The sequence below is a fragment of the Lygodium microphyllum genome, chromosome 27 (assembly GCF_053477565.2).
Source record: "Lygodium microphyllum isolate KBCC chromosome 27, Lygodium_microphyllum_v1.1.10, whole genome shotgun sequence".
Taxonomy (NCBI): domain Eukaryota; kingdom Viridiplantae; phylum Streptophyta; class Polypodiopsida; order Schizaeales; family Lygodiaceae; genus Lygodium; species Lygodium microphyllum.
In genome coordinates, this window is record NC_141161.1 from 20,062,584 (window position 1) to 20,206,762 (window position 144,179).

Here is a 144,179-nt window from a genome sequence, read left to right on the forward strand (position 1 = left end):
TCCTGTTTTCATCATGTTTGAGAGCTGAAGCTACAAAAATGCATAACCTGTAATGATTTAGAACCGTTATTAATTTTTTAAAAACCCGCAAAATGTCATTTTTAAATGGAAATTAGTGGTTTTTTCGATTTTGAGTTGAGAAAAAGGAAAGGAAATGAGATAAAATTAGAGAAAATGTTAAGAAAAAATAATAAGCCAACACAAATAAATCAGAAAATACCTATTTTCTATGAATAATAAATAGAAAAAATAGTGAAAAATAAAGAAATATGGGGTTTTCGCACTCAAAAAATATGAAAAAATAAGATTTATGTGTGTGAATGTTTGGCGAGGTTAAAGCATGAGGTTAAGCCTCAGTTTGGCCTTGTCCTTTGTGTTATAGTATGTGTTTATTATTTTTTACATACAAAAATAACACAAAACAACCATTTATACCTATACAACGCAGCAACACCTAAACGATGAGGGGGGGAGGAAGTTTGTGCTACTATCTAATTGCTAGAAATATACAAATTCTGATTTTTCTCTTTGTGCATAGCATTTAGGGATCGTTCCATAATTAAATATAGACGACTAGTAGCACGGAAGTTCCGGTGCTAGTCCCTAAAGCAACATAGCACGTAATGCTTAGTTAAAATTCATGAAAGGGCTGTTTTCGCACCTCACATGGTTGGTTATTTTATTATCATAAATGGCTGTGCACAATCGTCATACATCTTGCATCAAGCATGTCACATGGTATCTCTTGGAATGCATTGCAATTGATTGATAAACCTTGACCAATGCTGAGAGGACAGGAAACCTAAGTCGTTAGTTAGATGGACGCTTCCGTTGGGGAAAGTTTTATGAGGCAAATCAAAATCTCCTGGAACGCTGAATTATGAAAGAGTGGAGTTTGTGCGAATGTTATATGTGTTAGCAATGCATCGAGGGGCCAATCCCCAAGGTGTAGGAGAGTCACAGTGGAGCCGCAACAATCAACCGAGAGGTGCTTTCCTATGTGTGTATTACGAGGCATTATGTCTATATGTTATGGGATCTCCCTCTGAGGAGAAGGGAAGGTCAACGTTGGACTACATATTGGATACAAATGCAAAATCGTCATAAGCATTTAGTGCAAAGTGAGTTTTAGACACTCCTGGCCAGCGAGACCGTGTAGTGGGGTTGTTGGTCGTATGCAGCAGGTCTGACTAGTGCCATAGCCAACGCCGACGCATTTTAGGTGCCATCAATGGTGCGTCTGTCGAGAGCTGCCAACAAGTGGTGGTTCTCGAATCTAGGGTTTTTAGGGACCAAATAGTTGGTTTATGTCCTTTGACAAGGACTGTCAAGCCAAAATACAAAAAGCAGAATGTGCTGAGAGGGCTGGATGGCGGTTGGAGATTGTAAGACGCTATTCTCCTCAAAGAAGCAATCCGTTACGCATAAGTGGCAATGGTTCTAGTAACTTAGGTATTACAAGTAGCTCTTCGAGTGCAAGTGGAAGTCTTGTTACTTCCCTATTTCCAGTTAATCAACCCACAACAAGTGGGGGTGTAGTGTTGCCTACACAAACTCCTGTTGTCAATCCAGTGGTAGCCATAGCACAACCTATCGCGATTCCAGTAGGTACACCAAATTTATCGGCATTAGGAGCACTGTTGCCCATTTTCCATGGGTTAGCAGAAGAAGATAGAGAACTCCACATTAAGGAGTTTCAAACGGTCATGTTCAACTATCGAATCCAAGATGAAGGACACCTAATGATTTTCTTCAACATGACGTTAAAAGGAAGAGCGGCAGTGTGGTATCATGGTCTAGAAGCTGGAATCATAACTAGAAGTATCCAATTCTTTACGGCTTTCCGTAGAGAGTTTTCCCCTGAGAAGGGTGGACAATATTGGTTGTGTGTTTTGAATGTAACACGCCAAGAGCCAAAAGAGAATGTCCAGGCATATGCCAAGAAACTAAAGCAAGTTCTTGGCAAACTTAATGCTTATATTCCCATTCTAGCTACTGTATAGTTGCAATATTTCATACATGGATTGGATTTTAATATCCAAGTGTAGCTGAGTAGTGTTGCTTTGACCGATATCGACACTGCCATTACCCAAGTAGGAGTAGAGTCGCACTTGCAAGCGGCTTATGCAGTAAGGATAAATTGGAATGGTAATAATTTGGCCTTGACCAATGGGAGTCGAGGTGCTAATACGAGTGGCAGAGGGAGTATTATGTTGAATCTACCTATGTTACCAGCTCCTCCTAGCATGACTATGCTTATGGCTAGTCAGGTGGCCTCACTAAATAGTGGTGGAAATCAAACAATGAATCCTAATGTTGTCCTAGTTGGTCAGTGGCTAATTCCTAATCAAGCGGTTAGGCCCATGGGATGACAGGCTGATGATCGCGGCTATGAGTTGAGTGCTTCTAATGTCCTTGGTGAGGTTAAGGACATGATGAAGCACTACATCGATATGATCTCTAAACAGTATCAAAAAATAGTTGTGGATGTCAATTTTCTTAAGAAGCAGCAGAATTTGATAGGGAGTTGAAGCCCTGAAGAGGGTGCCCCCCCAAGATTCAGTTGTAAGTGGTGTGGTGGCCAACATTTCCCTAGGAATTGCCCGAATGTCAAATGTGATATTTGCGAAAAGTCTGGCCACTTAGCTACTACCTGTTGGAGTAAGATCATTTCTCTCCAACGAGTAAACAACCAGATCCAGTTAACCATCGCGCACAAGGGAATAGTCTCTAGCAAGATGATGGACCAAGGCAAATACTGCAAAGAGGAAAGACTGTTGTAGAGGAGTTACCTCATGGCAGTGGAGTCAGCCTTATTGAGGATGTACGTGTCAATGATGCTGAAACTTCTAATCTACGAGTCGTAACAAGAGGTCAAAATATTAAAGAGGGTGACAAAGGAATTGTAAAACCTGTTGAGGGAATCCCTAAGCAAGATGCTAGGGAAAAGCGAGTCCTGAATCTTGATAAGGAAGGTGGACCATTAAGACCTATTGGTAGTAAAGTCGATCCCGAGGAGGATAAAGGATTGCCAAGAAAGAAGGTAAAGGCTAAAAAAGAGGCACCAAAGTTGATGGAAAGACCAAAGGAGAGAATGGTTTGGCGCGAGAAGAGAACTTTGGCTAATTACCACAACTTTGATTTTCCTTTGCGAAGTCAAACCAGACGTGAATCTCCTGCAATTGATTAAACTTTCTCTAGGAGTACGCAAGGAATTCAAGAAAATCCTACATACAGGGTATATAGTAGAACCTTTGGGCATAGCTAGAGTGGGGGAAGATGGGTTCGATCATGGTGAAAAGCATTGCCCTAGGGTTCTAGCATATGTGGATGGAATATTAGTGGAGCAGGCTATTGTGGACACTGGATCCTTCATCAATATCATAAGTTCAGACTTGATGGAGAGGTTAGGTCTAGAGATCCAAAAAAATGGCTCCACACTTCTTAGGATGGCTGATGATAGTCTAAGACAACCAGAAGGTTGCGTTACTAAGGTCCACGTTACAGTTGCGAGCATGGAATGCTATTTGGACATTAGGGTGATAAGGTTTGCAGGACATCCTAGCTATCAAGTTTTGCTAGGCAAGCCATGGATTCTACGAACAGACTGTCAAGTTGATATACCAGCTGGTCCAATGATTCTAGGTCAAGGTGCGCATCGTGTAATAGTGGATGCTTACCCTGAGTCTCCTCAAAGTGAGAGACCTCCAATATCCTCCACTGAATTAGAAACAGTAGATGATCCATCTCGTAGTGAGATGTCATCGAGCGATGGATCTAAGGAAGGGTCCACTACAGAGGATATTTATCAGATAACCTTGAATGAGCCAATAGAGCCTCATGATTGAATAAGAGACGCGGACGTTATTGAGCTAGATCTTGGTACACTAAATGATTTGCATCCAATTAAATTAGGGTCCATGCTCATTTCGGACGAAAGAGAGGATTATGTGTCCTTAATTTGAGAGTCCCGCGATATCTTTGCTTGGAGCTATGATGAGCTTCGGAAAGGGGTTTGATCTTCCATGTTCAACATACTGAATGGTGCTCACCAGTTGTGATCACGAAGAAGAAGAAGAATCAAATCCATCTTTGTGTAGATTTTAGAGAGTTGAATAAGCAGATTGTTAAAGATTACTACCCCTTGTCGTTTATTGACCAAATTTTGGATCAACTAGTGGGAAGGGAAATATATTCGTTCGTGGACTGCTTTGCAGGGTATAACCAAATGGCGATTGTTGAGCAAGACAAGTTAAAAATGATGTTTATTACAGTCTTTGGTACCTTTGCGTACCATGTGATGGCATTTGGATTGTGTAATGCATCTGGTTCGTGGTAAAGAACAGTCGACAAGACCTTTGGAGACATCTCCCCGGAGGAGTTGAAAGTATTCATTGATGATTTGGGGGCAGCCACCGTGAGGAATAGACAATTGATCATTTTGCGCAAGTGTTTTGAGCGTTGCAAACAATTTTGCATAGCTCTTAACCCACAGGAGTGCATCTTCGGAGTCCCTTATGGGCTCTTGTTAGGCCATGTTGTTAGTTCCGTAGGGATTGTGACTGATCCTGAAAAGATCAAGGTCATAGTTGCCATGAGTCCGCCACGTACTCCAAAGGAAGTGCATAGCTTTCTGTCATTAGTAGGGTATTATCAGAGGTTTATCAATGCCTTGGTAGAAAGAACGTTGCCGCTGACGAACCTATTGTCCTTTAACTGTTAGTTTACATGGAAAGAATGTTGCTGCTGATGAACCTATTGTCCTTTAACTATCAGTTTACATGGAGTGATGCCTGCAAAGTATCTTTTGAGGATGTGAAGCAAGAGCTTGCCAAAGCACCTATTTTAAAAGCACCAAAAAGGGGTGAAATGTTCTATATATTTTCAGCAGCAACCATGTATAGTATTAGCTGCTGTTTGGCTCAAATCTGGGAGGAAAATTAGTATCATCCAATAGCTTTTTCTAGTCGGAAGTTAGGCATATAAGAAATTAACTACACCTATATGGAGAAGTTGTGCCTTGCGATGGTATTTGCGACCAAAAATTTCAGGCACTACATTCTTTATGAGAGGGTGGTTTTTTATACGAAGGTGGAAGGGCTTAGATTGTTTTTGAATAAGTTACAGCTACCTAACCGTTTAGCAAAGTGGTTAATCACTTTGTAGGAAGTTGAATATGAGATTAAGAGCAAGCCATCGAAGCTTCAGGGCATTGTAGAGTGTCTTGTGGATTTCGGAGAGCCAAAATAGGTCGTGGTTAAAGGAAGTGACATAGAAACTTTGTTCAAGATTGCTATGGCATCTATTCCCTCCTCGTATGCTGCTATAACTTGTTTCATTAGGCCAAGAGGGCCAGTAGCTTTAAGTAGTTAATGCCTGATTTCTTTAGGCCAAGAGGGCCAGTTGTTTTCAAATTTTAATAATCTATCTCTTTAGGCCAAGAGGGCCAGTTAATTTATAGTGAAATGTGCTATTTCTTTAGGCCAAGAGGGTCCTATCTTTGTTTGGTGCATGTACCTTTAATGCTTTGTTGTTTTAGTGATTGCACCATAGAGGTTGATGAAGTCGCTGGAGGGAGGCTTTACTGCAAAGGAGCTTCTTGTGGCCATTCCAGGTGGTTTTGTCCCCTTTTTTAGTTTCTCCCTTAAGCAATTAATTATATATGTGCGGGTGAGGGTTTTCTTTCTTGTTGGAAACCTGCAATCAAGGCATGAAGTCCTAGGTTTAGGTTAGGTATGTTTGAGGGAGGTCTGAGTAGTTGTTGGCTTCTGTAAAGACATTGCCAGGCATTGGAAGACCTATTTTAGAAGGCAGTTCTAGTGACCCTATTCTGCCAGCCCGCTAGCCAGCTATTCTAGGAGTTCTTGCTTAGTTGTCAGTAGTTAGAGCAGCCTGCCAAAGAAAAATGATGATGAAAAAAGAAGAAAACCCCTGAATATCTCAAAGAAAGTATATGAATATACAAAGGTGTGTAAAAAGGGGTTCCAACCCCTATAACAATAGAAAATAAAGAAAAATCCTTGAGCAATCGTTCATTGCCTTGCGAAGGCCTAGTAGGTTCCTAGGGATGAGCAAGACCCGGGGCTGATGCCTTGTCTTCCTAGGGGTGGAAACTAGTTGAAAAGCAAAGAAAATAAAAGAAGGTTGGATCCAAAATAAAAGTGAGTGTTAGAAAATGATTAAGCATCGCCTTGTGAGGGCTTGGTAGGTTCATGGGTACCGAGACAGGACCCAAGGAGGTCGATGCCCTGTTCTCCTTTGGTCACTACACTCAACTCCCTCCTTTTTACACGCCTGAGTATGGAAAAATAAAAGCCTAAAAGAAGAAGTGTGCTAAAAGAAAATATTTCTTGATTAAGCTATAGGAGTCCTCGCCTAGTAGGAGCTCCTAGTTGAGTTATCCTTAGTCAGGAAGGTAGGTCAGACCACCACTTAGGGTGACCTCTTTGATAGTTCTTTTTAGTCTGGTCGTGTTGGAGCAATCGGTTAATGACTAGCTTCGGGCCTTCTATCAGATTATGCTGGGCCTACTCCTCGTGGATTTCATGCCTTTGTTTTGTCAAGGGGTAGGGTATGAGCTGCGATGTGTTTTGTTGTGTATCTATTCTGTATCAGCTTGATGCTCTTTGTGGTTTCCTTTATGTGCAGATCCGTTCATGGGATTTGATGGGCTAAGTCACCCTATCCCGTAATGGGGGATTTATTCATTGGTCAAATAAGTTTTTTTGTTCAATACTCACAAGTGAGGTACATAATCATAGCCATATATTATCCCACCAAGTGTGTTGAAGCTCAAGCAACTCAAAGAAACGATGCTAGGACCATTGTCAAAATTTTTTAGGAGCAAATGATCTCACAATTTGGATGTCCCATAGAATTAGCCAGTGATGATCCAGGCATGCACTTCATCAATGAAGTGATTGCCTACTTGTTACCCACCTTCTTGATAATCCATCAAAAATCTTCATTGTATTACCCTCAAGCCAATGGTCAAGCTGAAGCCACAAATATATTCCTTGTGATTGTCCTAACCAAGGTAGTATGTGCCTCACGTAGTGACTGGGATAATAAGCTAATGGTAGTGTTATGGGCCTACAAGAAGACAGCCTACAAAATGGTGTTGAAGGGGTTTTTGTCGAAAGGTCGAATCCACCGGGGATCAGAAGTAGAAGGAAGTAGAGATAGGAGATGAAAGAGAAGATAGAGAATACCCAAGTGGTAAACATTACAAAAACAAATCACAATGAATTGAATTAATATGTATTGAAAGAACCTGGAATCTTTGCACTACTCAGAAGCAATCTCCAAGCATTAGATTTCGTGGAGCTTCTTCATAGAACAAAATGTGCATAAAATTTACAGCTCCTTCTCTACTGCTTAGAACCCAAATCTGATGGCTCCGTTGGCAAAAGGAGGGTAAAACCCCAAGACACCTGATCATAGATCTCCCAGATCACTCCTTCTTCTTTCAGTTCAATTTGCAGTTTTCAGCCTATTTACAGCGATTGTGACGCGCGCGATTTCGTCAATCTGTCCTTCTTGTGAAAATCCCCTAATTGGCTAAAAAAGCAACTAGCTTTTTGCATGCCATCCTAATCTAGAAGCTTTTTCTAACTTTTTTGGATTTTTACGATAAATAATATCAAAAATAGACTAAAATTATCCAAAAATCTAGTATTTTCGAATAAACCATGCAACTCACACTAGTACTAATAGCTCAGATCACATTGAGTTTCTTGATTAATAAGAAGTCGGATAATGGTGCATTCCATACTTTTTCACACTATGTCCTCATAACATCACGACATCCACCCCCTCTGAACCTGCACATCCTTCGGTATGTGCCAAAATCCTAGTTGTCACCGGATTGTGAGTCCTCCTCATCCTCTGCAACCATATCCTTTACTTCTTCATCTTCCATATCTTCATGGCTAGCCTCTATATCATGACCACTATTTTTTTCCAATTCTAGCAACTCATAGATAGTAGATTCCCGCCTTTTGAATAATTTGATTCTTTTCCCTGCTACTACTGGAAGTTTGATGGATGTCCCATCCAGCTCATTTAATGCATAAGTAGCATTATCAAACACCTATCTTACCACATAGGGTCCAAACCATCTTTTGGAAACTTTATGCATGGCACTATGCTGGTTATCTAAACTGCTATGATAAACCAATACCCAATCCCCATCTTGTATTGTTCTTGGTATCATTCTATGTCTTTTGTCAAACCGTTTCTTGTTTTGTATCCTTGCTTCCCTTAACTTTGTTGTTGCTCCCTCTATGTCTTCTGAATTTCTTTCCAACTGTCTAATGCGTAAGGCCAACAACTCTCGATTCAACTCCTCCTCCCAAGGTAACACACTCCATGTGACTATCATCTCTTCTATTGGCATGATAGGTTTTTGACCATACATCAATTTTGCAGGCATATATCCTGTAACAGAACTATGAGTTTTTCTGTCAACCCACAAAGCATAAGGGAGCAATCATGGCCATTGTTTTACCTTCTCTCCACATGCTTCTGCCAATGCCTTCACAATAGGTGGATGACCTCTTTCAAATTTTCCATTTCCTTCAAGGTTATAGGCTGAAGTTAAAGCAAGCTTTATCCCCAACCGTGCAAAGAAATCATGAGCTTCATCTGTATCCAACTCACCCCTATCTGTTGTAATTTTTCCCACACAACCATATCGACAAAAGATCTCTTCTAATAGAAAAGTACATACGGCATTTGTTGTCTTAGTACGTAGAGCTCTCCCTTCCACTTGATTAGTCAAGTCTTCACGAGCAAGCACAAGATACCTCATTTGCCAAAGACCTATAGGCATTGTGACCAAATCCACCACCCACTTAAAATGAAGAGACAATGGATATGTGGGTTGCAATCCATCCCGATGTCTCACAGTTCAATACATTTGACATGTCGTACATGTTTCCACAAAGTGAGCAACATCCTTATACATACCCTACCACCAATATCTTTCTTTGATCTTTGAAAAAGTACCCCAAACACCTCTATGACCAGCCCACAAGCTTTCATGAAATTCTTGCATTACTTTTACTTGTGAAGCTCTGTCATCCAAAACTCGCAATGGCATACCCTATTTCTTTTTAACATGTTTCCATAAGTATCCATCTTTTAAAAAAAATCCATAGGCTTTCCTCTTGATCTTCTTAAACTCCTCATTTGACCATTCATCTCTCTTTGTTAATGTACTAAGATATTGACCAATTCTCAGCCACTCTCCTACATATTTGTCTTCCAAAAACACTTCTACACAAGATATAAAACATCTAAAGTGTCTTCTCTTTGTTGTCCAAGCTTCTGTTAATGTTGTAGCAACACTTTGCATTGCTAAATTCACTCTTACAACATCATTTTCAGCCATAAGAAAGTCATCTTCTTCCTCCTCATCCATCATTCCATCTTCATTCTCATAGCATGCTCAAGATAACATGTCTGCCACTAGGTTATCTCTTCCTGCAATATGCTAAAATTCAGGGTTCAAAGATTTGATGTATGCAATCCACCGGAGCATAGCAATGTCTGAAGTAGCACAACTAGTAATCATACCCAATACCAGCAAACAATCAGTCTCAATGACTACATGAGCACCCATAAAATACTCCTTATCACATTTAAGGACTATCACAATTCCCCATAATTCTCTTTTAACCTGTGGATATCTTCTTTGCGTTCAGTCAATACTTTAGCACCAAAGCAAATTGCATATCTTTGTCCTTCCTCATCATCTTGCCCAATTGCCCATCCAATCCTGATTGGGATTGTATCAACAATAATAATGATAGGCTTTCCATGTGAATAGTCAGTCTTTCTCAATGTAGGAGCTAATTTTAAGAGCTGCTTCAATTTCTTCATTGTGTTTTGAAGCTTCCTTTCCCAATGAAATTTCCAACCTTTCCTCAGAAGCTGATAAAGAGCATCGGCTACATTGCAAAGTGAGGAATCCATATCAAATAGAACACACATGCACCCAAGAATCTACGCACCACTGATACATTCATGCATACATCTTGCATTCTATCAATCCCCTCTATTTTTGCTGGTGATGGCCTTCGTCCATGAGGCCCACACATATGCCCAACAATCAAAACCTCTTCAACTTTAAAGACAGAATTTTGTCCAGAAAGAGTTAAATGCACCTCTTCTAGGCGTGTCAAAATTCTCTCACAATCCACAATATGGTCTGCAACAAACTGTCTGCATCCATGAGCATCCATCTCTTCATTCTTTTCATCCATTGCACACCCTTTGTTTGGAACATCATCCAAGAAGGGCATAGTCAATTGTGGTATAAAATCCCTGAGTACCCTATTCATAGCATTTGTCATGTGTGCTACTGAATTTGTTGCACCCTGCGGGAGAGTACACATCCGTATTAACCCCAAGGAAGTCTTCATGGTTGTGATATCCCTGCTTTCAATTGCAAGTTGAAATTGATCATACCCCGAGTAAAGATCACCCAAAGAATAAATCACTCTGCCTGCAAAAGCCTCTGCAAATTCATCAACCACATGATCTACACCCACATTTCTTATGGTCAATTTATTGACCGATCGCATGTCTTGAATAAATCTCAAAGCCCCATTCTTTTTGTCACAGTAAACCAACGATTTGAGTACGGGGTTGAAGAAGACTCCAAGATCTTCATGCAAATATTTTCATTTAGCAAATCCATCAGCTTTGGCAAGTAAGCTTTAGACACTAGAATAGGCCTCAAGCTCCATGGTACATGTGGTACAGTAAATATGACCATAGGAGAGAAAACATTTGGATCCACACAACCTATTTCACTTGGTTGAAATGCAAATGCCTTCCCATGTCTAGCCAACATCTGCATAAAATAGTCTCTCTCACAATAGGCAAAAGAAGCCCTTCTGCACCAACTTTCAATTCCTATAATGTTTCATATGTAAACTGATGACCTATATCTTTAGGATCTCGTAAGCTTGGCTGTCTTGACAATTTTTCATAAAAACCCTCACTCTCTGGTGGAAGTAGCAAAGCAATTGGTTTCACTTTTTTTTCAATTGTCTTATACTTTGTCTCACAAGTGCTTCAAGCCATCGTAATCCTTCCTATTGAGAGAAAACAATGCTATAACATCATACATATCCAAAGAACATACTGACAACACTCTGTTTTCAGCCTCATTTTTTGCATATATAGTTGCTGAAATTTCATCCATAGTGTCAGTAATATTCAGCCCATAAAAGATGCTTGAAATGCCATCATTTTCAGCTAACAACCCCAATGCTATCAGTTTCTTAGTAGCCCGTTTCATAGATATGTGTTTAGCCCTACACATAGCTTCCATAGGCTTAAACCAACATGCACTGTTTTGCTGTAAACTGAGAATTACCAATAGTAAATACATGCTTCATTTCATCAAGAGGCAAGTACACCCTCTGAACAGCACTATTGTTGCCCCGCATTACAACAGTGCTTGATGAAAATCCAGGTCTTTGAATTCCCTTTCATTTGGAACCAAAGGAGAGTCTCAAAGCATACCACGATTTCTAGGATGATTAACACAAACAGTAAGAAATTGGACTACTTTTCTCCTATCCTTGCTTCTAACTCTTGCAAAAGCAGAACCATCATCAAGCACCTTTGTTTCCATATGCACACATGTAATATAGGGCTATCCCAAAATCACTGCATATGAGGAATTCTCTTGCACAAAGAAGTGTTGCTCTTCCTGTACATCACCAATCGTCACTTTTACATTAGGACATGCAGCATAAAGCTCTCCCAAAGAATTATTTGCAACCCTCATATGCCAACCATGATCAGTCTATACAAGCCATGCACCATTTTCATACAATCCCCGCTCAATGACATTTATCTCAGACCCATGGTCAAGTAAAGCAACACAAGGAGTTTCACGCTCCCCTATTTTCACTACCATTTCAGTGGTAGCTCTAGCCCAATGATTTCTTATGTAGTGACTTCGAGGAATAAATCCTAGAGTTTCTTCTCCATATTGTTGCATTTGCCTTACTCCGCCATGCATATTGCTACAAGACAATGCATTTTTAGCCACTTTCTTCTCTTTTCCACATGCTGTCCATTGATTAGTAGCATCCTACATAGACAATTCTGCACTTATTTCATGCTCATATTCAACTCGAATACCCAACAAACTAGTTTTCTCTTCAAATTGCAGCAATGCACTAGTGGTACCACCAAGAAACTAACGCTTCCTTTTAATTATGTCAATGATCTCATCATGAAATTCTTGCTTGGCAATGCCAAGCACCTCTCCCAAGGTAAATTCCACCTGACTATTTAAGATATGTTCTTCAAGAACCTTCTTAAGATCTGTGGCTATCTCAATGTTAGATTGTAACTTATATCCTAGTTGATTGTTGTTCTTTTTGCCCTCTTGTTTGTTATCTTGTTTTTGCTCTTGGCTAACCTCTTCCATAACATGCTCGAGAGGTGGTTGATTTGCAGCTTTAGGCTGATCCATACTACTTCTTGTCATTCTTTTAGATGTCCTTGCAATATCTTCATCTCTTTTTCATTTTTCTTCCACAAGTACATCCGTGTTTTGTACCTTTGCTAAATATGCATACACTGAATATGCATCTACCGGTGATTCCCAACCAGTTATGCCACAAATGACTTGCCTTGCATGAGACATTTCACTATCAGTGACCTTTCTCTTTTCAGCTGTATGTAAAGCATGTGTCCATATTTCAGCCTTTGGACCAACTACCACTTGGCCATGCATTCTATCCAGCTGTAAACCAAAAGTAGAAGCATATACTGCGGTGTCGTATTGCTGCGCATTCGAGATGGAGAAGAATAAGGTTTTTGATAGATTGGAAACTCGAGATGCAATCTCATGGGCTACACTTATTTCAAGATATGCCGAATATGGACTTTGTGAGGAAGTACTAAACTAATTCCAAGAGATGCAAGTCAAAGTACATTGGTGGATATGTTTGCCAAATGTGAGAGCTTGCTTGATGTTTAGCACACCTCAGAATGGTGCAATATAACTAGTAGGAGTATCAAGACAGGCTTGATTATGAGTGTCATTGTATCACAGTGGACTTGCGCAGCTACTATTTTGCAAAGCTCTAATGTTACATAGGAGCACGGTGGCCATGGTCATGAGCACACACAGGTGCATGCATATGTGACTACACACGCATCGGAGGAGAAGGAAGAAGCTAAAACTCCTACAAGTTCTAGAATAGATGGTTTAAAATTGAACCAAGAATAATAATATGGGAGTTACAAAGGCTAAAGAGGGGATTTTGAATGGTTAAAGAAGATGTGGATCAGGCTGGAAAAAGAAAAGCTTTTGATCTATTTTTGAAAGAGGAGCTTTTTGAATCGGGAGAGAGAGGGAAAATAGAAAAAGGAGGAAAGAAAGATGGGAGGAAGAGGCAGAAACAGAGGAGGGAGAGAGCGGAAATAGATGAGGGAAGAAGAGGAGCCTATTTTGGAGAAAGGAGATGACATCGGAGCTCGCCAGTTTTAGAGGGACACGGGAGAGAAGGGGAATGTTTTTGGAGTCGACGAGAGGGGGGGGAATCTTTTTGGAAATGAACAGTAAATTGTAACCTTCGGGAGCCAATCCAGCTTAAGCAATGACTACCGTAAGTTCGTCGCTTGTGAGGGGAGAAGAACGATGACGATCCATGCCGTAAAGAGAAGGGAGCACAGGCTGAAGGAGCATCTATATCGCTTCCGTGCTGCACGTCTCCGACCCCGATTCTTGCCATGACCCGCTGAAGCTTTTAATGAGATCCAAGAAGGGCCATCTGCTGCGCCTCATGCGGTCAGATCAAGAGCAAATTTGGAAATTATCATCTTTCTGAAGTTTACAGAGTCCGACTAGCAATCGTGCGAAAAATCAAAACGAAGCAAAACGATGGAAAAGGGCCAGCCTTCCACTACTCAAGATAGAGTTTTTTACTGCTTATGAGGGAGCCTTCTAATGCTCATGATGGAGGGGGAGGAAATAAATGTCCATGTCCATTCCAGCTGCTGTCTTGTAAGTGCTCTACTGCCATGGACTCAGGATACCAAAAGAATACCTGATAATAAGCGTCATAGATATTATGGATACTGTGACGAGCAACTGTAAGGTATCTGAGATACCAAACATATCCGATAATAATTACCATAGAAAAGAAAGATACGCAGATTGCTTTTGTAAGGCAAAAACGTTGAAAGGGAGACGGACAATCCAGAGGACATTCCAGGGTTTTTGCTTCAATTGCAGCACTCCGCTTGTTCCTTCAGGGCCTTGATTGCAGTGCTCTCTGACAGCACTTAAGCTTCAGTGGACTAGGCTGACATGCTTTCTCAGGTTGTCCTCTTGTGACTAAAGCAACAGGTGGCAAATTGAAGCTTGAAATCATAAAAGGCCAGAAACATGGAACTTTTGCCTCCCCAGCCAGCTCAGGGATTCAAATCCCTTAAATTACTCCAGATCCACCCTCAAGACCTGCTTCCTGAAGATCCTGTGGGTGTTGACTACGGAGTCCTGAAGAATGGTATCCACTACTACGTTCGTTGCAACCTGAATTGACGCTGATGATTTGAGGTCCGAAGAAGTGGTGATGAAGACTTGGTTTTCAATACAAACAACCTTTTGGCTGTGTTTACCATCCTGGGCTTCAGCCTTCAAACAACCTTCAATAGGTGATTTCTTTGATTTTTGTGTGGCGCTGATCTAAGAGTACTCAAGTCATGGTGGAGCTTGCACTTTTGCCAGCATTGTACAGCTATTGGAGCCAGACCAATGCTGCTGTGTCAGTCTAAAGACTCTAAATTCTCAATAGATCTAAAGAAAAAGCTGTAAACTTGTGATAATTGCCACTTTTATAATCTTCTTTGCTGATTCAGCCACACTGACTCTCTTGAAAGTAACAGCCAATAACAGTTGCTTGAATGGAGTTCTACTACAGGAGACTGCAGCGAAGGATAAGGAGATGTCATGTTTATTACATTTGAAGGACTGAATATAAATGTTCTTCTGGACATGAAGATTGGGTTTGAAATTCTCAAAACTACGTAAATCTTTTGAGGAGTTGTTGGAATGCAAATATGATCCTTTGTGGAAGGCTGATTATTTCCTGCATTCACATGTATGTTGGAATATGCGATGTCTAGCATTAATCAGCTTTACGAAGCTTACAAGTGCCATGTGTAGATGCCATAATTCATTCATATTGTAATGCTGTCATAAAATCTGAAGGAATACACTCACAACCATAAAACAAAACCGTCTGGAACTTGTTGCTGTGTGAAAAATTGATCATTAAGATTATTCACATGTTGAATCTTCTATCCTGGAATTATTCAAAGTCCTCAGTGGTCGCGACTTGGCTTTCGAAAACCCTTCGACATCTTTGGTGAACCCGACGTGAAAGCGTCGCAGAAATTTCAGGATGGGAGACACTTCAGCCTCTATTTCAGCTTCCTCTACAACTCCAACTGCCTCTACTTCAGCACCCTCAATGACTGCTGCGTCAAGTACTTCAACGGAGGATCTAAAACAGATTTTGCAGAATATGTCCATGTATATGCAGCTCCAAAATCAGCAAACACAAATGTATATGCAGCAGCAACAACAATTGCATCAACAGCAGTTGTCTCAGCAAAGGCAACTCTATTCGGAGCAGGAGAATGCAAACAGCGCGACTAAGGCTATTGAAGCAGTTGAGAGTGAGAAGAAGCTATTTGACGGGCGTAATGTTTCAGCATATTTGAAGACATATGAGATCAAGATGGGGTTTTTTGGAGTTCCTGCTGGACTTATGAGTAAGTACTTCCTTCGTCTTGTCACACCTGCTTTGAGAACAAAAGTGACTGATTTATTTATGCAAAATACACATTGGCAAGATTTTAAGAAAGCCTTGAAAGAAGAATACTTCCTTGAGGATTTTGGTATGGCTACTCGACGGTCATTCCGAGAGTGGGTCTACATGCCAAACAAAGGTCTTGCTGCTTCAGAGTTGATTCGAGAATTTGAAGAGAGGTATAGTCAGCTTGATGCTATTGAACAAAGAGCATTGGATGTTGAAAAAGTTGAACTTTTCTTGCAAGCTGCAGATCCTGCTCTTCAAGAAGAATTGGGTGAGCTTCTTGAAGATCGCACGAAGCCTATGGGTCTTAAAACTGATTGGCAAGATGCTCAGGATGCAGTCTCGACATTGACCAAGAGGAGGATATGGAAGACTCGCCTACAGAATGGTTCCATGACACCTACACCATCATCTGCTCCTATGCCTACTTCTATCCCTGTTATTTCTTCTCCTCCTCAGCCAGTTTCTTGGCCTATGCCAGTGCCTACTGTTTCTACTCCACCTATTCCTCCTGTTCCACGACCGATGCCTACACCTTCTGCTCCAAAACCATCCGCTCCATCGGTGCCTACTTCTCTTGATGACATAATCAAAGGAATCACAGATTTGACACTTGAGTCAGTCAAAGCGGAGTTGGTGGGTAAGTTGAAGGAGCAGCTTGCTTCGACTGCGCCTGCTACTTCTTCTAGTGCTCCTATTGCACCTAGGAGTGCTCCTAGTGCTCCTAGGAGAGATCGGAGATGTATTTGGTGTGATAGTACAGAGCATCAGCATTGCAGGGATTGTGACTCTTTCCAGGATGCAAGGAGGCAAAATTTGGTATATTGGGGGCAAGATGGTAAGATTTGGTTGACTGAGACAGGAGCTCCACTTGCTACCAACTTTGGTAAAGGTGGAATGAAGAAGTTAGTGGAGGACATGGCTGCGCGTACTTCTTATGTGATGGCTAGAGGTGATGCTTCTGCATATGGAGTACAGATTGAGAAGGGATTGGAGACTCAGTCCGCACTATGGACTTATGCTATGGAGACTGCAAACAAGGGGAAAATTCAGCAAACTGTTTTGACTAGCGCAGGCTCTAGCATCAGATCAGAGACAGGTTGGGACTCGCCTGTTGACAGGTATTCTATTTATGCTTATTTGGCTAAATCTCATGGTGCAGATGTATTTGTTGAGGAGAAGCGTAAGAGGGATGAAGAAAATCCAAGTGCAGCTAAGAAGACTAGAGGGGGTGAGTTTGTTACTCCACCTATTGCAGGACCGTCTTCAAGACCAGGGCCAGATCGACATATGGAGGATGCTCAAAAGAGAGAAAAGAGGCAAGAGCCTAGAGAGAGAAAGCAGCCAGGATTCAGATTGATGTCCGATATTGAGACATCTACAGACATGAAGAAAATCTTTAATGATAAGATACTTGGCAGTGAGGTGACTTTCACTATTTCTGAGATTTTGGGCATCTCGAAAAGAGAGTTTCAGGATCAGTTTCAGGAGGTCCTGAAGAGGAAAAGACATGCATTGGTTACCACTGATGCACAGGGAGTTTTGATTGGAGAGTTGGATGATGATGATGATGAGGTTATGGTTGATAATGCTTCTGTTTTGCCGCAGGTAGAGAAGAGGGTTCAGCCTATGCATTATGCTGAAATTGATGAGCCTATTTTGATACCGCGTAGTCACTTTTCGCGGAGCCATTGGGCTAGGGCAACTACAGAGACGATGGTAAAGGTTGGAGAGAAACAGGTGCCTTATGTTGCATTGGTTGATCATGGTTCAGAGATTAATCTCATTGTACGTGGAGTTTATGAGAGTAACAGATGGCCTATGGATGTAGAGCATGGGTGGCATATGAGAGCCGCCAATAACACTGCAGGTGATTTATATGCTGCTTGCCCTAGTGTCAGGGTTTCTATTGGTGATGTAGAGGAGGATTTTCATTTCTTTGTGCAGGATTCATGCTCGTATCCCATAATTCTTGGACAGCCATTCATTACAGAGATGCGCATGGAGACAAAGGTCATGGATGATGGATCTGCTTATGCACGGATTCGCAGTAAAGATGGTATGAGAGCAGTTCAGTTTATGACTGTATGTGTGAACCATGTTAGAAACAGGGATACTCTCAGAGATGCACCCTTACCCACTGTGAGGGATTCGGGTTTTCATTAGGTACCGCCGTTTCGCGAGACGACGGTGGTACAGAGGAGAGGAGATTGGAGTTCTCGCCTCCTGGCAGCAGCAGTGTTTTCTCCTCCGGTTATGTTGGGATTTCAGCAAACAGTTTGATGAGCTATCAGAAGTCCTCTAGATTGTCTAGAGCTGCCAGGCAGTATATATGCAGGAAGGAGAAAAATTTGAAAAATGCAGGAATTTTGGAGGATGATGAGCACATAGATGGTATGTATGACAGTGTGATTTGTGCAGATACGATGACAGAGATGAGAGATATGCTGAAAACTGATATGCTGAATTGTCATGGTAATGTATTAGTGCAGTCCCTGGACATGTTTCATGAAATTGCAGATTTTATGTCACAGATTGAGTCAGAGGCTGAGGAAACTCAGCAAAGAGTGTTGAGTGTTGAAGAAATTCAGCAAACAGAGTTTCCAGCTGGTTATGATCAGCTTTCAGAGAGATAGAGGGCTGAAAAATTTCAGCCAACAGAGTTTACTGCTGAAATATTTCAGCATTCAGAGTTTGGGGTTGTTTTTATGCAGTCCATAGAGCAGAGGGCTGAGAATATTCAGCCATTGGAGTGCAGAATTGCTGATTTACAGCAAGGTTTATGTAATGCAGAAGAGCATAATGAAGCCAGGGTTGACACGAAATACAAAACTGTGGATAAGAAGGTGAAGCCGGTTGCTGTACCGCTTCCACCTGACAGTGATCAGCAAATAGAGAGGGCTGCTAAACAGCAAATTTTGAGGAATCCGGAGCATATTGGTCATAAATTTTCAGCAGAGACACTTGCTGAATTGAAAATTGGAAATGGTGATTTCTTGTTACCCATAGAGAAGCAATGCTTTCAGGAGATGCTTGAGCGTCATGGAAGGGGATTTGCTTTTGTCCCACAAGAGATTGGATGTGTGAATCCTGATATTGTTGCTCCTATGGTTATTTTTACTATTCCTCATATCCCATGGAATCTCCGACCTATTCCAGTGCCTAAAGCACACTTGCCAAAGTTGATTGATTTATTGAATGAGAAAATCAGGATGGGAATCCTTGAGCCTTCATCTGCACCATACTCAAACAGGTGGTTTACAGTTCCAAAGAAGAATGGTACTCTTCGATTTATTCAGGACATGCAACCAGTGAACAGAGTTACTATCAGGAATGTTGGTATTGGTCCAGTTGTGGATGAGTTTGCAGAGGCATTTGCTGGACGTGCCATCTATTCTTTGGGTGATTTGTATTCAGGTTATGATCAGTTTCAGCTGGCTTTGGAAAGCAGGGACATAACCACCATGAGAACTCCTATTGGGCTTGTGAGGATGTGTACCTTGCCTCAAGGTGCCACTAATTCTGTTGTGCATATGATGAATGCCATGCATAAGGTCCTTCGTGATTACATACCTCAGCTTACTATGCCTTTCTTGGATGATGTGCCCATTAAGGGGTGTGCAGAAGAAGAGAAGAATGAGAGCCTAAATGAGCAGGGATGCAGGTACTTTGTGGCTGATCATATTTCAGCATGTGAGAAGATTTTGGCCAGGTTAGAAGAAGTGAACTTGACACTTTCAGGGCAAAAATCTGTTTTTGGAGTGAATGAGGTTGTCATTGTTGGGCATATGTGTGGATATTATGGCAGGAAACCCTCACCTGATAAGGTGAATGCTATAGGCAAGATTGCAGAGTATTGTTCTACCACTTCTGAGGTACGGAGATTCATTGGTGCTTGTGTGTTTTATATGATTTGGATACCTCATTTTGCACACATTGCAGATTGTTTGTATCAGCTGCTTCGAAAGGGGCAGAAATTTTATTGGGATGAGAGTCACACTAAAGCCATGCGGAAATTAAAGAAGTTATTGCAGAATGCTCCTACTCTCAGGAAAGCGGATTATAATTGTGATAGGCCTATTGTATTGACAGTTGACACTAGTCCAATTGGCATAGGTTGGGCTGTGGGTCAAGATGATGCAGATGGAAATAGGTATGCTATTCGGTTTGGGGCGAAAGTCCTAAACGAGAGACAGAGGAGATATCCGCAAATCAAAAGGGAGTTATTGGGGATTGTGACGGCTCTCAAATGTGACAAGGAGTACTTTATTGGAGCTTCAGTTGTGGTAGAGACAGATTGCTTGCCATTGATTGGTATGATCACGAGTTGTTCTACTCCGGATATAGCTATGTTGAGATGGATTGCATACATCAAGTCATTAAATCCGAAATTTAAACACATAGCAGGGAAGGATAATCCAGTGGCAGATATGTTGTCTAGAGCCAGGTATGATGATGAGGAGACTCTACTTGCAGAAGAGGATGATGCAGAAATTTCAGCCACTATGGTTGATCATGTTTGTCATGTTTATGATATTGTGGCTTTCACAGAAGAGCTCTATGTTGGAGATTGGTTGCAGATTGGCAGGTACCTTAGTACACTAAGCAAAAGAGATGAATGGACAGATGAAGAGTTCAAGAAGATCAGAAGGAAAGCCTATGGTTATTTTCTCAAGGACGGATTTCTTTGGAAGCATCCGAAGAAAAGAGGCGGATTACCTTTGCGGGTTGTCTGCGATAGAGAGACACAGTTACAGGTGATGAGGGAGTTTCATGAGAGTCCTTGGGCTGGTCATAGAGGAGTATGGGCTACTTATGAGAAGATCAGGGAGAAATATTGGTGGAAAGGCATGTATAGAGATGTTTCTCACTTTGTTGAGACTTGCAGAGACTGCCAGATGTATTCAGTAGTGCGTCATAGAGATGAGCTTCATCCGACCTATCCACTATGCATTCATTATAAGTGGGTAGTTGATTTGGTTACCATGCCTATGGGTCTATGGCAGATGAGGTACATTGTTTTGGCTAGAGAGGATCTTACCAATCATGTTGAGGGCAGATCTTTGAGAACGAAGACCACTAGTGCAGTGTGTAAGTTCTTATTGGAGGAAATTTTCTGCAGGTATGGTTGTGTGGGTAAGATCACTGCGGATCGTGGTGAATTGGATGCAGATGAAGCTAGGGAGTTTTTCTCTCAGCTAGGAATCAAATTGGCTCTAGCCACAGCATACAATCCAGAGGGAAATGGGAAGAGTGAAAGAGGGCATCCGCCAATAGTGAAAGCATTAGCCAAAGCATGCAAAGGACGGATTGGAGAATGGCCGAGACTTCTACCATTTGCTTTATGGGCTGATCGTACGACTCATAGTGTTACTACAGGATATATGCCTGCAGAGTTGATGTATGGTCAGAAACCTGTTATGCCGATTGAGACTTGTGCTTTGACTTGGTCAGTTTTACCTTGGCAGGAGGATTTGACGAGAGAGGAGCTCTTAGCTCTTCGGATTCGACAGTTGGAGAGGAGACCTGAGGATATTCAGCTAGCTATTGACAGGTTGAAAGTTGCTAGACTAAGGAACAAGGACAGGTTTGATAGCAGGCATCGCTTGCGGCCTAGAGCAATAGAAGAAGGAGATTGGGTATTGGTCTTTGATAGCAGCCTTGAAAATTAGTATACTGCACTTCGGAAGATGGTGAAAAGATGGTTTGGGCCATACATAGTCAGACATGTCTTTGATAATGCAACATATGAGCTGACAGAATTGGATGGAACAATGCTTAGAGTGCCAATTGCTGGAAAAAGAATCAAGATTTTCAAGAAAAGAGATGATGAGGATTATGCATTGGAAGAATTTTCGAGAGAAGAGCAACGACAAGAAACTCCAATGGAAGAGACAGATGATATGGCTGGAAATCTTGTTGATCTACCGGCAAAGCATAACGAAGAGATTGATTTGTTTGTGGATCTTGATGATAATGATCATGGGTAGTTGGCCCATCCGGAGGATGCGCAGGATTAGAGGGGGTGGATGTCGTATTGTTGCGCATTCGAGATGGAGAAGAATAAGGTTTTTGATAGATTGGAAACTCGAGATGCAATCTCATGGGCTACACTTATTTCAAGATATGCCGAATATGGACTTTGTGAGGAAGTACTAAACTAATTCCAAGAGATGCAAGTCAAAGTACATTGGTGGATATGTTTGCCAAATGTGAGAGCTTGCTTGATGTTTAGCACACCTCAGAATGGTGCAATATAACTAGTAGGAGCATCAAGACAGGCTTGATTATGAGTGTCATTGTATCACAGTGGACTTGGGCAGCTACTATTTTGCAAAGCTCTAATGTTACATAGGAGCACGGTGGCCATGGTCATGAGCACACACAGGTGCATGCATATGTGACTACACACGCATCGGAGGAGAAGGAAGAAGCTAAAACTCCTACAAGTTCTAGAATAGATGGTTTAAAATTGAACCAAGAATAATAATATGGGAGTTACAAAGGCTAAAGAGGGGATTTTGAATGGTTAAAGAAGATGTGGATCAGGCTGGAAAAAGAAAAGCTTTTGATCTATTTTTGAAAGAGGAGCTTTTTGAATCGGGAGAGAGAGGGAAAATAGAAAAAGGAGGAAAGAAAGATGGGAGGAAGAGGCAGAAACAGAGGAGGGAGAGAGCGGAAATAGATGAGGGAAGAAGAGGAGCCTATTTTGGAGAAAGGAGATGACATCGGAGCTCGCCAGTTTTAGAGGGACACGGGAGAGAAGGGGAATGTTTTTGGAGTCGACGAGAGGGGGGGGAATCTTTTTGGAAATGAACAGTAAATTGTAACCTTCGGGAACCAATCCAGCTTAAGAAATGACTACCGTAAGTTCGTCGCTTGTGAGGGGAGAAGAACGATGACGATCCATGCCGTAAAGAGAAGGGAGCACAGGCTGAAGGAGCATCTATATCGCTTCCGTGCTGCACGTCTCCGACCCCGATTCTTGCCATGACCCGCTGAAGCTTTTAATGAGATCCAAGAAGGGCCATCTGCTGCGCCTCATGCGGTCAGATCAAGAGCAAATTTGGAAATTATCATCTTTCTGAAGTTTACAGAGTCCGACTAGCAATCGTGCGAAAAATCAAAACGAAGCAAAACGATGGAAAAGGGCCAGCCTTCCACTACTCAAGATAGAGTTTTTTACTGCTTATGAGGGAGCCTTCTAATGCTCATGATGGAGGGGGAGGAAATAAATGTCCATGTCCATTCCAGCTGCTGTCTTGTAAGTGCTCTACTGCCATGGACTCAGGATACCAAAAGAATACCTGATAATAAGCGTCATAGATATTATGGATACTGTGACGAGCAACTGTAAGGTATCTGAGATACCAAACATATCCGATAATAATTACCATAGAAAAGAAAGATACGCGGATTGCTTTTGTAAGGCAAAAACGTTGAAAGGGAGACGGACAATCCAGAGGACATTCCAGGGTTTTTGCTTCAATTGCAGCACTCCGCTTGTTCCTTCAGGGCCTTGATTGCAGTGCTCTCTGACAGCACTTAAGCTTCAGTGGACTAGGCTGACATGCTTTCTCAGGTTGTCCTCTTGTGACTAAAGCAACAGGTGGCAAATTGAAGCTTGAAATCATAAAAGGCCAGAAACATGGAACTTTTGCCTCCCCAGCCAGCTCAGGGATTCAAATCCCTTAAATTACTCCAGATCCACCCTCAAGACCCGCTTCCTGAAGATCCTGTGGGTGTTGACTACGGAGTCCTGAAGAATGGTATCCACTACTACGTTCGTTGCAACCTGAATTGACGCTGATGATTTGAGGTCCGAAGAAGTGGTGATGAAGACTTGGTTTTCAATACAAACAACCTTTTGGCTGTGTTTACCATCCTGGGCTTCAGCCTTCAAACAACCTTCAATAGGTGATTTCTTTGATTTTTGTGTGGCGTTGATCTAAGAGTACTCAAGTCATGGTGGAGCTTGCACTTTTGCCAGCATTGTACAGCTATTGGAGCCAGACCAATGCTGCTGTGTCAGTCTAAAGACTCTAAATTCTCAATAGATCTAAAGAAAAAGCTGTAAACTTGTGATAATTGCCACTTTTATAATCTTCTTTGCTGATTCAGCCACACTGACTCTCTTGAAAGTAACAGCCAATAACAGTTGCTTGAATGGAGTTCTACTACAGGAGACTGCAGAGAAGGATAAGGAGATGTCATGTTTATTACATTTGAAGGACTGAATATAAATGTTCTTCTGGACATGAAGATTGGGTTTGAAATTCTCAAAACTACGTAAATCTTTTGAGGAGTTGTTGGAATGCAAATATAATCCTTTGTGGAAGGCTGATTATTTCCTGCATTCACATGTATGTTGGAATATGCGATGTCTAGCATTAATCAGCTTTACGAAGCTTACAAGTGCCATGTGTAGATGCCATAATTCATTCATATTGTAATGCTGTCATAAAATCTGAAGGAATACACTCACAACCATAAAACAAAACCGTCTGGAACTTGTTGCTGTGTGAAAAATTGATCACTAAGATTATTCACATGTTGAATCTTCTATCCTGGAATTATTCAAAGTCCTCAGTGGTCGCGACTTGGCTTTCGAAAACCCTTCGACAGCGGCATAAGCATTTCAGACAGCCAAGTCTTCCAACAACTTTCGCATACCTCCCTTTCCTAAATTCAAAGCAAGAGGCAATCTCGTTTCTTGTGCATGGATCTTGCCATCTTTCCAAAAGATAAGCTATCATGCCAAGGCCTCTCCTGATAGGCAGCACAACCCTTTCTCTCATACTGTAAACTGTCACACCACATACATCTTTTTCCAGGCCTAGGGGTTGCTGCCTGTCCCCTTTCCTCTTGTCCTTTTTCGTCCAATTTTGCAACCTTCAATTGAAGATCCCGCATGCCTTTGACCAATTCATCTAAGACATCTTCCCTAATAGAGGGAACAATAGGGTTAGCCACAGAAGTAGGTGGCTTACTAGATACATCAACTATCTTGCCCGTAACAGTGGGCAAGCTAGAGACATGCAATCTTTCTCTTCTTCTATGCTTCTTCACAAGTGCAGTAACAGCTTTCTTGACATGTCTCCACTCTATTTTCAAACCTATCTCTGTAGTCTGATCCTCCAGCAAATCATCAAGCTTATCTTGAAGATCAAGATTAGCTGCCTGTAGAAATAATTCAATTTTCTAACTTGCAAGAGCTTGCTGTTCTGCAAGATCCAACTACTCAAATCGACTTTCAAATTCTCTTAACAATTCTGTAGCCACAAGACCCTTATTGGGATGTATAACCCACTCCTGAAAAGTCGTGTGCGTAATCAAACTGGTGTCCTCTATGTAAAATTCTTCCCTTAGTGTCTTCTTGAAGGCTACACAGTCTGCATCTTGCAAGTATAATTCAGTATTCCGTGCTTTCAGTTCATGAACAGTAACACGTAAAAAATAATGGCTCCATGTAGATTGAGCCACTCCAAAAAATTCCATCTTCTAAGCATAGGTATGTACATATGCAGATACATTCGTGCCATTGAATAACTTCACCTCACGCTCAACTGCTTGCAAAGCATTCATCACAACACTTTCTGTTTGAGCTGAAGCTTGCATCACCTGTTGTTGTTGTTGCTCTTGCATGAGCATATTCATATTCTGCACCAACTATTACAAAACATAACTGGAGATTGTATTCGAAGGTTCTCCCATCTTATCTTTCCTTCTTCTATGACGACCTTTCATGTTGGGTTCACCAATGTTGAAGGGGTTTATGTCGAAAGGTCAAATCCATTAGGGATCAAAAGTAGAAGGAAGTAGAGATAGGAGATGAAAGAGAAGATAGAGAATACCTAAGTGGTAAGCACTACAAAAAAAAATCACAATGAATTGAATCAATATGTATTGAAAGAACCTGATATCTTTGCACTACTCAGAAGCAATCTCCAAGCATTAGATCTCATGGAGCTTCTTCATAGAACAAAACGTGCATAAAAAATTCAGCTCTTTCTCTGCTGCTCAGAACCCAAATCTGATGGCTCCGTTGGCTTTGAAAGGGGGGGTAAAACCCCATGACACTTGGTCACGGATCTCCCAGATCACTCCTTCTTTCAGTTCAATCTGCAGTTTTCAACTTGTCTACAGTGATCGCGACGCGCGCGATTTCATCAATCTGTCCTTTTTGTGAAAATCCCCTAATTGGCTGAAAAAGAAACTAGCTTTTTGCATGCCATCCTAATCTAGAATCTTTTTCTAACTTTTTCGGATTTTTACAATAAATAATATAAAAAATAGACTAAAATTATACAAAAATCTAGTATTTTTGGATAATCCATGCAAATCACACTAGTACTAATAGCTCAGATCACATTGAGTCTCTTGATTAATAAGAAGTCGGATGATGATGCATTCCATACTTTTTCACATTGTATTCTCATAACATCACGACAACGGTCGTAGTAGGAAAAACACCATTCAAGCTAACCTATGGAACTAAAGCTATCTTACCAATTGAATTCTTCATTCCAAACTTGAGAATAGCAATCCAAGAGAGATGGGATGGCAAGGAAGCATGGACAAATCACCTAGTAGAACTAGAATGCCTATCTAAAACCTAGATCATTGCAACCCATGCCCTAGTTTGTGAGAAGGCATGACACAAGAGTTGGTTTGATAAGAACGTCAAACAATGTGACTTTGAATAAGGAGACTTAGTGTTATTGTACTTTGTGAAGGGTCACAAATAAAAGATGAAGTTCAAGAGGTTGGGACCTTTCAAAGTTTGCAACATTAGTAGAACAAGCAATGTGGAGCTTCAAAACGGAGAAGGAGAGGGTATAGGCTTTTTCAATGGTAGTCACATCAAGAAGTACTACCCTCCATCACACCCACTACATTAGCCTCCAATGATAACACTACCTATGAAAATTAGAGTGGCAACTATCATAGGCATAGAGGACAAGGACGAAGAAACAATAGCACTAGTCTACTTGCACATAGCAGTAACAGTCCAAAAGGCACACACCTTTGATGAATTAATCAATGAGAAATCTAACAACAACATCATCACATATGATAATTGGATTGTCATTGGTTAGTCTCAAGTGCAATGGGCTAATTCCAAACTCAGTCCATTTGGGGGGGGCAATCCTGTCCACTACTAGGAAAGTGCAAGGTAATGATCTCTATCAAAGTTGAGAACCTCCTATTCATTTTTTATGTGCTGCCAAATTAAAAAGATGCTGGCAAGGAATCACTTTCGGGTCGCACTTTCAAGAAACAAACTCACTATAGCATTGACTACGATTCTCGGTGCATCCACCTTACCATAAGCAATGTTAGGATAGTCATGATTTTCAATAAGCATATTGTGGCTTTGCCAAAGCCCATAGTACCACCGATATTTAAACCCAATGTCAATCAATGTGAAATACTAACAACACTTCGAAGCTCCAAGCAAAGTTGCAATCCAAATAACCAAGTGGACTCCCAAATGTAAATTGCAGCCTACAAAGGGCACATTTGCAAGATCTCATAGTCTCATGTCCCATACACCAGACCTAAAAGAAAAAGCTAGCATTACACGAATAGGCAAAGGACCTAGGTACTAAAATGCCCAACGCTTCTATGATAGCAAACCTTGATATGGTTACCTAAATCCAGAAATGGCACACTTGCCACCCAACCAACATACACATACTCATAAGACAACAAAAGGTAAAAAACAAATAGAGAAAAAAGATGCTCAACCCATGAATACTCAATGGGTCTATCGTCCAAAAGTCAAACAACCCACTACTAATAGGCCTAGTCCTAATGCCTTCAGTGCACCACCCACTAAACAAGCAAAGAACCACACATTTCCTAAACCACAAGCTCAATCATAGGCAATAGATAACAAACACTCCAATGACCACCTCATAGCAGAGGCAACCATAGTGAAGTAGCTATGAATTCTTGGACCTAGGCATGCTTGACGAAAAAATATCAAATTATGTACATTGTTTGCTTTGTTCTTGGGAGAAATTTGAATTCATATTTACAAAAACTCCCATGATTGAAAAAGAGTTGATTGCCATTAAAATCTCCCAAGAATAAGCCTTACACCAATGATTAATCACATCCTTCAAGAAAAGTAGAGTTCCAATGTCACCCAATGAGCTTAATGAGGTGAAAAAGCTTGCTAAATCCGAATCAGATTTCCTACGTAAATGGTGCACTCCTCGCATCCAATGGAAACAAGAGGGTTGTCAAATCATGACCAATGCCGAGCAAAGATGCACCATCAAGACTTTCAAATATGACCCCACTTGCATGGCCCCAACTTCATTTAGAGTACTGACCATGACATGAAAAAAACCATAAGAAGACAATGGCATGTTGGATCCATACTTAGATAGGATCCTAACAAAAGAATACCTTCATTTTGTAGTAGAATGAACTCACTTGATCTCTTGACCAATGTATTTCCTTACATCACACGTGTGGGCATTCGCTCATAAGACATGGACCATCATGCTATATTGGAGAATAACCCAAAGTTCTACGATTGGATCTTGAAACACTAGAGTACACCAAGAGCATACCAAATGCCCTTACCCCTTCATTCTCCAATCCTAAGAAGGATTCTCATCATTCCAAGGGGGAGGGAGTAAGGTGAAATGTGAAGTAAGGTGCAAGTATAATATTTCCGCAACGAAATATTGAAGACCCTAGACCCCGCACATCCCACACAAGAGCAATTTCAAGTGATCTCCTGCAAACAAAACACTTTGGGCTAAGTGCTCCCTCCGCGTGCACTAACAAACTCCAGTCCGCGTTGCGTATAGGAAGCCGTGGCTAAAAACCATAGCCCACACGGGAACACCCCTTCAAGGGGGAAAAGAGATAATGGATAATTTGTGAAATTTTTTTAATTAAACCCCCTCCCCTTCAGCCATTGCATGGCGAGGAGAGGGAGTATGAGTATGTGTGGTGTAGGAGAGCATGGGGAGGGGCAGCATGCCACCCGCCACTTGTGTGGCTACCCCCCCCCCCTTTCACACTATATATGAACCCCCCCCCCCCAATCTTGAGGGGGGGAATCGATCGTGCTGTTGCTGCCCATCGCCATGTGGATCGTGCTGCCCGCTGTCTGACTGGTGTTGCCGCCACCAAGCTGCGCTGTCGTCATCATCATCATCATCACCATCATCATCATTATCATCATCATCGTTATCTTCACCTCCATCATCATCATCAACCCCAATCATCACTCTCTCTCCACGTCATCTCCTTGTTATTATAGAAGCTTGGAAGCTTCTATTGCAAGATTCTAACTAAAGCTTCCATAGGCCTTGTTTACCAGTGCCTTCCTCGGTTTTTAAAAACCATGTCTTGCAAGGCCCAATTTCTATGCAGGGAAGAATTCTCGGCCTAGTAGGCAGTTTTGGAAATCGGATAAAAGGGCAGATAAAAGGGCAAGGAGATTTCGCGGAGTCGAAGTCTACTATGCCAATGTGAGAGCGGAATTTAGGTTACGAGAAGTGCTTAAAAATAGCTAAAAATTATGAATATCAAGGGAAAAATATTCAACGTCAAAGGCGGCGGCTCGATCTAGGACGATTTTAAGCGTCAAAGTGCTTTAAAGGCGCCCGAGCGACACTACTTGATTTTTCATAATTTTTCAGATAGTCGTGCGGGTTGGCAAGAGCTACTGGCCAATGCAGGATGCTAAGCTGGACGCCCAGGATTTTTCAGAGCTCGATTCCGAGTCCGGGAGTCCGGACAGGGAAATGGCCAAGAAACCGGTCAAGATACGAAGGGGTGGACCAAAGTTTGGCCAAATGAGCAAGTGACCTTTGGGAGCCCAATTCGAAAATGCCACATGAAAAGTTAGGAGCAAATCGTGGAGAGAGAGAAGAGGAGAAGATGGCGCGTGCATCACGCCGAAAAAAGCGCCATGTAGATGATGATGCTTCATGCAGCCTGCAAACAACCCATGCCAATGAGCATTGCCCTTCATTCCCCTCTGAATCCTGACTCTATCACCGCCCTTCGCCCGTCAAATGATGCTCTCTTTGAAGATCTCTGATTTCAGTCTTTCTCTCTCCTCCCTCTCTCTCTTCTAAAGGCAAGTTCATGTGGGAAGAGGAAGGAAGAAGAAAGAATGGTGGAGGTTTGTCCGGCATGGATCGGATTGCTCCACGGGCTGGAAATGGTGATTTGTGATTGTGCTGGACATGAAGTGCTGCTGATTTTCAGATTTGCAGCCATGGACATGAAACCCAAAACATGCAAATAAGCGGTAATTCAAAATTTTCAAAGAAATTTTGAGGTTTTATGGCTTTTGATTGACAAAATGTCGTTCATGTGGGCTAAAAATTGTTTATGTTGCTGTTTTCCATGAGTTCTTGCTGGTCATAATCAGAAAATCAGAAAAAATATGCATCTTGTGGTTCAAAATAATATGCTAAAACATGTAAAATATGGAAAATCAAGGGAAAATGATGTTTTTGGGCATAAAAATGAAAAAATGAATAGGAACACCAACTAAACTTTCAATTTTGCTGCAAGAAGGAACTAAGGGCCATAGCCCATAACCTATTTTGAATTTTCAGTAATAAAATAATGAAAAAATAAGGGAAAATACAAGGAAAATAGAGAAAAATCACTGAAAATAGGGAAAAAATGCATTTTGGGTGCGGAAAATTAATGAAAATTAAGAGCAATGTTTGTGAATGTCTATGGGGACTGAAGCATGAGGATTTGCCTCAGTTCAACCCCACCTTCTTGTTCTAGTGTGTTTTTCCCGCTTTCTACATATAAAATGATGGCAAAATACCCTATAAATCTATACAACAATGCAACATTTGATCGATGGGAGGATAGAGTAGTCGAAATATGTGTAAATGCCGTGGGAGATGATGAAAAGTTGCTGATTTCTATGCATAGCGTTTAGGACGGATAATAATTATAAAATAAGAGCCTAGTAGTACGAGGGTTCCCTTGGTGCTAGGTTTGTGCAACGCCGCATAAGAACGGTAGTTGAAAATCATTGAAAGGATGTTTTCCACATGTGCACAATATTGATTTCATAACTGTTTGAGCACTTGGCATCCACACTATGCATAAATCATGGAAATATTTAAAGGTATCAGAAATCCTGGATGCACAGCAATTGTTTTCATTAGGACATTGACCCACGTTGAGTGAGAGACAGGACACCCTAAGCCATAGGCTAGTCGTGGGGTCTAGGGAAAAGAGAAGTAAGGACAATGGTACATTCTTGTATACGATTAAATGGTACCTTGAGTGGATTTTTTGCGAAATGTTTATATGTTGAGCGATGCATCAAGGGGCCAATCCCCAAGGTGTAGGAGAGTCGCAGAGGGTTGATGGCATTCAGCCGTAGGAGGAACCCCATGTGTATGTGATTCGAGCCTTTTGGCTATGTGCAAGGGACTCCCTCTGAGGAGTAATATTGGGTTAGGATTAGTTGGACTACAACGTATTACAAACGCAATGTTTAGGAAGGCAGAGATTTTGATAGACGCTCCTGGCCGCGAGGCCGAGGGGTTGTCTCGTGCGTAGTGACGAGGCCCGGCTAGTGCATGAGCCAGTGCCGGCCCGTTTTTAGGTCCATCAGTGGTGTGTCTGTCGGGAGCCGCTTAAAGTGGCGGTTCTCGAATCCTGGTTGTTTAGGGACCAACTAGCAGTTTATGCCAAAGGATAATGAGATTGATCCGTTATTTATTGATAAGCATCGTCTAGCAGAAATCCAAAAGCAAGAAAGAGACGAAAGAGCTAGGCGACGTGCTGAAATTTTTAGGAGATATTCTCCTAAGCGTAGCGGCGCTGAACCCTTACGAGGGAGTGGATCTAGTGGTCTTGGGGCCACAAGCAGTAAGTTAGGAGAAGGTAGAAGCTCTAGTGCTCCCCTTCCTTCTATAAGCCAGTCCACGTCAAGTACGGGAGGTGTAACTCCACCGTCCCCTATTCCTAGTGCAAATCCAATCCACGTCATGGCGCAGCTTATTGCAATTCCAGCAGGAACGACGGATTTACCGGCTCTAGGTTACCTGCTACCCATTTTTAATGGGCTAGTTGAGGAAGATGCGGAACTCCACATTAGGGAGTTTCAAAAGCTGATGTTTAACTGTCGCATTCAAGAAGAAGGACATTTAATGATGTTCTTCAATATGACTCTCAAGGGAAGAGCCGCTATATGGTATCATGGTTTAGAAGCCGGGACCATATTGAACATTGACGCATTTTATGGAGCTTTTCGAAGGGAGTTTACCCCTGAAAGGGGTGGGCAATATTGGTTGCGTGTACTCAACGTGACCCGCCAAGAACCACACGAGGATATTCGTGCTTATGCGAAGAAGATAAAAGAGGTTTTCCGTAAGTTGGACACCTCTATCCCTATCCCCACAGCTGCCCAATTGCAATATTTCCTTCATGGTTTGGACTTTAATATCCAATTGCAGTTGAGTAGTGTCCCCTTGGGGGATATAGATACTGCCATTACACGAGCACAAGAGGTGGAATCCCGACTACAAGCAGCCTATGCTTCTCGAGGCAATTCAAATATGGGTTTAGTATTGGGAAACAATATGGCAATGGCCAATGGTAGTAGTGGTCAAGGGATAGCGATGGCTAACCCTAATGGGAGAGGGAACATGATACAGAATGTGCCTTTATTACCAGCTCCCCCTAGCATGTCGATGCCTACGGGCAGTCAAATGGCTTCAAGTGGTGGAGGCCAGGCGGTCAATTCTAACACCATGCCTGTGGTTCAACAACCTGTGCCTAATCGAATTGTTAGGCCGATGGAACGACATGGTAATGACCAAGGCTATGAGTCAAGTTCTTCCAATGTTCTTGGCGAGGTTAAGGACATGATGAAGCATTATACCGACATGATTACGGAGCAGTATCGACAAATAGCCATTGATGTCAACTTCCTTAAAAAACAACAAAATTTGATAGGAAGTAGATACCCAGAGGAGGGTGCACCTTCGAGGTTTAGTTGCAAATGGTGTGGTGGGCAGCACTATCCAAGAAATTGCCCAAATGTTAAGTGCGACATTTGTGGAAAATCCGGCCATTTAGCAGCTACTTGCTGGAGTAAGATTAGTTCCCTCCAGCGAGGAAGTCGACAACCAGGGCCGGTTAATCATCGTGCGCAAGGAAATGATTCCCAGCGAGAAGATGGGCCTAAACAAATACTTCAACGACCAAAGACTACAATGGAGGAGCTACCAAGTGGTAGTGGGGTTAGTTTGATTGAGGCTGTACGCGTTAACGATTGTGAAACCTCTAATCTGCGAGCTGTTCTTACAAGAGGTCAAAAGGGTAGAGAAGCCGATAAGGATAAACCTGCCGACGGAAACCCTAAACAAGGCGACAAAGGAACGCAAGTTTTGGATCCTTCCATGGAAGGGGGACATTTGAAGCCCATGGAGAGTAAAGCCGATGTTAAGAAGGATAAGGAACCACCAAAGAAGAAGGTGAAAGTTAAAAATGAGGCATTAAAGCCAGTTCAGTGGCCTAAAGAGCGGATGGTTTGGTGTGAAATTGAGCTCTATCAAACTATCATGAATTCGATTTAGCGAGCTCTCTTTGTGAAGTCAAACCGGATGTAAATCTCTTACAGCTTATTAAGCTTTCCCCAGGAGTACGCAAGGTATTTAGAAAGATCCTACGTACTGGGTATATCGTAGAACCTTTGGGTATTGCGCGAGTTGGTGATGACTAGTTCGAGCATGCTGAGAAGCATTGCCCAAGGGTTGCAGCCTATGTCGATGGGATATTAGTAGATTATGCCATTGTCGACACGGGATCATCTGTTAACATTATGAGTTCTGAACTGATGGAAAGGTTGGGTCTTGCAATCCAGAAAGATACCTCCACAATTCTCAGAATGGCAGATGATAGTTTGAGACAGCCGGAAGGCTACATTACTAAGGTCCATGTTACTGTTGCCAATGTAGAATGCTTGTTGGACTTTAGGGTGATTCGTTTTGCAGGCCGTCCAAGTTACCAAGTATTACTCGAATGACCTTGGATCTTGCAAGCGGACTGCCAAGTAGATATACCCGCCGGTCGACTAATATTCGGCAAAGGTGCCCAGCGTGTGGTAGTTGATGCTTATCCTGGGTCCCCGCAGAGTGATAGAGCTCCTCTATCTTCTACAGAATTGGAGACATTAGAAGATTTATCTGCCAGTGAGACATCATCGAGTGATGAGTCCAAAGAGGGATCCACCACGGAGGACATCTATCAGATCACTTTGAATGAGCCGATAGAGGGCCAAGATCGTATAAGAGATGCAGATGTTATCGAGCTAGACCTTGGTACACCTGATGATTCGCGGTCGATCAAATTAGGTTCTACGCTCAGCTCAGCAGAAAGGGAGGACTATGTGGCCTTGATCCAGGAATTCCGTGATATCTTTGCCTGGAGTTATGATGAGTTGAGAGGCATCCCTCCTAGTCTTGCTGTTCATACAATTCCGTTGAAAGAGGGCAGTCGTCCTGTACAGCAGAAAGTAAGGCGTATGCCTTTTGAACTGAGGGACGGCCTGTTTGAAGAGTTACAGAAGCTTCGAAAAGCGGGTTTGATTTTTCCTGTGCAACACACGGAATGGTGTTCGCCGGTTGTGATAAGAAAGAAGAAGAATAATCAAATCCGATTATGTGTAGACTTTAGGGAGTTGAATAAGCAGACAGTTAAGGACTACTACCCGTTGCCATTTATTGACCAGATTTTGGATCAATTAGCGGGTAGGGAGATATATTCGTTTATGGATTGCTTTGCAGGATACAACCAAATGGCAATTGCAGAAGAGGATAAGTTGAAAACAACTTTTATCACTGTATTTGGTACTTTTACGTACCATGTGATGGCCTTTGGTTTTTGCAATGCGCCTAGTTCGTGGCAACGAACAGCAGATAAGACATTCGGTGACATATCCCCTAAAGAGTTGGTGTTTATTGATGACTTAGGGGCTACCACCGTGAGAGAGAGGCAGTTGATCATTCTAAGAAAATGCTTTGAGCGCTGTAGACAATTCTGCATCGCCTTAAACCCACGGAAGTGTGTTTTTGGAGTACCTTATGGGCTATTGTTGGGTCATGTGGTCAGTTCAGTAGGAATTGCGACAGACCCCGAAAAGGTCAAAGTTATAGTTGCCATGGGTCCACCACGCACTCCGAAAGAAGTTCATAGCTTTCTGTCTTCGGTTGGTTATTACCGTAGATTCATAAACGCCTTGGCAGAAAGAACATTGCCGCTTACAAATTTATTGTCCTTTAGCTGTTCGTTTGTATGGGGTGACCCTTGTAAGGTAGCATTCGAGGATGTGAAACAGGAGCTAGCAAGAGCGCCCGTTTTAAAAGCACCTAAAAGAGGTGAGGTGTTCTATATATTTTCGGCAGCCACCATGTATAGTATCAGCTCCTGTTTAGCCCAAATTTGGGAAGAGAAGTGGTACCACCCGATTGCTTTTGCTAGCCGGAAGCTGGGGATATCCGAAATCAACTATACTTATATGGAGAAATTGTGTCTAGCGATGGTCTTTGGGACCAAGAAATTCAGGCATTACATTCTCTATGAGAAAGTCGTGCTTTATACAAAGGCGGAGGGACTTCAACTATTGATGAATAAGTTACAGCCGCCTGATCGTCTAGCAAAGTGGTAAATCACTTTGCAGGAATTTGATTATGAAATCAAGAGTAAGCCACCAAGGTTGCAAGGCCTCGTGGAATGTCTTGTGGACTTTGGGGAGCCAAAAGAATCTGTGGCTGAAGGTAGTGACATGGAGTTGTTGTTTAAAATAGATACGGCATCTATTCCCTCCTGGTATGCTGCAATAACGTATTATTTATCGATGGGAGAGGCGGGATTCAAATTATCTAAAGCTGAGAGAAGGAAAATTAAGCAGCAAGCGTTAAAGTTTGCCTTGATCGCAGGTACATTATATCGGCAAGGGGTTGATGACATCTTTCGCCGATGTGTGATGCCTGACGAGGTGCCATTCATTTTGGAAGAGTGCCATGATTCTGCTTGCAGTGGCCATTTTGCTGGACGGCTCACAGCACAAAAGGCTTTAAGAGCAGGTTATTGGTGGCCTGCCATTTTCCAAGATGCGTTTGCGTATGTTAAGCGATGCGATATTTGCCAATGACATGATAGTTGAGAGAATAGGAAACGACCACTCACCCCTATTATGGCGATACTTCCATTTGAGAAGTGGGGAATAGACTTTGTGGGTCCTATTACTCCGTCGTCGACTACACAAAAGAGGTACATCATTGTCGCAACTGACTACTTCACAAAGTGGTCAGAAGCACGTGCAACAAGGAAAGATGATGCTAAAGAAACTGCTAGTTTCCTTTTAGAGCAGATAATATGCCGGTTTGGTCCGTCGAAAGAATTAGTATCGGACCGCGGAACCCATTTCCTGAATAAGGTGATTAAAGGTTTGACAGAGCTGTGGCAAATCAAGCATAACAAGACAACCCCATATAATCCGCAAGCTAATGGGCAAGTTGAAAGCACCAACAAGCAGCTTGTGGGCATCCTGTCCAAAATTCTGTCGGAAAAGAAACGGGATTGGGATAAAAAGTTATACGTGGCAGTGTGGGCTTATAATACGACCTTCAAGCGAGCCACTGGCCATACCCCGTTCAAGTTAGTATATGGGGAGGAGTGTGTCTTGCCTTTAGAAATTGAGCTGCCGACTATTCGGTTTGCCATCAATCATTCTTTGAGTGATGAAGACGCACTTTTTGAGCGCTTGACGACACTGGCACATTTAGATGAGCTTAAGATGCAGAGCTTATTACACCAAGAAGTGGCGAAGCGCCGAATGAAGCAGCTACACGACCTCAAAGCCAAGAAATACACCTTCAAGAAAGGACAGCTTGTTCTATATTATGACGCACGACGTGAATTATTTCCAGGCAAGCTAGAGCCCAAATGGGATGGGCCCTATAGGATCGTTAGAATAGGAAAGAATAAATCCACAGTCTTGTTAGCTGACCTTGAGGGGATAGAATTTAAAAATAAGGTTAATCTTAATAAGATTAAACCTTATTATTTCTGATTGCACTAATGCTATGACTGCCTTGCAGGTCTAGGCGAGATTGATCAAACATCTCCAAGGAAATCGTGATAGAGGTTGATGGGTCGTCTGATCCCTTATTTAGAACACCCATATTTAGAACAGAGGTATCATCAGGGAAAGCTCATTTGGTGGAGCAAAGGATACAAGGTGATTGAGCAAGAAGGCGGGACATTTATTTGGGAGATCAAGGTCTTCTGCCATCACTGCCTACAAATTTTGACGAGCATCCCTGTTGAATTCAATGACGATGGAGAGATGGAGCCTACAGTCCACCCGTTGAATATGCTGAATTTCGATTACCATAATTACGAGTAGAGTTCTGGATGGCGGGATGTGTAAACCCTTTATGGACGTACACCTTGTACTTTGATGGGGCGTCCAGGGGTCCATGCAAAAAAGGAAGTGTAGGAGTTGTCATCCGAGACCCCCGACGACGCATTGTCATGAAGTTAGCTGTTTATCTCGGGGTGAATTTTACCAATAACATGGCAGAATACAAAGCCCTGATAATGGGTTTGAATATTGCAAAGAAGGGTGGTATCCGCCAGTTATTGGTGAAAGGGGATTCTCAATTGGTTTTAAACCAACTCAATGGGACATACATGGTACGAAACCCCATCCTTTGCATGTACCATCATACTGCCATAGCCCTGCTAGACGAATTTGATAGAGTGTCTTTTCAGCTGATTCCACGGAATTGGAATCAGTTTGCCGATTCTTTGGCTAATTTTGCGTATGAAGAAGACCTCTTCTTTAATTGTGGCCCTTGTCTCGATATATCTATTGATGCTGCGACAGGACCTGGTCGTTTGTGGGGTATGCTTTCTGAACATGCCCTCTTTGGCAGATGATGGTTGATTTGGGTGATGCAGAGGGTAAGCGAGACTCATCTGCCTTTATTATCTTGGACCCACAGACTGATTCGACAACATGGGATGCGAACACCTCTTGCAATATACGCAGGAGGGATAGGTCATAATTTAATGCACTTAGTTTAGGGCTACAAGCCCTGTTCCCCTGGGAATGGTATGCTTTGATGTCTATCATGGTTGTTTCCAGGAGAATGTTATGCGTAGTATTGTTGGATTTCATTAGGCCAAGAGGGCCATTTGCCTATCTAGTGCAGGTGCGTTTAATTGGGTTTTTGTTTTAAGTGCTGTGCTAGACAGGTTTGAAGGCAAGCTTGGAGGGAGCCTTTGTCGCGGCATCGATGGAAGCTTCTTGTGGCCAATCCAGGTGGTACCTCTCCTTTACGAGTACCTTTCTTTCCTGTTATATGTGTATTTGTACTTGTCGAGGGGATACATTTTTGTTGGGAACCGGCAACCAAGGCATGAAGTCCCAGGTTGAGGTTGAGTATGTTTGAGGGAGGTCGGAGTAGTCATTGCCTCCTGCAAAGACATTGTTAGACATTGAAAGACATGTTTTAGAAGGAAGTCCTAGTGGCCCTGTCCTGCTAGCCTGCTAGGCAGCTGTTCTAGGAGTTCTTGTTAGTAGTGAGGCAGTTAGAGAAGCCTGCCGAAAGATAATAATGATGATGCCAAGAAATCTTGAACATCCTAAAAGATGAATATAAATACAAAGGTGTGTAAAAAGGGGTTCTAACCCCTATCAAAGAAAAGAAAAGGAATGAAAATATATAAGCAGTAGATCATTGCCTTGCGAGGGCCTGGTAGGTTCCTGGGGACGAATCAGACTCGAGGCCAATACCTTGTCTTCCTAGGGGTGGCTTCTTGCTGAGAAAAAATGATGAAAAAACACGAAAGGTTGGAGCGAAAATAAAAGTGAGCGTTAGAAAAGGATTAAGTGTCGCCTTGCGAGGACTTGGTAGGTTCTTGGGTGCCAAGACAGGTCCTGAGGCCGATGCCCTGTTCTCCTTGGGTCAATACGCTCAGCTCCCTCCTTTTTACATGCCCAAGTATGTTCATCTAATACAAACCCTAAAAGAAGATATGTACTGAAAGAAAATACTCTTTGATCAGGTTATAGGAGTCCTCGCCTTGTAGGAGCTCCTAGTTGTGTTGTCTTTAGTTGGTAAGTAGTGCAGACTACTACTTAGGGCAACCTCTTTGATAGGTTTTTTTAGTTTGGCTGTGTTGGAGTAGCTGGTTAGTGACTCACTTCGGATCTTCTATTAGATGATGCTAGGCCTACTCCTTGTGGATGTCATGCCTTGGTTCTGTCTAGGGGTAGGGGGAGCATTGTGCTGAGTTTTATTTTATATTTGTTTTGTATCAGTTTGATGCTTCTTTGGTTGTTTATGTGCAGATATGTTCGTGGATTCGGTCGACGAGCTGAGTCGCCCTATCCCGTGGTCGCCAATGAGAGCGGAATTTAGGTGACGGGAAGTGCTTAAAAATAGCTAAAAATTATGAATATCAAGGGAAAAATATTCAACGTCAAAGGCGGCGGCTCGATCTAGGACGATTTTAAGCGTCAAAGTGCTTTAAAGGCGCCCGAGCGACACTTGTTGATTTTTCATAATTTTTCAGACAGTCCTGTGGGTTGGCAACAGCTACCGGCCAATGCGGGATGCTAAGCCGGACACCCAGGATTTTTCAGAGCTCGATTCCGAGTCCGGGAGTCCGGACGGGGAAATGGCCAAGAAGCCGGTCAAGATACGAAGGGGTGGACCAAAGTTTGGCCAAATGAGCAAGTGACCTTTGGGAGCCCAATTCGAAAATGCCACATGAAAAGTTAGGAGCAAATCGTGGAGATAGAGAAGAGGAGAAGATGGCGCATGCATCACGCCGAAAAAAGCGCCATGTGGATGATGATGCTTCATGCAGCCTGCAAACAACCCATGCCAATGAGCATTGCCCTTCATTCCCCTCTGAATCCTGACTCTATTGCCGCCCTTCGCCCGTCAAATGATGCTCTCTTTGAAGATCTCTGATTTCAGTCTTTCTCTCTCCTCCCTCTCTCTCTTCTAAAGGCAAGTTCATGTGGGAAGAGGAAGGAAGAAGAAAGAATGGTGGAGGCTTGTCCGGCATGGATCGGATTGCTCCACGGGCTGGAAATGGTGATTTGTGATTGTGCTGGACATGAAGTGCTGCTAATTTTCAGATTTGCAGCCATGGACATGAAACCCGAAACACGCAAATAAGCGGTAATTCAAAATTTTCAAAGAAATTTTGAGGTTTTATGGCTTTTGATTGACAAAATGTCGTTCATGTGGGCTAAAAATTGTTTATGTTGCTATTTTCCATGAGTTCTTGCTGGTCATAATCAGAAAATCAGAAAAAATATGCATCTTGTGGCTCAAAATAATATGCTAAAACACGTAAAATATGGAAAATCAAGGGAAAATGATGTTTTTGGGCATAAAAATGGAAAAATGAATAGGAATACCAACTAAACTTTCAATTTTGCTGCAAGAAGGAACTAAGGGCCATATCCCATAACCTATTTTGAATTTTCAGTAATAAAATAATGAAAAAATAAGGGAAAATATAAGGAAAATAGAGGAAAATCACTGAAAATAGGGAAAAAATGCATTTTGGGTGCAGAAAATTAATGAAAATTAAGAGCAATGTTTGTGAATGTCTGTGGGGACTGAAGCATGAGGATTTGCCTCAGTTCAACCCCACCTTCTTGTTCTAGTGTGTTTTTCCCGCTTTCTACATATAAAATGATGGCAAAATACCCTATAAATCTATACAACAATGCAACATTTGATCGATGGGAGGATAGAGTAGTCGAAATATGTCTAAATGCCATGGGAGATGATGAAAAGTTGCTGATTTCTATGCATAGCATTTAGGACGGATAATAATTATAAAATAAGAGCCTAGTAGCACGAGGGTTCCCTTGGTGCTAGGTTTGTGCAACGCCGCATAAGAACGGTAGTTGAAAATCATTGAAAGGATGTTTTCCACATGTGCACAATATTGATTTCATAACTGTTTGAGCACTTGGCATCCACACTATGCATAAATCATGGAAATATTTAAAGGTATCAGAAATCCTGGATGCATAGCAATTGTTTTCATTAGGACATTGACCCACGTTGAGTGAGAGACAGGACACCCTAAGCCATAGGCTAGTCGTGGGGTCTAGGGAAAAGAGAAGTAAGGACAATGGTACATTCTTGTATACGATTAAATGGTACCTTGAGTGGATTTTGTGCGAAATGTTTATATGTTGAGCGATGCATCAAGGGGCCAATCCCCAAGGTGTAGGAGAGTCGCAGAGGGTTGACGGCATTCAGCCGTAGGAGGAACCCCATGTGTATGTGATTCGAGCCTTTTGGCTATGTGCAAGGGACTCCCTCTGAGGAGTAATATTGGGTTAGGATTAGTTGGACTACAACATATTACAAACGCAATGTTTAGGAAGGCAGAGATTTTGATAGACGCTCCTGGCCGCGAGGCCGAGGGGTTGTCTTGTGCGTAGTGACGAGGCCCGGCTAGTGCATGAGCCAGTGCCGGCTCGTTTTTAGGTCCATCACAATGGCTCCTAAGCAAAAGTCGAGAGGAGCGCACACGGGAGTTTCCAACCCGAGTACGAGAGTGGACAACGCCCGGATTCTTAATGCTCAGGTTTCGATAGTTTCCCGCATGGAAAAGAGGCATTAAGCATGTTTTAATTCTCATAGGGAAGTTTAAATGCATTAGGAAATTTGTTTACTCATTTGATCTACAAGTTAGTTGCATGTCGTGTATTTGAAATTGTTTGCACTTCTATGGTCAAGTGTAGCTGCAATTCTAAACGTATGATGCATAAGTTAAAAAACGAATTTGTGCATCTCCCAAAGGAAAAGATTTATGAACTTGATATTATGCAATTCACATGCAATGTAACAATTTAGGTTGGGATAAGCAGTAGAAGAAGGATTAAATCAACCATTTATTCATTGGCATCTCATCACGAAAGAATGATGCATCGATGCATAGAAGCTCTTTTATGAAAGTTCAAAATCGAGAAAGGATGCATTTTCATTAAAAGACTAAAGCCTTGAATTTGATGCATATATGTGGGATTTACAAGAAGTGGTTCTGAATGTCAACTAATACCGTTTAGGGCAAGGAAAAGAAAGATCATTGTAGATCTTATAGCTGCATAGAAGGAAAAACTCTATGATCTTGAAATCACATATTTGCATGGGTTGATACAACACATACATCTTGCAGTTACTTACATCTTTTAGGGGAAAGTACTTGCAAATTTAGAAGAAAGTATTTACATCTTTAAAGGAAAGGTCATCTTTAATCGTGGGTTGGTTAGATCAACTAAGTAATTTTCATATAATTGAGTAGCTGACATGAAAGTCATAAAGGTATGAGTAGTCAACATAAGGCGATTGCCTCAATGTGCTAGGTAGGGTTAAGCTATGTTAAAATTCCGCCTAGTATCGCACTTGGGATGTGATCTCAAAGGTCCTACCCACATTCTCAAAATGTTAGGATTGTCTAATCACTCATGCAAGAACATGGATCAGTTGACCAAATGGTAGACTTCTGCAAGGAATCTAGGAACCCTAGGGCCAAAAACTTTATCGGCTTAGCAGGGTTAGGTTTTGGATTGGGTCAAGAGGACTCCCAAGCCCTTATCTTGATCAAAGGTATTCTTGATCAAGAAAGACCGTATGAAGGAAGATATAATCCCACAAGTCAGATACTGACACCTATCTCATGCTACGAGTTGCAACGTCATACGATCTTCTTTCTAAATCACAAAATAGTATTGCTACTCCTTACACCAAGTTTGGCAAGTTCTAATTGCAAGTTAAATTCCTAGGAATTGTGAAGTCATCCTACTTCAACACTCTTCCTTGAAGACTGGTTTGCCAAGCTAGGGTAGTAATAAATTGACAAAAAGCAATTGACCAACCAAGTTAGGACGACGAGGTTGTCCAGGATTTATTGACCATAATATATGGAAACCTAAAGTAGTGACAATTTGGGTTAACAGGGTATAAACCCTAACCCAAGGAAAGGGGTAAACAAGCAAACTCAGCTTATGAACCCTTGGGATCTTGCCAAGTTGCGATTGATCCCGGATCGAATGTTGGATGTATTCAGAGAGAAGGATTCACACCTTAACAGTTGGTCGTACAAGTGACCACTGGAATGCTCGTGATTGTACACTTAGGAGCACTATTTGTATTTCTTTGCTCAAGGAATTAATGCCGGAAAAATAACTAATGCTTCAAGTTAAAATCCTGGAGGGAGAGGTAGTATCAGTTACTTTCGACTGTCTGCCTGACCCTATCCAAAAGGGTTGTTAGCCGCGCTGAGAACATGGACTGAACCCACCGGGAGAGGTCTCTTCGTGGGTGCTACTTGGAGCAAGAGGACGCTTGGGTGCCAGTGGAGGCTCTGGCTATAAATCCCTTGCCTCCTGATCTTGCACAAGGGCCGGAAATGACTCAAGATGAGATCTCAAGGCCCGCATACTAGTCAACGGGCGAAACTTGGAATAGTGATCCCTGAGGATTGCTGGAATAGCCTTCGGGCGGATTATATAATGTATTCCAAATACTGATAAATAAAGATCAAATTTTTAAAAGGAACTTGCTTGACATTGTTTTTCTATGCCAGTGCCTAAGTTACGTGAAGAAACCAGTGATTAATTGGTTAATTAAGGAAGTTGTTTTTGCTTGTCAAACTAAATGTGGTAGGTGATTAGATAACTAAAGCAACCTGAGGAAAGTGTGGTGGAATTTTCTCAAATGATTTGACTGCGAGGTAATAATAACCTAGAATCTAGAGTTCTAGAGTCCCGATTTATGCTGTTTTAGGGGAACGGAATGGGACTATGCCTTACAGGCAGAGAGTCGAGCTTTGCATCCCTCTCGTTTCCCATTCTCCTTGAACCAAGTGCAATATAAATTCGCTTTGACCGTGATGTTTCTGCACAAGTAGTTCCTCTGGGGCTCGACGCTAGTTACCTTCTAAGAACTTGACCATTAGGAAAACCTTGATTCAGGTCGGTCCTAAGTGGGAACGTCCGGAATGCTTCCGCTTTGTGGCAGAATCGGAAAGACTTAGATCGCAAAACTCGTGATATTCCTTGGAAGTGCGGGGTGGTGCTTTCTAGACTCTCTTCCCGATGGGCTACTAAGACGTGTCCTACAAGTGAACAGGGGGACACGTTACAATTGGTATCAAAGCAAACCAACAGAATCTAATATTTACAAGGAAACTTAATGAAGGGAAGTAGAGCATAGTTGTCATTAAGAACATTTACTTACTTACTTATGGATGTTGGCTTGCAGAGTCACGAAGCATGGAACAAATTTTTGGTATTCCAAGTTATGTTTATGATAGTAATGCGTGCTTCAGATTATCGACGGAGGCTAGGCATGATGAATATTCTTGACCGCATTTACAATCCTTCACCCTTGTACATGGAATGGAGATGGACAGGTGAATCAGGAATATATTACATAGCGGCCCATCGACTTGCGTACCTTTGGACCAACTTGAAGAGAATCAAGTTGATGGAGGACTTAAAGATCGTGAAGCTATTCATCTTTGTCAAGGCTCACGCAAATGCAACCGTACATGTTGGCGGTCGGAAAGTCAAGTAAAACAAGTATGTGTACGAGGAAGTGACTCGAATAATCCCTATCGATAGAATCAAGGTGCTGAGACATTATAAGAAGAATGGGTATCAAAGGAAGGGATACCCCAAGCTTCCTATGACCTATCGTTTCCTAAAAATTCATGACCCCACTCCATATTATTACTCAATTCCCGTAGCCGAATGTAACAAAATCCTATTTTCCCCAAACTGATGTGCCAATCAGCTTGTTCTACCTTCCCAAAAAATAATTGAACTCAGAAAAGCTATGTCCACATGAATGAAATAGACTTTTTATCAATGATTGTTTTGGCTGTAAGTGTTGGTAAAGGAGTTAAGTGATTAGGTCACTTGGCTAAAATCTGAACTGGGTATGTTAATGTAATGTGAGAAACACTTAGCATGTTTTTAATGTAAAGAATCTTATTGCCATGGTGCAACCTTAAGTGCAGATTCCTAGTCTGACCCCTGCACCAAGTACGATTGTAATTCAAGAGAAGAAATTCCTTCTCAAACAAATCAATCCACCTAAATTCGATGGTAAGGGAAGAACCGTCCAAAGTGATGCCGAGGTCTAGATCGAATCCATGGAGGATTATTTCGAGGCAGTAGGGACTGCACCCGCTAACCAAGCGATGCTCACCAAACTAAAGCTTACCGGCAAACCAAGACTCTGGTGGAAGCAATGGTGCAGAGACCAAGGGATCTCGGAAGGGTCAATTACTTGGGAGAAGCTTTAAAAAGTTGTGCGAGGGAGATATCTGCCACCTACCTACCGCACACAGAAGATGAACAAATTCTATGAATTAAAGTAGCTTGGATGCATATTATTCAAAGTTCGTCTCTCTTTTGAAGTACGCGCCACAAATGGATATGACACAACAGGTGTCAAAGTTTTGTGCTGGGCTAAATCCACCCATAAACACCCGCCTAGAGTCAATGCACCCAACAGACCTTCAAGACACGCTCATTCGAGTTGCACCCATAATACAGGAGGTGCAGACCAAGCCAAGAAATAACAGGACTTGATCTTACAAGGATCTGAACAAGGGAGTGTATAGGTCTCAGGCCAAGAGAGCGTAGGGCCAAAATCTGGGACAAAGGAAGAAAGCTAGGGCCAACACTGTCAATAATTTTGTTCCTACCCAAGGTAATGGCTGCAATATCCATTGCTTCCATTGCAACGATCTTGGTCACTTCAAGAGACAGTGTCCCAAGCTTAGCAGGGCACAACGTCAAGGGCCATCCCAAGGTGTCGTCCATGGACAAGGAGCCACCGTTAAGGACAGAGGGAGAACCTCTAGTGTTGCCAACAAGGAGCTAGGTGATGAAGAAGATCCATACATGGAAGCTGACATTGAGAGGGCAATGGTTCATGCCACTCTTCACAAGTAAGGCCCGAATCGCCAATTCTCGGTGATTCAAACCCCTTTGGATTACCAAGGTAAAAGCTTCAAAACCTTGATTGATTATGGAAGTACACATTCCTTCATTTCACCAGTCTGTGCAAGAAGATTAGAAATAGCCACAAAAGATGCACCTACCTTACTTGTGGAGTTAGCAAATGGTCGTGAGGTCTCTTCTACCAAGCAATCTACTAAGGTGAAGTTCCTACTGGTAGGAAAGTCAACTTTGGTCAGATTCTGAGTAATGAACCTAGGTGTCCACGAATGTTTGCTTGGAATGGATTGGCTAATACCTAATGATGCCCACATTCACTTTGGAAAAGGCCAAGTCTCCTTTCGAAATTCTAAAGCCGAACTAGTTACAACTCAAGGAGAGGCTGGTAAGCCACGGTCCTAAGTGGAAACGGCCAGAATGCTTCCGCTTCGTGGCAGACTTGGGAAGGCCTAGATCGCAAACCCCGTGACATTCCTTGGGAGTGCTGGGCGGCACTTTCTAGACTCTCTTCCTGATGGCCTGCTTAAGACGTGTCCTACAAGTAGAAAGGGGGACACGTTACAAAAGACAATATTTCAAAGGCTATAGAACTCTAGCCTATAATTTAATCATGATTTTAACCAGCATAATTGACTATTTACAACATATATACTCACGTGCTTTGATCACAATAAACCAAAATTATCAAAATTAAAAGTACACAAAAGTTTAAAAAAGTTTGTATCAACTCTTTATTAAAAAAACTGCAAGGATTCCACTATCTCAAGGATCGGCTGGCGAAAGCAACACAGATAATAAAAGGAGTTAGGAAGGGGCTACATGTCTATTTAATTAAACTAAATAAGCTATATCAAAATCTGGAATCTAGGGAAGAACCTTCATGGTTAAAGGAATACGCAGACTTATTTTCTGAAGAGCTGATTGAACTTCCTCCTCAAAGGGAAGTCGATCACGAAATCAAGCTAGCACCAGGAGCTACACCAATCATAAAGAGACCATATAGGATGTCCATCCTGAAAGCGATTGAGCTAAAGGAGCAACTCAAGCAACTGTTAGACCAAGGCTACATCCGTCCTAGCAGTTCACCATGGGGAACTCCAGTGCTGTTCCAGTAGAAGAAAGATGGAACACTTCAGTTATGCATTGACTATAGAGGGTTGAATCAATCGACCATTAAAAACAAATACCCCATTCTGAGAATACATGAACTTCTTGACCATCTTCAAGGTGCAAAGATCTTCTCTAAGATAGATCTCAAGTCTGGATATTATCAGATAAGGATCAAGGAAGAAGATATCCCAAATACGGCATTCAGCACAAGGTATGGACACTTTGAATTCCTAGTCATGTCATTCGAGCTGACAAATGCTCTTGCTACCTTCAACAGGTTAATGCAAGATATCTTTAGGCCCTATCTTGATGATTTCGTACTCGTCTTCTTTGACGACACCCTAGTCTACTCCAAACAAGAAGAAGATCATGAACCCCAGCTTCGCATTGTTCTTGAAACAATGAGAGTACACAAGCTTTATGCCAAGAAGAAGAAGTGTGCATTTTTCAAGCAACAGATTGAATATTTGGGATTCATTGTATCAGTGGAAGGAATTTCACTAGATCTGGCCAAGGTCAGAGATGTTCTGGAATGGCCAACACCAACTTCTGTCAAAGAAACATGTAGTTTTCTTGGATTGACAGGATGGTACAGGGTCGTTATCAAAAACTATGCTTTGATTGCAACGCCTCTGACTGATCTACTAAAGAAGCAAGTATCAATTGTATGGTCACCTACTGAATAGACCAGCTTTGAAAAATTAAAGGAAAGCTTGGTATCAGCACCCATCCTAAAACTTCCAGATCTTAGTAAGAAGTTTGAAGTGATAACTGATGCTAGCACACTTGCCTTAGGATGTGTGCTTATGCAAGAAGGTCATCCCGTAGCATACCCTTCAAGGAAACTGAAGAGCCATGAAAGGAACTATGCTACCCACGATCTGGAGCTGTTGGCTGTCATCCATGCTCTCAAACTTTGGAGACACTACTTGCTGGGTAAAAAATTTACCTTAGTGACGGACCACAAGAGTCTTAAATGGATTTTCACCCAGAATGAGCTCAATATGAGGCAACGTTGATGGATTGAAGTGCTGGAAGAATATTATTTTGAAATCAAATATCGGTCTAGAAGGGAATGTAGTTGCCGATGCACTCAGTCGCAAGGCATTTCTGAATTCTCTAATTTTGCAAGATCCATCAACAGCTAGATCTCTAACCACAAAGGTATCCATGCAAAACAACCCAATTCTTGAGCTAGATAGAGAAGAGGCATGCCATGACCCAACCTATCAACAATTGCTAAGGGAGATCCCCATCAAAGATCAAGATCCAAAGCTACAAACAAATTATCAAGAATTCTCTATCAAAAGTGGACTTGTCTACTATAGGACAAGATTATGTATTCCGGCAAGCCAATCACTCAAGCAGAAGATACTTTTCAAAGCCCATGACTCCCCTTTCTCATGACATCCTGGCTATGCCAAGATCCTTAATGCCGTCAGAAAGAGCTATTATTGGGATAGGCTCAAAGTTGACGTTCTCAAATATGTCACTGAATGTTTGTCTTGTCAACGCATTAAGGCTGAACATGTCAAAATGCCAGGGAAATTGCAACCACTTGACATTCCCTAAATGAAATGGGAATTCATTAGTATGGACTTTGTTGTTGGATTGCCCCAAGTTCAAGGAGGATAGAACTCCATTATGGTCATGGTAGATATGCTCACCAAGGTTGCAGATCTTATCCCTGTTAAGACAAACTATAAAGCCTCAGACATTGCAAGGTTATTCATCAAGGAAATATTCAAACTACATGGGTTACCAAGAAGAATCATTAGTGATCATGACTCTCTCTTGACATCACACTTCTGGAGGGCTATCTTCAAGGCCATTGGGACTCAACTCTGTTTCAATACAGCTTACCATCCCCAAACCGATGGTCAAACAGAACGAGTCAACCAAGTAATTAAGGATATGCTTAGGGCACACTGCTACCACGAGCCCAAAAAGTGGATTCAATATTTGCCACTGGTTGAGTTTGCCTACAATGCTTCTTATCAACAAAGCATTCAGATGACCCCTTTTCAAGCATTGTATGGGCACGATTGTTGTACTCCTTTAAGCTTTTTGGATCCAACCCTGAGGGTTGAAGCTTGAAAGTAGATGCTGGAAGACATGGATGACCAAATCAAATCAATAAGATAGGACATCCAAGCCGCCAAGGATAGATAGAAGGCTTACACGGACTTGAAACAGCAAGATAGATCCTTTGTTGAAGGTGATATGGTTTTCATTCGTGTACGTCCAAAGAAGAGTTCCCTATCCTTGGGTGAATGCAAAAAGCTAAGTCCAAGGTATTGTGGACCCTACAATATTCTCAAGTACCTAGGGCCTAATGCTTACAGACTGCAACTCCCTGAAAACCTAAAAGTTCATAATGTATTCCATATCACTCTATTGAAAAAGTATGTACCTAACCCTACTCATGTGCTTGATGATCAACAAGTTGTAATTCCTAGCCAAGGAGTCCTTGAGCTATGGCATGACATGATCTTAGATGTTAGGGAGAGGCATTTGAGATCAAGGACCTTGAGAGAATACCTCGTCGAGTGGAAAGATTACCCCGATGAGGGTGCCACTTAGATGGATGAAAGATTACCCCAAAGAGGATGCCACTTGGATGGATGAAAGTACTCTCAACCAACAATACCCCCAGATCTTCTTGAGATGAGGGCATCTTGATTCCTCTAAGGGGGAGAGGATGTAATATTTCCACAACAAAATATTGAAGACCCTAGACCCCGCACATCCCATGCAAGAGTAATTTCGAGTGATCTCCTGCAAACAAAAAACTTTGGGCTAAGTGCTCCCTCCACGTGCACTAACAAACTCCAGCTCGTGTCACGTATAGGAAGCCATGGCTAAAAACCGTAGCCCACATGGGAACACCCCTTCAAAAGGGAAAAGAGATAATTGATAATTTGTGCAAATTTTTTTATTAAACCTTCTCCCCTTCAGCCATTGCATGGCAGGGAGAGGGAGTATGAGTATGTCTAGTGTAGGAGAGCATGGGGAGGGGCAACATGCCACCCGCCACTTGTGTGGCTACGCCCCCCTTTCACAATATATATGAAACCCCCCTCCCCAAGCTTGAGGGGGGGAATTGATCGTGTTGTTGCTACCCATCGCCCTATGGATCGTGCTGCCTGCCGTCTAACTGTTGCTGCCGCTGCCAGGCTACGCTGTTGTCGTCATCATCATTACCATCATCATCATTATCATCATCATTGTTATCTTCACCTCCATCGTCATCATCAACCCCAATCATCGCTCCCTCTCCACGTCATCTCCCTGTTACAGAAGCTTGGAAGCTTCTAACTAAAGCTTCCATAGGCCTTGTTTACCCGTGCCTTCCTCGGTTTTTAAAAATCGTGTCTTGCAAGGCCCAATTTCTGCATAGGGAAGAATTTTCGGCCTAGTAGGCAATTTTGGAAATCGGATAAAAGGGCGGATAAAAGGGCAAGGAGAGTTCGTGGAGTCAAAGTCTACTATGCCAATGGCTCCTAAACAAAAGTCGAGAGGAGCACACGCGGGAGTTTCCAACCCGAGTACGAGAGTGGACAACACCCCGATTCTTAATGCCCAGGTTCTGATAATATTCCCGCATGGAAAAGAGGCATTAAGCATGTTTTAATTCTGGTAGGGAAGTTTAAATGCATTAGGAAATTTATTTACTCATTCAATCTACAAGTTAGTTGCATGTCGTGTATTTGAAATTGCTTGCACTTCTATGGTCAAGTGTAGTTGCAATCCTAAACGTATGATGCATAAGTTAGAAGACAAATTTGTGCATCTCCCAACGGAAAATATTTATGAACTTGATATTATGCAATTCGCATGCAATGTTAGGTACAATTCAGGTTGGGATAAGTGGTAGAAGAAGGATTAAATCAACCGTGTATTCATTGGCATCTCGTCACGAAAGAATGATGCATCCATGCATAGAAGCTCTTTTATCAAAGTTCAAAATTGGGAAAGGATGCATTTTCATTAAAAGACTAAAGCCTTGAATTTGATGCATATATGTGGGATTTACAAGAAGTGGTTCTGAATGTCAACTAATACCATTTAGGGCAAGGAAAAGAAAGATCATTGTAGATCTTATAGCTGCATAGAAGGAAAAACTCTATGATCTTGAAATCACATATTTGCATGGGTTGATACAACACATACATCTTGCAGTTACTTACATCTTTTAGGGGAAAGTACTTGCAAATTTAGAAGAAAGTATTTGCATCTTTAAAGGAAAGGTCATCTTTAATCGTGGGTTGGTTAGATCAACTAAGTACTTTGCATATAATTGAGTAGCTGACATGAAAGTCATAAAGGTACGAATAGTCAGCATATGAGGATCGCCTCAATGTGCTAAGTAGGATTAAGCTATGTTAAATTATGCCTAGTATCGCACTTGGGATGCAATCTCAAAGGTCCTACCCACATTCTCAAAATATTAGGATTGTCTAATCACTTGTGCAAGAACGATCTAGGGATCAATCTACCAAATGGTAGACTTCTGCATTGCAAGGAATCTAGGAACCCTAGGGCCAAAACATTTATCAGCCTAGTAGGGTTAGGTTTTGGATTGGGTCAAGAGGACTCCCAAGCCCTTATCTTGATCAAAGGTATTCTTGATCAAGAAAGATCGTACGAAGGAAGATATACTCCCACAAGTCAGATACTGACACCTATCTCGTGCTACGAACTACAACGTCATACGATCTTGTGTCTAAATCACAAAATAGTATTGCTACTCCTTAGACCAAGTTTGTCAAGTTCTAATTGCAAGTTAAATTCCTAGGAATTGTGAAGTCATCCTGCTTCAACACTCTTCCTTGAAGATTGGTTTGCCAAGTCAGGGTAGTAATGAATTGACAAAAAGTACTTGACCAACCAAGTTAGGATGACGAGGTTATCTAGAATTTATTGACAATTTGGGTTAACAGTGTATAAACCCTAACCCAAAGAAAAGGGGTAAACAAGCAAACTCAGCTTATTAAACCCTTGGGATCTTGCCAAGTCGCGATTGATCCCAGATCGAATGCTAGATGTATTTGGAGAAGGATTTACACTTGTTGATATATTTCCTCCTGTATTGTTAGTGGTATTTCAGGTAAGGGTTGCTGTATTTGTTTCCCAATAGAGTGTGTTTTCTGAATTCTCTGAATCTCCTTCACACATCCCTGTCTGGAAAAATTGAGTATTTTTCATTTCTTTATGAGAAATAATAGGATTAGCTACATACTGTGCTCCAGATCTGGTGATGACCAACGTAGGTGCTGACTTGTCAGAAATCTCCTGTTGCTGCAAACAATTACAACAGTCACACTACGCATGCAAGACATTCAAATCATCTTCATGTTGCCTTTGCACAATCATTGCATGAACCTATTTGCCTTCCTCCACAATTACTACATTAGCTTGTGGTGGCCTGTTCTACTATGCTTGTGCAGGTGATCTCTGATTATTATATTTGATCATGGGAATACCCCTCTTCTCTCTATGCTTACATCACAAAGGGCGATTGGGTCCTTGCTTGTGACCTAACTCTGCACAGTAATTGCATGGATCATCAGGTCCCTGTTGATTGGGTGGTACCCAATTATTTCTTCTCGGAAATCTATTTTTCTGGCCATCCATTGCTCTATTCCTGTCAGGTTGCACTACATTAGCAGCTGGTGCATTTGCCCTCTGTGCTTGCTGATTTGGATTTGCCCTATTGTTAGGGTTATACCAACAGTTAGCATCAATGTGCCCCTATTTCTGATAGGTATTACAATAGGGTTTCTTCTTTTTGGTAGAAGTGGAAATGCCCATGCTCTTTAGATGTAGGACTTTATTTTTGGTCTTGCCCTTTCCTTTCATGTCTTTGTTTCCCTTACTGTTATTTTTCTGTTTCTATCTGTTGCTCTTTCTCTTTCTTCTAGATCTCTTGTTCTCATCCATTTGAGTCCTCAGAGTCTAAATCTGAGCTAGTATCCTTTGATTTTGAATCTAATTCAGACCCTGTATTTGAGTCTGAATCTATATCTTCATTTGAATCTGAATCTCTACTATGTTTCTTCTTCCTTCTCTGTTTTGTCATTCCCACTCTCTTCTCTGCCCTTCTGGCAACTGCTACTAATTCATTGAGGCCTCCTGCTCCACCAGGGATCTCTGTACTAGATACTGTTGTTTTGAGAGTTTCCCTCAACCCATTGCAAAAGTACTCTCCCAGCATTTCATTTGTTGGTCTTTCAGGTGGTGCCAGCCTACCATTTAGGTCTAGGAATTGCTGTGCATAGTCCTCCACTAGAAGCCTTTTCTATTTCATTGTTTTCAACTTTTTGAGAATATATGTTCGTATTTTCCATCTTCTAAACCTGGACAAGAAGTTGTATTCTCAGACGACATGTTATGCATACGCCTCTTGCTATATATGTTGAGATATCGAGCTCCACTCGTGATATGCCAGGGTGATCGTTGTGCATTTATGTCATGGACTTGTGAGTTGCAGATGCGGTTAGTACACCGCCCATGAATAATAACTACATGATAGCTATCCTTATATACTCTAGTTCGTGGCTCAGTTAGTATGCCACCTTAGTTAGTTGAGTTTGGTTTGAGACCCATATATAGGGTTCTTCTATTTCTTTGTACTTGACTTCTTTTTGGCTTACACAACTAAGAAGAGGAAAAACTGTTTTCAGCCTCCACCCTTGTGTGTATTCCCCCATTGTGCAAGCAAGAAAGCTACAAGTGAGACTCCTTCCTTCTCTCCCACAATCTTGACATGGTATCAGAGCCTTGTTTGTGGTAAGGAGCTCAAGAAAGCAAGCCAAGTTCGCGGTGTTCTAGTAAGAAGTCCAGTGTTGCTTTCATTTTTCTGGTTTGGGAGCAAGTCTCTGCAAGTAGCACAGCTGAAAAGTGCAGGAGTGCATTGTCTCAGGTTGAGATGCCCTTCGCAGTGAAGCAAGAGGAAAGTATATGCTGTGAGACAGGGCTTTAGCCCTTGGTGACCCTGTTTTTTTTATTTGAGGCCATTTTGGGGCCTGTTTTGGAGGCGGAAGTTTTTTGCACGCACTCAGGAAAAGGCCATGTTTTATGCTGTGCGACCACTATTCTACAGGTCGGTGAAAAGTTGCCACAGAAATTGCATCGTATGCTTGTGTGCAGAGACATTGGGAGTTACAAAGTCATCCTTGGTTCTTGTTTGTGCAAAATCGTCACTAGGAAGTGACTGTGTGGTCAAATACCACTTTTGCCAGTTTTGCAGATTTGCCCTTGTGAGGGTGAAGCTGTGTTTTTTACAGTGACAGAATTTTTTGCAGTGTTCTGTAATGGCGTCTGATTCTCTTTCACAGATTGTCACTGATAAGCTTGACAAGAACAACTTCCAAGCATGGAAGTTTAGAATGACGAATTTTCTTATGGGAAAAGGATATTGGGAATTTGTTGCAGGAAATGAAGAAGAACCAATTCTTCCTAATGTTCCCAATCAATAGCAAATGCAGGCATTTAAAGCATGGCATGAGAGAGCCAGGAAAGTTATGTATTGGCTGTCTATTAGTATTTCAGACTCTATGATTGTGCATATTCAGGATGCAAGTACGCCAAAGGAGGCATGGGATACTTTGTCAAAAATGTATAGCACAAATACGCAAGCCAGGAAAATGCAGCTCAAGCAAGAGTTGCATAATGTGCAAAGAGAAAGTATGAGCATCAATGACTACCACATGAAGGTGAAGAAGATTGCAGATGCACTTGCTTCCATTGGGTCGCCAATGGAAGATGATGATTTAGTTTCTGTGACCATGAATGGCCTAGGAAAGGATTATGCACAGTTCCGAACATCCATTTCTGTCCGTGAAAGATTTCCTGATTTTGAGGAGTTGATTGCTCTTCTAATTTCTGAGGAGCAGAGAAATGGTGGTGCATCTTCTTCAGGAGGAACTTCAAAAGAAGCTGTCTTCTACTCAAATGCGGGAAGAGGTAGAGGCAGAGGTAGAGGAGGCCGATTTGGAGGCCATGGTAGAAATCAAAATATGCAGCAAACTCAAGAAAACCAGTCCTATGGAGGAGGACGTGGTAACTCTAGAGGCAAGGGGAGCCAAAGAGGTCGTGGTGGATGGCAAAGAGGCCAAAATGCAAACAGTAATGTTAAATGCTACTACTGTGGTAAAATGGGTCATATGGCTAAAGACTGCTATAAAAAGCAGAATGACATCATGAATGGAAAACTGCAACAAGGGAATTATGCATCTTCTAGCAGACAGGGTTTCTGTCGGTCAAATGGTTGAGCAGGGCTTGCAGGTCAGATTTAATCCTCATGGATGCTTTGTTGAGGATATTAAAAATAAAGGTCGCTTGATAGGAAAAGGAAAGAAGAAGAGCAGAATGTTTACGTTGGATGCAGGCATGCCTGAATTGAGTGCAGCAATGTTTGCACATGGGACCGGTGTAGTTGCAGATATTGATATCTAGCATAAACGCATTGGTCATGTTAATGTACAGCGACTTAAATCAATGCAGGCCCAAAATATTATTGCAAGATTGCCTAAATTCAAGGTTGCAGAAATGCATAAGGTATGTGAAGCCTGCCAATTTGGAAAATAGGCAAGGAAACCATTTCCTAGACATGTTCAAGAGAGTAAGGAGCCATTGGAATTAATCCACTCTGATGTGTGGACTACTAAAGCTGCATCTCTTGGAGGCTATCATTATTTTGTCACTTTTACTGATGACTATAGCAGAAAAGTTTGGGTGTATTTTATGAAAAAGAAAAGTGAAGTTTTTGGGCATTTCAAAACTCTTAAAGCTATGGTTGAAAAAGAAATAGGCCTGCAAATAAAATGCCTAAGGTCAGATGGAGGGGGAGAATACCTCTCAAATGAGTTTGCAAGGTTCTTGCAGGAGCATGGCATAAAGCACCAATATTCATGTAGTCATACCCCATAACAAAATGGAATTGCAGAAAGGAAAAACAGGCATATTGGAGAGGTATCTTGTGCCATGCTCAATGAAAAAGACTTGCGAGATTTTTACTGGGCTGAAGCAGTTGCTACAGCAGTCTACATAATGAACAGGACTCCCACTGCAGCAATACATGGGATGACTCTAGAGGAGAGGTATACTGGTAGGAAACCAGATATTTCTCATTTGAAGATTTTTTGTTGCATGGCCTATGTTCATGTGCTAGATGAGTTGAGATCCAAGTTGGATCCAAAAGCTGAGAAGTGCATCTTTATTGGTTACTCTTTGCAGCAGAAAGGGTATAGATGCTATAACCCTTCTACTCGTAAGTCTACAATGAGCACAAATGTTGTTTTTGATGAGATGAGTAGCTGGTATAAACCAGTAAATGTGATTGATGATGTAGACGCACAAAATGGTAATGCTGCACAGAATTCACAGCAGCAGTCACAAAATATTAGTGGACCTGGAGTGTCCTCTAGCAGTGGTTCATATTCTTCACCATGGACAGGAAGATTGAGATCAGGAGAATCTTCTCAAAGCAATGCAGATAGTGGTATGCAGGTTTCACGAAAAGGAAAAGAGAAGGTAGATCATCCCATGTTTGATGTGAATGCAGGTCACTCTTATGTGGATGGTGAATCCAGTGGCTCAGAACAGAGCATTGATGATGAGTTGGGTATTCCTTCTATTGTTACACCTGGAGTAAGGAAGACCAGGGATGTTTTGAGAGCACTTGGGAGTGAACCTACTTTGCGCAGGTCTACCAGAGCTAGGTATCCTGTGGATAGGCTGAAATATGATGGATTTATAGCCATTCACTATGCATATATGGTCAAAGTGATACAGGTTCCATAACCCACTTCTTTTGAGCAAGCCATGGGAAAAGAAAAATGGGAGAAAGCCATGGATGAAGAAATGGATGCCTTGGAAGCAAATGCTACATGGGAGTTGGTACCTTTGCCTAAAGATAAGAATGCAATTGGCTGTAAGTGGGTTTGTAAGGTGAAGCACAACGCAGATGGTTCTGTGAACAGATACAAGGCAAGATTAGTAGTCAAGGGGTATGCACAAACATATGGCATTGACTATGAAGAAACATTCAGTTTGGTTGCAAGGATGGCAACCGTAAGAGCAGTCATTGCTATGGCTGCATCAAAGGGATGGTCTTTACATCAGATGGATGTAAAGAATGCCTTCTTGCATAGTGATTTGCAAGAAGAGGTCTATATGGAGCATCCACCAGGTTATGTGCATGTTGTTCATCCTGAGTTTGTTTGCAGATTGAAGAAAGCGTTGTATGACTTGAAGCAAGCACCTAGAGCATGGTCTAGTAAGATAGGACAGTATCTTGTCACTATTGGCTTTCAGATTTCCAGGGCAGATTTCTCACTTTATGTGAGAAAAACAAAGAAAGGTATTATGCTACTTGTCATTTATGTTGATGATTTGATTATGACAGGTGGCAGTGATGAAGATATCCTTCATGTGAAAATGCTATTGAAGCAAAAGTTTGAGATGAAGGATTTGGGAGAGCTGCGTTATTTCTTGGGTATTGAGGTGATTAGATCACCAAGTGGGATACAGCTCTTGCAGAGGCAGTATGGATTGGACATGCTGTCCAAATATGGGATGACAGGCTGTAAGCCTATTTCAGTTCCTTTGGAGCAGAATGTGAAGCTGAGCGCAGATGCAGGTGAGCTTCTGGAAGACTCTACTATGTACAGACGCATAGTAGGAAGTTTGATTTATATGACTATTACCAGACCAGATTTGAGCTATGTTGTTGGATTGGTAAGTCATTTTATGCAGGCTCCAAGGAAATCGCATTTGAATGCGGCTAGACGCATACTCAGGTATGTGAAGTCCACATTGCAGTATGGACTATTTTATGAGACTGGGGTTTAGATACAGTTGCATAGATACACTGATGCTGATTGGGCTGGTAGTATTTTTGATAAACGATCTATCAGTGGGTATGTGTTCTCTTTTGGTAGTGCTGCAGTCACTTGGAGCAGCAAGAAACAGCCTACAGTTGCCTTGTCGAGCACAGAGGCTGAGTACAGGGGTGGAGCAATGGCTGTATGTGAGGTAGCTTGGTTGCATAAGCCACTTTATGATATGCATCGGTCTACAGATGGGCCAGTTGTCATTTATTGTGACAGCAAGAGTAGTATACACTTGGCAAATAACCCAGTCTATCATGCTAGAACAAAGCACATTGAGGTGCATTATCACTATGTGTGGGAGAGGGTTTTACTAGGTCTTATTGATCTAGTTTATGTTAGCACAGAGGATCAGGTAATTGACATATTCACGAAGGCATTGGGCGCAGAGAAACTGCGCAAGTTCAGAGGAAAAGAGAGTTCTTTAAAACAGAAATTGAATATTTAGGTCATATTGTATCATCAGATAGTATTAAAGTTGACCCTAAGAAGATAGAAGTAATATTAAACTTGCATATACCTAAAAATGTGCATGAGTTACGATCTTTTCTAGGTCTTGCTAGTTTTTACAGGAAATTTGTGTGAAATGTTTCATTACTTGCTTTGCCTTTGACTAAACTTTTAAAGAAAGATATTGTTTATCATTGGTCTGCTAATCAACAGAAATCCTTTGAATTATTGAAACATGCATTAACCCATGCTCCAGTATTACAACTACCTGATTTTAATAGACCATTCTTTTTAGTAGTTACTGACGCTAGCGGATCTGGAATAGGAGCGTACTTATGCAAGATAATCATCCCATAGCCTATTCTAGTTGTAAACTGAAACCCTTTGAACTTAAATATTCCACATATGATAAAGAATTATTAGATGTAGTACAAGCTTTAAGACAATGGAAACATTACTTAATGGGTTCTGAGTTTATGATTAAGACTAATCAACAAAGTATTAGACATTTACTTAGCCAACCTCAAATATCTGACCGACATATGAAATGGACAGCCTTTATTCAGAGTTTTCATCCTATTATCCAATATCAACCAAGTAAAGAAAATGTAGTGGTTGATGCATTAAGTAGAAGACCCACCATTCATAATATCTTTGTTATATCATTTGATTCTTTAACTCCTATGAAAGATAATTATCATCAAGACATTACTTTTCATGCTGATTGGAATAAATTAGTTGGAAATAACTGGATTCCTATTGATTCACTATCTTAAAATGATGGATTCATGTTTTATGAAAAGAGATTATGTGTTACAATTTCATTTAGATCTTTTGTTTTGAATGAGGTTCATTATCCTCCATACCAAGGTCATAGAGGTATCATATCTACTTTACGTACATTAACTGAAGATTTTTATTGGCCGCATATGGACACTAATGTATCTAACTTTGTTTCTGAATGTTTGATTTGTCAAAGAGTTAAGAGACATCATGATAAACAGTATGGATTACTTATGCCTTTATCTATTCCATCAAGACCATGGGAACAGATTTCTATGGATTTTATTACTGGTTTACCTAATACTAAAGCTAACCATGACATGATTTGGACTGTAGTAGATAGGTTTAGTAAACAAGCATATTTCATTCCATGTAAGAAAAATTTAACAACATCTCAGGCATCACAATTGTTTTTGAAAACTGTTTTCATTAATCATGGATTACCAAAAGTTATTATTTCTGAACGTGATTCTAGATTTTGTAACAACTTCTGGATTACTTTGTTTGCTAACCTAGAAACAAAAATTGATTTTTCATCTGTATTTCATCCTGAAACTAATGGAAAAATAGAAGCCACTAACAGTACTATTCTAGATCTTTTGCGTGCTTACACTGTTTCTAAACCACAGACATGGGATACACATTTGCATTTACTACAATTTGCATATAATAATACACCACACACATCTACAAAGAAAGCACCGTTTGAAGTGATTTATGGTTATAGATTGTCTACACTTGTTGCATCTTTATCAAATACAATTCAGAGTGCTGATGATATTGCTACTATGCACACTACTATTTTTTATGAGGTTAAAGACATGATTGCCAAAGCCTAGCAATCATATACCAAACAAGCCAATAAGAAAAGACAGGCCATGAATTTCAAAGTTGATGACTATGTTTGGTTGAGAATAGAAAAACATAGATTACAAAGTGTAGATAAACACCCAGTTGTGAAATTAGCACCTAGATTCTATGGACCATTTAAGATCATTCACAAAATCAATGACAATGCATTCAAGTTAGAATTACTACCTCACTGGAAAATTCACAACACATTTCACATTAGTTTATTACGACCCTTTAGAGGCCAATTACCTGTACACCCTGTTTACGAAAACCCACCATTGTTAGATGAAGAGACTAAAATACTTGAACCTCAAGCTATCATAGATACTGACTTTATGACCACTAGAACTGGTCGAAGATATTTTAGATATCTAGTCAAATTTAAGAACCATCCTGTAGAGGAAGCCCAATGGATGCACGCTACAGACTTAAATGCTTTCCCCACTCTGTTAGCTCCACATTGAGCTAATAGCAATTGAGGTCAATTGCTATCCCACCCCAGGGGTATGATGCCAGGAGGCATATTTCATGGTGGATTCTATGCCATGGTGGATTTCGTGAGGTTTTATGGTGGATTCCGTAAACTTTGTTGACCAGGGCTCATACACAAAGTGGATTCTTTGTGTGAGAAGTTGATGGGGACGCCTATCCTTTTCGGGCGTTTCATTAATTTAGTGTGTACATGGGTGATTCCATAGCGGGTGATTCCACAAAATACATATTAAATTAATAAACGTTTATGAGTTTAGAGTGCGCACTCGTAATAAATTAAGGTTAGGATTGATTTCTAACCAGTTGATTTATTTATGTAGCTGAAGACTGCTAGGTATTCACTTTTGTCGGTTTAATTGTATTAATTTACTAACGATTGTGAATGCTTCAGTTGATGTGCAGAGATAGCAGCAGTGGCAGAGGAAAGCATTGGAGGATAGTGTGTATTCGAGTTATCACTTATATTTTGATGGGCGCATACCTTAGGCATGGCGCCTATATTTTGTCACGCCTATTTATTGAGACGTTGGATATTTATTCATTATTTTGTACGTGCATGGACGCACGATTATGATATTTGTATTTGGACATTGTATTGGGTACGCCTGACTCTTTAGGCGCCCGCCCATTAGCTTTATTTCTATTTTGTGCTAAAGCAAACTCAAAAGCCAAAAGCATGCTATTTTGTAACTTGGGCTATTATTTGAGCTTGAAGATGATTAATACATAAAATACATGCTTTGTGGAGCGCTCACATAAGGCATGGGGGGAGATTGCACCCAATTGGTCTCTTGTTCATGTAGTGCATGCTTTATACCTTGAGTTTTGTGCAAAAAGTAGAGTTCTTTTGTTCTTGGGAACCTTCCGGCATTCACTATGCGAGCATACAGCATCCGATCTGCACACCAGATTTAGGTGAGCTAAGGTACTTCCTTGGCATTGAGGTGACCAGATGTGATGATGGTATATGGCTGTCCCAAAGCCAGTATGGCTTGGATATGTTGTCCAAGTATGGTATGACAGCATGCTGTAATATTCTTGCGAAAAATTATTACGTAAACGTGTGGTCTTGGGCAAAAGACAATGCCGGCATTGTGGTCACGTACGTTGCGAACTTTAACATGATGTATCATAATCTCCATTGGCAGAACCAAGACTAAGGTTTAATGAAACCGCATATTTTCGTGTGAACCTCCTCTTGGGAGGAGGTCAATAGGAAATTGAGAAGATTTATGGAAAAATTTTTCTTTTTAATCCTTCTTTTCTCCCTAGCCGAAGGTGGTGCTGGAGGAGGAGGAGTAAAGCACGAGAACGTAAGCCTTGCTGGAGATCATGGATGAGTGAAGGGCGGTTCATTCAAGACCGCATTGGATGCCATGGGGGGGTGAATGCCATGCAAATGGCCACGTGGGGGAGGGAGGTCCTCCTCCCTTCACCCTATAAAAACCCCCTGTACGGGGGGTGAGTAAGGAGGGGAAGGCTGTGATAATCGGATGCTGCCGTGTGAGGAGGGAGAGAGCCATAACGTTGAGCCGTTGCCAGAAAGAGTGGTGGAGAGGTTGAAGAAGATCGAGAAGGGCCGGGAGGCTGACAGACATGAGAGAGAGAGGAGTAAGGAGGAGCTGAAATTCACTAGCTACCGCCGTCTATAGATTGGCTGCCAACAAATCCTATTCCTTCCCATCACGCCATGTGGGATCTTCACGACACCCCCAGAAGCTTTAGAAGCTTCTTGGGAAGCTTCTAAAGCCCCCTTAGGAAGCCCCCCTTCTTGTGGGCTTCCTTAAAGCCCTTCCAAGTGGGTTTTAAAAACCCCCCTCCTTGGGATTTAAACCCCCTTCATGTGGGTCCCATCTAAACCCTTTAAAAGCACATTAAGCCCCTTTTCCCCCCCCTTGGGTTTCCCACAAGCTCCCACTAGCCCGAGTTTCTAACCCCCTTCCCGTGACCCTTCCCTATTGCCCTCGCAAGCAAGTTCTTATTACCCCGGGATCTTTTAAAATCCCCTTTTAATTGTCTTCCCAAAGTGATCTTTTACACCCCTTTTTTTTTCCCTTGGAGTTTAAGGCCTTTTTCTTCCCTTATATCCCCTAGAAATTAAACCCTTTCGGCCCTTGGTTTCTCCAAAAGATACCATAGCCGGGTTTTCAAAGCTCTGCCCTTATAACTTCCACAAAGCCATTTGCAAACCCTTCCATGGATTTCCACACTAGTCGGTTAAGCTCGTTCTCGTAAAGAACACTTGCATTCCCGGAGCTTCTACAAAAGGAAGGGAAAATTCATAAGTTCCATTTCTAAAGCCCGGTTCCAAAAGACGATGAAATTGGTCAAGAAATCCGAATCTCAAAAGGGATTTCGTGTGCAAGGGAGACCTGCCAAGATCATAAATCTGCATCCAAGGCAAAAAGGTCGAATTCACGATGGCTCCTAAGAAGGCACAAGGCGCCACCCCAGGAGGATCATCTCCTAATATCCAAGTGGACATTTCACACAAGTCCTAGTTTTCTTCCTAATTTGATTTACGTCGTAATATTTCAAAATGTGCATGGATCATTTATGAAATTAGGATGCACTTTTTTGATTGAAATACTTTGGCTAAATAGCTTACGATCAAAGAATTGGTCATTTGTATTTTTCAAATAAATGAATGAAAAAAGAGCATAAGATCTCTATGCATTCCTAGCAAGTGGGTTTTATGCATTACAAAGTAACAAATTTAGATCAACTAAAGATCATCTTTATAAAGTCGAAATTATTATTTTATACTTTGATTAGGCATGGAAAGAATAAATCCCATGTCGCAATTTTTAGGCATCTTTCCTTCAAAATGATTCATTATAATAAGTTGCTAATAATCCGTAGGAATTTGCAAGGCATGGAAATGGTTCTTGAGCTGCATGAAGTAGATTAAACACTAGTCAATTGGTTTAAGTCTCAATCAACTACGTAAATAGTTACGAGAGGTTGTGTAATGATCATTTAGCATACGAATATCCCATCTAGAAAAGAAGTTAGAAAAAAGGTTGCATGGTTAAACATAAAATCCTAAAGCTTAGTAGCATGAATCTTGTTTGTATGTTATAGGAGGATCAATTGGAATTAGGCTATAACTTAACATATGCTTTTATCTTAACCAGAAAAGTTAGGGTTCATAAATCAAATCATACGTAGACAATGAATCATGTGATTACGAGAATGGTATCGTAAATATCTTCAAGAATAGACAAGTAAATTGGTTTACCCTAAAAAAACCTAAACCACTAGGGACTCGTTCAAGAAGGGTTAAATCAATGCAATATATCCCAAAGAGCTAACTAGGGTTTAGCACGTTGAGGATGTGACCTAATCACTCTTATTGCCAAAGCTGAAACTCTTATACCCTAAAGACTTGCCCACATTCACGGAATGTAGGGACATTAGGACGTACTTGCGAGAAACGATCTAGGGTTTCTACCCTAAGGATCGCTCACTAAAAAGATGAAACTCGGTTTGAATTTGAAACCCTAGGACCGACAATGTCGGCCTAGTGCAATCAGGAATGGGTTGTTATGAAGACACCCAATCCCTATTTCTTATCTAATCATGATTTTGTGATTAGAAGACGCCATTCGATGGGTAAAATAGTCCCATGGTTTTTGATGTGACGCTTGTGCAACAAGTTGCAAAGTCGCATGATCTTGTGATTTGATCACAAGGGAATGTCCAATTCCTCGAAATGAGATTGGCAGATTCTTGCGCAAGTTTACCTTGCAAGAGGATGAGTAGTCATCCTGATATAGCACCTTTCTTGGGAAAAGTAACCAAGATATATGGATTAGATATTTGCTTGGAAGCAAAAGACCAATCAGTAAATTGGAATAACATATTTACTACTACTAGAACTTAAGGTATTGGTTAAGTTGGGTTAATAGCGTATGGCCCTAACCCAAGGATATAAGGGTTAACAAACAAACTCTTGGGAATCTTGCCAAGTTGCAATTGATCCCGGATTGAATGCTGAACGCATTCAGAAAGAAGGATTCACTCCTTAGCAGTTGGCCAAAATAACGACCACTGGAAATGATTGTGCTTGTAACAATTGTAGAGAGCACTATTTGCTTTGTTTGCTCAAAGAATTAAAGGATGAAAATATATCTAATGCTTCAGGTTGAAGGCCTGAAGGAAGAGGCATCTTTAGTTACCCTCGACTGCATGCCTGACCCTAACCAAGGGGTTGTTATCCGTGCTAGGAAGGTGGATTGAACCTGCCGCGAGAGGTCTCTCCGTTGAGCACTACTTGGAGCAGGAAGACGCTTGGGTGCCAGGGGGCTCTGGCTGTAAATCCCTCGCCTTCCGGGCCCTGCACAAGAAGCCAACGTGACTTGGGATTAGATCTCAAGGCCCACATACTAGTCTACAGGTGGAATCTTGGATTAGTAATCCCTGTGGATTGCTGGATAGCCTTCGGGCGGATTATGGATAAGCCTACGGGATGGATTTTATAAATGTATTTCAAAGATAAATATGATAACCTGTTGAAAAGGAACTTGTTTGACACTGTTTTTCTATGTCAAGTGCTATGATTACGTGAAGGAACCGGTACCTAATGGGCTAATTAAGGAAGCTGATTGATGCATGTTCAACTAAACGTGGTAGGTAATTAGACAACTAAAACAACCTGAGGAAAGTGCGGTGGATGTGGCCATGGGTCCCCCATCCTACGGATGGGTGGTCCCGGTTGGCCAAGAACTTTTCTCAATCATGATGGACAGCAAGAAGATCATTTCAAAGGATTTGAACAGCAAGGGCGCTGACCTATAATCTAAGTTATAGGTCCCGATTTACGCTGTTTTAGGGGAACGAAATGGGACTATGCCTTATGGTAGAGAGGTCGAGCCTTGCATCCCTCTCATTTCCCATTCTCCTTGAACCAAGTGTAGCGTGAATCCGCTTTGGACCTGGCATTTCTGCGTAAAGTAATTTGCTTGGGTTCGACACTAGTTGCCGTTTAGGAAATGACCATTAGGGAAAACCCTGATTCAGGTCGGTCCTAAGTGGGAACGGCCAGAATACTTCCGCTACGTGGCAGACGCAGAAAGTCCTTGATTGCAAACCCCGTGACATTCCATGGGAGTGCCGGGTGGAGCTTTCTAGATCTCCTTTCCGATGGACTGCTAAGACATGTCCTGAAGGGAACAGGTGGACACATTACAGTTGGTATCAGAGCAAACCAACGAAGGATTTGTTTTAAGAAATCTTAATAAAAAGAAGTAAAGCAAATGTTGCATTCCGAATATTTCCTTACTTTTGATGCTGTCTTGCAGAATTATGAAGCATGAAACAAGTTCTTAGTGTTCCGAGTCATGATTATGACTGCAATGCATTCCCCGGATTATCAACAAAGGGTTGAGATGATGAACATCCTAGAGCGTATCTATAATCCATTGCCTTTGTACATGGAACGAAGATGGACACGTGCCTAGGAATCTACTATATAGTTGCCCATCGGTTTGCATACCTTCAAACCAACCTAAAGAGGATCAAGTGGTTGGAAGACCTGAAGATCGTGAAGCTATTCATTTTTGTGGAGGCTCACGTAAACTCAACTTTACATATTCGAGGACAGAGGGTTGAGCTGAACTCATATGTATATGAGGAAGTGGCCCGTGTAATTTCCGCCAACAGGATCAAGGTGCTGGGGTGCTATGAAAAGAATGGGTTCCAAAGGAAAGGATACCCTAATCTTTCGATGACTTACCGATTCCTGAAGATCCATGACCCGAAACCATACTATTATCCAGTTCCCATAGATAAATGTAATACAACATTATTCTCCCCAAACTAAATGTAAACAATTGATCTATCACCTCTCGAAATATTGTACTCCAAAAGGGCTATGTCCATATAAATGCAATAAGACTTATTTTTATCAATGTTTGTTTTTGTTCATGAGAATTGATAAGAAGTTAAGTGGTTAGATTTCTTGGTTGATAGCTGAAATGGGGATGAAATATAAATTGTAACAATTAATGAGTAATAACGTTAAGAAACCTTTATCTAGGCACAACCCCAAGTACAGATTCCCAGCTCGCCTCCTACATCAAGTACTGCCGTAATCCAGGAGAAGAAGTTTCTTCTCAAGTAGATAAAGCCGCCTGAATTTGATGGGAAAGGAAAATCCATCCAAGCGGATGCTGAAATTTGGATTGAATCCATGGAGGATTACTTTGAAGCAGTCGATACTGCACCCGCCAACCAGGCTATGCTCGCCAAGCTGAAGCTCACCGGCGAAGCCAGGATTTGGTGGAAGCAATGGTGCAGAGATCAAGGGATAGGGGAAGGATCTGTTACCTGGGAGAAGTTGAAGAAAGTCGTGTAGGGAAGATACTTACCACCTGCGTATCGCACGCAGAAAATGAATGAGTTCTATGAGCTGAAACAGCTAGGACTCACTCTTGATGCATACTACTTTAAATTCGTCTCACTTCTTAAGTATGTGCCATAGATGGACATGACACAGTAAGTGTCAAAATTTTGTGCTGGTTTAAACCCACCAGTGAATACCCGTCTCGAATCTATGCACCCATCAGATCTACATGACACTCTCATTCGAGCTACGCCTATAATCCAGGAGGTGTAGGCTAGGCCAAGAGGTAACAAAACTTGGTCTTATAATGACCCGAACAAAGGAGCATATAGGCCTCAAATGACGAGAGTTCAAGGTCAAAATCGGGGACAAAGAAAGAAAGCAAGGACTAATAATGTCAACAACTTTGTCCCTACCCAAAGCAATGGCCGGAACTTCCATTGTTTCTACTGAAACGAGCTAGGACATTTCAAGAGGCAATGTCCCAAGCTTGGAGGAGGACATCGCCAAGCATATTTCCAAGGAATGGGCCATGGCCAGGGAGCTGCTACCCGAGGTAGAGGAAGAACCGCCTGCGTTTCCAATAGATAAATATGCGAAGAAGAAGAAGATCCGACCATGGAAGCAGAGTTTGAAAGGGCAATAGTCCATGTCGCTCTACACAAGAAAGGCCCGAATCGCCAGTTCTCAGTGATTCAGACACTATCGGGGACTATCAAGGTAAAGGTTTCAAGACCTTGCTTGATTGTGGCAGTACACATTCCTTTGTCTCACTAGATTGTGCAAAAAGATTAGGAATAGCCATAGTAGAAACACCTTGCTTGTGGAATTAGCAAATGGTCATGAGGTCACTTGTACCAAGAAAACTGCTAAGGTGGAATTCTTTCTGGGAGGAAAGGCGACTTCGGTCAAATTCAGAGTCATGAGCCTAGGTATCCATGAGTGTCTACTCGAAATGGATTGGCTTAAACCTAAGGATGCCCACATCCATTGTGGAAAGGGCCAAATTTACTTTTGAATCTTTGAAGGGGAATTGGTCACAACTCAAGGTGAAGCTGGGAAGCAAAAAATTCAACTGGCCAAAGCATCTCAGATTATAAAGAGAGTTAGAAAGGGACTACATGTCTACTTGATTAAGCTCAATAAGTTATATCAGAAGCAGGAGTCTAGTGAAGGACCTTCTTGGCTAAAGGAATACGCGGACGTATTTCCTGAAGAGTTGACAGAACTCCTGCCTCAAAGAGAACTAGATCATGAGATCAAGCTAGTACCAGGAGGTGCGCCAATTGCAAAAAGACCCTATAGAATGTCCATACCGGAAGCAATTGAGCTGAAGGAACAAAAGCAATTGCTAGATCAGGGTTACATCCGTCCAAGCAGTTCACCATGGGGAGCTCCAGTACTGTTCCAGAAAAAGAAAGATGGAATGCTTCGACTGTGTATTACTTACAGAGGGTTGAATCAATCAATTGTCAAGAACAAGTACCCTATTCCTAGAATAGATGAGTTTCTTGATCGTCTTCAGGGTGTGAAGATCTTCTCCAAGATTGATCTCAGGTCTGGTTATTATCAGATAAGGATCAAGGAAGAGGATATCCCAAAGACGGCCTTCAACATAAGATATGGGCACTTTGAGTTTCTAGTTATGTCATTCGGGCTTACGAATGTGCCTGCCATATTCAACAGGTTAATGCAGGATATCTTTAGGCCATATCTTGATGACTTCATGCTCGTTTTCTTCGACGATACTTTAGTCTATTCCAAATAGGAAGAAGATCATGAACCCCAACTTCGGATTGTCCTTGAGATAATGAGGTCACACAAGCTGTATGCTAAGATGAAGAAATGTGCATTCTTCAAGCGTCAGATTGAATATCTGGGATTCATCGTATCAGCGGAAGGAATCTCAATGGACCCAGCCAAAGTCAGAGATGTGCTAAAATGGCCAATACCAACAACTGTCAAAGAAATACGCAGTTTTCTTGGATTGACAGGATGGTATAGGATCTTCATCAAAAACTATGCTTTGATTGCAGCACCTTTGACGGACTTACTAAAGAAGCAGACATCCATTGCATGGTCAACTACCGAACAAACCAACTTTGAGAGATTGAAGCAAAGTTTGGTATCCGCACCTATTCTAAAACTTCCAGACCTTAGTAAGGAATTTGAAGGCATACGCGGATTTGAAGCGTCAAGATAGAATCTTCAAGAAAGGAGACATGGTCTTCATTCGCGTACGCCCAAAGAAGAGTTCCCTATCCTTAGGAGATTGCAAAAAGCTAAGTCCAAGGTATTGTGGACCATACAAGATCCTCAAGCGCCTAGGACCTAATGCTTATAAACTGCAACTCCCCGAGAATCTAAAGGTTCATAATGTATTCCATATCAGCCTATTGAAGAAGTATGTACCTAATCCTAGCCATGTACTTGACAGGATCTTAGAAGTTAGGGAGAGACAACTGAGATACAGAACCTTGAGAGAATGCCTCGTCCAGTCAAAAGATTATCCCGAGGAGGATGCCACTTGGGTAGATGAAATCACTCTCAACCATCAATATCCCCAGTTTATCTCGAGATGAGGACATATCGATTCCTCCAAGGGGAGAGAATGTAATATTCTTGCGAAAAATTATTACGTACACGTGTGAAGTCTCGGGCAAAAGACAATGTCGGCATTGTGGTCACGGATGGTGCAAACTTTAACACGATGTATCATAATCTCCATTGGCAGAATTGAGACAAAGGTTTAATGAAACCACATATTTTCGTGTGAACCTCCTCTCGAGAGGAGGTCAAGAGGAAATTGAGAAGATTTATGGAATTTTTTTTCCTTTTAATCCTTCTTTTCTCCCTAGCCAAAGGTTGTGTTGGAGGAGGGGGAGTAAAGCACGGGCACGTAAGCCTTACTGAAGGTCATGGATGAGTGAAGGGCGGTTGATTCAGCACCGCACTAGATGCCATGGGGGGGGTGAATGCCATGCAAATGGTGTCAAGATTGTGGGAGAGAAGGAAGGAGTCTCGCTTGAAGCTTTCTTGCTTGCACAATGGGGGAAGACACACAAGGGTGGAGGCTGAAAACAGTTTTCCTCTTCTTAGTTGTGTAAGCCAAAAAGAACTCAAGTACAAAGAAATAGAAGAACCCTATATATGGGTCTCAAACCAAACTCAACTAACTAAGGTGGCATACTAACTGAGCCACGAACTAGAGTAGATAAGGATAGCTATCATGTAGCTATTATTCATGGGCGGTGTACCAACCGCGTCTGCAACTGACAAGTCGGTGACATAAATATACAACGGTCACCCTGGCGTATCACGAGTGGAGCTCGATATCTCAACACTCCCCCTCGAGCTCAATCCCAATTCCTGCACACCAAGCAGGTCTCTGAACTTGCGCAGCTTCTCTGCGCCCAATGCCTTCGTGAATATATCAGCTACCTGATCCTCTGTGCTGACATAAACTAGATCAATAAGACCTAGTAAAACCCTCTCTCGCACATAGTGATAATGCACCTCAATGTGCTTTGTTCTAGCATGATAGACTGGGTTATTTGCCAAGTGTATACTACTCATGTTGTCACAGTAAATGACAACTGGCCCATCTGTAGACTGATGCATATCATAAAGTAGCTTATGCAACCAAGCTACCTCACATGCAGCCATTGCTGCACCCCTGTACTCAGCCTCTGTGCTCGACAAGGCAACTGTAGGCTGTTTCTTGCTGCTCCAAGTGACTGCAGCACTCCCAAAAGAGAATACATATCCACTGGTAGATCGTCTATCAGAAATACTACCAGCCCAATCAGCATCAGTGTATCCATGCAACTGTATCTGAACCCCAGTCTCATAAAATAGTCCATACTGCAATGTGGACTTCACATACCTAAGTATGCGTCTAGCCGCATCCAAATGTGGTTTCCTTGGAGCCTGCATAAACTGACTTACCAATCCAACAGCATAGCTCAAATCTGGCCTGGTAATAGTCATATAAATCAAACTTCCTACTATGCGTCTGTACATAGTAGGGTCTTCTAGAAGCTCACCTGCATCTGTGCTCAGCTTCACATTTTGCTCCAAAGGAACTGAAATAGGCTTACAGCCTGTCATCCCATATTTGGACAGCATGTCCAATCCATACTGCCTCTGCAAGAGCTGTATCCCACTTGGTGATCTAATCACCTCAATGCCCAAGAAATAACGCAGCTCTCCCAAATCCTTCATCTCAAACTTCTGCTTCAATAGCATTTTCACATGAAGGATATCTTCATCACTGTCACCTGTCATAATCAAATCATCAACATAAATGACAAGCAGCATAATACCTTTCTCTGTTTTTCTCACATAAAGTGAGAAATCTGCCTTGGAAATCTGAAAGCCAATAGTGACAAGATACTGTCCTATCTTGTCAGACCATGCTCTAGGTGCTTGCTTCAAGCCATACAAGGCTTTCTTCAACCTGCAAACAAACTCAGGATGAACAGCATGCACATAACCTGGTGGCTGCTCCATATAGACCTCTTCTTGCAAATCACCATGCAAGAAGGCATTCTTTACATCCATCTGATGTAAAGACCATCCCTTTGATGCAGCCATAGCAATGACTGCTCTTACGGTTGCCATCCTTGCAACCGGACTAAATGTTTCTTCATAGTCAATGCCATATGTTTGTGCATACCCCTTGACTACTAATCTTGCCTTGTATCTGTTCACAGAACCATCAGCATTGTGCTTCACCTTATAAACCCACTTACAGCCAATTGCATTCTTACCTTTAGGCAAAGGTACTAACTCCCATGTAGCATTTGCTTCCAAGGCATCCATTTCTTCATCCATGGCTTTCTCCCATTTTTCTTTTCCCATGGCTTGCTCAAAAGATGTGGGTTCTGGTTCCTGTATCACTTTGACCATATATGCATAGTGAATGGCTGTAAATCCATCATATTTCAGCCTATCCACAGGATACCTAGCTCTTGTAGACCTGCGCAAAGTAGGTTCACTCCCAGGTGCTCTCAAAACATCCCTGGTCTTCCTTACTCCAGGTGTAACAATAGAAGGAATACCCAACTCATCATCAATGCTCTGTTCTGAGCCACTGGATTCACCATCCACATAAGAGTGACCTGCATTCACATCAAACATGGGCTGATCAACCTTCTCTTTTCCTTTTCGTGATACCTGCATACCACTATCTGCATTGCTTTGAGAATATTCTCCTGATCTCAATCTACCTGTCCATGGCGAAGAATGTGAACCACTGCTAGAGGACGCTCCAGGTCCACTAATATTTTGTGACTGCTGCTGTGAATTCTGTGTAGCATTACCATTTTGTGCATCTTCATCATCAATCACATTTACTGGTCTATACCAGCTACTCATCTCATCAAAAACAACATCTCTGCTCACTGTAAACTTACGAGTAGAAGGGTTATAGCATCTATACCCTTTTTGCTGCAGAGAGTAACCAATAAAGATGCACTTCTCAGCTTTTGGATCCAACTTGGATCTCAGCTCATCTGGCACATGTACATAGGCAATGCAACCAAAAATTTTCAAATGAGAAATATCTGGTTTCCTACCAGTATACCTCTCCTCTGGAGTCATTCCATGTATTGCTGCAGTGGGAGTCCTGTTCATTATGTAGACTGCTGTAGCAACTGCTTCAGCCCAATAAAAATCTGGCAGGTCTTTTTCATTGAGCATGGCACGAGACACCTCTCCAATATGTCTGTTTTTTCTTTCTGCAATTCCATTTTGCTGTGGGGTATGACTGCATGAATATTGCTGCTTTATGCCATGCTCCTGCAGGAACCTTGCAAACTCATTTGAGAGGTACTCTCCCCCTCCATCTGACCTTAGGCATTTTACTTGCAGACCTGTTTCTTTTTCAACCATAGCTTTAAGAGATTTGAAATGCCCAAAAACTTCACTTTTCTTTTTCATAAAATACACCCAAACTTTTCTGCTATAGTCATCAATAAAACTGACAAAATAATGACAGCCTCCAAGAGATGCAGCTTTAGTAGTCCACACATCAGAGTGGATTAATTCCAATGGCTTCTTACTCTCTTGAACATGTCTAGGAAATGGTTTCCTTGCCTGTTTTCCAAACTGACAGGCTTCACATACCTTATGCATTTCTGCAACCTTGAATTTGGGCAATCCTGCAACAATATTTTGGGCCTGCATTGATTTAAGTCGCTGTACATTAACATGACCAATGCGTTTATGCCAGATATCAATATCTGCAACTACACCGGTCCCATGTGCAAACATTGCTGCACTCAATTCAGACATGTCTGCATCCAATGTAAACATTCTGCCCTTCTTCTTTCCTTTTGCTATCAAGCGACCTTTATTTTTCATATCCTCAACAAAGCATCCATGAGGATTAAATCTGACCTGCAAGCCCTGTTCAACCATTTGACCAACAGAAACCAGATTCTTGGTGATATTCAGGACATGAAATACATCGGACAGGTATTTCTTTTTCCCATCCTGCATAGACAATGGAATTTTTCCAATCTGCACAATAGGATGTGCAGTATCATCACCAGTCTCCACAAATCCTGGTTTTTTCATTTTCCTTGCATCCTCCATCCATTCTGCATGACCTGTCATGTGGTTTGATGCACCTGAGTCAACATACCATACATCATTGCTTTCTTCTGCACTTGTCATAGAATTGTTCATGTGCTGCACCATGAACAAATGCTCATTTCTGTCATCACCCTGTCTACTAGAAGATGCATAATTCCCTTGTTGCAGTTTTCCATTCATGATGTCATTCTGCTTTTTATAGCAGTCTTTAGCCATATGACCCATTTTACCACAATAGTAGCATTCAACATTACTGTTTGCATTTTGGCCTCTTTGCCATCCACCACGACCTCTTTGGCTCCCCCTGCCTCTAGAGTTACCACGTCCTCCTCCATAGGACTGGTTTTCTTGAGTTTGCTGCATATTCTGATTTCTGCCACGGCCTCCAAATCGGCCTCCTCTACCTCTACCTCTACCTCTTCCAGCATTTGAGTAGAAGACAGCTTCTTTTGAAGTTCCTCCTGAAGAAGATGCACCACCATTTCTCTGTTCCTCAGAAATTAGAAGAGCAATCAACTCCTCAAAATCAGGAAATCTTTCACGAACTGAAATGGATGTCCGAAACTGTGCATAATCCTTTCCTAGACCATTCAAGGTCACGGAAACTAAATCATCATCTTCCACTGGCGACCCAATGGAAGCAAGTGCATCTGCAATCTTCTTCACCTTCATGTGGTAGTCGTTGATGCTCATACTTTCTCTTTGCACATTATGCAACTCTTGCTTGAGCTGCATTTTCCTGGCTTGCGTATTTGTGCTATACATTTTTGACAAAGTATCCCATGCCTCCTTTGGCGTACTTGCATCCTGAATATGCACAATCATAGAGTCTGAAATACTGATAGACAGCCAATACATAACTTTCCTGGCTCTCTCATGCCATGTTTTAAATGCCTGCATTTGTTGTTGATTGGGAACATCAGGAAGAACTGGTTCTTCTTCATTTCCTGCAACAAATTCCCAATATCCTTTTCCCATAAGGAAATTCGTCATTCTAAACTTCCATGCCTGGAAGTTGTTCTTGTCAAGCTTTTCAGTGACAATCTGTGAAAGAGAATCAGACGCCATTACAGAATACTGCAAGAAATTCTGTCACTGCAAAAAACACAGCTTCACCCTCACAAGGGCAAATCTGCAAAACTGGCGAAAGTGGTATTTGACCACACAGTCACTTCCTAGTGACGATTTTGCATAAACAGGAACCAAGGATGATTCTGAAACTCCCAATGTCTCTGCGCACAAGCATACGATGCAATTTCTACAGTAACTTTTCACCGACCTGTAGAACAGTGGTCGCACAGCATAAAACTGGGCCTTTTCTTGAGTGCGTGCAGAAAACTTCCGTCTGCAAAACAGGCCCCGAAATGGCCTCAAATAAAAAAAAACAAGGTCGCCGAGGGCTAAAGCTCTCCCCCGCAGCATATACTGCCCTCTTGCTTCACCGCGAAGGGCGTCTCAACCTGAGACAATGCACTCCTGCAATTTCCGGCTGTGCTACCTGCAGAGATCTGCTCCCAAAACAGAAAATGAAAGCAACACTGCTCCTCTTACCAGACCACCGCGAGCTTGGCTTGCTTTCTTGAGCTCCTTACCACGAACAAGGCTCTGATACCATGTCAAGATTGTGGGAGAGAAGGAAGGAGTCTCGCTTGAAGCTTTCTTGCTTGCACAATGGGGGAAGACACACAAGGGTGGAGGCTGAAAACAGTTTTCCTCTTCTTAGTTGTGTAAGCCAAAAAGAACTCAAGTACAAAGAAATAGAAGAACCCTATATATGGGTCTCAAACCAAACTCAACTAACTAAGGTGGCATACTAACTGAGCCACGAACTAGAGTAGATAAGGATAGCTATCATGTAGCTATTATTCATGGGCGGTGTACCAACCGCGTCTGCAACTGACAAGTCGGTGACATAAATATACAACGGTCACCCTGGCGTATCACGAGTGGAGCTCGATATCTCAACAAATGGCTGCGTGGGGGGAGGGAGGTCCTCCTCCTTTCACCCTATAAAAACCCCCTGTGGGGGGGGGGGGGGAGTAAGGAGGGGAAGGATGTGATAATCGGACACTACCATGTGAGGAGGAAGAGACCCATAACGCTGAGCCGCTGCCAGAAAGAGTGGTGGAGGGGCTGAAGAAGATCGAGAAGGACTGGGAGGCTGACAGACGTGAGAGAGAGAGGAGTAAGGAGGAGCTGAAATTTGCTAGCTGCCGCCGTCTATAAATTGGCCGCCAACAAATCCGATTCCTTCCCATCACGCCACGTGGGATATTCACGACGCCCCCAGAAGCTTTAGAAGCTTCTTGGGAAGCTTCTAAAGCCCCCTTAGGAAGCCCCCCTTCTTGTGGGCTTCCTTAAAGCCCTTCCAAGTGGGTTTTAAAACCCCCCTCCTCGGGATTTAAACCCCCTTCATGTGGGTCCCATCTAAACCCTTTAAAAGCTCATTAAGCCCCCTTTCCCCCCCCTTGGGTTCCCCACAAGCTCCCACTAGCCCGAGTTTCTAACCCCCTTCCCGTGGCCCTTCCTTATTGCCCTCGCAAGCGGGTTCTTATTACCTCGGGATCTTTTAAAATCCCCTTTTAATTGCCTTTCCAAAGCGATCTTTTACACCCCTTTTTTTTTCCCTTGGAGTTTAAGGTCTTTTTATTCCCTTATATCCCCCAAAAATTAAACCCTTTCGGCCCTTGGTTTCCCCAAAAGACACCATAGCCAAGTTTTCAAAGCTCTCCTCTTATAACTTCCACAAATGTTGAGATATCGAGCTCCACTCGTGATATGCCAGGGTGACCGTTGTGCATTTATGTCACCGACTTGTCAGTTGTAGATGCGGTTGATACACCACCCATGAATAATAGCTAGACGACAGCTATCCTTATCTACTCTAGTTCGTGGCTCAGTTAGTATGCCACCTTAGTCAGTTGTCTTTGGTTTGAGACCCATATATAGGGTTCTTCTATTTCTTTGTATTAGAGTTCTTTTTGGCTTACACAACTAAGAAGAGGAAAATTGTTTGCAGCCTCCACCCTTGTGTGTATTCCCCCATTGTGCAAGCAAGAAAGCTTCAAGTGAGACTCCTTCCTTCTCTCCCATAATCTTGACATGGTATCAGAGCCTTGTTCGTGGTAAGGAGCTCAAGAAAGCAAGCCAAGCTCACGATGTTCTGGTAAGAGGAGCAATGTTGCTTTCAATTTCTGTTTTGGGAGCAGATCTCTGCAGGTAGCACAGTCGGAAAGTGCAGGAGTGCATTGTCTCAGGTTGAGATGCCCTTCGCGGTGAAGCAAGAGGGCAGTATATGCTGCAGGGAAGGGGTTTAGCCCTTGGCGACCTTGTTTTTTTTATTTGAGGCCATTTCGGGGCCTGTTTTGCAGACGAAAGTTTTCTGCACGCACTCACGAAACGGCTAAGTTTTATGCTGTGCAGCCACTATTCTACAGGTCGGTGAAACGTTACTGTAGAAATTGCATCGTATGCTTGTGCGCAGAGACATTGGGAGTTACAGAATCATCCATGTTGCCTGTTGATGCAAAATCGTCACTAGGAAGTGACTGTGTGGTCAAATACCACTTTCGTCAGTTTTGCAGATTTGCGCTTGTGAGGCTGATGTTGTGTTCTTTGCAGTGACAGAATTTTTTGCAGTGTTCTGTAATGTCGTCTGATTCTCTTTCACAGATTGTCACTGAAAAGCTTGACAAGAACAACTTCCAAGCATGGAAGTTTAGAATGACAAATTTCCTTATGGGAAAAGGATATTGGGAATTTGTTGCAGGAAATGAAGAAGAACCAGTTCTTCCTGATGTTCCCAATCAACAGCAAATGTAGGCATTCAAAACATGGCATGAGAGAGCCAGGAAAGTTATGTATTGGCTGTCTATCAGTATTTCAGACTCTATGATTGTGCATATTCAGGATGCAAGTACGCCAAAGGAGGCATGGGATACTTTGTCAAAAATGTATAGCACAAATACGCAAGCCAGGAAAATGCAGCTCAAGCAAGAGTTGCATAATGTGCAAAGAGAAAATATGAGCATCAATGACTACCACATGAAAGTGAAGAAGATTGCAGATGCAGTTGCTTCCATCGGGTCGCCAGTGGAAGATGATGATTTAGTTTCTGTGACCTTGAATGGTCTAGGAAAGGATTATGCACAGTTTCGGACATCCATTTCAGTTCATGAAAGATTTCCTGATTTTGAGGAGCTGATTGCTCTTCTAATTTCTGAGGAGCAAAGAAATGGTGGTGCATCTTCTTCAGGAGGAACTTCAAAAGAAGCTGTCTTCTACTCAAATGCTTGAAGAGGTAGAGGCAGAGGTAGAGGAGGCCGATTTGGAGGCCGTGGCAGAAATCAGAATATGCATCAAACTCAAGAAAACCAGTCCTATGGAGGAGGACGTGGTAACTCTAGAGGCAGGGGGAGCCAAAGAGGTCGTGGTGGATGGCAAAGAGGTCAAAATGCAAACAATAATGTTGAATGCTAGTACTGTGGTAAAATGGGTCATATGGCTAAAGACTGCTATAAAAAGCAGAATGACATCATGAATGGAAAACTGCAACAAGGGAATTATGCATCTTCTAGCAGACAGGGTAATGACAGAAATGAGCATTTGTTCATGGTGCAGCACATGAACAATTCTGTGACAAGTGCAGAAGAAAGCAATGATGTATGGTATGTTGACTCAGGTGCATCAAACCACATGACAGGTCATGCAGAATGGATGGAGGATGCAAGGAAAATGGAAAAACCAGGATTTGTGGAGACTGGTGATGATACTGCACATCCTATTGTGCAGATTGGAAAAATTCCCTTGTCTATGCAAGATGGGAAAAAGAAATACCTGTCCAATGTATTTCATGTCCCGAATATCACCAAGAATCTGGTTTCTGTCGGTCAAATGGTTGAGCAGGGCTTGCAGGTCAGATTTAATCCTCATGGATGCTTTGTTGAGGATATGAAAAATAAAGGTCGCTTGATAGCAAAAGGAAAGAAGAAGGGCAGAATGTTTACGTTGGATGCAGACATGTCTGAATTGAGTGCAGCAATGTTTGCATATGGGACCGGTGTAGTTGCAGATATTGATATCTGGCATAAACGCATTGGTCATGTTAATGTACAGCGACTAAAATCAATGCAGGCCCAAAATATTGTTGCAGGATTGCCAAAATTCAAGGTTGCAGAAATGCATAAGGTATGTGAAGCCTGTCAGTTTGGAAAACAGGCAAGGAAACCATTTCCTAGACATGTTCAAGAGAGTGAGAAGCCATTGGAATTAATCCACTCTGATGTGTGGACTACTAAAGCTGCATCTCTTGGAGGCTGTCATTATTTTGTCACTTTTATTGATGACTATAGCAGAAAAGTTTGGGTGTATTTTATGAAAAAGAAAAGTGAAGTTTTTGGGCATTTCAAAACCCTTAAAACTATGGCTGAAAAAGAAACAGGTCTGTAAATAAAATGCCTAAGGTCAGATGGAGGGGGAGAGTACCTCTCAAATGAGTTTGCAAAGTTCTTGCAGGAGCATGGCATAAAGCAGCAATATTCATGCAGTTATACCCCACAACAAAATGGAATTGTAGAAAGGAAAAACATGCATATTGGAGAGGTATCTCGTGCCATGCTCAATGAAAAAGACTTGCCAGATTTTTATTGGGCTGAAGCAGTTGCTACAGCAGTCTATATAATGAACAGGACTCCCACTGCAGCAATACATGGGATGACTCCAGAGGAGAGGTATACTGGTAGGAAACCAGATATTTCTCATTTGAAATTTTTTTGTTGCATTGCCTATGTACATGTGCCAGATGAGTTGAGATCCAAGTTGGATCCAAAAGCTGAGAAGTGCATCTTTATTGGTTACTCTCTGCAGCAAAAAGGGTATAGATGCTATAACCCTTCTACTCGTAAGTTTACAGTGAGCAGAGATGTTGTTTTTGATGAGATGAGTAGCTGGTATAAACCAGTAAATGTGATTGATGATGTAGATGCACAAAATGGTAATGCTGCACAGAATTCACAGCAGCAATCACAAAATATTAGTGGACCTGGAGCGTCCTCTAGCAGTGGTTCACATTCTTCGTCGTGGACAGGCAGATTGAGATCAGGAGAATCTTCTCAAAGCAATGCAGATAGTGGTATGCAGGTATCACGAAAAGGAAAAGAGAAGGTTGATCAGCCCATGTTTGATGTGAATGCAAGTCACTCTTATGTGGATGGTGAATCCAGTGGCTCAGAACAGAGCATTGATGATGAGTTGGGTATTCCTTCTATTGTTACACCTGGAGTAAGGAAGACCAGGGATGTTTTGAGAGCACCTGGGAGTGAACCTACTTTGCGTAGGTCTACGAGAGCTAGGTATCCTGTGGATAGACTGAAATATGATGGATTTACAGCCATTCACTATGCATATATGGTCAAAGTGATACAGGAACCAGAACCCACTTCTTTTGAGTAAGCCATGGGAAAAGAAAAATGGGAGAAAGCCATGGATGAAGAAATGGATGCCTTGGAAGCAAATGCTGCATGGGAATTGGTACCTTTGCCTAAAGGTAAAAATGCAATTGGCTCTAAGTGGGTTTATAAGGTGAAGCACAATGCAGATGGTTCTGTGAACAGATACAAGGCAAGATTAGCAATCAAGGGGTATGCACAAACATATGGCATTGACTATGAAGAAACATTCAGTCCGATTGCAAGGATGGCAACCGTAAGAGCAGTCATTGCTATGGCTGCATCAAAGGGATGGTCTTTACATCAGATGGATGTAAAGAATGCCTTCTTGCATGGTGATTTGCAAGAAGAGGTCTATATGGAGCAACCACCAGGTTATGTGCATGATGTTCATCCTGAGTTTGTTTGCAGGTTGAAGAAAGCCTTGTATGGCTTGAAGCAAGCACCTAGAGCATGGTCTGACAAGATAGGACAGTATCTTGTCACTATTGTCTTTCAAATTTCCAAGGCAGATTTCTCACTTTATGTGAGAAAAATAGAGAAAGATATTATGCTACTTGTCATTTATGTTGATGATTTGATTATGACAGGTGATAGTGATGAAGATATCCTTCATGTGAAAATGCTATTGAAGCAGAAGTTTGAGATGAAGGATTTGGGAGAGCTGCGTTATTTCTTGGGTATTGAGGTGATTAGATCACCAAGTGGAATACAGCTCTTGCAGAGGCAGTACGGATTGGACATGCTGTCCAAATATGGGATGACAGGCTGTAAGCCTATTTCAGTTCCTTTGGAGCAGAATGTGAAGCTAAGCACAGATGCAGGTGGGCTTCTAGAAGACCCTACTATGTACAGACGCATAGTAGGAATCTTGATTTATATGACTATTACCAGACCAGATTTGAGCTATGCTGTTGGATTGGTAAGTCAGTTTATGCAGGCTCCAAGGAAACCGCATTTGGATGTGGCTAGATGCATACTCAGGTATGTGAAGTGCACATTGCAGTATGGACTATTTTATGAGACTGGGGTTCAGATACAGTTGCATGGATACACTGATGCTGATTGGGCTGGTAGTATTTCTGATAGACGATCTATCAGTGGATATGTGTTCTCTTTTGGGAGTGCTGCAGTCACTTGGAGCAGCAAGAAACAGCCTACAGTTGCCTTGTCGAGCACAGAGGCTGAGTACAAGGGCGCAGCAATGGCTGCATGTGAGGTAGCTTGGTTGCATAAGCTACTTTATGATATGCATCAGCCTACAGATGGGCCAGTTGTCATTTATTGTGACAACATGAGCAGTATACACTTGGCAAATAACCCAGTCTATCATGCTAGAACAAAGCACATTGAGGTGCATTATCACTATGTGCGGGAGAGGGTTTTACTAGGTCTTATCGATCTAGTTTATGTCAGCACAGAGGATCAGGTAGCTGACATATTTACGAAGGCATTGGGCACAGAGAAGCAGCGCAAGTTCAGAGACCTGCTTGGTGTGTAGGAATTGGGATTGAGCTCGAGGGGGAGTGTTGAGATATCGAGCTCCACTCGTGATATGCCAGGGTGACCGTTATGCATTTATGTCACCGACTTGTCAGTTGTAGATGCGGTTGGTACACCACCCATGAATAATAGCTAGACGACAGCTATCCTTATCTACTCTAGTTCATGGCTCAGTTAGTATGCCACCTTAGTCAGTTGTCTTTGGTTTGAGACCCATATATAGGGTTCTTCTATTTCTTTGTATTAGAGTTCTTTTTGGCTTACACAACTAAGAAGAGGAAAACTGTTTTCAGCCTCCACCCTTGTGTGTATTCCCCCATTGTGCAAGCAAGAAAGCTTCAAGTGAGACTCCTTCCTTCTCTCCCATAATCTTGACAACAAAGCCATTTGCAAACCCTTCCGTGGATTTCCACACTAGTCGGTTAAGATCCTTCTCATGAATAACACTTCCATTCCCGGAGCTTCTACAAAAGGAAGGGAAAATTCATAAATTCCATTTCTAAAGCCCGGTTCCAAAAGACGATGAAATTGGTCAAGAAAGCGAATCTCAAAAGGGATTTTGTGTGCAAGGGAGACGGGCCAAGATCATAAATCGACGTCCAAGGCAAAAAGGTCGAATTCATGATGGCTCCTAAGAAGGCACAAGGTGCAACTGCAGGAGGATCATCTCCTAACATCCATGTGGACATTTCACCACAAGTCCAGGTTTTCTTCCCAATTTGATTCACGTTGTAGTATTTCAAATTGTGCATGGATCATTTATGAAATTAGGATGCACTTTTTCGATGGAAATAAGTCATCTATGTGGATGGCTTGATTATTACAGATGACAGTGATAATGGGATTGCTGAAGTTAAGGACTTCTTGAAGAAGAAGTTTGAGATGAAAGATTTAGGTGAGTTGAGATACTTTCTTGGTATTGAGGTGATTAGATGTGATGATGGTATATGGCTATCCCAAAGGCAGTATGGCTTGGATATGTTATCCAAGTATGGTATGACATCATGTAAGCCTCTTTCAGTACCATTGGAGCAAAATGTGAAGTTGAGTGCTGACGTTGGGGATGAGATAAAAGACCCTACTATGTTCAAGAGGATAGTAGGGATTTTGATTTACATGACTATCACAAAGACCAGACTTGATCTATGTTGTTGGTCTTGTCAGTCAGTTTATGCAAATGCCTAGAAAGCCTCATTTGGATGCAGTTAGATGTATATTGAGGTATGCGAAGTCCACTTTACATTGTGCACCTTTTTTATGAGGCAGGTAAGGACATATATGTCTTTGGATACACCAATGCAGATTGGGCTGGTAGCATGTCAGACAGAAGATCTACAAGTGGATTCATGTTTTCCCTTGGTAGTGCAGCAGTTACATGGAGCAGCAAAAAGCAATTACATAGTTGCTTTATCGAGTACAGAGGCTGAGTATAGAGGTGTTGCTATGGTAGCATGTGAGGTGCTATGGCTGCAAAAGTTATTAGGTGATTTGGACGTGCATGGAGATGGTCCACTTGTCATTCATTGTGATAACATGAGCATCATACAGCTAGCTAGGAATATAGTGCTCCATGCTAGGACAAAACACATTGAGGTGCACTACCACTTTGTGAGAGAGAAGGTACTTGCAGGAGAGATTGACTTGGTATATGTCAGCACACAGGTTCATATTGCTGACATTTTCACAAAGGCATTGGGTGCAGAGAATCTTCGAAAGCTTTGAAGCTTACTTGGAGTTTCAGAGATAGAATTGAGCTTGAGGGGAGTGTTGAGATGGCAAGCTCAATATGTGCGGACATTGATGATGGACCGCCAGGCTAGATGAGTCCGCACATCTACACTTAGCACCTTGGTGGTCATTATGATACTCACATTGTCACTAACTTATCACTTATTATATTTAGTTTGTTACACATACCTATAGCTGGCAAAGATATAATGCCAGTCAATTAGTGTAGTTGATTATGCACTGTTTGACTTAGAAGGCCACTTTTCTTTATGTTGTATCTTATCTATACTTTGTGTACATTGTATAGTGTGTGGAAGAAAAAGAAAAAACTAGCAAGAAAAGGTTTTGGCCTCTATCTCTCTTCTTGTGTTCTTGAGTGAGCTTCCTCTTGTGTATATAGTGTGTGTTTCGTGCAGAAGCTCAAGCACATCCCCCCATCACGCGATTCTTGATACTCTTGTGGAGGTAAATTGGTGACAATATAGTATCAGTTCAAAGGGTTAAGAGATCCTAATGATTGGGAAACTGGTAGAAGGGATAGCCAACAAGGGAAAAGGAGCTAACGATTGTTCATTTTTTATAGAAGTGATGCAGGAAGACTCAATAAGGGTTGGTTTTGTTGACTTATGAGGTGCCATTGGATTAAGAGCACTAATTTAAGGATGTCAAGGGGCCATTCATGTAGTGGTGGATGATTTTGGTAACCAAAGCATGTGGTAATGATGTTACACTTTGAGAAGGACCTTTGAAACCCATCGAGCCATTACATAAGGTTATGACAAGTCTAGTGATGTTTGTGGACATGCTTTCGCTTCTATTTCCATGATTTGCACCCCAAAGACAGGCGACTGAGTTTTTAGGCTACCACTAGCATTATGGTGGAGCTGAAAAATGCTTCTTATGAACTTGGTCATGCATTAGTTGGGACAAAAGTATGGTGGTTTCAAGTGCATAGTCATAGATTGAGACATAAGAATGATCAAAGTAGGCATAGTTTGCACCTCTTTAGAACTAAAGGTTGTGATTTCTCAAGAATTTGCCAAGATAGATGGATGCATTTATCAATGTAGTTGACATGACATTCCTCCCAACAAAACCTCAATGTCACTCCCATCAAAGTTTGAAAGAACATAAAAAATGAGTAAAATGCTATAAATCTCGATAATCATAGTCAATTTACATTTTCCTAGCAATAACTAAGGTCATCCTTCATAGGGATTCAAATTGACATCTATGGATTGAAGCTACACATGTCCCAATTTGTTCCAACAGCAATAAGGAAGTGTATTATAAGCTAACCCCTCCTTGATGAGTGCATCGACAAGATTGACTTAGTTGCTATAAGAAAATAAGCAGCTACAATCAAGGGTTCATCTTTTGTTTCTAAATTGCTAGTGTTGATTGCTCAAATGTCTATAATGCCATTGGTTGGATTTGATCGGAAGGATGGTATAAGAATGGGTGACTATCATTGCTCAAACTATTCATAGAAAGTATGTTTTATGCACAAAAAGAGACTTCCATTATTCATCATGGGTGATTCATGGAAAGGGTGTCTAGGTAGATAATACATTTTTATTCTACTACCATTAAAATGGCCAATGGACTAGCCATTTAGTGTTTCAACTCAATGTTCCATGTCTTACTGATCACATAAACATGAAAGAGTTTGAGATGTGAAGTTTTAGATTTTGCTTGTGGCCTTTAATTGAATAGATTAATACAAGATCCTCTTTCTTGAAGGATCGTTGCTTAATATACTTGTCAAACTAGGCCTTTCATCGTGCTTTCTCACCAAGTAGGGCATGGGTTTACTAAACACCAAAATATCATCAAAGAATACAATAATACAATGCTGATATTTCAAAAATATACAATTCATCATTCTACTAAATGTAGCAAGTGCATTAGTCAATCCAAAAGGCATCACTAAAAATTCATAATGACCAAATCGTGTTCTAAATGTTGTCTTGAATATGTCAGACTTATCTAATCTCACCTGATGATAACCAGATTTAAGATCTATTTTACTAAATATGGCAGAACCTTGTAGTTTGTCCATAAAGTCATCAACTCTAGGAATTGGATATCTATTCTTTACAGTAATCTTATTTAAAGCACAGTAGTCAATGCACATACGATAAGTATTATTCTTCTTCTTTACCAACAAAACAGGTGCACCAAATGGAGAACTACTAGGTCTAATCAATCCTCTATTTAGTAATTCCTCAATTTGATTTTGAATTTCTTTTTGCTCTATCTAGTTATGCCTATATGGTGCTTTACAAGGTGGTTGTGTACCAGGAATTAAATCTATTTTGTGGTCTTCAGGACGTGAAGGAGATAAACCAGGTGGTAGATCTTCTACAAAACAGTCTTTAAATTGTGCAAGGAATTCTTTATGCCTAGGGTGCATATGTTTTTCTTTGGCTTGCAGTTCATTCACCCAAATTAGATAAGATTTACTACTTTTGCGTAATGCGCGTTTAGCTTGAGTATGAGGAAGCAGTGGAAAAGCATTGGATGCATGCATACCATACAATGTAATATGTTTTTCTTGAAAATGAATATTAATTGAATGCATGGAATAATCTATGTCAAGGTTATGCTGATGACACCAAGGCATACCTAAAATAATGTCACTGGACTGTAATGGTACAACTAGAAAATACCTTCTTTCAATGTATTCACCAATTTGAATTTCTAAGTCATGCACCTCTTGTGTTCCATTATACCTTGTGCCTAAGAATGTTGCTTTAATGCAATAATGCGTAGGAACAGTTTGTAATTTCAATTCTTTCACTAACTTTGTAGAAATAAAATCATGAGTACTACCATCATCATGCAAAATAATCTTTTCTTTTCCATGCACTAAACATTTCATTGTCAATAAAGAATGTGGAGTTGGCATACCTGGTAAAGTATCCGAAGGAATAGCAATGTCATCTTCATCTTCTGTGAAATCAGGCATTTCTTCATGTTCTTCATCTTCCATTGCTCCAAGATAGTTGATATGGACAGGTGGCTTCTTCGATTGGCAATTGGCTGTAAGATGTCCAGGTTGGATCTCTTCAGTGATCATAAGGGAGACCAACTCATCAAAATCTGAAAATAGCTTTCTGACATATACAGAAGTTACAAAAGATTTCCAAGCCTTTTCATTGTTAAGTCCACCCAAGGTAGACGACACCAAATCATCATCATCGGGCATTGCATCAATCACTGCCAAGGCATCTGCAATGCTCCTTACCTTCAGTGCATACTCATTGATAGACATCTTCCCTTTCTTCAATGTATTCAACTCTTGCTTGAGTTGAATCTTTCGTGCCTTTGTATTTACGGAAAACATACTCAATGATGGGGCTTCCACTGTTCTCTTCCATTATCACAAAACTAATACCAAATAGCAAGCAAATCTTCTGTAACCCTCGACTTGTAGTGCACAACAATACACCGGACAGCCTTCTTCACTGTCTGCTCAAAAATACATGCAATCTACAACCTCTTTGCAGATAAACCTTATGTTTGCTTCCTGCAAACACCTCAAAAATTACAGATTTGCAATCTATAACCTACGCATCCACTTTCGGTCAAAACAGTCGAAATCACAGAGTACCCTAAAACTGTTGTCCGCAACCTTCCGGCTCTAAAACGGGGCTTGAACTGGCCTCAGATGCCCAAAATAACTGTGGGACAACCCTAAAGGACTAATTTTCAGAATATATAGTGATCTGCTTGCACACCAAATCTCACAGCAATCTGAGATTTTTACTTGACCCTGCTTCCGGTGCCTCCACAGGCACTATCCAAAAGAGAGAGTGGAAGAATGGGAGAGCTTCTTACCCGTGGCTTGCTTGCTCGAACTTTGCTTCTTCTCCTTCACTTCAACCTTCAAAATCAGTCTCTCTCAGTGGTGTGGCTCTGATACCATGTCAAGAATCGCGTGGTGGGGGGACTTGCTCAAGATGCTGCATTGAACACACACAGAATGCACAAGGAGAAGCTCAGTCAAGATACAAGAAGAGAGATGGAGGCCAAACGTTTTCTTCTGGTTTCTTCTTCTTCTTCCACACACTTTTCAATGTACACAAAGTATAGATAAGATACAACATAAAGGAAAGTGGCCTACTAAGTCAAACAATGCATAACCGACTACACTAATCGACTGGTACTATAACTATGCCAGCTGTAAATAGGTGTAACAACCTGAATATAATAAGTAATGAGTCAGTGGCCATGTGAGAGTCATAATGACCACCAACGTGCTAAGTGTAGACATGTGGACCCATCTAACTAGGCGGTCCATCATCAACGTCCGCATGTGTTGAGCTTGTCATCTCAGCACCAAATGCATGTTATGAATTTTATTTTAGAACCACAATCGAGTAATGAAATGCATGGGGTCTCTCACTCTTTGATTTTCACTACAGACTTTGTAGCAGCTCTAGCCCAAGGCATGTGTGGATAGTGGCTTCTAGGAATAAAACGGAAAGCCTCATCCTCATTATATTATAGTTGTATAACACCCCCATGAATAGTGCTATTGCCAATAACATTTTTAGCCAATACATCAAATTTTATATCCTCATTTTTCCCATTTTCAACCTGTAAAATATTACACGGCGAAGCGAACAGAATCTGAGAAAGAGATAGAGAGTACACAACAGATAAGAGGAGAATCAGTAAATTCTTTAACTCCAAACAACTGATACAAAGATGGCTCTGTCCACCCGTGCGCTTCCACTGTGTGAAGCTTAGATGGAGATCTAGACAGAAGATAGGTGAAGAGCTTAAGGCTAGCTGGAATAACAACTCTGACTGGGTGAAAGATAAGTGTAAGATGGCTGCGAAGGGGTTTAGCTTTTATAGCCCGCGAAGGTCGTTAGGTCGGCCTGCTGACCAACCTACCATATGAGCCTCCACTAGTCGGCCAGGGAATATTCCAGGGAATATTCCCTTTACCATCGGGCCGGGGGCGCTGCCCCTGGACCCCCGCCAGGGGGGCCGCTGGCCCCCCTGGGACCCCCCAACCAGGGGTCGCTTTCGCGGCCCCCGGACCCCACAATAGGGACCCCTTTTAACTCCCTTACACTGCAACTCGATGCAATGCGCCTCGAGTTGCTACCAGCTTAACCACTCCGTCTAACCCAAAGATTAGACCCACAACAGTCACCTTTTTGCCATCCGGTCACATAGACCTCATCTGATATACAAGTCAGGACTCAACCAATGTTCGGGCTCACACTTGGCTTCTCCTCATAATGGGGGCCTTACAACTTTGAGCACCATGGATCATTGGTAGCACCTAATGAGGGTGGGGCATTGATCATATCTAACACAACCTTATCTTGTTTTAAAGTAGCAGTGGATTCATCATCAAAATCCAGTTGTATCCCTTGCAAACCCATCTCTTCTTCAACCTTCTCCAGTGCTCTGCCTAAGTGGTCTCTCCCAAAAATAGTTTCTTTCTCTTAATAATATCTATAATTTTATTATGAAATTTATACTTGGTGATCCCCAATACCTCACCAAGTGTAAAGTCCACCCTACTATTTAGGATCCACTCCTCAAGCACTTTCTTGATATCAATTGTAGTCTTTATGTCAGACTGTAACTTATACCTAGGCAGCTTGCTGACATATGATTTTTGATGCCAAGAAGTGCTTAAAAATAGCCAAAATTTTTGAATTTTTGGGGAAAAGTAGGCTTCGTCGAAGGCAGCAGTTGCAATCAGTACGATTTTAAGCGGCAATGCTTGAAAGTGCTTAAAAGACCCACTAGACGACAGTTGGTGAATTTTCATAATTTTTGGGCATGTCAAACGAGACCCTGGGAGATGCTCGACAATGAAGGACTTCAAGACGGATGCCCAGAATTTTTCAAACTTCAATTCGGGTACCAGACGATGGAGAGGGAGTGCCCGGGAGGCCAAGCCCAAAAAGGTCAAGTGGCAAAGGAGTACAAAGGGCATGCCTTTTGGGGGCTCCCTTTGGGAGCCCCACTAAAAAAAACGAATTTGGGAGGGGGGGGGGGGGGCATTTTTTTTGGCATGAGTAGGGAGGAGGGCACCATTTTTCTTCACGCTTGATGGAGGGGGCTATGGGAACTGTAAAAAACCTCCCCAATTGATCTTATGCGCCTGATCTACATTCAATATTTTCTCCCTATCGCTCCAGACCGCACGTGGAATGGCTACCTAGTTGTGGAGATCATAATTCAGTCTTTCTCTCTCCTGCATAGAGGCACTTCATGTGGCAAGAATCAAGAACAGAACCGAGAGATCCGAGAGGCACCGGATTATTCCAAGAGGCTGAGGAGGCTGAAGGCTGAAGATCTATGCTAAAATCCATGGCTGATTGGTTGATACACAAACCCAATTAAATATTCAAAAAACCCTAAACACACAAAAAGGCGATATGCTCTATTTTATGAAAGAATTTTGCTTGTTTTTTATCGTTCATGGTCTAAATGGTGTGCGCATGGGCTGAAATTTTATTTGAATGTTCCTTGCATTATGGTTGAGGGCTACAATCACTGTTATGCAGAACTCATATTGATTTACAACAATTATAAATTTTCAAAACCTGAAAAAAACATTAATTTTGATAGAAATTGATAGTTTTTTAAATTTTGAATGGAAAAAAATGAGTGGACATGGAATAATATAAGGAAAAATGTTGAGTTTCAATTCAAATGATCAATCATTTAAAAAAACTAGAAAATACCTATTTTCTATTAAAAATAAATAAGAAAAAAAGAAAAAAATTGGGTTTCTTGCATTTGAAAAAAATGGAAAAATAATATCTATGTATGTGAATGTCTGGCGGGGCTGAAGCATGAGGTTAAGCCTCAATTTGGTCCTTGTCTTTTGTGGTAAAGTGTATATTTATTGCTTTTACATACAAAAAAATGACATAAAAATCCTCTACAACTATGCAACGCAACACAATTTAAACGGTGAGGGGGTGGATGATGTTATACAATAGTTTAAACGCTGAAATAATAAAAAGTCTAATTGTTCTCTTCATGCATAACATTTGGGATGCGGTTTATTTGAAAATAATGAATCTAGCTGCATAAGGTTTGCCTCGGTGCTAGGTTCCTACAACACAGCATTGCATATTAGCAGAAATTCATTAAAAGGGCTATTTTTGCACAACACATAGGCTAATTTTATACTATAATTGTTTGTGCACAATAAAGCATTCACCATTGCATGAATCATACACATGGTATCTATTCTTGACATGCATAGCACTTGGTTGAATGATAAATGGCCCACGTTGGAGAGAGTAAGGCACCCAAGCTGTAGGTCTAGATGGTGGATCCAAGGGGACAAGTAAGTGAGGACTGGTACATTCCTGGAATGATATAATATTGGTACCAAGAGCGGAGTCTGTTTCATATGTGTTATATGTGTTAGCGATGCATCGAGGGGCCAATCCCAAAGGTGTAGAAGGGTCGCAGTGGGGCCATGGCAATCAGCCAAGAGGTGCCTCCGATGTTGTTCTACGTGGTGAATTACACAAAAATGTATAGGGTCTCCCTCTGAGGAGTCTGAGAAGGTTAAGGGTTAGACTATAAACACGATACAATTGCAAAATGTATGTATGTGGTGGTAGGGCAATGTGTCCTATAGACGCTCCTGACTGCGAAGCTGTGGGGTTGTCTTGTGCATGTCAGAGGTCCAACTACTGCTATAGCCAGTGCCAGCCCATTTTAGGTCCCATCAGTAGTGCATCTTTTGGGAGCCACCAACAAGTGGTGACTCTCAAATCTAGGGTCTCTAAGGACCAAATAGTTGGTTTATGTCCTCTAACAAGGACCGTCAAGCTGAAATACAAAAAACATAACATACTAAGAGGGCTAGACGGTGGTTGGAGATTGTGAGACGCTATTCTCCTCAAAGGAGCAGGTCGTTACGAATAAGTGGTAGTGGTTTTAGTAACCTAAATGTTACGAGTAGCTCTTCGAGTGTAAGTGGAAGTCTTGGTACTTCCCTACTTCTAGTTAATCAACCCACAACAAGTGGGGGTGTAGTTGCACCTACACAAACTCCTGTTGTCAATCCGGTTGTAGCCATGGCACAACCCATCGCAATTCCAATAGGTACACCAAATTTACTGGCATTAAGAGCACCGTTGCCCATTTTCCATGGGTTAGCAGAAGAAGATGGAGAACTCCATATTAAGGAGTTTCAAATGCTCATGTTCAACTATCGGATCCAAGACGAAGGACACCTAATGATGTTCTTCAGCATGACATTAAAAGGAAGAGTAGTAATGTGGTATCACGGTCTAGAAGTCAGAACCATAACAAGTAGTGCCCAATTCTTTACAGATTTTTGTAGAGAGTTTGCTCTTGAGAAGGGTGGACTGTATTGGTTGCGTGTCTTGAATGTAACACGCCAAGAGCCAAATGAGAATGTCCAGGTTTATGCCAAGAAACTAAAGCAAGTTCTTCACAAACTTAATACTTATATTCCCATTCCAGCGGCTGCATATTTGCAATATTTCCTACATGGATTGGATTTTAATATCCAAGTGCAACTTAGTAGTGTGGCTTTGGCCGATATTGACACTGTTATTACCCAAGAAAAAGGAGTAGAGTTGCGTTTGCAAGCGGCTTATGCAACAAGGAAAAATTGGAATGGTAATAATTTGTCCTTGACCAATGGAAGTCAAGGGGACCCTATGTCAAACATAAATGGGAGAGGGAGTATCATGCCAAATTTGCCTATGTTACCAGCCCCTCCTAGTATGACTATGCCCATGGCTAGTCAGGCGGCCTCACTAAATAGTGGTGGAAGCCAAAAAATGAATCCTAATGTTGTCCCAGTAGGTCAGTGGTCAATTCCTAATCAAGTAGTTAGGCCAATGGGATGATAGATAGATGATCATAGCTATGAGTCAAGTGCCTCTAATGTCCTTGATGAAGTTAAGGACATGATGAAGCACTATACGAATATGATTTCTGAACAATACAAAAAAATAGATGTGGACATCAATTTTCTTAAGAAGCAGCAAAATTTGATAAGGAGTCAACGCCCTGAAGAGAGTGCCCCCTCAAGATTCAGTTGTAAGCGGTGTGGTGGCCAACATTTCCCTAGGAATTGCCTGAATGTTAAATGTGATATTTGCAGAAAGTTTGGCCACTTAGCTCCTACGTGTTGGAGTAAGATCAGTTCTCTCCAACAAGGGAGTAAACAACCAGGTCCAGTTAACCATCGCACACAAGGGAATAATCTCCAGCAAGATCAGGGACCAAGACAAATATTGCAATGAGGAAAGGCTACTGTAGAGGAGTTGCCTCATGGCAGTGGAGTCAGCCTTATTGAGGCTGTATGTGTCAATGATGCTGAAACTTCTAATCTACGAGCCGTAATAAGAGGTCAAAAGATCAAAGAGGGTGACAAAGAAATTGTAAAGCTTGTCGAGGGAAACCCTAAGCAAGATGCTAGGGAAAAGCAAGTCCTGAATCCTGATATGAAAGGTGGACCTATAGGACCTATTGGTAGTAAAGTTGATCCCAAGAAGGATAAAGGATTGCCCAAAAAGAAGGTAAAGGCTAAAAAAGAGGTATCAAAGCCGATCAAAAGACCAAAGGAGAGAATGATTTGGAGCGAGAAGAGAACTTTGGCTAACTTCCATGACTTTGACCTAGCAAGTTCTCTTTGCGAAGTTAAACTAGATGTAAATCTCCTACAATTGATTAAACTTTCTCCATGAGTACGCAAGGAATTCAAGAAAATCCTGCATATAGGGTATATAGTAGAACCTTTGGGCATAGCTAGAGTGGGAGAAGATTTGTTCGATCATGCTGAAAAGCATTACCCTAGGGTTCTAGCGTATGTGGATGGAATATTAGTAGAGCATGCTATCGTGGACACTAGATCCTCTATCAATATCATGAGTTCAGATTTGATGGAGAGGTTAGGTCTAGAGATCCAACAAGACGGCTCTACACTTCTTAGGTTGGCTGATGATAGTCTAAGACAACCGGAAGGTTGCATCACTAAAGTCCATGTTAGAGTTGTGAGCGAGGAATGCTATCTGGACTTTAGGGTGATAAGGTTTGCAGGATGTCCTAGCTATCGATTTTTGCTAGGCAGGCCATGGATTCTACGAACAGATTGTCAAGTTGATATACCCGCTGATCGAGTGATTCTCAGTCAAGGTGCCCATCATGTAATAGTGGATGCTTACCTTGAGTCTCCTTAGAGTGAGAGAGCTCCATTATCCTCCACTAAACTAGAAACAGTGGATGATCCATCTGGTAGTGAGACGTCATTGAGCAATGGATCTTAAGTAGGGTCCACTACATAGGATATTTATCAGATAACCTCGAATGAGCCGATAGAGCCTCAAGATCAAATACAAGATGCGGATGTTATTGCATTGGACCTTGGCACGCCTAATGATTCGTGACCAGTCAAATTAGGTTCCATGCTCAGTTCAAAAGAGAGAGAGGAATATGTGTCCATGATTCAGGAGTTCCACGACACCTTTGCTTTGAGCTATGACAAACATAGGGGTATTCCTCCCAGTCTAGATGTGCATAACATTCCTATAAAGGAAGGTACCCACCATGTACATCAGAAAGTAAGACGTATGCCTTTTGAACTAAGGGACGGCTTGTTTGAAGAGCTTCAGAAGTTGCGAAAGGTGAGTTTAATCTTCCTAGTTTAGCATACTGAATGGTGTTTGCCAGTTGTGATTAGAAAGAAGAATAATAATCAAATCTGACTTTGTGTAGACTTTAGAGAGCTAAATAAACAGTCTGTTAAAGATTACTACTCATTGCCATTTATTGACCAAATTTTGGATCAATTGGCAGGTAGGAAAATATATTCGTTTATGGATTGCTATGCAGGGTATAACCAAATGGTGATTGATGAGCAAGACAAGCTGAAAATGACATTTATCACTGTCTTCAGTACCTTTGTGTACCATGTGATGGCATTTGGATTATGTAATGCACCTGATTCATGGCAAAGAATAGCCGACAAGACCTTTGGTGACATCTCCCCAGAGGAGTTGAAAGTATTCATTGATGACCTAGTGGTAGCCACCATAAGAGAAAGGCAGTTGATTATTTTGTGGAAGTGTTTCGAGCATTTGCATAGCTCTCAACCCGCGGAAGTGCGTCTTTGGAGTGCCTTATGGGCTATTGTTAGGCCATGTGGTCAGTTTGATAGGGATTGTGACTGACCCTGAAAAGATCAAGGTCATAGTCAGCATGAGTCCGCTGCATACTCCAAAGGAAGTGCATAGCTTTCTCTCATCGGTAGGGTATTATTGGAGGTTTATCAATGCCCTAGCAGAAAGAACATTGCCACTGACAAACCTATTGTCCTTTAACTGTCAGTTTGCATGGAGTGATGCTTGCAAAGTATCTTTTGACAATGTGAAGCAATAGGAGCTTGCCAAAGCACCTATTTTAAAAGCACCTAAAAGGGGCAAAATGTTCTATATATTTTCAGCAGCAACCATGTATAGTATTAGCTGCTATTTATCCCAAATTTGGGAGAAGTGGTACCATCCGATAGCTTTTGCTAGTCAAAAGTTGGGCATATCGGAAATTAACTACACCTATATAGAGAAGTTGTTCCTTGCGATGGTATTTGTGACCAAAAAGTTCAGGCACTACATTCTTTATGAGAAGGTGGTTTTTTATACAAAGGCAAAAGGGCTTCGATTGTTGTTGAAAGTTACAGCCACTTGATTGTTTAGCAAAGTGGTTAATCACTTTGCAAGAATTTGATTACGAGATTAAGAGCAAGCCGCAGGGCATTCTAGAGTATCTTGTGGATTTCAGGGAGCCAAAGGAGGTCTCGGCTAAAGGAAGTGACATGGAAACTTTGTTCAAGATTGATAGGGCATCTATTCACTCCTGGTATGCTGCTATAATGCATTATCTTTCTATGGGAGAGACTGGAGCTACTTTATCAAAATCTAAAAATAGGAAAATTAAATAGCAGGCATTGAAATTTTCCTTGATCGCAGGAACACTATATCGGCAGGGTGTTGATGATATATATCGCCGATGTGTGATGCTTGACGAGGTTCCATTTATATTGGAAGAGTGCCATGACTCTGCTTGTGGAGGGCACTTTTCTGGGCGGTTAACGGCACAGAAGGCTTTAAGATCTGTGTATTGGTGGCCATTCATCTTCCAAGATTCATTTGACTATGTCAAGAGATGTGATACATGTCAAAGACATGACAGTAGAGAGAATAGGAAGCATCCACTTATACCGATTATGGCTACCCTTCCATTTGAGAAGTGGGGCATCGATTTTGTGGGACCTATTACACCGTCGTCTACTACTCAGAAGAGATATATTATAATAGCAACTAATTACTGTACAAAGTGGTCAAAAGCACGGGCGACAAGGTAGGATAATGCAAAAGAGACTGCCAGTTCCTACTTAAGCAGATCATTTGCCGTTTTGGTCCACCAAAGGAAATAGTATCGGACCGTGGAACCCATTTTTTGAACAAGGTGACATAAAGCCTGACTGATACATGGAAAATTAAGCATAACAAGACAGCCCCCTATAATCCGAAAGGCAATGGACAAGTTAAAAGTACCAATAAACATATTGTGGGTATCCTATCCAAAATAGTCTCCAAAAAGAAGCGGGACTGGGATACGAAATTATATGTGGCAGTATGGGCATATAATACGATGTTCAAACGAGCCACTGGACACACCCCATTCAAATTAGTTTACGGGGAGGAGTGTGTCTTGCCCTTAGAAATTGAGTTGCCAACCATAAGATTTGCAATCAATCATTGAAGATGCCCCATTTGAGTGTTTTATGACTATAGCCCACTTGGATGAACTTAAATTGCAGAGTCTGTTGCACCAAGAGGTGGCTAAACGTCGAGTGAAGCAGTTGCATGATGTAAAAGAGAAGAAATATACCTTTAAGAAAGGGCAATTAGTTCTATACTACGATGCGCGTAAGGAGCTATTTCCAGAAAAGCTGGAACCTAGAGGGGATGGCCCTTACGAGATAGTTCGGTTAGGTAAAAATAAGTCCACAGCTTTATTTATTGATCTATAGGGAGTGGAATTTAAGAATAAGGTTAATCTTAATAAGATTAAACCTTATTATTTCCAAATATGCTAATGTGCTAAATGCATTGTAGGTCTATGCTAGGGTTGATTTGAGACCTGCAGGAGAGCTTAAACTAGTTGATGGGGAGGTTAATCCTTTATTTGGAGCACCCATATCTCGAGCAAAGATATCATCAGGGAAAGCTTATCTGGTGGAGCAAGGGATACAACATGATTGAGCAAGAGCACGGTACCTTTGTGTGGGAGATCAAAGTTTTCTGCCATCACTGTTTAGAAATTTTGACAAGCATCCCTGTTGAGTTTAATGAAGAATGTGAGATGGAGCCATCAGTTCATCCTCTCAATATGCTGAACTTTGACTATCATAATTACGAATAGGGGAGTTCTTGATGGGCTGGCTGTGTAAACCCATTATGGACATACATGTTATACTTTGATGGAGCATCCCCAGAGCCTAATAAAAAAGGGAGTGTTGGAGTAGTTATCTGAGATCCCTGACGTAGGGTTGCAATGAAATTAGCTGTTTATCTCAGGGTAGGATTCACTAAAAACATGGCAGAGTATAAAGCCTTGATTATGGGACTGAATATTGCCAAGACAGGTAGTATTTGGTAATTGTTAGTAAAGGGGGATTCCCAACTGATCTTAAATCAACTCAATGGGACATATATAGTTTGGAATCCCATCCTTCGTATGTATCATCGAACTGATATAACCCTACTTGATGAATTTGAGAGCGTATCTCTTCACGTCATTCCACATTATTGGAATTAGTTTGCAAATTCCTTAGCTAATTTTACTTATGAAGAGGACCTCTTCTTCAACTGTGGTCCTAGTTTGGATGTCGCTCTTGATAACAACACGGGACCTAGTCACTTGTGGGGAATGTTATCAGACCACGCATTATATGGTAGGCAATGGCTGATATGGGTAATGCGAAGAGTGTTCAAGACCCATCTACCACTATTATCCTAGACCCATAGGTTGATCAAACAACATGTTATGTGCATGCCTCTTGCTATATATGCAGGAGGTATGCGTCACAACTTGATGCATTTAGTTTAGGGCTAAGAGCCCTATTTTTCCCCTTGGATGTATATCTACCTTCTATCTGCCTTCTTCTAAGGAGGGATCTATATGAACTGGTTTGCTTGATTTCTTTAGGCCAAGAGGGCTAGTTGTTTTAAGGTTTTAATGATCTATTTCCTTAGGCCAGGAGGGCCAGTTAGTTTTGTCATGTCATGTTTGATTTCTTTAGGCTAAGAGGGAAAGTTGTTTGAAGGTTTTAATGATCTATTTCCTTAGGCCAGGAGAGCCAGTTAGTTTTGTCGTATCATGTTAGATTTCTTTAGGCCAAGAGGGCTAGCTAGTTTGTAGTGAAATGTGCTATTTTATTAGGCCAAGAGGGCTCCATGTCTGTTTGGTACATGTACAATGAATGGTTTTTTGTTGTAGTGATTGCATCATACAGGTTGACAAAGTCGTTGGAGGGAGCCTTTGCTACGAAGGAGCTTCTTGTGGCCATTCCAGCTGGTTTCATCCCCTTTCCGAGTCTTTTTTCTTAAACAATTAATATATATGTGTGTGTAAGGTTACTTTTTTTTGTTTGTTGGGGACCGGCACACTCGAGGTATAAAGTCCCAGGTTTAGGCTCTGTATGTCTGGGGGAGATCTGAGTAGTCATTGGCCCCTACAAAGGCATTGTTAGGCATTGAAAGACCTGTTTTAGAAGGCAATTCTAGTGATCTTGTTCTGATGACCTACTAGGCCACCGTTCTAGGAGTTCCTGTTAGTTGTGAGGCAGTTAGAGAAGCCTACTAAAATAATGATGGAAAGAGACAAAACCCTAAATATCTGAAAGACAATATATGAATATACGGAGGTGTGTAAAAATGGGTTCTAACCCCTATAAAAAAAGAAAAGGAAAGAAAGAAAAATCCTTGAGCTGTTGTTTACTGCCTTGCAAAGGCTTGCTAGGTTCTTGGGGATGAGACAAGACCCGGGGCCGATGCCTTGTCTTTCGAGGGGTGGCATCTAGCTGAAAAACAAAGAATACAAAAAGGTTGGAGCAAAAATAAAAGTGAGCATTAGAACAGGATTAAGTGTCGTCTTGCGAGGGCTTTTTGGTAGGTTCTTGGGTACCAAGAGAGGACCTGAGGCCAATGCCCTGTTCTCCTTGGGTCACTACGCTCAGCTCCCTTCTTTTCACACACCCGAGTATGGAAAATAAGAGGCTAAAACCCAATGTGAAAAAAGATAAAAAAATTTCATCAAGCTATAGGAGTTCTCACCTAGTAGAAGCTCCTAGTTGAGTTGTCCTTAGTTAGGCACGTAGTTCAAATCACCACTTAGGATGACCTCTTTGATAGTTCTTTTTAGCTTGGATGTGTTGCAGCAGTTGGTTAGTGACTAGCTTTAGATTTTCTGTCAGATTAAGGTAGGCCTACTCCTCATGTATTTCATGTCTTGGTTTTGACAAGGGGTAGGGTGAGAGCTTTGTTGTGCTTTGATGTGTATCTATTTCGTATCAGCTTGATGCTCTTTGTGGTTGTGTTTATGTGCAGATCTGTTCATGGGACTCGATGGGCTGAGTCACCCTATCCCGTGGTTGCCAATGACAGATGATTTTTTATGCCAAGAAGTGCTTAAAAATAGCCAAAATTTTTAAATTTCAAGGGAAAAATAGACTTCGTCGAAGGCGGTGGTTGCAATTAGTATGATTTTAAGTGGCAATGCTTGAAAGTGCTTAAAAGACCGTGGACGATAGTTGGTGAATTTTCATAATTTTTTGGCGTGTCTAATGAGACCCTGGGAGATGCCCAGTAGTGGAGGACTTCAAGATGGACGCCTAGAATTTTTCGGACTTCAATTCGAGTACCGGACGATGGAGAGGGAGTGCCCGGTAGGCCAAGCCCAAAAAGGTTAAGGGACTTTAAAAGTCCAAAGGGCATGCCTTTTGGAGGCTCCCTTTGGGAGCCCAAAAAAAAAAAGAACTTGTGGGGGGGCACTTTTTTCAGCATGAGCAAGGAGGAGGGTGCCATTTTTCTTAGCCTTGTATTGCCTGGCCCCAAGGCTTTTGACATAACCTTGTAAAATCCTCATGTAGCCTTGTACTACAGCCTTTGTACACTTTGTGAGGCCCCTATTATAGCCTCTGGATGTCCACCATATTTGTGGTACCCAGACTTAGCCTTTTCTGCAATAGCCTCTAGTATTTTGCCATGTTTATGGTGTGCCCATACTTTGCAGGTGTTGCTTTCACTAAAAACTCTACACATTGTACTTCTGGTTGTAATTTAGGAGGGGTGTTGAGATGTTTGCAATCACACCTACTTAAATCTCTTTGGAAGGAGTAGTGAGGGCTCAAGACAAGAATCCCATAAACACAGTAGGAGGATGTGCTTCCTAGAATTTCCTATAAAGCATTGTACTTTCTTCCTTTTCTTTAATGATATGATAGTATTCTTTTCTTTTTAGTGAAGTGTCTATGTCATTGTACACACACAAGATTGTGTTTATGAGTCCAAGTCTCAATCTTGGAACCTAATTCACTTGTGTGACAGTGAGTATTGTCTATGTCTTTTTCTTCATGAGTTTGGTCTTCATCTTTCACCCTCCATAGCTTCCACATTGACATGTCTTAGATCCATGTTTCAACAATAATAGAAGTAGGCGAACTGTATATGATATCATAGTCAAGAGTTCCCTTCAAGTATCTAAGCAATCATATCCAAGTCTTCCAATGACTCTCATGGGGTTTTTTTGAAAACCTACTCAAAACTCCAAAAATAAAACTAATATCCGGCCTAGTGTTGCACAAGTAGATCAAGTTGCTGACCAAACTCTTGTACCTCCAAATGTCCGATAGTGTTGATGTATCCTCAATGGTGGATAACTTTGCATTGACCTCCATAGGTGTAGCTATCTCTTGCACTAAGTCATATCAAATTCTTCCAAGATCTCCCATGTATACTTCTTTTGAGAGATGAAGATATGTATTGGTTCTTGCTAGACTCCCATCCCCAAACAATAGTGCAACAAGCCTAAGTTTGTCATTTCAAACTCGGAGCTCAAAGCCTTTCAAGTTTGGTTGATCACATTTTCATAGTAACCCATAATAAGAAGGCCATCCACATATAAGACAATAACAGTAGACTTTTCACCATCCCTATAAACATACAAGCTAGTATCTGAGGCACATCTTTTGAAGTTTAAGCTTAAAAAGGACTTATCTATCTACTTGTACATGCTCTAGGGGCTTGTTTTAGCCCATAGAATTCCTTCTTTAGCTTGCATACTTTTTTCTTAGAATGGAGGCCTTCAAACCCTAGTGGGGCTCAACTAGGTACGCTTGCTCCTTGAGGTCACCATTCAAGAAAACTAATTTAATATCCATTTGGTAAATTGGCCACTTATTGTGGGCAGCCACTATAAGTACTATGTGAATAGTGGTCATTTTGGTAGTTGGAGAAAATGAATCTTGAAAATAAAACTCTTCAATATATGAAAATTCGTGTGCAACTAGTCTGGATTTTACTTTTCTAAGGTTCCATCAGCCCCTTGTACTTGAACTTCGAGACCCAGTTGGTGCCAATAATCTATCCCTTTAGTGGCCTATCCACTAGCTCCCAAGTGTCATTCTTCATTATGCTGTCATACTTAGCTTGCATAGTTGCCTTCCATGTTAGATCTACAAGTGCTTATTCCAAGTTAGCTGGCTCCTTTAATTCTCTCTCATAATCTCAGCCATCAAGGACATATTGACTATATGAGCAGAAGCCCTTCTTTGCTCCTCTACTCTTTGAGATCTCCTTGGTCCATTTTCCTTCTCCTCAACAAATGTTGGAATAGGATTATTTTGGTCATAGAGCTACTTTACCCACTGCAATAATGGCTTTTCTGGTGGTGTGATATTAGGTTGGTGAACTTTCTCTTCATTACCCAAAGATGATTCTTCCTCCTCCTTATTTTAAGGATAGGGGTAGCTCTTGGGATAGGTTCATAGTGGACTACTTCTTTGCTTGATGATAAAGTGGAAGAACTTGCCTTCTCCTCCTCCACTATATGCAATTGTTTCTTGAACACCACATCACGGCTTGCTATGATCTTCTTTACCTCTTGATCATGCAATTTGTAAGCCTTTTGCTCATCACTATAACCCAAAAAAATACATTTTTTGCTTTTTGTGTTCTAACTTGTTTCTTTTCTCATCATGAACATATGCATAGCATTCACATCCAAAATTTCCAAAATGTGAGACAAACGATTTCTTACTAGTGTAAGCCTCATGAGGTGTTTTTCCCCTAAGAGCCTTTGTGTAGATCCGATTGAGAATGTAGACTGTACTATTTGCAGCTTTGGCCCAAAAATGTTTTGGTAGTCCCTTTTCTTTTAGCATGCACCTTTCCATGTCTACAATGGTGCAATTCTTATATTCCACAACATCATTCTATTGAGGTGTATGAGGCATCGCCAATTGATGCTCGATCCCTTTGCTCTTGCAAAAGTCTTCAAAATCTATTGAGTTGAATTCACACACCACCATTTGTTCTAAATTTCTTCACACTTTTTCCTATTTCATTCTCAAAAAGTTTTAGCCATTATTTAAGCTTACCAAAAACTTGAGCCTTATCGAGAAGAAAGTACATGCACATCTTTCTATTGTAGTCCCCGACAATTAACATGAAATAAGAAGATCTTCCCAAGACTTATGTAGGCATCTTATTGCACAAGTCAACATGTACCAACTCTAGAGGAGCATTTTCTATATTCTTACTTTCTTTGTGGAAATGCCTTTCTCTATTGCTTGCCCATCATACAACCTTCACATGGATCCTTCAATTCGGTAAGGTAGGTGAGCAACCATACCTTGCTTATGCATCTCCTTCAAAATTGCAAATCCAATGTGTCCAAATTTTCATGCCAAAGCTTACTTATGCCCACTTCAATGGTGGTTGTAAGAGCACTTAGCTCATACAAATTGTTCATCCTTTCTCCTTCGCCAACAAGTTTGCTAGCATTATGAATTTGTACACATATCTTGTTGAATCTCACTTCATGACCAAGATCAGTTATGGTAGAAACTGATAACAAATTTCTCCTTATTTTTGGAATATACAACACATTTGAAAGCTTTTTTACTTCACCATTTGCAACAACAAAGAAAATAGTACCTATTCCCATAGTAGGGCTGGAGCCCCAAGAGAAACACCAAGGAAAAATGGATTCTACTATAAGAAAATCTATCTTGTAACATCAACAAGCTTTTATTTCATTCTTTTGATGACCCAAACAAAGAAAACAACAATTCTTCATGCATCATCATTGTAGATATCTCCCACGGATTTGATAGAATCAACCGTAATCTTCTACATCTTCTTAGAATCCATCAATAGAACAAGAAACATAAAATAATACACCATTTTTTAATGGAAATAAATCACATAGTATTCATTTTCAATGTCTTCATAGTTTTCTCTCTCAATCTCTCATATTCAGATATATTGTTTTCATAGAATTAGCTATATATATATATATATATATATATATATCTCTCTCTCTCTCTCTCTCTCTCTCTCTCTCTCTCTCTCTCAATAATATATCTCCTTACTACAATACTCAATAATGACAATCCCTCTTAGATTGTGGATGCACGTCCCAAGAGGTATGGAAGGTATGAAAGGGCACCAAAGCCACTACAGTGTCTCTTCATAAGTTACTACTGTCACTGTCATTACAGTCTTCTATTCAATCTTCAACAGCTACTTCTTCCATTTGTTTTAGCTCTTTTGAACTGAGATTCATCCTTTCCAAAAGTTAGAAAATTTTCCCAAAGTCACACATACATTCTACAGAACACTTACAGAAGATCTAAGAACAAAACAGGACAGAGTAGAGACAGAGGCTCTACAGAAGGTTTACAGAGGATTACAGAAGGTCATCAGAGAACAATAGATCCTCATAACTCATACTAAAACCATTCCGAACTATCAAAAACTATTCAATAAGCTTTTAAAATATTTCAACCTTCGTTAATCATCAATCCATGCTTCATACAGAAGAAAATCGGAACAAAACAGAAGCTATACAGAAGGTATCAGAACCAATCAGAACCTCAATAGAACCTATCAGAACATCATAACCTCATATTTCTACTGAGAATCATCATGAACTTCCAAAACATAATCAATATCATCCAAAACACTCTTAAACACTTCCATTAACAACCATACATCACTCTAAATTTATCAAAATCAACCATTCAGACCTCAAAAACAACAAAAATCAGTCAAAAATTCAGTATTTTTCCACTCTGAACATATCCCCACACTTAGAAAGGAAGCATCCTCGTGACCTAAGGAAAAGAAGAATGTAAGTTCAGTAAAGAGCTCAATTTGATCTTCTATAGTATCTTCAACAATCACTCCACCACGACCCCAACTTATCACCTATATCTAGAAAAGAATACTACTAAAGGAAAACTTCGTTATTCATTAACACATATGATAAACAATAAAAAGTCATAACAAATTTGTAAATGATATAAGAGGTTCTTCAGCTTTGTATCGTAGGCTTGCCATCCACCATCACCATCAATAGTTGAAAAGAGAGCTCTCGAATAAATTATTCAACCAGCACCAACTCATCACATACAAATTATTATAGCACAAACACAAACACAACCATCTGAATGGTACCTCCAAAAGATGTCTCATTAAGAAGCATAGAACATACATTCAGGGGTATCAATGAACATGATCCCTCTTAAAAGCTTGATGATTACGAAAGTGATGCAGGGATAAAGACTCATCTACAAAAGATTTTGGAGGATTCTGAAAGAATTGAAGGCAGCACATCCGTTCTAGCAAAACAAGATATCTGCTAGGTAGACAAAGGGCATGAAAATATAGGACATCCAACTCTTGGGAATCAATATTCATATTGACATTCATACAAAGCTTTGGGATGGCCTTTTGATCGTTATGGGAATGCCTATGCATATATGCTAGGTATCAAGAAAAATGGGCTATCAACCTCACTGAAGGATCTAGAGATTGTGAATATTGTTGGGAAAAATGGAGGTAATTTTGGTATGCTTGACTAGCAGTTGTCCAATCCCCTGGAATTAATTGCCAATTAATATGTGGTCCCGATGAAAGAATTAGTTGAGCTCCATCCTCTTCTTCTCGAAATCTGTTGATCAAATCCTTTGTACCCACTAACCAATGCAAGGAATAGAAGTGGCAGGAGATGGAAGAGGAATGAGTAAAGGAGGGTGAAGAGATGGGTAGGTAAAATCATAAAATGAGGAATAAGCTAAAGAAGGAGTAGCTGAAAATTTAAGCGAATCAGTTAGGAAAGATGTCAATTGATAAGTAGGAAAAGTAGAAGGTATATGGATAGATGGAGAAGGACATGACGGAGAAGGGGAAAATACTTGATCTTCAATGAAAGAACAATAGGTAAAGATTGGAATTTGAGGAAAACCCTGAGGTTGGAAAAGGAGAGGTAAGATAGTTGTTAAGTTGGATTGATAAAGGGAAAAATAAGCATCATAGCGATGGGTCATTTGTTGATAATACAATAAGCTAGGAACAGAGGGACCTAAAATAGATCGTCGATGGTAGCCATCAAAGAAGGATGAATCAAATGGATGGTTCTTGGAAAGATAAGCTAGGAGATCTACCCTCAGTTGGTTAGTGCTCTCCACATGAGTAGAAGTTGTATTCTGGCGTTGGTTCAGGACCACAGAATTAATCATTGAATGCAATAAAGTGTCAGGGCAAGTAGCCACTTTAGAAGAATAGCACTAGAACATATCATGTATCCTCAACTAAAAATGGTTAATATATAAGATAGCTTGTAAGACCACATCCCCCACATACCAAGCCAGATCTACATCATCTGAAATTAATAGATCACCTCGTAGATACATATAAGACAGCAACATGATATCCGTTGTCATAGAATCTTCAAAGACCATATGGACAACTTCTGTTTGCAAATCAGAAGACCAAAACCATCCTCGGGAGGAGGGAGATCCATCGTTGAGAGCTTAATATAGAAGGCCAACTTGTGCAGCTCATAGTGGACAAAAAAGGAATGGTCGGGAGGAACATACTCCTGAAATCGCTCAAATGTAGACCATAATAAATACATCCTAGACTACAATCTTTCCACTTTATCTCGAAACAACGGACCTAATGTGGCCTGTCTGTGGAGAACTGCCAAGTCCTGTTGAGATATAGAAGGAATCATGGGGACACTAGGGCTTGGAGGAATGGACCATGATTGCGTCAGTTGGTCCTTCAACTATTTAATCTGGGAAGCTTGGGATTCCACTATATTGTGAGCAGTCTGCAAAGCTGACAGTTTCGTATCCAAAAGAGTCTTAAACTCTTGAGCTTCTTTGGACATTTTCTCTTTCTCCTCTGAAACTCTAGTGACCTCTGACTGAGATTCTGCTAACTAAATTTTCAAGGAAGATATTTCTTCTCTCTAGGTCTCAATCATTTGTATCTGCTGCTCCATCTGCTTAAACAGATCGGCAAGAGTGTCTTTAGTAGAAGCTAGCTCTGTGGTTTCCTTATACATTTGATCTTTGGATTGCATCAATTCTTCATAGAAAGAAGCATATAAATGTTGAACACAAGCTGTCATTGAGAGTTCCATAGAACTCCAGATGTCGTTACAAAGGAAAGGAATGGCATCCCCTAATACTAAATTGTTCAGCGAAGGAACTGATATTTCCAAAGAACCCTCTCAATGTGCCGTGAATAAGTTGTTGCATGTGAGGTAGGTAGGGAGGTCACTTCCAAAGGTGGTAGGAACTGACACTGAAGGAATGATTGGTGGAATTTTCTATGCTATACGCTTCAAGCACTTCCATTAAATGACCAATGGAAGAGGGGAATCAATATATTCTATGTCAATGGGTTTTGAATCTTCTGAAGGTGGAGGTGGAGGGACTGGATCAGATGGAGGAGGAGGTAGCACACCCTTCTTAAGGCCTGAATATGTCAAGAAAGCGTATAAATATGAACCATAGGTTATGTTGGTAACATTCCCTCTAGTCACTTTGACAAAATGCTTGTCCATCTTTGTAAGAAGGTAAGTACTCCAGTCAATGGCAACCCCTTTTAAAACCATCTTGGAAGCTGTGAAGAGCTCCTTGGACAAACAGTGAGATGGTGTCTTGGTAGGAATGAATCTATCCTAGAGAAATTGACAGACTAGCTTCCAGAGAGGATCAGTAAACATTGATAAAGACACTCCCGAAGTATTAAACACTTTCTTGGCATCGAGGACCTCTTTAGTCTGCTTCTGTAACAGCTTGAAAATATTGTCATTTGAGAATAATTGTCTGGTTGTAACAAAGGGTTCTCCTTTGTAGGGAAGAGACAAAGCCTTCCCTAACCCTCTAGGTGTCATGACCATGGAAATACCATGCACTAAGTCCGATTTCTTATTTTATGATGTAAGAAACTCATCCCAAAGGGCTAGATCATCTAGAATCAGAGGGAGTGAAGCAACCACAAAAGATGCAAGACCAACTTTCACAATAGGCTCAAAATTTAGTAGGGAAGAATAATCCTTACTAATCAATGGGACATACTAAATAAGAGGAGGAGCTTGAGGCGCCATTCAGATGGAATATACACACACACCACAAACACATACAATCACAGTGAATGTCTATAAAATAACAAAATAGCCATACAAAAGAAATTGATCAAAATAAGCGCACACAGGTGTAACTAATGAGCTGACCACCCCAAACAACCCACATCCTAGAAAAAATTCGGCATGACCCCTACACATATGCGACCGAAAGCTTCATGCTATGCAACAAGCAGGCACCCAAGACCCCGTATTAGGCAGAAAATAAAACTACAGACCGCACACGTAATCGTATCACACAATTAAAACATAATATCTCAATAACCTAATTAGGACATAACCAGAACTTTGATAAACAATGTCAACTTAAAGGATTGTACATGCCCATCTCACAAAGCATATTTATTAAAAATGGAAAAAAGTGTAATGAGGGAAATGATTTTAGTGAAGGGTTCGTTTTAATAAATTATTAACAATGGTTGAAAATTTATTAAGTTGTAAACCTTAATAAGAAAATGACGGTTCATTTTTAAATTGTTAGTTACAATTTATTAATATAAAATGGTACTTTTAACGAAGCCCAGACTTCGATACCCAAACTCGGGTCTCTTAATGCATATTCATTGATTAAAAATTTAATGTGTCTGAAGCGCTCTTCTTTTTCAGCGAGTGCATTTTCGTGACGACTGGTTCATTTTTAGTTAAAATCAAAGTGCCTCTAAAACACATGCAACGTGTGCAAAGTGAACGGCGGGTTGATTTTAATTTAATAGAAAAATGTGTGTTTAGCGCAAGTGCGTGTGAAAAAGTGGGTGAATAAAGTTCATTTTAACAATTAACTGTGGTTAAGGAATGACCAAAAATAAATAAAGCATGAAAAATAGATACCTGGTAGGGGTGTGTATGCAAGAGACTGAGGGCACACTGAGTAGTCCCAAATGCAAGGAATCCAACAAAAAAGCAAAAACCACTGACTAGAAAGAATAAAATACCTTATTATTTTAAAATAAATAAATAAATATCAAGGCAATGTTAGTGGGATCACATTTGGCTTAGGTAATGTTGATTAGTGTTTGGGTGATAATATTACTATTTTTTAATTTTAAATTTAGGTGTGTTTTTTTGTAGTTTTTTTTAAATGTTTGATTTATTAGGGTATCAATCAAACCTAAGTGATAATGAAACCATCAGGCTTCAACAATGGATCTTTTTTTTTTGGTAATTTTGTAGCCTATTTTTGGAATTTAAAATGAATTTTTTATGAATTTAGATTAAAAGTTTATCATTGGGGTCCAAAAATAATAGGATGATCATGTATCAAAGCTTTTTCAGCTTATAAAATATTCCAAAAGCAATTAAATGTATTGATGGAATTTTTTGTGATTTTTTTGAATTTAATTCTGATTTTTAAGAGTTTTTAATGAATTTTTCTTAATTTTTATTGAATTTTTAAAAAATATTTTAAAGAATGTTAATTTTTTGCAATTAATTCTTTATATTATAATTAGTAAGATAAACCAAAAAATTACCCAATTTAGTTTAAAAAATTATTAAATTTTTTTAACTTTTATTTTTTATGATTTTTTAATATTTTTAAGTGTTTTTAGGTATTTTTCAGAGGTTTGTGGAAAATCTAAGGAGATACCCGGGCTTCATGTGAACAGCTGCGTGTGCTCGGGGATGGCACGCACCACCGCATGGATAAGACCAAACACGCGTCCTCACGCGTGAACACCCGCTGGCAGCTCACGTACGCACAGGTACACCTCGAGGCGTGCACGAACACATGCACACACGGGACCACCGAGCAGTAAAGGGGCCTGCATGTGGGGGGTTGTTGTAGATTTTTGTTGGTTCATAAGAAACAGGGGTGGCTGCGGTGTTGCTATGGGTGAGGGTGGTGGGAAAAGGGGGCTAGGACGGGGATAATGGGGTAGGGGTGGGAAAGGGGGCTAGGGTAGGGGTAACTGGGCTTAGGGGGGTGAGGTTAGGTTAGGGTAACTGGGGTTAGGAGGGGTTAGGTTAGGGTAACTGGGATTGGGGGGGTTAGTTTAGGGTAACTGGGGTTCGGAGGGGAGTTAGGTTAGGGTAACTAGGGTTAGGGGTTAGGTTAGGGTAACTGGGGTTAGGAGGGGGGTTAGGTTAGGGTAATTGGGGTTAGGAGGGGGGTTAGGCTAAGGTAACTAGGGTTAGGGGGTGGGTTAGGTGTGGTTGGGGAGGAATGGAAGGAGGAGTAGTAGAAGGAGGCGAAGGAGGCAAAATGGGAGGAGGAGGAGGGGAAGGAGGCGCGCTGCACGGGAAAAGGGGTGGAGAGGAGAGAGTGTTGCGGAGGGGATGGAAATGGAGAGGAGGGGTGATGCGCAAGAGAAGGGGTGGAGAGGAGGGAGCGCTGTGGAGGGGGCACACGGGAGGGAGACGTGCAACGACGTAGAAGAAGGGGAGGAGGGCCGCGTGGTGCGACAGGTAAGAAGGCAGTTGTTTTTTTTTTGCATTTTTTTTTCTCTTTATTTTTTTGTTTTGTTTGTTTTCCTTTTTGGTTTGGTTTTTATTGGTTCTTTTTTTTGTTTGCTTTGTTTTTTTTTTTCTTTGTTAGTTTGTTTTTTTCGTTGTTTGTTTTTTTCCCTTTTTTGTTGTTGTTGTTTTTTTTTTAAATTTTTGTTGTTTGTTTGTTTGTTTTTTTTTTCATGTGTGGTTTGTTTTTACTTTTTTTTTGGTTTTTCGTTTGTGGTTTGGTTTTTTTTTGTTTTGTTCATCTTTTAGGGATTTTTTTTGTCTTTTTGGTTTTTTTTCATTTGGTTTTTTCACCTTATTATTATTATTATTGTGTTTGTGTATGTGTGTGTGGGGGTTTTTTGGGTGCTTTTTTGTTGTTTTTTTAAATTGTTTTTGGTGTGTTGTTGTGGTTTGTTTTTGTTTTTGTTTTTTGTTGTTGGGTTGTTTGTTTGTTTGTGTTTTGTTTGGTGTTATTGATTATTATTTTGTTTTTGTTTTTGTTTTTTTGGAAATACATTAAAAGGTGAACGCACCCTCGTCCCGTGCGCATGCGCGAGGCGAGAGTAAAACAATTTGCATCGATGGGATCAAGCGGGGCGAGGACGGCGACACCTGAGGCATAGAGGCCACGTGGCATCCTGAGGCACTTAAAACCAAAAACGTATGCGTTCACGCGCGACACGAGAGACACGGCCACACGTCAAGAGAAAGAAAATTTAATAAAACCCAAACCATACAACGGGTCGAAAGACCTTAAAAAGGAAAAATGTGCCAGAGGGAAAGATAACATAAAACTGCGACATGGGTGCCGGGGCAAAATCCGGGTGTTCACATGGGAAAAACACGAAAAACGGCTCCAAAAATACATATGAGGATTAATATGGAAAAATTCGCTCGCCAAAACGCAAAGCAAAAAGAAGGAAAAATGTGCCAAATAATGTGTCCGACAATCCTTTCATGTCAACACACGGTTTCGACTGAGAGAGGACGCATTTACATGGGAAAAACCCAAAAAAACAAACTCAAAAATGGGCTCAAAGATGAATACGGAAAGAACCGAGCAGCGAAATGAAGGGCATAAAAAAAGGAAAATGTTTGCGGGAAGGGGATGCATAGGGCTGTCACGTCAAAACTCACTTCCGGTGAAGTTAGAAGGGGGTTCACATGCGAAAAACACAAAAAATGAAACCGAAAACATATTGAAAATTTAATAACAAAAAATACAGCAGTCAAAATGGGGTGGAGAAAAAAGAAAAAATGTAGGGAAAGGCTAGCAAGACACATCAGTCAAATGAAACTGGAATTACAATGAAAATAGGGCATGTTCACATGGAAAAATGTTAAAAATATGCACGAAAAATGGCCCGAAAACGCGCAAAAATTAATATCGGATGAACCATGCATCATAAGGATAGGGAGAAAAAAGGAAAAATGTCAGGAGAAAGATGGAGGACAAGGCTGCCATGTCTAATTGTTGTTCAGAAGCAATAAAGGTGTGTTCACATGGAAAATCGTCTAATTTACGAAAAATGCTTCAAAAATTAATAACTCAAAAACCGTCAACTGGAACAGGGGTTGATAAAAAGGAAAAATGGTTAGTTCAAAGGAACAACAGGGCGGTAATGTGGGATGTGGGTTTCGATGAACGTAGGATGTGTTCTCATGAAAAATCGTCACACTAAGGGATAAAGGGAAAAAGAGAAAGAACGGCCCCAAGGGTGGGTTGAACATGGACGAGTGGGTGGGGAAGGGACCCCATCACGGTAAAACTAGGTCATAGCATATAGGTAGGATGAAAGTGAGGCATATGTAGGGGGTATGCATCATAGACGCACAGGGACTCATCCCCACACTGAAAACCTTAAAAGATAGGGTTAAATGCAGCAACACAACCTAGGACTCGTCAACCGACTGGACACTGGAGTCCGCACACTCAAAACATAACGTACACTTGCAATCATAAGCATAGGGTTAGAAAGACTTGGCCCGTTTCGCGTATGGTCAAAGGAACCGTTACTGCTATAGAAGGGTTGGAGTCAGCTACAGGAGGTACCACAGCTCACTCTAGCATTCAGCTAGCATGGCAGGGACCATGCAGCAACACCTAGGGAGTAGCTAGTTGATGAAGCCCGTCAAGGTAGGTGTCGTTAACGAAGGATAGTCACTCAACTCACGAGCACTCAAGAGGATGATAGAATAGTTGCTCACCCCATGATGCACATCGCTCAATGAATAAGCATGAAATCCCATAACTCATAGCCAGTGTAGAATTGAACAAGGGAAAACTGATTTGGAGGGAGTATGCCAATGTACACAATTGATGGTGCATTTATGCGTTCCACCCATTTGTCATAGGTGCAAGGAGGAAAGCCAGGGAGCCTTGTAGTGCAGTGCACAGAACAGAGTGGCATGTCCTGTGACGATGGAAAAGACCCATCCTGTGGATGCATAGGGAAATAGAAACCTACCTGACACCGATTGACGTAATATCCCTAAAGAAACACCAGTCACACTCAGCCCACCCTCTATCTCACTCTTTATTGAAAGATATAGGAGGGCAACCCGTTCCTGAAACCCATTTATGTAATCTTTATTATTACTTGTGCAAAGTTTGTATGCCTTGTGTGCAATTGATGGTGCAACTGTGCATCCCGCCCTCTTGTAGCGGCATATAGTGCAAGAAAGAAGGCCAGGGAGCCTTATGGTGCAATGCACAGGAATAGATCATGCATTGTACATTGAGAGGCCCATCCCGTGCGTGCAACACTCAAGTCACACATCTTAGCTCTTATTTGATTTGAAGGGAAAGACTAGTCACTCAGCCCACCCTCTGTCTCATGCTCATTGATAGATACAGAGGGCAGCCCATAGTCACATTCCCATCCTATTAGGATGAAATCTCGCATCATTTAGGGGGTTGGGGATGAAGATTGTGTCGGCTGTTGTTGTCATCAAGATATTGAAAACGAGGCTTACCCAGGGAGGCATCCAACAAGTCTCGTACTTCAATGATTTATAATAAAGGTCGTCTGTTAAGAAGGGCTGATAGACTGATATTGCAGAGACAATGCACCAAGGGAGGTGGCTTCAAGTTACTTGCTGGAAAGGTTCTGCTGGTGAGTCAGCTATTGTGAACTGCGGGATGCTACCACCTTTTCCACAGTCAGCTTCCCGTCCAAGGGTGTTTCCACTTTTTCTTGGAACGAGACCTGGTATGACATGGAATTTCTTCATTTTCTTCCATAACAGTTTTGTCTGTTTTGTTATTTTTTCTTTTTTTCTTTTTTCATTAATAAAGAGAATGGTAGAAATACCATGTGCCAGGACCAACCTCACCACCGTTGTTGGATCAGACAAGAAGAGAACAAGGTAGAGTTGGGAGGTATCTGTGAGAGGCTAGCAGAACAAGACCGCCTCATGAGGAAGATCATAAGGGCTATCAGACGCATGAAGAGAATGACAATGTGATGCCCAAAAGGGAGAGGGTAGGGTGACTGTGATTGTCAAGATTCCCAAGGAGGGAAGTACTTCTTCAGACGATAGCCATTGATCAGAAAAGGATCATTAGAGGTATCAACAGTCTGCACCTGAACAGAGCCATTAGGATTGGCAGCAAGTACCTTGTATGGGCCCATCCACTGTTGTTGAAGCTTGACAGGAAACTTGCCAAATCTCGAATCATAGGCCATTAGGATTGACATCAAGTACCTTGTACGGGCCCATCCATTGTTGCTGAATCTTGATAGGAAACTTGCCAAATCTCGAATCATAGGCCAGGACAAGATCACCTTCTTTGAACTCCTTGTGCTTGATGAAACTGTCATGATAGGCCTTGCATCACACTTAAGTGGTTTCCATACATTGTAGGCCATCCGCCGAATCTCATCCAAACATTCCAAGTGTAGGAGGCGGCATTGCAATGACTCATCATCTCCCAAGTGTTCTTTAACTGCCACTCCCACAAAGAGGGCAATTCCAGTTCAACAAGAAAAACAGCTTCTGTACCATACACTAGCTGGAAAGGGGTCTGTCCTAGCTGCCTTATGGGAGGTTTTGTATACCCAGAGGGCCTTTATAAGTCGATCGTCCCAATCACAACGATGTGCGGAAATCATTCTTGTCAAGATCGAGCAAAGGATGTGATTGGTGACTTCAACTTGGCCGTTAGCTTTGGGGTAATAATGAGTGGACTTGAGATGGCGGATCTTATACAGCTCTGTCAGCTCCTCCATGATTTTGTTAAGAAAATGAGTACCTCTATCATTTACCAGCTCGAGGGAACTGCCAAAATGGGTGATAATATTTTCATACATGAACAGAGCTATGCTGTTACCATTGTCCCGCTTCAAAGCTTTAGCTTCACACCACTTTGTGACATAATCTGTACATACTAAGATGTATTTGTTATGCTTCCGTTTGGTGGGTGGATCAATGGGACCCACAAAATCAATCCTCCACTTCTCGAATGGCTTTAGGGGAAGAATAGGTTTTAGTGGCATGGCACTTGTTTTGGTGGGTTTCCCCATTCGTCGACAAGCATCACATCTCTTGCAGTAGTCATGTGCATCCTTGTGGAGGGTCGGCCACCAGTATCCCACCAACAAAGCCTTCCTGGCTGTCGCTTCTCTTGCGAAGTGTCAACCACATGGTTTGTCATGGCATGCTTTCATTACTACGTCCATTTCATCTCCTACAACACATCTTCTCAGCACTTCATCTTTGCCTCTCTTATACAATGCATTGCCTAGCAAAGTCTAGGGGGTTGATTCTAACAGAAACTTCTTTTTCTCATGGCTTGAGATTCTAGGAGGATACTGTTGAGTTGCTAGGAGGTTGTCTATGTTTGCATACCAAGGAGTAGCTGTTTCAACTAGAAAAAAGGAAGCATCATGAAGGTCATCATGTTCCTCTCTTGCAGTTTGAGGGATCCGTGACAGATGATCGGCTAGGACATGGGAATAGCCAGGCTTAGTGACCACTTCAAAATAAAACTCTTGGAATAGGAGCAACCATCTCATCAATCGTCCTTTGACATTTGCTTTATTCATCAAGAAGGATAGGGCTTCATGATCCACATAGAACTTGAAATGCGTTGACATTAGATAGTGTCAAAACTTCTCCAATGCAAACACCATTGCCAAGCACTCAAGCTCTGTCACTGTGTAGTTCCATTCCCTATTAGTGACCTTTCAACTTGTATAATATATTAGTTGATCTAATTTAGAGGGGCCCTTTTAACATAGGACAACACCTAGCCCTTCAACTAATGCATCTGTATGCACATGAAATTCCTTCATCCAATCAGGAGGCTACAAGATAGGTGCTTGGATAAGGTACTATTTTAAGGTATTAAAGGCTCCTTCATAGTCATTAGTCTAAAGGAAATCTACACTTTCCTTAGGAGCTTATGCAGAGGGGCTGTCTTGGTTGCAAAATGTGCAATAAATCTTTTGTAGTAGTCCATATAGTCAAGAAATCCTCGCAATTGCTTGAGGTTTGTTGGTGCTACCAAGGCGGCAATCTTCTCAATCTTCACCGGGTCTATAGAAATCCCTTGGGCAGAGACAATATGGCCCAAAAGAACTCATGATGAAATGCCAAAGATACATTTGTTGGGGTTGAGAGAAATCCCATACTCTTGACATCTATCAAAACATTGCTCTAGGTGTCCCCAATGCTCTCATATTAAGCTATAGACACAGAAGTCATCAAGATACACCTCAATGAAATCATGCGGATGATTGTGGAAGGTAGCCATCATTACTCGTTGGAAGGTGGCAAGAGCATTATAGAACCCAAATGGCATCACTCTATAGACATAGGTCTCCCATTCTATGGTGAAGGGATTGGTCCTCTTCTGTGATTTGGACTTGGTTATATCCCACTGAATCCATCCAAGAGGAAATACAGCTCATGGCATGCCACTGTGTCCAATAGTTGGTTTGTAAAAGGGATAGGAAAATGATCATTCTTCATCTTTGAATTGAGATTTCAAAAGTCCACACATATTCAAAGTTTCCCGTTCTTCTTGAGTACTACCACAATGGGCGAAACCCATTCACTACTAGCCACATGATAAATGAACTTGGCTTCAAGGAGCTTCAATAATTCGATCTTCATCGGAGAAAAATAATTAAGATTCATACTTTTGTCTTTGCCTTACAAGTTTGGCATCAGGCTCTAGGTCAATGTGATATTGGCATACTGTGGGATCAATCCCCTTTAGATCTTTATATGACCAAGCAAAGACATCTAAGTTCTCCTTTAGTAAGTCTTGCAGGGCCACTAGTTCTTCTTCTGGAAGATCGAGACCCACTTTTAGGTGACGTTCAGTACCGTCAGTATCAGGAACATCACTTGTATTTCCCCTTCCACTTCGCGGATAAATGTCCCACGGATTGCTTTTGGATAGAGGTTTTACTCTTTCAAGGGAGTAGTGGCATCGTCTAATGTTCCACTAGAACCAGTGTCCTCCTTCTGAACAGATGACTCATTTGTCTGTTGAGATTGTTGGAAGGGTATCAGAGCTTTTTTTCTCCTGTGTGAGTGGTGATTTCTTCTGGAATTAGAGATTCATCTTCAAAGGATGCGTCTAGGAATGTCACATAACACGGAACTTCTAGAAGCCGTGGCTATAATGGCTATGGCTTATGTTCACAAGGGGCATCATCATCATCTTTTCTCTAGAATGAATGGTTAGGGCAACAGGAGCCACTAGTGATCTTAATTTTTATGCCTTTGATCCATTGCTTATGCATATTTTGCATACTTTGTGGTCCATTGGTTAACCCAAATGGAACCATGGTCATTCTCTCCAACACCCCGAGATCTTCGGCCTCTGAGGTCTCTTTGGGGATATCAACAAGATCATCCACTATCAGAAGATCTTCTTCAATTGCACTTACATAACCTGCTTTGTTTTCTTCCTCATCATTTTTATCCTCTTCCTCTAGAGGCTCTGTCTCTGCTTCTGTAGAGGCTCTGTAGGAGAAAAACAAATCCTCCACCTCTTTGTGTATTTCTGTTTTTGCTTCTATCTCTAGCTCTATCTCTGCTACTGTCTTTGCGACTGCCATGTAACAGGGAGAACAGTATATCCATGCTTCTATTTCACTGTCAGAGGTGATTTCAGAGGTCAATTCTAGTTGAGGAAGGAGGTATTCTCCCATAGATAAAGACTTGGCTTCCTTTAGTAGTTGGCTTACAGTGCCCACTGTTAGGGACCGTGCCTCTGTTTTCTTGGGAAAGATCTGTTTAACAACCTCTTCATCTCCTGATGTACCATTAGTTACTTCATTGGAGGAGTCAGTTATGACTTTGATGGATGTGGATCCATTTCCTTTTTGTGATCCATACAATTTCAACACTACTTGGTTGGGTCCTCTACCTAGGGTTAGGGTTCCTTTGAACCAGTCCGTCCTGGCTCTCGCTTCAAAAAGCCAAGGTCTTCCCAACAGTACAGGGTATGAGGTCCCATAAGAATTTTGTTAGACCACCAAATATGTCAGCTAATAGTCTCTTCTTGCAAGGGTTGTTTTTACATATGGGAGGATGCCCAACAGTTTAATTCTACTGATGAGCCTCCATCAGTAGAATTAAACCCTAAGTCCTTCATTGTCACATCCGTCATTATGTTTACTGATGAGCCTCCATCAATCAATGCATCTGAAATAAAGCATCCTTCGATCCATATACTAATCTTTGGCTTCTAGGATCTAGGAAGGCATTAGCCACATCTACTTCCTTTATAGGCTCCGGGACCTTGTTGTCTTGGTCGTTGTTGAAGGAGCAATTATTAGTCCACGGCTTCTTGTCAAGATGCTTTTGAATTTCTTTTGGCAGCTGGGAGACAGTATCAACAACTGTCAGAATGTTAAGTTTGGTTTAAAAGTGTCTAGTTTTTTTTACCAAGTCATGTTCTTTGATAGGATCCACGGGCTTCTCCAGCCTAATGGGAAATGGGACTACACCCATTTTCATCTTTCCTTTTTCTTCTAGTAATGGGAGCATCGACACTTCCTCTATTTCTAGAGGTGCTTCTGTATCGTCTATCTCCTGGACCTTTGGACCTATTTCTAGGACTGTCTCTGTGACTCTCCATAGCAGTGCAGTGCTCTGTACTGCACTGTTTTGTCCTATATTGCTGTGTCCCTCTGTGACAGGTTGAACTTCACAGTCTTGGCAGGAGATTTTTTCTCTTTCTAGACAACTGGTTCCTTCTTTGTGGCACGCGTGATAGCGACACCTTTCAACTCTACCAAATTGGAGGCAGGCTCTTGTGCCTTCTATTGGCTATCAGTGGCATTGGCCTTGAAAGGCTGGACTTGGGAAGTCCTTTGCAGTGTGGCCTTCTCCTTTGCATCGACTGCATAAGGGCTTGTAATCCACAGATCTTCTAGGGTTTGGACAATTCGGGGAGATATGACCCTTTTCTCCACACCTATAATATTCCATCTCTGATCTCTAACCACCACCAAGCTGTCATCCTTTGTAACTTTGAGAGGGAAACCTCCTTGGACCAAAATTAGGACCAAACTCCCTAGGCTTTGGTCCAATATCCTGTGTTGTCATTTTGGATTCTAGCAAGTTGAATCTTGCATTTTTATATTTCTGTCTTTGTTCGTGCATCTCTTTCAGAGAGCAAATATCCTCTATATGGCTCTTCTACAAATAGTAGGAACAAAAGGCTCTAGGAATGGTTGGTTTTTGGATACATTCAGTGGCTAAATGTCCCCTTGATGACACTTTTTACACCATGTATTAGAATGCATCACATCTCTCCCAGCTCCTGTAGGGGTAGATATATTGGCGGTATTCACCTTCAACGTCTGTAACTACTCTGTAATCACATCCATAAGCTCTTTCTTGATACTTGCAACTAAGTTGGATAAGTAGTCCTTCAGATTTTCACCTCCTGAAGTACTTGTAGTAGGGTTTTGGGAAGCTTTTGTAATTACTGCATACACTGGTTGGGTTGATCTAGAGGGTCCTCTGTTCTTGTTATGATTCAAAGCTCCTATTGAGACGTAGGATTGTTGATTTCAATCGGTAGGGCTCCATTGTTGTTGAGTCGCCATTGGAAGAACTGTTTGAGGCCATTGTTGTTGTGGTTGAACCATCATTTGAGGCACTATCATTTGTGGCGACCATAGTGGGTTAGGTGCATTATACTGCGGCAATGTTTGCATCTAGGGATAGGGGTAGGGAATTGTCCCTGGGACTGCATTTGGTGGGTATACCATTCCTATCATGGGAGGAGGTAAGACTCCTCTTCCTGGAGTCATTGACAGCCTTGCTTAAACTTCATTATACAATCTTGCACCTTCTGCTGCAGCTTGCAGATTGACTGGTCTTCTCAATTCCACGAACTTGCGAACTTCTGGTTGTAGGCCTCTGAGAAACACTCCTTTCTGGATACCTTTGTCCAAATGATGGTTAGCCCATCTCTTCAGGATGGATTCCATTCGCGAGACATAAGCTTCTACTCTTTCTCCAGAGGACTGACTTAAGTTCATAAACTCCTCTCGCATCCGCTCTTCAAAACCTTCATGCCTGAATTTAGTAAGGAAGGCCAACTTCAGGTAGTCCCATGTGCCAAAATTTCCTACTACTTGTCTCTCATACCACTGAAACGCCACACCCTTGAAAGTGGCGGGGAATATTGCTAACCCATTCTCAGGGGTTCTGGCATTGTTAGCCACACATGCTACCATAAATTCTACTACATGAAGATCAAGGTCTTCATTGTACTCTCCCTTAAAAATTGGCAATGGGACTACATTTTCTGGCCTGTCATCAATATTTCTAGGATGAATCTCACTAGAAAGGGGACCTTGAGTCGCCATGGGGACTTCTGTAAAGAGTGCTTTTAGGGCATCAAAGGAGGCTTCTATTGCGAGCTCGTCCTCAACCTTGATTCTTGCCTTCTCTTTTCTCACGTACCTCTAGACTCATTCTAATGCTTGCCTCTTGATTGCGTGATTCATTAGGGGCTTGGCTCCAACCAATTGTTCAATATTCAACATAATAGAATCAAAGAGGAGCTTCAATCTCTGGGGGATTCTCTGGCCAACATCTCTTCTACTTCCTTCTTTTCAACATCTCTAAATTCGGCTTTCAAACCACTACTACAGAGGGGGAGATATTCCGTTCTGAAAGTATCAAAACTCATTCTTCTTAGGATCGTTGTTGTGCCATCATTATAATAATGCCAGCTTCTGAGGGTTTCAACAGTATATGTTGTGAAAAACACTCTATCTACCAACTTCCAGTGGGTTGCTAATTGGACAAACAGAAGATTGTCAGTGCACCAAGCATCCCACGTATCTTGTTGTTGAGCATCCATGAACAAATTCCAACTCTTTTCCTTCTTGTTTTCGTGAACTTCCACTGACCACGACTCTTGAAGCTTCTTCACAATCTCCCACTTGATGATGTCTCAAAACTTCTAAAAAAAATACCAAATCTTCCATGGATAGTCATTCTCTTTGCTTTTGCTCTTCAATTTGTTTCCAAACAATTTGCCACATGCAAGTTTCTGTTGCTTCAACAGGAAGAGGAAACAGTCCACCGCTTAGAGCTTGCATCATGATGGTAATATGTTTCCGCCGTTGTGGGATGAACTTCTTGTGGAAAGTGGCTTTGATAATGAGAATCTCCAACTCTTCAGTGGAAGAAGGAACTTTGCAAACATCCACTGAATTCTTTTCTTCTTGGCAATGCCATTTCTTTCATTTTCAGCCTCTTTTGATGCTTGTTGATGGCAAGTTTCCTCGGCTATGTACCAAAAACATGGAGCCCCAAGAGAGACACCAAGGGAAAAGGGATTCTATTGTAAGAAAATCTATCTTGTAACATCAACAAGATTTTATTTCATTATTTTGATTACCAAAATAAATAAAATAACAATTCTTCACGTAGCATCATAGTAGAAATCTCCCACGAATTTGATAGAATCAACCATAATCTTCTACATCTTCATAGAATCCATCAATAGAACAAGAAACATAAAATAATACACCATTTCTGAATGGAAATCAATCACATAGTATTCATCTTCAATGTCTTCATAGTTTTCTCTCTCAATCTCTCATATACAGATACACTATTTTCATAGAATTGGCTATCTCTGTCTCTGTGTGTCTCTCTCTCTCTCTCTCTCTCTCTCTCTCTCTCTCTCTCTCTCTCTCTCTCTCTCTCTCTCTCTCTCTCTCTCTCTCTCTCTCTCTCTCAATAATACATCAACTCCTTACTACAATACTCAGCAATAACACTTAATAATCCCTCTTAGGTTGTGGATGCACCTCCCAAGAGGTATGGGAGGTATGAAAGGGCACCATAGCCACTACAGTGTCTCTTCATAACTTACTACTGTCACTGTCACTTCAATCTTCTATTCAGTCTTCAACAGCTACTTCTTCCATTTGTTTTAGCTCTTTTGAACTTAGATTCATCCTTTCCAAAAGTTAGAAAACTTTCCCAAAGTCACACATACATTCTACAGAACACTTACAGAAGATCTATAGAATAGAACAGACCAAGAACAGAGCAAAGACAGAGGCTCTACAACAGGTGTACAGAGGGTTACAGAAGGAGAAAATACTACGTATTGGGTATATTGTAGAACCCTTGGGCATATCAAGAGTGGAAGAAGATTGGTTTGATCATGCTGAAAAGCATTGTCCCAAGGTTCCAACAGCGTATGTGGAATATTAGTAGAAGACACTATCGTGGACACCAAATCCTCCGTCAATATCATGAGTTAAGACTTGTTGGAGAGGCTAGGTCTAGAAATACAAAAAGATGGCCCCATACTTATTAGGATGGCTGATGATAGTCTAAGGCAACCAAAAGGTTGCATCACTAAAGTCCACGTTACCGTTGCAAGTGTGGAATGCTATTTGGACTTTAGGGTGATAAGGTTTGCAGGACATCCTAGCTATCGAGTTTTGCTAGGCATGACATGGATTTTACGAACAAATTGTCAAGTCGATATACCCACTGGTCAAGTGATTCTAGGTAGAAGTACCAATTGTGTAATGGTGGATGCTTACCCTCAGTCTCCTCAGAGTAAGAGAGCTCCTTTATCATCTACTAAACTAGAAACAATAGATGATTCATCTAGTAGTGAGACGTCATCGAGTGATGGATCTAAAGAAGGGTCCACTAGAGAGGACATTTATTAGATAACATTGAATGAGTTGATAGATCCTCAAGATCGAAAAAGAGATGCAGATGTTATTGAGTTGGACCTTGGTATGCCAAACAATTCACGGCCAATCAAATTAGATTCCATGCTTAGTTCGGAAGAGAGAGAGAGCTATGTGTCCTTCATTCAAGAGTTCCATGACATCTTTGCTTGGAGCTATGATGAGGCATTCCTCCAAGCCTGGCTGTGCATAGCATTCCTCTAAAGGAAGGAAGTCGGTCCGTATGTCAGAAAGTAAGACATTTGCCTTTTAAACTAAGGGATGGGCTACTTAAGGAGCTTCAGAAATTGCAGAAAGTGGGTTTGATCTTCCCTGTTTAGCATATTGAATGGTATTCACCAATTGTGATCAAGAAGAAGAAAAATAATCAAATAGAGTTTAGAGAGCTGAACAGGGAGATTGTTAAAGACTACTATCCATTGCCGTTTATTGACCAAATTTTGGATCAATTAGTGGGTAGGGAAATATATTCGTTCATGGATTTATTTGTGGGGTATAACCAAATGGTGATTACTGAGCAAGACAAGCTAAAAATGACATTTTTTTACTGTCTTTGGTACCTTTGCGTACCATGTAATGGCATTTGGGTTATGTAATGCACTTGGTTCGTGGCAAAGAATAGCTGACAAGACCTTTGGTGACATCTCCTTAGAGGAGTTGAAAGTACTCATTGATTACCTGGGGACAGCCACCACAAGAGAAAGGCAGTTGATTATTTTGTGGAAGTGTTTTGAGCGTTGCAGAAAATTTTGCATAGATCTTAACCCCCGGAAGTGTCATGTGGTCAGTTTGGTAGGGTTTGCAACTGACTCTAAAAATATCAAGGTCATAGTTGCCATGAGTCCGCCACGTACTCCAAAGGAGGTGGATAGCTTTCTATCATTGGTAGGGTATTATCAAAGGTTTATCAATGTCTTGGCAGAAAGAATGATGCCACTGACAAGCCTATTGTCCTTTAACTGTCAGTTTGCATGGACTGATGCTTGCAAGATATCTTTTGATTATGTGAAGCAAGAGCTTGCCAAAGTTCCAAGTTTAGGTTAGGCATGTCTAAGGGAGGTCTGAGTAGTCATTGCCTCCTGTAAAGGTATTGTGAGGCACTAAAAGACTTTTTTTAGATGGGAGTTCTAGTGACCCTGTTCTGTTGACCTGCTAAGCGACAGATCTAAGAGTTCATGTTAGTGTGAGGCAGTTAGAAAAGCCTGCCAGATAAAATGATGATACAAAGGAAAAAGCACTAAATATCTGAAAGAAAATATATGAATATACGAAGGTGTGTAAAAAGGGGTTCTAACCCCTCTAAAAATAGAATAGGAAAGAAAAAATCATTGAGCAATTGTCCATTGCCTTGTGAAGGCCTGGTAGTTTCTTGGGGCCGAGACAAGACCTGGGGCCAATGCCTTGTCTTCCTAGGGGTGGCATCTAGCTGAAAATAAAACTAAGAGAAGGTTGGATTGAAAATAAAAGTGAGCGTCAGAAAAGGATTAAGTGTCACCTTGCAAGGGCTTGGTAGGTTCTTGGGTACCAAGATAGGACATGAGGCTGATGCTTTGTTATCCTTGGGTCACTACGCTCAGCTCCCTCCTTTTTACACGCCCGAGTATGGAAAATAAAAGCCTCAAAGGAGCATGTGCCACAAAAGCTAATGCCTCTTGATCAAGCTATAGGAGTCCTCACCTAGTAAGAGCTCCCAGTTGAGTTGTCCTCAGTTGGAAAGGTAGTTCAGACCACCACTTAGGATGACCTCTTTGATAGTTCTTTTTAGCTTGATTGTTTTGAAATAGTTGGTTAGTGACAAGCTTTAGGATCTTCTGTCAAATTATGCTAGACAACCTCCTCGTGGATTTCATGCCTTGGTTTTGACAAGGGGTAGGGTGAGAGCTGTGATGTGTTTTGTTGAGTATTTTTTGTATCAGCTTGATGCTCTTTGAAATTGTGTTTATGTGCAGATTTGTTCATGGGATTTGACTGGGTGAGTCGCCCTATCCCATGGTCACTAGTGAGACCTACATTTTAGGAGCCAACTTCGAAGCATTCTTGAAGCATTTAAGACTGGTTTTGGAGCAGAAAAGTGTCTGAGAGATGCCAAAGAGCGACTTTTCATGGAAAATGAAACAGTTGTGGATGGCCAAAGCTAGAGTTTCCCAAGGTACATTCCGATGCCAGGAATCCAACGCAAGTCTCAACTCATCGCGATCGGAGGTCATTTGACCCCCCATTTAATCCCGGAAAGGGTTGGCATTATGAAGTGGCTACTGGATCCGGATACTGGAAAGTGCGCAGGGAAGGCCAAGATGATGGAGCTCGATGGCATGAAGCCACTTGGCCAGTCGCATTTCAATTCCCAATTTGTTAGGGTCTTCAAAATTGAAATTTCCATTTGTTGACAGTGTGAAAAGAGAAAAATAGGAACTAGTTATTTGCAAGGTTAAATTTAAAACTTGATTAGTAAGGAGCTAAGCTCCAAAAAAAATGAAACGATCAGGGGGGGACAGGTTTTCACGTGGCCATTTTTGGCCCAAAAAATCGGATTGCTGTAGTCGCCTAGATGATGGGAATGGAGAGGGCACTGAGTTGTAAGGATCCTTTGCTCTTCATCGTCAAAATCTAATCAAAATTGGTGCACTATGTGAAGAGATAAAAAACTAGTCTTTCTCTCTCCTCCCTCTCTCCCCCTCTATGGGTTGTTCATGCACACTATCTTGAAGGAGGAATCGGGAAGGAGATTGAAGCAAATGATAATGGAGATGCTAAAGCTTGATGTGTAGCATGAAATTGAGAGAAATAGAGGCTCTGTCCACTCGTCACGCAATTATTTAATGTGTCTCGGGTTTCGTAGAAACATAGTATGACTATTGTTTATGAAGGAAAAGAAGCTTTTTTGACATTTTATGATAGAAATGATGTTCTTATGTGATGAAAAATTATTTGAGTGCTGGTTGCATTATGTTTAATCGTTGTCTATTAAAGAATTTTGATTTCATAATGATTTATATGCGCTATTTAAACCCCACAAATGCCAAAATGTAGTTTTTAAGGGTAAAATGATGGTTTTGTCGTTTTGGGTGGGTGAAATGTATTCCTATAGGGAAAAATAAAAAAATAAATTAAATTTTAGTATGCTGAAATGATTGGTATGAAGAAAATTAGAAAATAATAGTGATTATTATCAAATAAATGCTAAAAATAAGAAAAAAAAAGGAAAAAAAAAAAGGAATACGCTTCATAAAAATAAAAAAAATTACAATGAATATTTGTGAATGTATGGTAGTGGCAAAGCATGAGGTTTAGCCTCAATTTTCCCTATCTCTTTGTCAAAGTTTTGGATTTATCAATTTTCCTACATCAAAACATAACAAAATGAACCCCTACACCTATGCAATAGAAGCACTACCTAAAAGTAGGGGGAGGGGTGTTTGAATGATGCGATTTGGGTGCTATCTATACATATACATGCTTCGTGGAGTGCTCACACAAGGCATGGGGGGAGATTGTACCCAATTAGTCTCTTGCTTCATATCGTGCAAGCTTTCTTCCTTGTTTTTTGTGTAAAAAGTAGAGTTCTTTTGTTCTTGGGGACCTTCTGATGCTCACTACGCGCGCATACGGCATCTGATTCTATGCACCAGTGGTATCAGAGCGAAGCTGAGATCGAGAGCTTCCAAACGCTTACAATCTCGCGCTAAGGTGGAGCTCGTGGAACGATCGAGCTCTACAGTCAGTCTCGTGGCAAATGGTCGATACCAGCATGTTCCTTGCAGTCAAGAACCCCTGCTGTACACTCAGATTGTGAGGGACTGGCCTCTACACGCGAAGGACCACGCAGAAAGATCCTTCATCAAGTCATTGGTTTCTTCTAAACAGATAAGAAATTTCCCCCATAGCTCTTAAAGCTTCAAAGTTAAGCTTGCAAGGCTTAAAGAGAAGCTTATTGAAATCTTCCAAATTCGTTTTAACCCGTCCGCAGTGGCAGCATGTACTGCCCGTCGCCGAAACGGGTGAAAACATACTCATGTTCTTAAAATCCACGATTAGTCAGAAAGACTAAAAACTCTAAGTCACCAAGGTTCTAAAGATCATAAGCTTCAATCTCCAACAACTATTATAGAGGCAGTTCCTATTCGGCAACACACGAATCTGTTTACTACTCTTTGGAAGCCCCTGTTCACACTTGTGAATTGATAGAATCAAATTCCAGTGAACAATCAGCAACACATAGTCTATACACAAAATTATTTTCTTGGAAGACTACTGTGACATCGAATTTTGCAATCGTAAAGGAGAAATACTACAAAATCCAAACTAATATATATATAAGCCTTGTAAACGGCCCGCCTTTGAGCTACGCTCATCCCACTAACAAGGCTTTGAGCATGTGAGGTCTTTTGGAATTTTGCACGATGGCTGGTCAAACCATGGAAGATTTTATGGCTGAAGGTGATCTACCCGAACCAACAATGGAGCAAAAATTGGATTTGATTATGATGCAGCTTCAAGAAGAACGAAGAGCACGACAAACTTTGCAAGCTCAATTGGCCAATCTATAACAATGATCTACCACCGACGAAGATGGATCGCAACATGAAGATCTTATACGACGTACTATTGATGCAACACTTGAAGCCCAATCTATTCGAAAAGAAACAAAGATAAGTAAAAGAAACTTCAAATTTCATACTTTCAATGGATCGCGCGGTGGAAAGATTGTACTTGCTTTTATCAGTCAATTTGATGATTATTTCCATGAAGAATCATATGCTGAGAAAGACAAAATTAAATGTGTCACTAACCATATAGTTGACCGAGCATCCTTATGGTGGATTTTTGTCCGCAAAAGCGTTGATTGTCCCACTACCTGGGAGACATTCCAAAAGAAATTTTTGCAGAATTTTCTTCCACCTCAATTCCACGAAAAAGCAATCAAACAATGGGATCTTCTACAACAAAGGGATCGCGAACCTATTTTACAATATACCGAGCATTTCTAGAATGCTCTATTGCAACTACGAATGCTCGAAAATGTACCTGAAGCAACTCATAAACGCAAGTTTATGTGTGGTCTCCTTGGACATTTTTATGCAGAGGTCAATATGTTCAAGCCAACAACCCTTGAAGATGCAATTTCCTAGGTCCATGACACTGAAGACAAAATTCACAGATGAGATAAGCGACCACAACAATTTCCAACTAATGGTAACTTTGGTTCCAAACAATTCAATTCAAATTTTTGAAGATTCAATCAAAGTCGTTTTCTTCCATCTTCATTCCGTAAATCTTAGACACGACCACCTGCCTTGCCATCAAACACAAATCCAAACCCTAAGCCATCTCTTTCGTCGAATCCCAACATTCGTAAACTTTCTGCCATTACCAATAATGTATCCAAAGCAAAACCCATAGTTTGTTTCAAATTTCATCAACTTGGACATCTAGCAGCCAATTGTCAATCCAAAAAGCCATCTGTTCATATCAATTATCTGGGAGCAATAGAAGATGAAGAACTTGAAGCGATGCTGGATTTTACAGAAGATGATGACGACATTGGTACTACTTCTGATACTTTGCCAGGTATGCCAACTCCCCATTCCTAATGAAATGTTTTGTGCATGGTAAAGAAAAGACTATTTTACATGATGATGGGAGCACACACGACTTTATTTCTGTAAAATTGGTCAAAGAATTGAATTTACATACTATTTCTACACATTATCGCATCAAGGTTGCATTCCTAGGTACAAGATATAATGGAACACAAGAGGTACATAATTTAGAAATTAAAATTGGTGATTATATTGAACGAAGAAATTTCTTAGTTGTACCTTTGCAGTCTAGTGAGATTATCTTAGGAATGCCTTGGCGTCATCAATACAATCCTGATACAGATTATTCTACGCATTCAATAAAAAACTATTTTCAAGGAAAACAAATCACACTGCATGGTATGCACACTTTTAATAATTTTCCATTGCTTACTCATGCTCAGGCAAAACGTGCATTACGTAAAAGTAGCAAATCCTATTTAATATGGGTAAATGAAATTCAAGCTAAAGAAAATCAGATACATCCTAGGCATGCATAATTTCTTTCCCAATTCCAAGATTCTTTTGCTGCTGATTTACCACCTGATTACCACTTGTACGTCCTGAAGATCATAAGATAGATTTAATTCTTGGATCACAACCACCATGTAAAGCACCATATAGACATAACCAAATTGAATAGAAAGAAATTCAAAACCAAATAGACGAATTGCTCAACAAAGGATTAATTAGACCTAGTAGTTCTCCATTTGGTGCACCTGTCTTATTAGTAAAGAAGAAAAATAATACCTATGGCATGTGCATTGATTATCATGCCCTAAATAAAATTACTGTTAAGAATAGATACTCGATTCCTAGGGTAGACGATCTTATGGACAAGCTACAAGGATTTGCCATATTCAGCAAGATAGATATTAAATCTGGATATCATCAAGTAAGATTGGACAAATCTGATATATTCAAAACTGCATTAAGAACAGAATTTGGACACTATGAATTCCTAGTTATGCCTTTCGGTTTAACTAATGCACCAGCCACATTTAGTCATATGATGAATCGCATATTTTTGAAACATTAGCATTGTGTCGTTGTTTTCTTTGATGGCATATTAGTTTTCAGTAAAATTGAGAATGAGCATTATGAACATTTATCTTTAGTTTTTAAATTATTAAAAGACAATCAATTATATGCTAATCCAAAAAAGAGTGAAATTTTCTAAACAAAAATTGAATATTTAGGACATATTATTTCATTAGAAGGTATTAAAGTTGATCCTAAAAGAATAGAAGCAATTTCAAATTGGCCGATACCCAAAAATGTGCATGAATTACATTCTTTCCTAGGTCTTGCTAGCTTTTACAGAAAATTTGTGAGAAATTTCTCATTACTTGCATTACCTTTAAAAAAACTCTTAAAGAAGGGTATCGTGTATAATTGGTCTGACAATCAATAAAAGTCCTTTGATTTGCTGAAATATGCTTTAACTCATGCTCTTGTATTACAATTACCTGACTTCAATAGACCATTTTTCTTAGTAGTTATTGGTGCTAGTGGATCTGGAATAGGAGCAGTCCTTATGCAAGATTCTCATCCCATAGCCTACTCTAGCTGCAAACTCAAACCAACTGAACTTAAGTATTCTACCTATGACAATGAATTTCTAGCTGTAGTACAAGCCTTACATCAATGGAAACATTATTTAATGGGATCTGAATTCATGATCAAAACTGACCAACAAAGCATTAGACATCTCCTTAGTCAACCACAAATATCTGACCGGCACATTAAATGGGCTGCTTTTATTCAAAGTTTTCACCCCCTTATACAATATCAACCTGAAAAAGAGAATGTTGTTGTTGATGCTTTGAGTAGAAGACCGACAATTCAAAATATTTCTGTGATATCATTTGATTCCCTTATCCCTATGAAAGATACTTATCACCAAGATCCTACTTTTCAAGCTGATTGAAATAAACTAGTTGCAAATAATTGGATTCCTATTGATTCATTGTCTTACACTAATGGATTTATGTTTATGAAAAAAGTTTATGTGTGACTGTTCCATTTTGATCATTTGTATTACATGAAATTCATTGTCTCCCATATCAAGGTCATAGAGGAATTATATCTACTTTGCATACATTGACTAAAGATTTTTATTGGCCACACATGGACACCGATGTATCTAATTTTGTATCTGAATGCCTAATTTGTCAACGAGTTAAAAGACACCATGGTAAACAATATGGTTTACTAATGCCATTATCCATTTCATCATGATCATGGGAACATATTTCAATGGATTTTATCACTGGTCTACCTAACACTAAAGCTAATCATGATATGATTTGGACTATTGTAGATAGGTTTAGCAAACAAGCATATTTTATTCCATGAAAGAAAACCTTAACTGCATCCCAAGCTGCTCAATTATTTTTGAAAACCGTTTTCACTAACCATGGTTTACCAAAATTCGTTATTTCTTATCGTGATTCTAGATTTTGCAATAATTTTTGGATTACTTTGTTTGCTAACTTAGGAACAAAGATTGATTGTTCATATGCATTTCATCCTAAAACAAATGGTCAAACAAAAGCTACTAACAGTACCATTTTAGATCTTTTGCATGCCTACACAATTTCAAAACCATACACATGGGATACATATCTACATTTACTTCAGTTTGCATATAATAACACACCACATATGGCTACAAAGAAAGCACCATTTGAAATAATTTATGGATATCGATTGCCTATACCTGTTACATCATTATCAAACAAAATTCAAACTGTTGATGATATTGCTAACATGCATGCTACTATTTTTTATGAAGTTAAAGATATGATTGCCAAAGCCCAGCAATCATACACAAAACAAGCAAACTAGAAAAGAAAAGCTATGAGTTTTAAAGTTGATGATTATGTTTGGTTACGAATTGAAAAGCGAAGATTACAAAGTGTAGATGAACACCTCGTTGTCAAATTAGCACCTAGATTTTATGGACCATTCAAAATCATACACAAAATCAATGACAATGTATTTAAACTAGAATTACCACAACATTGAAAAATCCACAACACCTTCCATATCAATTTATTACGACCTTTTAGAGGACAACTACGTGTACACCGTGTCTATGAAAACCCTCCTTTGCTACACCAAGAAACTAAAATTCTTGAGCTTGAAACTATTATAGATATTGACTTTATGACCACTAGAACTGGCCGTAGATATTCTAGATATTTGGTTAAGTTTAAAAATTATCCTCTTGAAGAGGCCCAATGAATGCACGCTAGAGACCTAAGTGCTTTTCCCACACTGTTAGCTCCACATTGAGCTAATAGCAATTGAGGACAATTGCTATCCCACCCCGGGGGTATGATGCCAGGATGCATATTCCACGGTGGATTCTGTGAGGTTTTGTGGTGGATTCCGTAAAATTTTATTACCGGGGCTCATACACATGGTGGATTCTTTGTGTGAAAAGTCGATGGGGACGCCTATCCTTTTCGAGCGTCTTGTTAATTTAATGTGTAAGTGGGTGATTCCATAGCGGGTGATTTGGTAAAATACATATTTAAATTAATAAATGTTTATGAGTTAGAGTGCGCACTCGTAATAAATTAAGGTTAGGATTGAGTTCTAACCAATTTATTTATTTTTGTAGCTGAAGACTGTTAGGTATTTACTTTTGTCAGTTTAATTGTATTATTTTTCTAACAATTATGAATGCTTCAGTTGATGTGTAGAGCAAGCAGCGGTGGCATTGGGAAGCATTGGAGGATAGCGTGTATTCAAATTATCATCAATTTTTGATGGGCGCATATCTTAGGCATGGTGCCCATATTTTGACGCGCTTATTTATTAAAGTGCTTGATATTTACTTATTACTTTTGTATGCGCATGGGTGCACGATTTAAATATTTGTATTGGACATTGTATTTGGGTATCGCCTGACTCCTTGGGCGCCCAATAGCTTTAATTCTTTAGTGACACAAAAGCAAACACAAAAGCTAAAGCGTGCTAATTGTAAATTGGGCTATTTTTTGAGCTTGAAGATGAATAATATATAAAATACATGATTTGTGGAGTGCTCACACAAGGCATGGGGGGAGATTGTACCCAATTAGTCTCTTGCTTCATGTCGTGCAAGCTTTCTTCCTTGTTTTTTGTGTAAAAAGTAGAGTTCTTGTGTTCTTGGGGACCTTCTGATGCTCACTACTCGCGCATACGGTGTCCGATCTGTGCACCAGAATGCCTTGATTTAATTGACATAGGTCTTGCTTAAATGAATTGTTGTGTTATTCACATTCACTTACCATTATTTTTGTTTTTATTATAGGTATTTCATCGCTCGAACAACTCTATGCATTCGCTTTTAATATAGAAGATGGCAACTTTTGCGAGGGGAGTGGATCAGCTTGGATTAAGATACCCGAGATGAGACACATACAGCTCTCATAGATGTGGTTATCTTGTAGAATGGTCATAATTCTTTCGTGGTCAGCGTAGAGAGCCATTGGCCCATTTATTTTTTGAGACAAGAAATCCAATTAATGTCCAATGAGCCCCTCTACAACTTCTATTTCAAGTTAGATAATAGAAAAGTCAAGGTTCATAGTGAGCAATCCATGACATGTAAACAATGTGCTTCTCCACATATCCTTGAGATAGTGGAATCCTTGTAATTTTTTTATAAAGACTAAATATAAACTTTTTTTAAACTTTTGAGTACTTTAAATTAAGATAATCTTAGTTTACTATGATCCAAGTGTGTGATAATACATACTGTAATTAGTCAATTGTACTGGTTAAAATCATAATTAAATTGCAAGGCTGGAGTTTTATAATCTATGCAATATTGTCTTTGCATAATGATATATTTAGCTCATCTCTTCCACTTATTTCTTAAAATTAAATATTAAATTAGATCCAAGGGATTTTGAAGGTCTTTTAGATTTCTTTTCTTAAAAATTTTCAATATTTTTTGTAGTTGGACTTGAATATACTCAACGATCCAAGTATATTTGAGAATATAATAATGTAGAACGGATCATTTGTCTGAATTAGTAATTTTAGCGATTACTTTAAAGTATTGAAATAAAGAAACTAATGTAAGAGTTTTAGTTTGAAACTTTAGGATTAAAAAAGAACCTTTATTTAAAACCCTAGATACATAAAAGATATAACTCCAAACTCATTTTCACTTTCATTCTCTACTTCGCTATACTTGTGCTCTCCTTCCTTCTCTCTTTGTGTGCCATGGCTACCACTTCTGCCTTCGTTGCATGGATTAGCTCCACATGCTAGGTACACATAGGAGACCACATATACCATAGGTTTTGTGCAACCTTGAGTCTAGAGAGCTCACTTTCCATTGTAGACCCTAGCTCTAGTATACCCTCTCACCTGCCCTATTTCGGATTGTGCTTTCAGATGGGTCCCCATAGATTTCTTATATAGTTTATGTGCTAGATCAAGCCATGCAAAGGTAATAAATCGAGTCCTCGTGCATATGGGGCAACATCTTTGTGCTAGAGCAATGTCCACCTCATCCCAAGACCATGCCACGATGGATCTCATCGAGGGCGATGCAGCATTTTCCATATATATTTTGTGCGTTGAGGTGTCAGAGGACAATGATGAAGACATCAACACACCATCTCGGCCACAGCTGGAGTATTTCGAGAGGGATCCTGAGGAGATTACACTTGATCCAAGAGTAGAGGCATCACAAAGCTTAGCCATTGTGCACCCACCTTCTTGCCTTGTTGAGACGCCGACAAGCAATGAGCCACCAATCGCTTCTCTCCATGCTATCATCATCAAGGGGGTGGAATATTTACTTATGCATGATGTACTAGAAATTTTAGAGCTAAGGAAAGAAGAGCTATATTGTATCATGGTGCATGATGCACTTGATGGTTTTATAGATTTTGATATATAGGATGCACCAGCACATGTTGATGAGGTGGCTCAATATGATGGCACGAGTGTTGATGACATCTCTGCCGTTGTGAGCATCCAAGAGAAGATTGAGAATGCAATGCGAGAGTATGAGATCTCAGATGAGGATTTTGAGTGGTTGCAAGAAATAATTTTTGGACCTCGACCCGCCGACTATGCAGTATCTTCCCAAGAGAGAGATGAGGGTAGCCCGGTTGACAGGAGCAGACGTTGATGCTCCATTACAGTAGCAAATAGATGATGTAGAGAAGGTAATGTTGTCGGATTTGCGTAAAAATTTACCAGTAGGGTCTCTAGGGGCATCAGGAGTGTGCACAAAATTTTTTTTGTTGGGATTTGGGTCCCCAGGGCAACCTTGGCCGGAGGCTCACATTTGGGGGACCTAATCCTAGCAAAATTTTTTCTACACACTCCCGATGCCCTAGAGGCCTTACTAGTAAATTCTTACGTGAATCTGATGTATATATCTTTATCACACTCCATGCATAGTGAGTCTGACACTGAACTTGTGTGATATAGAACATTGTCTATATAGGTGAATTTTCATCTAGACAAGGTGGTCGATCTGGTAGCCAAGGAATGGTGCAGGACTCGACATTGAAGGAGTATATTGGCCAGCTTATGAGCGACATTATTGTATTCCATACGACATGCTCTCTGACTTTTACTGAGAACTTCTTGAAGTTGAGGGCACTAATGAAGGCGGGGCCCTTCAAGACCATCCCAACAAACTCTATCTTGGAGAAAGTAGTGTTGCTTTGATGTTCAAAGCTCCTCTACTTATTCTCTACTACTAGGTCTAGGCCACCTTTTTTCATGGTGATCTGTGGCATGGTTTCTAGTGTTGAATACCCCAATGTCATTAGGCAAGAACTACTAGGGCAAAATGTGTTGCTGACTATGATCAAGAATAGCTCTGATCATGGGAAGTCTAGCTCAAAGAGGCCTAGGAGAGAGTAGATGTACTTAGTGCCAAATGATATCTTATCATCAATGTAATGTAATTTGCAATCTTCTCTTGAAGTAATGAAAACCGATATTTTTTGGATTTAGATGCAATGTAGTTTTTTATATGCACCATTTATTATTATTTTTTACTTGAATGCTACATTTATTTATCAAATTTATATGCAATATGATTCGGACCCTAAATTTAATACATAGTGCTTTATCGCGTTTGTGTGCAACATGTGAAGGGGATGCAATGGCAGTGGAGAAGGAGAAGAGGAAGATGCGGGAGAGAAGAGCACACACAATGTAGGTGATGTCCAACTGAACCGAAAGCCTTATTGCACTATCATATTATATATGAATAAATAATGGGCATCACAGTGTACATGGGCAGGCCTAGAGGCCTTTTACCCCAACAACCTCCCACTAAAAGGCCAATGTGGGTGGGGAGTAAAAACAAAGAAAAGAAAAAAAAAGACAAGGTGAGGAATCATGGCATCTCACCCAACGTCCAATCGGAAAGCGAGCTATGTAAGAAGTGTTAGAAATCTCTACAGAAGAAGAGTCAAGCATCCTTAAGTCCATGACATCCAAGAGATAAGCGATCCCGCAGCTCCATACAATGAAGCAATCTGAGAATGCTTCTCATGAAGCAAGCAAAACTCATCAGTGCACGGTTGTAAAGCATCAGAGTCATGCATAGCATCACATAGCACATATAAGACAGCATAGAGCAATCAAACTCTCCAGAGTCAATCACTGAAAGAGAGCCAACATCCCGGACACTCATCCAACAGGGTTTCAAGACTACATGTGTCCTCAACGAAGTGGAAGACTGATATATGATTGGTTCTCTAGCTTGCAAAACTACAAGAAAATGGCTCTCATGAGCTTGCAAGGGGTCTAGCAACTAACCACCAACATCCTGACCCTGACTGTTATGCATAGCTATGTCATCTAGGCTAATAAGTGCCTCATTTTTTGCATAAATAGTTGATGTAATGGCACTATAGTTGCTATAAAATCAGCCATAAATCATACTGAACGCTCATCAAGAGGCCTGAGAGGTGTCTGCGTCTCATAGAAGACAGCATGACGGCTGCGTATGACCTTCTGGCATCCAAATCCCATAATTTGTAGGCCTTTAAGTCACCATCTCCAAAACCAAGTAGGATACATCTACATGACATCGGCTCATGTGGCATACATACAGATGCCTGGCAGCCAAACATCCTCTAGTAATCATAGGAGGGTTGCATGCCACTCCATGCTTCATGGGGTGTAATACCATCCAAGGTCAAGCACGGCATCCTGTTAACCAAATAGACCATTGTCATAAGGGCCTTAGCCGAAAAGCCACAAGATAATCCATCTATGGTAAGCATAGAAGCAACCTTTTCCTGTAAGGTCAGTCACATACCATGAGAAATCCCATAATACCGTGGGTACAAGAAATCAATGCCATACTACTGACAAGAGGTCTGAAAGCTGGGAGAGAGAGCATGACTCTCATAATCCATCTGCAAGCACCTAGACATGCTACCAATAGAATCCATAAACCTATCAAGCATAACTGCAGCATCCTCGGAAGGCATAGGTCCATATACTACACAATGGACAAGATCTAGAGGAGTATGCCTCGTACGATTGCCATAAGCCAAGGGGACTTTGCAAGGACCAAGAGTACAATTAGAGCAAGCATTAAGATTTGTAAGTGACATAGGAGGAAACAATGAGTCTAAACGAGATAAGATCTCCATCTCTCTGTGGTGCATATGACCTAGGCAATAATGTCATAACAGACAATCATCTACAAGTACATCAGTGGTGGTAGAAGCATGCTGCAAAGGCTCATGAAGCCTCAACAGATGGGAGGACACAAAGGCATCAACCAAGAATGCAAAAGCTCCCACATGAAGAAGAGTCATAGCCAACTGCATGGCATAACCAACCATAGTACAATAAAGCATAAGACATCTGTCATAATAGCATATGGTATTTAGCCATGAAATCATCCTATAACCATAATGGCAAACATGACTCTACAGTACATCAAACCACATAGTAGCATCCAAGTCAATACAAGACCAGTAAGTGGCATAAGATCCTGCAATGGTCAAGCTCCAGGAGAAGCCCAAGTATATGTACAAGAACATCCAAATAAGTGGCTTTGTAAAGTACATGACAGTAGACAAAGTTCATACCGGGAAAGCATCAAGAGCAACTGCTCTTTGACTTGTATGGGCAAAAGCAACCCAAGTAGTATAAAAGCTAGGCAACACAGAAGCAACGAAGCCATAACTGCTAAATCCAAGCACTGTCAAGAAGTCTAGTGATTAAGGAGTAACCCACAAAGAACCAAGCATCAATGAGCAATGAAATCTCAATAACCAACTACCAAGACAATGGAGTAAGCACTACTCAAAACATGTACCTGCATCCAAGTAAATCCAAGATCCATAATTGGGGCATTAAGGGCCAAATAGCATTCGAGCTGCATAAGTAATCAGCCAACCAAATGCAAACTTTCCCACAAAATTCTCAAATTCAAGTCGATTAAAGCCCAAACATATGTCATATTGTAGCCGAACCCAAAAGCATCCACATCATACATCAGTCTCATAATGTGTAGCACCGAGCATAAACCTTGTCAAGTAAAATGCCAGTTGCAAAGAAAATGACAGTGAATCGAGAATTGAGCTGTACTCTTTGCTTAAGAAGCATCTGGGAGTATAAACATCAAAGTGGCATAATCCAACTACATCAACATATCATCCCAAGTAGTCAGGAGCACCTGTAGAACATAGGCATAACCAAATTAGAGGTAAAATAACTTGTCAACCAAGGTAGCATAAATCCCAGCCAGCAACAAAGTGTCCGCATCCAAATCAAGGCTCAATAGCTCTCAATTAGCATATCCAGTCATAAACCATGATGACCAAGCATCAATACATCCAACAGGACACCCAAATGTCAACAAATAGCATTATGCATAAGCCGTCCCTGATAAAACCTTGCTGCCTAAACAATGTACAGTAGTAAACCCTTGCATAAATCGAGCTATGGAAGCTCAAACCAAGTCTCAAAGCATCTCAAAACATTGGGCAAACATTCTCAAAGCATCTGGGCATCAAATACCAAGCCTCGGAAGCATCACATAAGCTAAGAGCATGATATTTTCTTGTTGTAAATCAACTTAAATCTGTTAAGAAAATTTTGTGTTCAGAATTTGGTAGATCTTACATCACCATTGCGTCTGGAGCATGCCAAAACCCCAAGTTAGACTCTGACCTTGCTTGAATCGGGTTCTGGATGCCCGAGATATGAGAAAAAATGGGATTTTTGAGCTAGATTTTAAAACATACGCAAAAAAAAAGTGCTGCTATTGTGGGGCATGCTAGTTATGCTGAGGATAAGGGGGCAAATGGGGGCATACAAGGTGCACAATGAAGAGAAGGAACACTTGCAAAGAGCCTATGAGGGCCGGGGAGAGGCGGGAGATGAAATCTTACCTTGGGGGAAAGAAGCCATGGCTGGCATTGGAGCTCCAAGCTCTAGGTCTTCAATCCGGGCTGGGACAAGCTCCACGATCAAGCTTTGATCCAAAGCTCTGATAACAGTTGAAGGGGATGCAGTGGAAGTGGAGGAGAAGAGAAAGATGTGGGAGAGAAGAGCACACACAATGTAGTTACTGTCCAATTGAACCGATAGTCTTATTGCACTATCATATTATATATGAATAAAGAATGGGCGGTCACTATGTACACGGGCAGGCCCAAAAGCCTTTTACCCCAACAACATGTATTTGTTCAAACATATGTAACAATAAGTCAAAGACATAAATAAAATAAATAACAAGAGAATTAAAAAAATAAGACACACAAAAAAATTTGTATTCATATTGATAATATTTTACATGGGATACATTACAGCTATGGTTTTACAAAATCTCTTTGGAAGCTACATTCCATATATATTTTTGTAGTACATCCCTATCGTTGTTGATCTCCACGAGGACTATCCTTCCATTTCCAAAAAAACCTCACTATCCGCAAATCCCTATCAGTGACAGTGACTCTCGTTGCATGTACCGTTGCATAGACCGAGTCTCCGAACAAGTCGATGACGTAAGATTTGGTAGCTTCCTGTAGTGCAAGGAGGGCTTGGGCAATCTAGCGATTAGGTTGTTGCAAGTGTGTTCAATCTGGGAAGTGCTTCCTGGTGTTCTTAATGAGTATGCCATCCATAATCTCACGCACTAGCTTCTAGAATAGAGCCTTTGGTATTAGGAGGTGCGTGGTCTTCTAGTAATAGTGGATCTTATAAAGAGCCACTATGCATGGCTTCCATTGACGCTTGCAATGGTGGTGGAGCTGGGGGAGGTGGCCTATGCATAAGATTTCTAGGGGGTATCTCCAGGCCACTTGGTTGGTGTGTGCCATGTCTTCTAGGAGAGAAAACTCAAAACTCAAAAGTGAAATGTGTAAAATGAGGTGGAACTCTAAACTTATAGCAAAACTTTCAAAAAACCCTTAAACTTGAATTAATGTATCCACGCTTTGAAAAAATATGACCAGTGATCCGATTGATGTGAAATTTTACATGTGGACTCCTCTAGGGTACATCAACTACCCAAAAAAAAAAAAGGCCTCATCACAAGTCTCTAGGACACCTCTCCGAAGGTGTCCGAAGGTGGGCATCTAGGGATCTGAATTTCTAGATTTAGGGCCACAGCACCAACTTCAGGTGTCCCAAAGACTTTTGATGGGGCCAATTTTTTAATATCCATGAGTTTTTACGATGCCCGGTGGCATGTGGGTGAAGTTTCACCAATTTTCGATTTATAAAATTGATGGTTCAATCATTTTTTGAAAATGCATTAACTGGATTATACTTCACTGATAACAAAAAAACTCACCACCACACCGAGTGTGCACAATCGCATATTAAATGAGTTGTTAACCAAACTACGTGAAATATTGAAAACTTAAAAATTCACAAAAAATAATTCATGGGTCAAATGGAATATCGCATATTGGATATAGTGTTGCCAAACCGCTAAATAGAATAAAGATATAGTGCATCGGTCCATGTATAACAAATCACTGATATGTGCGTGATTGCGCATTGAATTTATCCTCAACAAAACTACTTTCAAAATTAGAAAGTGAAAATATGCACAATGCAAATCATGGCAAAATAGAATATTAAATATCAAAATTGGCATCACGAAACCATAAAATACACGATAGATAGTGCATTGCACCAAGTACAACTAAAGCTAGGCAAAATTTAGCTCCATTTTGTAGACCACTGCTATCAAATACTTGAAGGTCTACTAGAAAGATAAACCAAAACTAAGCTCCTTACAATCTACAACCAAACCTAAGCTAAAAACATAGATCCAATTACAAGGTAGCTTCTCAAAGTATATTGTTGACATTAAGATTAAATGCATCCTTGTTGTTGCGGATCCTATGAACAAGAACCATATCTATGGGCTTAATAGGGCATGAATGGCTAAAATTTGAGAATCACCCATTAGATCAATCAAGTATCTTTCAGCTGCTTCTTGGAGAGCAAGCAAGGCTTGGCTTGACCATCGCCCCCACATTCCTTGCCTGGTTCCTTGAAAAGAACTTGTGATGATGCCCTGAGAAGATATTGCAGTATTTCTTGCACCAACCTAGAGAATGGTGCCTTAGGAATAATCAAGTTGGCACTCTTCTCGAATTTCCTTATCTCACATAGCACAGCTCTGCTTGGTCTCCATCTTCACTTCTTATGTGTTGGAGGATGTGTATTACTAGTTGGAGCAGTAGTGGGAGGCAGAGCAATTGGAGCATGTGGACTACCATTTCTACACATTGGTGAACCATCATTATTGACCACAATAGGGCCACCATTGTTGGACACAGTAGCACCACTATTATTAGTTGTATTAGGGCCACTATTTTCGGCCACCAAGGGACCTTTTTCACTCACAATACACTCACTAGATTTGGAAGAGTGTTGAGCTCTTGCTCTTGCGCGTGCCTTCTTGATAGGAAGCTTGGAACGTGCCATGGTTGTGATGATGAAGGATAGAAAGGTGGGGGGTAGAGTGAAGAGTAATGAGAAAAAATGAAAGGAGAGACTTGACTTAAGTACGAAAATTTTAAACTTATTGTGGTGTAAATGAACTTTAAAATTGAAAAACATAGTTTGAAATCAACTTTGAAAAACATAGTGGCAAACCTTCAAAATTGTAAACAAAATTTACAAGACATATCATGTTAAAGATAGAAGTATTGATGTGTCATATCCTAGGTATCTATGCTCTCTCGTGGACTCTCAATGCATCAAAAGTATTATCTTTTGATGTGTCATATCTTGGGTACCTATGCTCTCTCGTGGACTCTAAATGCATCAAAAGTATTATCTTTATCTAGGTCTCCATTTCTTTCCATCTCTCTCTTGGGTTGCCAACCATTCTGTGTAGCATTGTCTAGCTACACTGTTTTCATATCTTACTTTTCTCACTTTATATATTGCCCTACTTATAAATTTTTCTTGAGAGGTTTTGGACTTCTTTTCTTTTTCGTCATATTGTATCTCTAATCTCCTATACCACCATTGTAATAATTGCCTCATAGAATTGGAATCATTGATGTCATCTCCATGATTATTTGCCTTTTGAAAAGCACATCGAGCTTGCCAATGAGATCATTCCATGCCTTCAATTGACCATACTGCCAAACTTCCTTGATCTGCAAAGTATGAACCATGTGCTTCAAGTATATGCTACACAAGAAGATAGATTAGAAACACAAAATAATTCAAAATGATGATATTGTTTTGTAATGGTGACAATACTGACCATGTAGTGTGTTATATTGTTTGTAGTCCATGCCTCCACCATGGACTTATGAAATCTAGCAACTGTCTCTTTAAATGTATTGCCGTAACCATCCCTAAACCTCAACTTTTGTAAGAGAGCTACTAATCTATCTAGGTGTATCCACACTTTTGCCTTTGCAATCCTCATTTGCCCCCCATTGCTCCAATTTGGAATGGCAAGGTGCAGCTTTTTTCATGCTTCATACTTCTCTGGTTGTTTTACAAGTATATTTCCTTCCTCACCTCGAGGTGGAGATATAAACATCCTAGCCTTGGGTCCACCAAAGCATTGTTTACAAGGGATATTTCCACTCTTCCTGTTTTTCTGTTGTCCTTTTTTATTTCTACTTGGCCCCCTTGAAATCCAACTTTAGAGAGGACTTGTTCTACCTTCTTGCATGTAGCATCAGCTTCTAACATAGGCTACATCTTGTATGCAAAGCACATATATTCATATACTAGCTTCTCAATCATTCTAACCAAACAATGCAATGTGCAAAAGTGAACCCTTATTAGTGGTATTTCCAAAATAGGGTGCCTTGTTGATGACAAGTTAACTTTTTGATCATGTGTTGGATCACCTTGTTGTCCTACCGTGGCAAGCCATTCTTTATTTCCATCTTTCCCTTTCTTCCTAGTTTCCATACAGTATATGCACGAAAATTTTACATTCGTCACATTTGATAAACCAAACATATAGTTCAATGTTTTTAAATCACTTGCAAGATGCCATTTTTGATTTTGAATAACATTGGGTATATTAGTGAGGTTACAAAAAACTTTAAGTACTTCATGGTCCTCCTTTGGTACTTCGAATGCTGCAAGCCACCATATTTCATTCTCTGACTGTACACTGAAGTATAAAGGATGGTTTTCATCAATGTTGGGATCCAATGCTCAATTCATAAGTGTTATACTCGGCACGTTCAAGTTTTTCCCCCTTAATAATTTCACTCTCATCAACTTTGAGGTCAAGCTTGCCTCTACATTCTTCCAATGTAGACATATTGTAGAACTTAACCATAGCAATCTGAACCATACATATATCCAATACAAAGTTGTTGGATGCATTCAATACAAATGCAGCTTCTTTGGAACCATACTTCAATATGTGTGTATTTTCTAGATACATTGACTCACGAATTAGTTCTAAAAATTTATCATTTAGTTGTTTTAGAGCCTTATTCACGTGAAATTGTTTTGGCAGAGGCATTACTCTCCTAGTTTTGAAGACTTGCTTAAATTCTATATCCAATTGTTGATAGAGCATACTATATGACTTAGAACTCATTCTCACCTTGTCATATAATCCATGAGCATTTGTAGCACTAAACAAGTTGCTCACATCCCTAAGATGTTCACTTGCGACACCATCTACAATGTCCCTGAATTTACGATTTTCCAATGCATTTTTTACCATATCCTTGCTTAGGACTTTGACAATAGTATCATTCTCTGCATGAGGAAACATATTTCTCATTGTAGTAGATTGACATCGTAATTGGTGAATTGGTTTAACTAATCGGATGCACTGACGTGCTTCTTTGGTTTTTAAAGTGGGCACAATGTCAAAAGTTTTAGTGAGCTTCCTCTTGATGTTTCAATTCTCCTTCTCCAAGTCCATAACTTTAGACTGTAACTCCATATTTTACACGTGTGTAGCCTGCATAGCATCTTCAATGACATAAATTGCTTATTGTAGGCTCTAGTCTCCCTATCCTTCTCAACCAATAATCTATAATTTTCTATTAAAGACTACATATTCCCTTGTAATCTTGTCTACATATTTGTCAAGACTTGATGAACCCCTGCTAATCCTTGTGTGACAAGCTTATATGTGTATCCATACAATCCTTCATTGCCTTCACAAAAAAACTTTACAAATGATGTAAGCCCTTCAAATTGTGGTGGACTTTGAATGACTGGATCAGGTGGATAAATGAACCCATCAACCCAAATGTCCATGTTTTTTTCCCCTATATGTCTTTCTTATTGTATCCTGTATCTTATTGCATCATCCCTTTCTACAGTTCTTTTGAACATTGGTGCATATTCATCCTCAAATTGAATGTGAATATCTCTCTTTCTCTTGGTATGTCCTACACCTACATCTTGTAAAGAAAAATATATGCCAATTTTAGCTTGGATTAACATTCAAATCACACAATTACACCCCTTTGATTCACTATATCTGTATTCTTTTTTACCCAGTTGGATCTTGTCTCTTTCTGTTGATTTTAGTCATGATAGGCCCTAGTCAACCCCTAATTTGCCTATAATCTTAGCTTTTAATCTACCTCTAATCAACTTCCATTCTTATATTGTGTTCTATAAAAAATACTCTCTCTCTCTCTCTCTCTCTCTCTCTCTCTCTCTCTCTCTCTCAGAATTGATCAAAGATATTTGAACACATTATACAGAAGCTTGACTAGTGGAGAACAATAACATCATCTTATCTTCTACCCTAATTTACTCTTTGTCACTCTATCACTTATTTTCTTAGTTCATTTCACACAGTCCTCTCTCTTTTCCCCTCCCCCTCCTCACACACACACACACACACACACACACACACAAAAAGAATTGATCAAAGATATTTAAACACATTATACAGAAGCTTGACTAGTGGAGAACAATAACATCATCTTATCTTCTACCCTAATTTACTCTCTGTGTGAAGAGATAGGGCACATCCGTAGGAGATGTCCCTACCATCAATGCTTCCATTGTAATGAGCTAGGACACATCCAAGCAGACTGCCTTGATCTAAGTCCAGAAGGCATTGAGCCTCCAAGAAAACGAAACTACATAGGTGTAGTCTATGGATATATAGACGAATTAGATGAAGATAAATATTTAGAGCCCACTAAACCTTATTAGGAGGACTAAAATTCCTAGAAGCTTAATCAACATGTAACACAATTGAGAATAAATCTTACTCTTGTACCTATGATTAATTTGAATAAGATGAGTGCACTACTTAAAACATTAAGAGTAGCGCAGCGGATGCATGGTGGGTCTTAACCCATAGGTCATAAGCCCCATTAGTGCTTGTCTTCCCTAGTTTCTCTCGAGATGAGGACATCTCGATTTCTCTAAGGGGGGGATATAATATTTCCACGCAATAAAAGTTAGTTGGTTAGTTCGAAAGTTAGTTAGTCAATTAATAAGTTAGTAAGATTACTAACTAAAGACTAACTAAGGTAAAAATTGACTAGCATTAATAGCTAATAATTTTCATTAAATTAAAAATATATTTTAAAAATCGAGAGTCATAAATCTAACATTTTACTTGGATTGATAAGGACCGTAGCCACTCTTCA